The 144,179-nt window shown below is 41.6% G+C and overlaps 1 long non-coding RNA gene across 1 annotated transcript; it reads right to left on the reverse strand.

Moving 5' to 3' along the window:
- Positions 1 to 15,426: 15,426 nt before the first annotated feature.
- On the reverse strand, positions 15,427 to 95,173 carry LOC128904060 (uncharacterized). The gene is made up of 4 exons (XR_008464387.1): positions 95,137 to 95,173; positions 93,429 to 93,534; positions 57,449 to 57,509; positions 15,427 to 15,478 (listed from the first exon to the last, which is right to left on the reverse strand). It is a non-coding gene; the product is annotated as an uncharacterized LOC128904060 (long non-coding RNA).
- Positions 95,174 to 144,179: the final 49,006 nt, after the last annotated feature.

Below are 144,179 nucleotides of genomic sequence, written 5' to 3' on the forward strand. Positions count from 1 at the left end.
GTTTAAATTGTAAGTCATAGACCAGAGCTCACTAACATGGTTATTTGGCATTTCAAGGTTCCTTCTCAATTTTGTTTCACCACTCTGAATGGTGATGGATTATGATTTTGCTGCATATTATTTTAAAAAAAACATGAAGATCTTTTCTCTGATACAATGCATTTCCTATTGACCCTAAATTGGTAGTGCAATGGAACCGATAAATACATTTCACAATTAGTTTAACATGCCTTTAAACAATCAGGTTAAAGGCCTGAGAGTAGGTAAGAAGAACATCTAAAATACCTGCTGATAGTTTTCCTTTATTTTCTATTAGACTTGACTTTTTAATAATCAACCCATTTCTCCCGTGCATGCTCATGTACTTGAGTAAGTTGGACACAATCCAGGCATTGATTGACTGTGCCTTGCAGGTTTTGCTAAGTTTCTTTTTCTTCTAGAGCAAAAAGAAACTCAAGAAAGAGAAACTTAGTGCAATAGTGCCTGAAAAAAAGTATTACATCACAGGGCCTGAAAATAACTAATATGTGCCTGTTTGTCATGGGTATATTTCCCCTTTCTGTATGACAGCCATTAGATGAGATGTGTCAGTGCAGCCAGTACAGTAGCTTCTTCTCTAAGGATATATATTCAGGTTTATATACATATATTTAACTTATTTAACTCCTGTTCAGGGCTTAGTCTCCGTTGGTACCTAACTTTTGGTTGCAACTCAATCCTGTTATTTGGGAATCGGATGCCACTGGACTGATTTATTAGTGAACCTCTCACACTAGTCGCACAGCACAGTGTTTCAAGAGTAAGAAATCAGAGCAGTTGTTTGCCAGTTCCCAAATTTAAAATCTCATTTTCTGAGCTTTTCTATACTACTTTCTTTACTGCCTATGACAGTCAAAAACTCTGTCCTGGGTCAGATGCTCCTGAATTGGATGACCATGCTGGAAGATCCCGGACACTCAAGGAACAGAGAGGACAGAGCCTTCTCTTTGGAGCTGTTGGCTCCCTTCATGAGGCCTGCTCTGACATCTCATGCAATGTTTTGCTTCTCTGTTGTAATGGTCTGAGAACAATGTATCTCCTTCAACCTTTTCATTCTTTTGGTTTGCGTGTTTGCAGTGTCATCGAGAAGGATTGAGGCCGATATGTTAATTTTCATGCCAGTAGGATATAGTTTTCAAGAGAGAAATCTGTCATATGGTGAGAGAAGGGAGGACGCATCCTGGCTTATTCAAGATGAAAAACTTGTGCTTACATGACTAAGACTTAGTCACGTACCTGGGACAGGGTTCTGTGTTGGCCTTAAAATTGATATAAAGGGAACATCCTTAGTTTTGGCAGGAGTGTGATTTCAGTGCATTTTTCAGGGATGAAACTCAGAAGAACAGAGAAGGTCAGTTTAACCTTGTGGTTGTGGTTACGAATGAGCAAGGAAGTTTAAATTACACTGGAGGACAGCTCCTTTAGTCACAGGAGCCCGTAGTGCACTCTACAGCCTTTATAAATAAATACGAGCACTTTGTGTTTTTACAGCAATAAGCAAACTGCTAAGACACAATGACTAGGTTGTTCTTATTTAGCTTTGCTGATGGTAAAGTTCCTTATTGGTTGCTCAAGATTACAGCTACGGAGCAGCCTATAAACAGAACAACCATGCATTTTTCACAAGTGTAAAATACAGTAGTTGTTCAGCAGAGCTCTCTCCTGCTTCCCCATCATTTTAAATGATAAGCATCAAGCAAAAGAAAAAGAGCTAATTACATTTGTGTTTAATCAATCCAACAGCTCATTCCAAATCTGATGGATCATTTCACACGTCTGGCTGAATTCACAAAAAAAACCTGGTTTCTTTCATAAGCAACTCATACATCATGCACAGGATTGCTCGGACATTGATCTCTGCAGTTCTTCCTGAGAACTTCTCTATTTCAGACACGTGAACGCTGATGGCCAAGATTCCTTGCTGCACTGCTCCTGGTTCACCTTGGGATCAGCTGCACTTTTGATTATTCCTGGTCTTTTCAAAACCTCTCTTGTACCTCAGTCGACACTGCAGTTCTGTCTCACGACGTGCCTGCTCGCAGAAACCTCCAAATGTGGTTTAGAGCTCCTCCTTGCCACTCATGTGCCCTGGTGTTTTGGTGGCCGTTGCTGGTTGACTGTACGTGCTTGCTCAGCGGCACTGGGCCCATCCCAACCTCCCCGGGTTCCTCAATCAACTTTTTCTAAATTGTTCCAGGAGTGGCGGCCTTTCACTGACTCACCGAAGCCCTGTTAACTGAATAAGATGAGATGTCCCACTGCTTTACCTGGCATCTGCTTTCATCAAGTAATATTAAAGTTTTCATTAACAATATAAGTAAATAAAAGCCTGAAGTCAGTAACGCTCCTACTGATTTATGTCACCAGTTGTAAGAAAGATACGAATCAGACTTTTAATTTTTATTAGCCAGGTGATTAAGTACCAGATGACTCTGGGAGTGAGAGCAGATGCCCAAGATACATTTTCCAAAACTTATGTAGAACATGCACTCCTGTTTCAAATGGCACCTCATATTAGGTGGCATTTACAAAAACAGGTAACTGTACAATGTTGAAATGATGGGGCAGCAAAAAAGGCTTTTTGTGAAGAGAAGCTGCACTTCAGGCGTATTCTCATTATTACTTAAACCTGGAGTCAACCAAAAGGGAAAACTCTCGTTGCCAACTGTGACAGACTGCAGCACTGCACTAACAGGAAAGCTATTTTAGTTCTGAATTGGGAACTGGATTACTTATTCAAACAGTAGTTTTCAAAACTGCAAAACCATGTTCTTGTTCCCTTTGCAGCATGTTCCCAACTGGATCCTTTTCACTGCACAGTTTCAAAGGATTGTGCCTTTGCTATACGCACACACACAGCACCTTGGTTTCTGAAACTGGGTTCCCCCAGTTTCTGGCTGGTTTGAACAACCATGACTTGTTTCCCATACACCTATTTCAGTAACATCCCAGCAGCTGACAGCAGGCAGCTCGGGCTGGGCTTCACATCAGCCTTCAGAACAGCTGCTGGGAAAACGACAGTATTTCTGAGCTAAAGATGGGTACGCGTGCCATGGATATTACAGTTTAGGTTCATGCTACTGCCCTACGGATACCTGCAGTGATTTGCATGCGCTTTGGGTTTCGTTCCTGGGTGTGCTAAAGTCATAGGGAGTTGTGCTACCAACTTCCTAACGAGTGCTGTGTCTTTAATTGCCAGTAAAGATATCCCTCCTTTTGTGGAGAATGCAAGTATTCTGCTGCTGAAGAAAATCCTTTTACTAAAGGAAATAAACACAAAAAAATGCAATAGCACATAAGATAATCAATAGAAAAATACCTCCTGAGGTATCTCAGTGTGAGGGTAGGGAGACTGAGTCTTCTTTAAACCTCTCAGATGGGAAGGCCAGCCAGCCAGTTCTTCCCAACTGCCAGAGAGCTGTAGGTGCTTTCCCTCCGTAGGGACGATATATTCTCTCACATCAAGAGAAATGTGATCGTGCCCTTGAAGAGCAATAGAAGAAATTCCACCCATGCTTCACAACAGACTCCAGTAAAGGCTGCTGTCATGTGAATTTCAGTATCTCTAGGACAATCGATGCTGAACCCGGCCAGCCTCAGTATCATGAAGTTTGCCTGCTTGAGGGGTCCACAGAAGCCGATCCAAAGCTCTCATCAGCCTCCCGCTGCCCTGCCTTGTGAGCGCGATCCTTGGGGGAAAGTTCTGCCGCACTTAAGTGAAACTCAACTTGCACATTACTTGTTCAGACAAGCTATGAGTACATATGACTCATCATTTCCCTACTTTGTTTTGCCTGTTAAGCAGCCATCAGCATTTACATCACAATTGATCATAAAAGAGCAAAAACGATGTAGCAGTTCCAGCCTCACCCCCTTGTGAGTTACTACAGGAAATTTGCAGTCCTCCCCCGAACTCTCCACCTTAATGCCCTCACTTTGAATATTCAATGGAGAAAATATTCTCAGAGCTCTACATTTCTTCATATTTCTTGCCTGTGACTTTTTCTCCGTTCAGTGATATCCTTTGGCTTCCCAGTACTTACTCTCACAGTTTTGGGGGACAGCAAACATGATGATCTCTTGTGATGGCCAGACTAGCACAAACCAGAAAAAAAGAGTTTATCAAACTTCAACCAACCTAGATGGACACCTCAATGCACAAGCACAAAAGCTGTTTCTTGCTCCTTCAGGCTGACCCAAAAGCTCCAACTACAGCATCACGCTGTAGCCAGGCAGCACCATGATACAAAGATGGCACACTGAAGTGCTGCATCAAATCAGCTTTAACTGCAGCAGTTTACCTAGGTCAGCTACATAACCCTGGGTGCATTTCACCTTGGCTTTGTCCTGTCTGCTAGAACCATCCTGCCTGGCAAACTGCAGCCACAGCACCGCAAGGCCATGATAAGGCTGAGCTATATGGCGTGCTGCTAGAGCTGCCCCTGCAGAATGCTCTGCCCTCCCCGGGGAGTGCAGACTGCCATTGCTCTACTCTTTTTTGGAGAAGAAAGTTTCGCTGTCGAACACAACCTAAGCAATTTGGATGCAAACACAATCTGAAATGGCAGAAGGCAGGGTATGAGGGACTGATTTGCAACCGCAGCCCCAAGAGCTCTGTGCGCACTTCATGCTGTGCAGTCCAAAGGGTCCGACTGCAGCCTTTCAACATTGCAGCGATCTTTGCAAAAGTCTTGTCTCATGTCTTTGCCTCCCTACGCTTCTCAATACATTTTAAATAATAAGTTGTTATAATTTGAAGGCTTTTTGTTTGTTTGTTTCATGTCTCAGAAAGAAAAAAGGCTTGTTTGTAGTATACAAACCCAAGAGCTCAAAGCATGTTTTTTAAAAGTTTCACTTGAGAGAAAATCTTATGCTAAAGGGACTACAGATGCTGGGATTTTAAGGCACATACTTTACAGGACTTGAGTGCTAGCTATCCTGGGCAGATGTTCTTCAGCTTCATCCTGTCACATAGTACACATGCATTAGTGATAGCTGGATGGATAGCTATGTGCACACCCACATCCACACAAGTGGAGCACTGCACTTGATTTTTCTGAAAGCGCCCAATTTGTCAAGGAACCCGGAGAAGCAGACAGCAAGTGCCAGCATCTTGGTACAAACAGCAAGCAGCTGGGGAGGGAAAGAGAAATTCCAGTCATGAATGAGAAATCCCAGCAGCAGCTTCACTTTCTGTCTGATGACAATAAGTACCTTAAGAGTATCCCTGCATCAGGAAGGCACAAGAGACAGATTAGAAGGGGCAGAAAGCGTCAAACCTGAAAGTGGAGAAATAGATGTCATGGAAACGGGAGGTGTCTGGAAAGCATGTGATTTATAAATGATGTTCATTAAAGCCAGGTCTGAAGCAGGGTTTCAGTGGACTACAAGTCCCTGTGATGGTATGGATTGTATTGTAGTGCACGCCAACGTTAAAACTGTGACTCAGTAAACCTTGCTTGGTGGTTACCTGTTTTTGGAGGCTTCTACGGTTCTAGGACTGTCCATGCTCACCTCCTCCCTGCCTTCCACCCCAGCCACGAGCCAGCGCCCTTCTCCCAGAGTGGCAGGTTGGGGGGTTATCTCCCGAGCGTCCTCACAAGCCGCTCGCTCTGGTGCAGTACCAAAACTTCAGGGAGCTACTGAACAACGCAGAGGTGTAAATGAAATATGAAGAGCATGTCCTGGACTTTAGTGACTAGGAGCAATAGAATATTATAATGCTACTGGTAACAATGCATTTCTGCTGATGTGCTACTGTAATTTTTCCTAATTAAACAACACCATTTAATTAAATATGCAGAAAAGGCAATTCTCTCATCTTCCATCACAAATGATCACTGGCTGTACTGAATATCTTTTGGATAAAAGCCACCAAAAAAATAGAGAAAAAAATGTTTGTGTGTGGGCAAAGCTTTAATATTCCACCCCTGGTTTTGCTTCCTTTTTTTTTTTTCCTCTGAACAGCAAAAATTTAGCATTTTCTTTTTCTTTAAATAATCCTTCTTGCTGTTGGGACAACTCCCTTTTAAGGCCAGTTTTTTGCTCAGAGGGAATGTTGACTGCACTTATAAACACCCACTTCCTAGGGTTTATAATAGTAACAGCAACAAAACCTGAACTATAGTTTCAGCAACATGCGGCAAACACATTCAGGCTAAGGCTGGCCTACCAGCTTTTTCAGAAATGCTTCAGAAGTGTTGGCAAAGCCATCACCGTTTTATTTGCTATCCTCACAAAGTCACATCTTTAAAAGCCTCCTGTCTTTCTCCTTTCTTCTTTGAAAGTAGAACACTCTGCTTCTTCCAGCTCCAAAATGCAGTGAGAGTATTTGGATGGGGAAGTAAACACTGAAGCAAGAAAACGCTGCCCACTTTATAACTTAGGAATTTTAGGTGGGTGCAAACTGTGATCATGGAGAGAATTTCCAAGAACTACAGTGAAGACCAGATTTCACCATATGTGTTATTCTGCTCAAAATACCCACTTTAACTCCAGGGAAGGTTGCACAAAAGCCTAATGACTTTTCAGCTGTGCGACTGCCATCCCTAGTGTAACTTACTGTAATCTGATTAGTTAGCTTGGTATGTTAGAAGAAGATCTGGTGTAATAGGGCAAAAATAATTTCCACTTTGAAAGTATGCACTGTGGTTAAAAAAAAGTCTGAAAAGATTAGACATATGAACTACAACCTCCAGAAGTACCACCGACTTCCAAATACGCCCTGCACTAACATGCCATCAGCACTGAGCCAGGGAACGATACTGGTGTCTGATCTTTACTGGCATCACTGGTGACCACAGGTACCTCAGCATTTCCAGCCATGCGGGTTTGGAGTTGCTACCTTGTATTTAAGCTATTATTGCCTATGTGTTTGGTTTGTGTCACCTCTCCATATTTCACACCGTGACCCCCCCTTTGCCTGGAGCAGGATGTGTAACTTGTGCTCAGTACCAGCTGAGCAGGTCCTAAGGGCCTGATGCTGAACTTGTTCACGTGGCCATAAATTAGGAGCAACTCCACTGCTGGTGTGGTGACACCGAAACACGCAAGCCTGGACTTGGGTTCTTCATACCTATCGCATGGTTTCCACGCGGATGGCTGGGAGGCTAAACGTAAAATGATCCACCCCCACCCTCCTGGGGAAAAAAAAAAAGCAGCATCAAAAACCAAAACAAAACCCCAACACATGGAAACACATCAAAAAATGTGTAGGGATGGGGAGGGAGGGGGAATCCTTGCTGAAAACAAAACAATCTTGTGCCAAATGGGTTGTCATGGCTTTACTATAACATTCCCACAAAGAGGAACAGAATTTTCTTTATTGTGAAATCTTCGTTGTGAGCCTTGCTGCTCCTGGGAAAAGTCATATGTCAGAATAGAACAGTGTTTCCAAATATGACTAGTCTGAGCAGATAAACAATGAATGTCAACAGAGCATTCAAGGAAGTCTCTATCTGTGGTAAAATCCCTTTCTGAGGGAGTTTATATTCTTGTTCTGGTAGTACGACGCTTCATGAATACCTATAGAGGTGCTCACTTTTGTACAACAGACCCTATTAAACTCCAACTAGAGTTCCTGGGGTCACAGTTATGGGCAGCCAAAGCATCAGCTGTGGCTGAGAACATCCTGCAGCATTAACTGCTGAGTTCAAAACTTTATATTACATTTTCTCGAGACTCTGGTGCATAAGAAACTGACAACATTAATATGCTTCCTCACTTAGTTTTTTTAACTGACTAAAAACCTAATGAATTTTCAAATTCAGTCTCTTGTACCTCCCAGTTCTGGGGGGGGGTGTGTGTGTGTGTGTGTGTGTCATACTCCCACTTTGGTTGTTCTGGGACACAGGGTAGCAAAGTTCAGAGGACCATGAGGAAGCAGAAGGAAAGAAAGATTCCAGTCCCGTGCCTTCTCTCATTACAAACACTGTGACCAAGCTCATCTTGTCCGTCAGCAGAGGTGAAAACAAAATGTGCTGTTACAAGGAGGTCCTTGAGGAGCAAAACCATCGCAACAATCCTGCTCCCAGGGCTGCTGCATCCAATATGTCTTTATTGCAATGTGCCTAGCAGTCTTGCGGAGCAGGTTTTCTACACCAAGCCACCCTCTATTTCAGTCATGTATGCTTTGACCACCAAATCACAGTTGTGTTTCTACTCTTTGGATGTATGAACTTCCATTTCTTTGCAGCAGAGCAATGTTACTTTAATAAATGAATGCATCCCTCTGCTGACAAGCAGTCTAGAACTTTCTGGTCAGAGCAATCTGCAGGTAATAAATTTGGGTCTCCCACTTCCTTGGGTTATATTCTAATTTATATAGGCTGCGGCAGTAAAGGCAAGAACTCTCTCTTCTCATCAACATCCAAAGACTTCCAAAACTCAGATCCTCTCCTCTGTCTTCCCATTTCTCTTAAACACAGATAAAAATCTCACTTTCAGTCCTCTGCAGGTTTTGTAGAAGTGTCTTCCTTCCCTCAGGGCTGAGAAGCCACTCAAGAGACGCAGCAATTCAGAGAATTCCATTCAAACCTGATTTTCACTTGGGGAGGGAGGAGCGGGGAAAGGCTGGCCCTTAATTTCACTATGCCTCAACTCCCCATCCACAAAAGGGGGACATTACAGGGCAGATGAAGATCCTCCACGCTTAGAACATGTATTCTGGACAGCAACTTTCTTTTGTGGTCCCACAACACAGCAGAAGTTTGGATCCAAGAAAGCACATTAAATCACACTGTCCTTGTTGTTAGGGAAGAATTGAAGGGAGTTTGGCCACTGGAAGGGTTTTGTTTTTCGTAACACTATTAAACACAAAGAAACCCAGAAGCTTGGCAGCTTATTCCACCATGTAAATCCATGTCTTTCTAAATTACCAGAAAGTTCACTTGAGGTGAAAATCCTCTATGAAAATTTGGCTTCTGAAATGCCTTCTAACCAGTACCTCAAATTACTTTTTCACTGTTATCCACCATAGGTGAAGAAAAAAAATGGGGTACTTTGGGAATGGCACAAAAGTTTCAGGGGACTGATAACAAGAACAATGGGATATACACTGCATGATTAACGTCCTTTGTTGCCCTGGAAGTTCCTGTGGCTTCCATGTTGCTGCCAAACACAGCGACCATCCCAGGACTTCAATTGTATCTCTCTTACTGCGTCAGGTAAGCCACAGGCTGTTGACCAAGTGCGATTAAGTACCTACGCTAGTTTAGTTTAACAGCTTAATGTGCTTTAGCCTAAAAGCTGATAGCTCCATTTAGCAAGTGAGCAAACTCTGCACAAAAGAGCACCCAAAACATGTGACACAGCACGCCGGCATGAGCTGTGCCGATAGCCCAGAGCAGCTAAACATCTACAGACAGCAAAGTCACGCCCCTCGGGAAGCTGTCAGACCCAGGACTAGCCACGTGGCTGAAAGGATCGAGAACCTTCTGCAAAGCATGCAGACAGGCCACACAACTACAGGTACAACTTACTTTCACATCTTTATCTAGCTAATCTATCTATCTCTACGTAGATAGAGGGAGATATTAGGAAGGGTTATCGCAGTTCTTAGTCCTACAGCTCACGAATCAGTTCTGTGGTAACCATGACAAACACCACACCGTGCTTTGCAGCAGTTGTCTGGGCTTACAAAAGCAGACAAAAGGTAGTGGCAGGTTTGTTTACTTTTACATTCATTCATTTTTTCTTATTGGAAAGGCTGCAGCTACAAAGTTATCCAGAGTTATCTCAGTGCTCCACGTAAGTCTGCAAGACACTCTTCCGCGTGTGTAGCGCTCAAGTGAACTTCATGAAACAGAAGGTACATTCAAGGAAAGTAACGGCAGCTCCTGGACTTGGCATACATGATGCCCTGTTCAGGTGCCAATACTCCTCTCAAAATGGGCAGAGCTCACCTACCTGGACTATACAACCAACCAGGGAACAAGCACAGGAAAACAGAGGAAGAAAAATACCCCAAGTGTCTGGTTGAGCACATATGCCTAGTGGAACAGTATCTTGACTTTCTAGAGATGGAGGAAGGGAAGGTATAGATCCTTCCTCCTATGAGGTAAAACAAACTAAAAGGGAAATTTTCCTACACTCTTCATCAACCCTTCGCTGTACATCTTTCCAATGCTCATCCCCCCCTAAAATCCTCAGCACCTAGCCGTTCAGGTATTGGCTGGGCAGCCTTGGGGCACAGGAAAACTACCTAGCTAATGATTCAGCCCAGGTCCCTTCAGAACTCTGCACATTAAATAAAACTAAACTTTAAAGAGATACATTAGCACCATAATGAACAAATTGATACAATAAGTGTGCCTCCTGCAATTTACTTCTCTTTCCAGAATTATCATGCAAGTTTTTCAGAAGATACTGTTTTCCTGTAGCTAAAAGGGCTCAGAGATTCACCATATTAGTGATTCTGCAAGTGTCTTCAGCTGGGAGAATTAACACCTACAGCAGACAACATGATTGACTTGAATCACAGCACCACTACCTTTCAGGAGCTTGACAGACACTAATTTTGGAAAGGTGTTTTGCATGGAAGACTGGCATTCAGAGCACATGGAAGATGGAGTATGTGCAGGTGTTACTTAGCAACCTACAGAACCAAATTTAAGAGTAGCTAGAAAAATTACCAACTTAAAAGGATAAAGTTTGTTAACGTGTAGGAGCAGCAACTGTTCTTGAAAACCTCCAAACTAAAACTCTCTGCCGTATACATAGACAGCCACTATCATACTAGCCAAGTAATGGTGTGCCACTTCCCTAAAATTAAGAGCAGTCCTCTTGTCTCCTAAGAGGTTCAGTTCAGCATCTTCTTTGAGCTACCACTACAAGCTCTAAGCCACACAGCAAGAGAAAAATGTCAATATTAAACTGGATCTCAAGGCTTTTCAGTTTTGGTCAAGTGCTTTTATGAGTAGCTGGCTAGCCACAGACAGGATAAATTCACAAGTTGTGGGGCTCTCCAGTGCCAAGGACCACTTGAGCTCAACACCTCTTTAGTGGAGCTTTTGCATATACCCACAATCAAGGTCTAGTTTTCCAGTTTATTGCAAAACCCAACATGTCCCAGTGCAAACAAGCCCATGGCAGACAGGATCTACGAATGCTGTAGCACTGCGTGTAAGCGCTTCTATGCTACAGGACTTGTGTTATGGCCCAATGGGAAAGGCCCAGAGAGACATAATACAGAGGTTCCAGGGCTGTCCGTCTTGCCTGAAACATCAGTTCAGAAAAGCAATTTTCACTATTAACTCAGAGGGGTATTTACAGAGTAAAAATGCACAAGCACATCAACATCATTTAAGTCAGACACCAAAGTAAATTGTTAAGAGGGTACTTCTGGTGAGGAGTCCCAGGTGTGTTTATGCCTTTGGAAAACTGCTTGTGCATGCTGAGGGAAAGAAAAGGTGCCTGCTGGAAGGTTTTCTAGACACCGCTCCAAAACCCTCAACACCTTCCTTCTGCTCCGACCTTCCATAGGTACCTCCTCAGGGAATTCTTTTGTGGTGAGCAGAGCTGGGAAGAGAGCCACAGCCCAGTCAGGCCCCATCAACCAAACCGTCCCAGAAAGCAGTTGTGCATAAGACACAGAATCTGCTGTTATTCACAACAGCAACAGAGGCCCAAATTATAGAAAGTTTCTGTAGTTTAATTACAAGCCACCAACCCAATGGATAGAGCTCTCCCATTAGGAATGACTGTTCACACTTTCAGGCAACTAAAGCAACCCATTCACTACTCTGTTCTATTTAAAGTATGGTTAGGTTTTTTGGTCGCCTCCCCACCGCCATTAAAACATTAGCAAACATTGAATTTGTTGTTGCCGTTTCAGCTACTTAGTGACTCCAGGGGTGTTTTTTGAAGAAACTCATAGAATGTATTGGCCACTACCATGTACTAATACGGCAGCACGTGCTTTAAGTCCATCAAGGTTGGAGTAGATGCATCCTCTCAGTTCTCTGAATCTTGATTGGCATACAAAGAAAAAACACAGCCAAGAAAATACAGCTTGGAGTTCACAGAGTTATTCATCACAGAGTAGAGAAATAGTAGGCAATGAAGCTTTCCTTGTAGTCCTCTGGAGCCAGAAAGTAAAAATATTGTTCTTTCTGGTATTAAGATTTCAACAGAAATTCAAGTCAATTCTAAGACAGTCAGAGGACCGGAAGAAATGTCAGTGTGGGAAGGTATTACCTAAACTGAGACACAACAGAAAATACAAAATTATGGAAGAGCTATGATCTTCTCCGACCTACTAGTTCAAACAGATCCAGCTGCCACTCTTGCCTTAGTTCCCATTATTTGCTTCGCGAACTGTGCGGGAAAGAAAAAAAACCCATCAAGTCTGAATACCAAACTCCAAGCTCCACCTTTTGGAGAAGGGATATAGCCGAGTTGTGTTCTCACCATTTACTGCCTTGACCTGGCTTCAGAGATGCTGCGATGAGAGGGACAGTTCTGGCCAGGCAAGAGCCTTGGTCTCACTTTCCCTGCTGAGAAACAGCATGCACCCTAGTCAGTCCTCACACTCGTGAGCATCACAGCGCAGTAGGACCATAACAGTATGGCCAAGGTTACTGTTGGGAGCAAAAGCTCAAAGAAAATGGAAACTCTGAGAACGCCACTAAGGTTGAACATGTGGAAAACGTTATGTCCCAGGATCCAGCCTCTTTCATTGAAGCTGAAGGAGGACTTCAGGCCGCTGTTAGCAGCAGCCTCATCAGGAGTAGTAATGGTACCTCGGCAGGGGAGAGGAAGGGATAGGCATTTATATATGCCAATTTCACTGAAATCCATACAGAAGAGAAGGAAAAACAAACCAAAAAAATAAATATCACAGTAGGAAGAGTAAACACTTTTACATGCTTGCATTAGCTATGCTAGGCACTGAAAATAAAGCAAGAACCTCAGAATAAGGTAACAGACAGGAGGGCTTTTTTTTTTTTTAAAAAAAGGTGTCTCTATAGAAAAGCAAGTAGCATGACAGAAAAATAAGAGGAACCAGAAGTACCTGCCCACAAAGGGGATTTCAACATCGTAAGTTTAACTGAAACACAGTGGGGAAGTGAAACTGAATAGGAGAGGGGCTTGGTGTTAAACATTAGGCTGATCTGCTTTTGGATTGCTTTATGGTGCTTGCTACATAAACAATTGGGGCAGCCATACCTTATTCTGATATGAATTCTTAAAAGCTGAGTTGAACAACTATAAACACAGGAACAAAGCAATGCTATAAAAACTGCTGACATCTTAATACTGTTGAGGCTAAATGAGCCACAGAAACATCGCAGAGTAATATGTTGCCATTTTTATGACTATTGTGCATATGCTGGTCAAGACTCAGGAGGCTATATGGAATGAAATATCAGTAACAGCATTGATAAAGCGAAGTGCCAGTTAATTTAAGAAAAAGACTCAGCTATATCTATGTCTTCACCAATTTTGCAAAGTCAGAGACTTAGATGCCAACATACTGGCATTGGGGAAAACAACATATAAAGCAAAGGACAAACAATTGTTCAACCTTAACAAGCAGCTTTCAAAGCTATATAGACAATCCACAGTTATTTCAAAGAGTGATTATTTGTGCCAACTATTGTCTGCAGGCAACTGTCTGTACATTTTTACTTAACTGTAGAAATGTGTAAGTGAATGCATATTTCTTGAGCAGTCAGGCTGATGCAAGTATTGAGATGCTGTCTAAACTAGACATTGTAATGAACAGCTTTATAGTCCCCAGGTCCTAGAGGATTTGGTGCAAACCCAGTTTGATACACTAAACAGGAAAAAGACACACAGCTTTTTGCATGAAAAGTTTTATTTAACAAAAGCACAGTTTTTAATAGCAGCACTCACTTAGGAACCCTTCTGCCTACTGACGCGTTGCCCTTCAAGACTAAGGGTTCTGGATGCCTGCTGATCTAAACCCACCCATGTATATATATAGTCCAACAGACAAAACAGGCAAGCTTAGCCAAATCATATGTTCCTTCATTCCCAATTTCCATGATGAAAGTGCAAATGGCATGGAGCTTGCCAACAAAGGGTTAATAGTACAGACATCCACTGCACAAGCTTCCCCATTTACTACTGTGACTGTAGTCCAGGCCTGAGGACAACAGTCCCCTCCTATACCAGGACTAATGTTCTCAAATTGAAACTGCCCGTTTTGTCACCTCGTGGCTGGATACAGTGCACAAATGAAGCACACCAGGTTTGGTGCCGCTCAAGAAACAAGAGATCCAGCTGGCGTCAGCACACAAGACATTATCTTATTCCTCCCCAATTACTTCTAGGCACTTTTTGTGTATAAGCCGTGCTATGTGCAGCACACGCTTAAAAAAAAAAAAAAAAGAGAAAAAAGTCAGATCTATAAATAGCTCCTCACTACTCCCTTCTCCAAAAAGAATTCCCTAACTGTACAGCACACACATATATAGCTCTCCATCTGAAGTAAAAAAAAAAAAAAAAAAAAGAGCAAAGCACCATTACCAAGGCAAACTAATGGTTACACAGGCAGCAGGCATTAGCTTCTGCCTGACAGCTACTCATGCTCAGGTGTCTGAACACTTCAATCCCTTGACCATTTTTTTTTTTTTTTCCTTAACTAGTTTCAGATCTACCTTGGCTCCAAGCTCTCTAGTTGACACCAGCTGGATCCCTTGTGTGATAACAGAGGGGGAGGCAGCAACTGGGCATCAATGGCATTGTCTTCCTCAGAGATATAAGGAAAGTAACTTGACCAAAACAAAACAAAAAAGGTGTAGACAACCCTCCACTTCGCATTTCCAGGCAGCTGGAAACCCAGCAGACAATGTAGCTGTTGCTTAACAAACACAGAAATCTACATTGTATGCCAGGTTCATGCCCCAAACCTGGACAGTCTTCCCAAACAACCGACAAAAACCAGCTGTGCACTTCACAGTACGTTTCCTCCCCTAACGTGTGGTAGTCATCCGATCAGCCAAGGTGCCTGTTTCAATACCTATCCCTTTGCAGGGGAGGTTAAAGATTCTTCATTGAAAAGAGTGAAGTCCAACTATCTTCCTTGACCAAATTTGCAAACATTCTCATCAGTTTTGACTACTGCAAGCCCCAAGACTGGGCTACAGAAAAGACTGTTGCTTTCCAATACACAACATCCAGGTATTTAATCTGATTGATTCCTACAGTGAAGTAGATCCAACAGATATCCAATCCTTTATTTGGGGCCACACCTCAGACGTTAACTTGTTAGCACTGTGAACTTGCTCTGCACCCAGGAGAGAAGATAAAAATCCAACAAAAAGTCTAGATCGAAGATATGAGATGTCATCAGAGACCCAGTAGCCAGATGTAGCTGCTGATTGTAAAGACAGAATCTACACTGACTACTGAGCGACTGATGGGCAACTACAGGTTCTGGGTCGACTGATCCACAGCATTAATCCGACATGACCTGCAGAAACAATTAAAAAAACAGAAATCAGTATATGAAACAGTTCTGTAGATAAGCCTTCTTAAAGAAAGAATTTTCTACAGTTGGTATTACACAGATCTCTTGTAAACGGTAAACAGAAAAGTGTGGTGCCAGAAGAGAGTCACCTCAGGCATGCAGTCATTAGCTTTTGTAATTAACAAGTTCTCACAGTGTTCCTGTATCTCTATTCTGAAATAACCTGTTTCACCCCCATGTATTACTAAAGACCTGCTCCCAAAAGCAGATAATAAATGCTCACAAATGTGAAGTAGAATAATAACAGAGCCAAAGTCACCTTAAGTTTCTCCTTAATCCTCAAACAATATTGTACAAGCAGCTGTGAATTATTCAGAAACAGGCTGTTCTTACCCTGTCAGGAAGGGCATTCAGTAAATAAATGTAAACTTAAAGGCACAGAGGTAATCCTGAAGTAGGGAAACGTATCCCACGTTGCGATGAGAAAAAGTACAATTCCTACATAATTTAGCAGAGAGGAGGAGGGGGGCTGCTTAGAGTTAACTTCTATTAGAAATCAGTGCAGCATTTCGAGTCTTTGCATAAAAACTCCCATTCAGGGCAATATGAAATCCTTTCATCTCTGGTGTCAATAAAGGAATCCCAGCTCCTCTACCAGCTCAAGAACTGCTATAGCATAGTGCAGCACATCTCAGAAAAACCCCAGTGGATAAATGCCTAGCTTGGTCTTTGATGGCGACTGAAATATACTCTAGGAAGCTCCTTGAAGTCTTTGAGTAAGAGTTAAGGTTTTATATTGCAAGAAATGTCAGTATCAATAAAGACAAACAAAAAAATGGCCATCAAGTTAGAACTGCTCATCAAGTATTTATTTGGGAACTTAAGCTTTAGTGACAGAGTATTTTAACACTGGCACTGGCCTGACAAGTGTTTTTTTTTTTTTTTTTTAAACACAGAACCATAACTGACTGTAAGAGAATTTTTATGTATTTTTAATAATTTATTTTTTAGAGCAGTTTTACCGCTAATGTTTGACTAGGTTATAGCAATAATATCAGTGATTAAAGACTGGTCTATTGGAACAGCAATAACTGGAACAGCTTGCTATCAAATACTTCTGGAAAAGAGTGGTTGCTGTTACGCCCCCATTGTAAGAGAAGCACAAGAGGTGCATGCATGCCCTGCTGAACTTTTCCACAATACACCTTCACAAACAGCATTAATTAAGCATGAATCAACATTATTTAATCCCTATACAGTACCTATGCTAACCTCTGGAGCTTGCATAACTGACAAAAGTTTGCCAGGAATAAGTACATAACGCTGAAGCACAAGAGCGGCAGCACTGAAGCTGGGAAACAAATACTCTGCGTTTCTTTGCTGGAGAACTCAAGTCAATGATTCGCGCAATTCATTTACTGCAACTTGTCCATTTCTCCCTCCTTTTGTAGGCAACACTTTTACACTTCCCCGGCTTCAATCCTTCTCAAGACAAGCCAACGTAACCCTCTCCCGTATTGCCACCATCCCCAACCTCAGAGCAAGCAGCACGCCCAGCTAGAGCCTAGCAGCATGCAGAGGCAAGGGTCATCCCACCCTGTCCCATATGGGGACAGAGCTCTTCCACCACAGGCACTTCTGGCTTGTGGCCACTCGGCAAAGTCAGAGGGAATATCTCCCCTCCGATCCTCAGTCAAGCAGGCTCTGGAATAAGCTAGAGAAAGCATGGTCACCGCGTCTTCGAGGAGAGGCCAAGAGGCTCAGACAGCAGATACAAGACTCTTGGTGTTACAAATGTATTTTTTTTAATTAGAATTTTAATGAAAACACTTTTGATTTATTACATTATTAACTATTCAGGCATTTGTGAGTTTTAGCTGGCCCCTTGCAACTCTAAGAGGAGCAAGTGAAGTGAGGGGAGAAGCAGAGCTTGGAGTCCAGCTACGCTGAGGGGCAGCCCCCGAGCCCCATTTCCTAACCACCCCCAGACCACTGGAGTAGTGGGTGTGTTTGTGCACCTACTGTAGGGAAAGGTTAGAAGGCCGAGGGTTTGTCACTTCAAGTTCAGAGCTGGTTTGTGGACACCTCAGAGATGCAGGAGCTCTTTGCATGTACGTAACATGAAGCCTCAAGATGGACCAATAAGCCTGGGGCCATGGATCCTCAGAGCCCGTTGAGCCTGGGTGTCATATTTATGCAAATAGGAGCCTTACTGCTCCATAAAAGCAAGAAATACCAAGTTACTCAGAAAAATCTACCCACCATCTGTCATCTATAAAACTAACAGGTGAAGCTTTTGACGCTGGTGAACTGTACTAATATGAAGGTTTATTGCCAAAAGTGCAAGAGGCAACTGAGCCCATCACCAGGTCAAGTAAAAATTAGAGAAAACCTACTGGATGTCTGGTGTGCATCAAATACAAAGGCAGGTGACTGGAACCCTTATGAATCACCTCCTAACAGACTCCTACCTTTACCTGCTGAATCAAGATACATTTAATATGATTAAATGATCTTTAAGGAGATCAATCAAGGCAAGAAAGGTAACTGATATATATACCACCATACTTTTCCCAGTTTGAATAAAGCCAATAACTCATTTTTTTAATCAAAGGCTTAGCTGTTGAATTGACAGGAAAGAGAACAAACAGGTCCTCATCAAGCAGCTTCTCTGTGGGAGAGAGTCACGTCATGGGCTAATATGTTATAAGAACAGGGATGGCACTGACAAGCATTAAACTCCGTAATGAAAAGGGAGAAAAGCTATTCAGTACAAGGTGGGGCAGGAATATGGGAAACACTAATTACTCGGGTTTGAATAGCAGCTCTTCCCATGAAGTTATTGAATTTGGCAAATTTTTTTTCTGGTCAGCACTGCCACAGGTGTCAAATGAACTGAACACACACGCACAAAAAAAGGTGCCATTTTACTAGTTTGCTTAGAATCTGTAATTGTGATATTTATAAGCAGGGCAGGGGGGTGCTTTCAATAAAGAAGTCATTACCTGGATGTTGGCTTCAGTAACTTCCCAAACAGAAAGCAAGCCAGCATCTCAGCATTCAGAGCTGACAGTTTCACTGAGATTTAATAGAGCCATCACCAGGGACAGCCAAAACGCTTGTATTTCAGTGCACTGGCACTGCAATTGAAGAAATATTTCTCCATGCTTAATGCACAATACAATGGAATTTCAGAATTTACCAAGCATGCCAAGAACTTCTAATTACCTAATATGAACTTAGGCAAAGAGCCATTATGTCTTAAGTTCTGAATTCAGTAAAACAGATCAGTGCATTGTTTCAACTGAGTAGGCATACACTTTATAAAGGAAATGCATAATTGTGGAGTTCAGCTATGCGTTGCAATACGTGCTACTTAATGAAATGGGAAAGTTAACCAAGGCACTAACTTTTTTTTTTTTAAAGCCCACAGTAATGATACAGAATGCGAAACCAACATTAAATACAGGTGTCTAATTAAAACACATTCTTACGCACATGAATTCCCCTGCAGTTACATAATTACGCCAGAGCCAGGATATCTCTGCAGCAAAGCGTGTTTTCAGTGATCCCAGCTCCCGCATACCTCAGACCCTGTGACTGTAGTGGTCAAACCCATTCAGACCAGCTGATGGTCACTTGACTCTCCGCACTATTTATACATTGCTCCATTAAGTGAAGCTTCTGATTGGGCTGAATAGATTTAAGAAAATCCTGCCCAAGACTTTTTTTAAATTGCTTTGCCAGAGAACACTAGTATGAGCAAGCCTAGGGAGGTATAGAGTTGGCACAGCCTTCTAAAACACCTTCCTAAAGGCAAAACCACTTGCATTCTCAGGGGCCAACTAACTGGCTTGTTTTTAAAACTTAATTGCTGATAAACGCAAACACAGTTACTTTTAACCAGAATCTATTTTTGAGTTGACTTCACAGACACGGTCTCTGAAGGATTTGATACAAATAGATAAGAAACTGCCTTAGTGGTAAAAACCCATAAAGGGTGCTGTAAATAATTATTTATTCTAGCATGCAAAAAAACCCCTACAGATCAACTAAAAATCGGTTACATAGGCATAAATAAAATAGGTTGGATATGGACTTAAGCAAACCGCTCACTAAAAGTGATGGAATAACGAATAACTGAGCCTACAACTTTGAAGAGTGGCACAAAGCTTCCATGGAAGGGCGTAAGCATGAGTTACGGTTCCTAAGCTAGAGGCTGCTGTATGCTGAGAAGTACTGAACCTGCTTTCTGTAACACCTGAATCAGGACCACACCATTCTGAAAGGGTGTAGCATTCAGTTGCCAGCTATTATTAGTAAGTGCTCACACCCCAGCGCGTTGTAACTGTCCACTGGATGGTAATATAAGGTGAGAAACTGAATTAACTTATTCACAATTTTATGAGCAGTAATTTTATATGAAGATGGCAAACAGCGCCAGTTACGTTTCTGTTTAGGCCCGCGGTGTTGAACAAACACCTTGCCAGAGGATTCCAGCTCAGTTCTTTACAAGACGTATGGAAGGTAGCTTTCTGCACACTAATGGTATTACAGAAACACCTACAGCTAAGATCTGCTCGCGTGGACACAAACCCAGTGTTTTTAAGCATAAGGCAGGGTTACAGTGCAGGAGATTGCCAAAGCAGAAAAAGAGGTGGGAAAAGAAAGTGGAAAAAAAACACACTCCCTCCTCCTCCCCCCCAACCTGTGTGCCCCTGGGTCCCTCTCTTGAAGCCGGGCAGGAGTCACAGACTGTTGGCAGCCCCCGTGCCCATGCGAGGGTTTGCCAGACCTACTGCGCAGGGGTATTACTGGCATACGTCAGGGTACAGTGCTTATATGGAAGAGTCCCACCCAGCCATTTAAGAGGTTGGTGCTCACAGCATATCGACTTTGTCGTAATAAGGATGCTAAGCAAGACTCAACAAGCGTCAAAAAATTATTTTATCAGATCTTTAGCTAGCTTAATTTTCTTTTTCTAAACAGGATGCACCTTGCAACAGCACACCCCCAGTATGCCAAATATTAACAGTTTGACTAGCAATCCAACTGAAACATGAGCAGAAAATAAATGGGTTAAGCATGAAATATTGCATTTTTAGTGCAGATATGATTCAGATGAGATTAAAACTAAATTCTGATGCTGGCTGAAGTTACTCAAACAAGCTTCTCTCAACACCCCTACAGCACATAGCCTTTGATGGTCAGGCTCTGAAAGACCTACTACGTCCTTGCTATGCAATTCGATTCAAGTTACCATGCAGCTCAAGCTTGCATAGTACCCACTCTGTATGGAAAATAGGGACCCTCATCTTTAGTAACACTGTCATTTATTCATGCTGGATACTTGTGAGCAGAGAATACCAGGGAAAGAAAACATCAATGTGAAATGGCAACCTCGTAAAGAAGTGAAAGCATGCCAGTGACAAGTTTGATCCAGAAGTCAGATAACAAGCAAGTGGCAACAATTCTTAAGACTCTTTCCCAGCACTGATGGTGCAATCCTTCTGTATACTCCTCAAGGACCTGCTTTAAAGATAATTACTCTTCCAAGTGCAGTTAATACTTACTTCAGAGGAGAACAGCATTTGTATGTTACTTGAACTTTGCAATATAAGGCACTTGATTATTCAATTATGGAGATGATGCTACAAAGCCACCTGGTCCTGTATCACACCCTAATATGCAGTAGGAGGGTGGTGAATATATATTCGTTTACTGTCGTGTTCCCCACTCTCTCCTCCTAATTGCCTTTCTGTGAAGTGAACTCAATTGGGGGAGGTAAACACCTTCCCACACCCCGCTTACAACCAAGTGCAATCTGGAGTTTACTACATTTATGCTGTGAGCTTAAACTGTTTCTGATCACATTATTCTTCTATAGGGAAAATAACTCTGCCCTCCAAGCAGCCCTGGGTAACCCAGGGAAAGAAGATACAATGACTGCCTAGATATGAGTTTTAAATCAATTAGTGGTACGCCTGTAGGATGGGGAACCTGGGCTACAGGCATGGTTTGGGAGTTGTTTTGCCTTATGACTCGGAGGGATTCGCTTTCTCCCTACAAGATGTGCAGCAAGATGATAGCCCCCTTCCATCCCTGGTAAGTGCTAGAACCATCCCCAACAAAAAGGAGAACAAGTCCACCCAAGGTATCACACCTGTTATCTTATACAGCAGCAAGCTTTTCTCTGGAATCACAAGGGGCAAGTTACATGTGTTAGGAAGGGATGGGTGTTACATTATCCACGTATAAATTAAGGAAATGCAAAGTCTACAACTTCAAACAAAAACATACATCTTAAGTAGCATTAAGGTGGACATCTAAAAAAAAGTCATTAGGGAACATTAAAGCCTTCAGAAGCCTGGAGATCTGAACATAACTCCCAGATTACTGTACAGACACAGCTAATGTCTTCAGAAAATTTGAAATTAAACCAGAATTAGTATTCTAGGTAAGCGTTCCTCAAATTATTTAGAAGATTAAGTGCCTCACAACAACAAAAAAATAAGGATCACAATCACTTAAGTCTTAAGAAATCTCTACAAGAGAAATGCGAAAGCCATGGACACATTTTATCTCGCCTGAAGATTATCACATGACAACAGCATGCTACTATGCCACAGACACCTAAACGCGTATGTTTATCCCACAGCTCACATGACTTTGCTTCCTTTAGACCATAAACGGTGAAGAAAAATATGCTCAGCAGAAGAGCAACAGGTACAAGGTACTAAGAAGCTTCCCAAAATAGACATCTGTTCAACAGAACCAGGGCTAATACGTACTGATATTAAATCTGCATGAAGTAATACACACCAGCAAGTCACACGCAGGTTACAAACATCAACTCACACAGCTCCAGATAGGCAATATTCTATATTTAACTTAAGAGAAAGCAGAAATAGTGATGTGTACAGGGCACAGTGGCATCAAAGCTGATAAATGCAAATGCTTTTAAAGACACTAAATTTCTAACTCCAAACTGGTGCTCCCAGGCACATTGCAAAAGAAGTCACACAGCTCTAGCTTCACCATTAACCAGCAGAGCTTTAAAATACACAAGAGGACAGAGGGTCCATAGAGTAATAAGAAGATTGTGTCTTCTGAAACAACCACGAAAATGAAGGTCCCCTGCCCCCTCCCCATATATAAATATACAGACACATACACACTTGCACTGGAGTGATGAGACTAGGTGAGCATGGGCAAACAAGTGCATTGTCAGGGAAGAGAGATGGCTGTCAGTACTATTTTACCACCTTTAAGCACGTAAGGAGAAAAACCTATTTGGATCTGAGATTGTACTACATGGGCCATCAGCTGGGTTGTTTAATAAGGCTATTAATATTTTAGTGGCACATGCAAGTCAAAGCCAGACCACCCTCTTATACTTGACATCATACAGATAGAATCATAGGATCATTTTGGTTGGAAGAGACCTCTAAGATCATCAAGTCTAACCATTAACCTATCACTGCCAAGTTACCACTAAACCATGTCCCTCAGCACCACATTTACACGTCTTTTAAACACCTCCAGGGATGGCGACTCAACACTTCCCTGGGCAGCCTGTTCCAATGCTTGATAATCCTTTCAGTGAAGAAATTTTTCTGTGTATCCTGTGTAAATCTCCCCTAATTAAGAAGGAGGCAAAACAAGTGCCTGCATCCACCAGTGCAAAAGCACTCTGTAAGTACTGACTGCCAATCAGTAAGATTTTAGGCAATGTCACAATAACTAAGGTAAAAAGGCACAAAGTCTGGGATAAATCTCAAGGTTGCAAAAGATACTGACAATACTACTAATACTGATAAATTAAAGGCTACTTGTAACGTACAAAGATGACTTTGGCGTAGTTTAGCAACCTAATACTAGAAGGGGGAGATAAATGGGATACTAAAGAAAAACCATAAAGCCACAAACTTAATAGGTCAAAAAGTATGTGTGACCACATTGTAGTATGAGCATTTAACTTTTACTTTAACCCTTTCTCCAAAAGGGAAATACGGAACCTGGAAGAGAAGGTTGAACTTGTGGAAATATTTTGTGTGAGTGATAAAACTACCATGAAATAGAATAGAGAAGGCACCAGCTGGAAAAGCATCTTTTCCCACAGTAGATAAAGTCTCCAGGCTGTTTTACCCACTCAGAATCCCGCCAAGATTATCTTCTAGTTTTTCCATAACATGAACTGTTTTTAAACTATCTCCAAGAAAAAGACAAAAATTAGCCAAGGACCGTTGTTGTATAAAATGTAACTGGAAAGAACCAAAAGGTAGCTCACTTGAGTATCTAATTAATTGGGATGAGATATCTCAAGAATCCCAGGAATATTCAGAGATTCAAAAACATATCCACGACAGCCAAATGGGAAGCAATATTGCCCTTCACTAAGGTGATCTTAGAATGAAGGCAGCAAATTTATTCAGGGCAGGCAGAGACTATGGTGACAGAAATTCACAATACTGAGAAAAGATAAAGGACTAACATACCAGTGGGTTTGAAAAAGGACCCTTGAAGGAAAATCCTGAATAGTACAAGATATCAGTAATATTTAATCTTGTATGGATTGCTATAGATTCAGGTTATGACAGAACAGTAGACTACATGAATCACAAGGTGGTCTCAGTTTTGAACTGTATATTAAGCAATATCTGCTAGCAAAACTTTGAGATTAACACTCCACTACTATGGTGTCTAGCGGTGGACAGTGATTAAACTCATTCTGCAATTTCAGAAGCTCTTCTTAGAGAGTTATGAACACTGCATTACAACAGCAGATCTTAACTGGAGCTTCTCATGGGGACTCCTGACCTGGTCCCAATAAGCACTCCTTCAAGGGTGTGTGAAGCGCCCACAATATACACAGAAAGGATTTCAGTCTCCAAGTGGAGAACTCTGCTGAGAAGCCATTATTCTTGGTTCCTAACACACACTTAAAAAACCCCAGACTGTGACTACAGACTATGTTATAGAAACATAGGCTATACCTGACCTATTTCATCCAGTTTAATTTTCTGCAATGCCCATTCGTTAGTCATTGTTAAATTCAGCTGCTTAATAGGACATCTTATCTTAAATGCAAGTATTATCTATTTCTACTTCTAAGAATACCACTGCAGAACATAAGCAAGTCCTAGGTATTCCCCTGGGAAATTTTATGAGTTCTGTGGGACTGTTTGGTCTTTTATTCCAAGTATTTTTAAGGTTTTCATGTACTGCATTATCCACAGTATGCTAGAGTAAACAAGAAAGCCTTTTTAAATCAGACCTACTCCAACTCAGTAACTTTCTACCCAAAAGGGTTTTTTCAACACCAAAGATACAGCATGAAGAAGTGATGGCAGAGTATACTCTAAAGGTAGAGTTTTAAAGACCAAGCATCCAAGCAAGACAGTGAGGGTGACTAACCAACCCAAAAACTTATTGTACATCTGAATACTATAAACATTTCAAAAAGCACAAAACTCAAAACCAGCTTAAAAGTAAGTATGAATTAGCAAGCAGAGGATACAGACCAAACATTTCACATGAGCATCTGCATCAGTATTGTGAATGAAGACTGCGCTTCAGAACAGAGATGGTTTAATGAGTGAGGTGGTCTCCATCTCTCTGCAGCTACACGACATACTGACTTAAGCATATCAATACACATCTTGTTTGGTTTAAAAAAAAAAACAAACCCAAAACAACACAACCCAAACATTAGCAATCTCTGTAATAAGCACAGAAGACAAGTGACAGAGAGTTCTATATTCATTCACAGTAGTTTCTGTAAAAGCAAGGTTACCTGAAGAAGGAAAATTACATTCACTGCAAAATAAACTGCACAACAGTCAGGAATGTGTCAGATCCATTACTGCAATTAAATTTAATCTTTGAAGCAAACCCGTTAGAACTAGATTCCTATTACAGGTCAAGATGACATTAAGAAAACTAAAGTGTGGCCACATTAAATTCAGATCTCACACTATATAGTTTCATTCTAAATATCAGATGAAGAGAAGAAAAAGGAAAGATGTCTTTGTAGTATAATAGCAGCTTAAAATTCTAACTGTTATTAAAGCATATTTTAAAAACACGAGGTAGGTTTTTCCCGATAAACCATTTGGTGAAGTCTGGATACACCTGATTATTTTGCAGCACGCAGCAGTAATACAGGAACCCCTATCAAATAGCCAGTCTCATTAACCCTCACTCTTTTCTAAAGATGAGGAGGAAAGCGCAAAACAGAAACATGCACATGAACACTTCCAATAGGCAGCAAGGACAACAGGCACTCTTGACTTTCCAATTCCATGTCTGCTAATGGCACGATCAGCTTCAGACTTTTTATCTCTCTGGCCATAAGAGATTCACAACAGCTGCTGTGAACATGTGAAGTACGGCATGAAACAATTCCTTTTTCCCTGTCAAAAACTGTAAGGAAGGATAAACACATCACTAAGAGTCATTCACTTACAACCTTTAGAGTTAGGGATAACACAGCTTTTCCACTCTAATTGTTTTCTACTTGCACAGCACAGTTAGCACTGTATATAATGCCCAGGTTTCCAGATAAGAGACCTGGGAGTTATATTTTCCAACACGCATTCAAAACTTTTTTCCTCCCTCATCTTCATAGTAGCGTTTTGTTCTAAATGAAGAGTATGTTGCCATTTTGAGACTTGCTTTACCATCCCACCATAGTAGCCTTCTAAAGCCTCTCAGGGGAAACATCTCCCTTTTGTTGGCAGAATGCCTCATGCAGCATCACTGGGTAACCGATGGGGAAATCCAGTGCACTATACGAATACAAACATCAGCACAAGATAACAATTAGATGGCAGAGTTGCACATATCAATAAACCAGAGGAAGTGTATTAAAACAGTCATTTTAGAGATAATGCCATTCAGAGCCTAGATCCTGGTATACTCACAGCTTGCATAATGTGTACATAACCACAAGCAGTGTAAGTACAAAAAAAAAAATCCACTGCATGTGTCAGGAAGACTATTATAAAGTTGTTTAAAAATAAGCCATTCTAAACAGGCAAAGATTCAGAGTACAAGACAAGCATTTTCAGTGAAAGTAATTAATCTGACATCTCAAAAAGAAAAGACCCCCTTTTAATAATTGATGCCTTCAAGAGAACTTACTCAGCTAAAGCTATATATTAAATCCTAGGAGGTGCAGTACAAGTAGAGTGTTTTGTACCACATCTTGCCATAGTAACTGGGAAATAACATTACAGGTTCTAGTGGGTTTAACGGCTTACAGTATTACTTAAGTGTGCTGAACAATTAGATGTGCCTAAAATTTGTCGAAGCTGTTTCTAACTACACATCTAGCTGATGTACCACCAGTGGAGTAGTGAATTAGTCCTACACAGACGCATCGTTGGAAATTCTCCTGATAAGTAATTGGGCACTTAATCTCAAGGGCAAGAAGGGTAAACTGTGAGGGAAGATGCAGACCGAAGCAAACCAGCATTCCCATCCAGCACTGCTCGAGTTCTGTTAGTGGCAGGACAGAGGAGTTCAAAGTTCACTTTCACAGTTGATGTGGGTTTCCTTTAAGATGCCTGGAAAATGACTATGTTGACCACATCCACATTCTGAAATACTTTTTTGAGAACTCCTAACGAAGCTTCAGCCAAAGGAACAGGAACTGACTCATTTGTACAGTACCCATCCACTGCACAGTCACTCTCAGATGTGTGCCCGAGACGCACGTGGGCAGGGATAAAGCACGCAAAATTCACGTTGTGTTTGAGAGACTTCAGCTAAAGATTTTGTATTGATATGCCAGCGCTCTGCATGAGGCTGTGCTCACAACACATCTTTATCGCTAAAGGCTGCCATTCACTGTCAGCTCTGCTATTTCTATTTCTGAACACAAATTTATGCACAGAACTGAAGACTGTGAGCTTAGCTCAAGACCATGAGCTCTCCGCACTGTGTTTTACTAGTTGCAACTCAAAGTGGCCATGAACAAGGGGATAAAGATAAATGAGCTAGCATGCTACTACAACCTGCACGTAGAGTGCAAAAAAAAACCAAAAACCAACAAACCCACGTGTACCATTTCAAATGAACTTGAATGTACATACTGTGCGTGAATCAACTCATTCCTAGGTCTGTTTTACTGCAAGATAAAACAGTTCTGAAAATGAAACTTGAAGGATCCAACAAATCATTCCAATGTTTCCAATTCACTTGGCAACCTTCAGCGCATGAGAAAATAGTATGCAATGACAGAGGCTCTGTACAGGACATGTATACAACCAAGTATCACCTTGCGGCTGTTAGCTATGTATAGACTTGCAGAAAACAGGCATCCCCTTTAAAAGTCAGCTTTCTACAAAATAGGTGTGCCACTAAGCCATTGTTTAAACCCACCGAAACTGCACTGAATCATTTCCCTGAATAGCATCACAATGAAGTGGGTGTGTTGTTTTTAAATCAAGGTGTCTGCTAAGCAAGTTCTTTTAACAATTTTGATTATCAACACATCCCAGAAGTGTAAGACGTATCCCTTAAATTCCGTAAAAATTGCACTTACAAGCACAAGATGCCAAAGAAGCAGCTCTGCACCAAACCAATTAGGGGAAGTAGATGCTGGATTCCGAGACGAAAACACCTTTGGCCTGACTACACAACTACACTGCTCACAACACCCATTAGAGTCTTCGCTGCTTTTACCTAGCTGGGCTTCTGAATGCAACCCTTTAAAAAAAGGTTAACCTGACATCCCAGGAATAGTTTTCCCAATGGTTTTGGCTCTTCAGGCTGTCACAAAGCAGCAGCTTTACCTACAACATCCAAGGGTTTTGTTTTGTTTTTCCCCTAAAGGAATATTTGACTAAGCTTCCCTGCCCATATCTAGGCACTTTTTAATTGATGTGTACTTATGTGGTATTGAATTGCATACTGTTCCTCCACCACAGGATTACATGCTCTTAACCTCAGCCAAGAAGTTAGAAAGTTCCAGTAGGCCAATTTATCAGGCAGCAGAAGTATATTGAAAGTACCCAAACCAGTCATAATCTCTGAAGTTACACATTATCGAGGGGCATTCTGGCTACAACATGCAGCTCTGTGGGCAGAAACTCCTGGGGAAAACACAGGACTCAGCTTGTCAATACAGCCTTTTTTTTCCTCCCTACCAGATCAGAGAATCTAGCAGATGTGTTCTATGCCTAACAGGAGAGCAAGACACGCCGTGGTACTTCACAGTTAAGAGGCAGCAATTAGAGATTTCTTATTCAAATATAATGCCACCTTCTGTACTCATTTTCTACTATATGATCCACATATCTTTTTCAGAGGAATTTTTGCTATATAACAGTGTTACTAAAATACATCATTTACAAGAAAGAGACGTCGAGGTAGGATAACAGTCACAAGAGGTTTCTTTTGTGGCATAAGAAACAAGTGGTACATTTCAGTTTTTCTTACACAGAGGTATTTCCTACAGTAGCCTTGCTGCTATTAGTAATGTAACTACTAGGAGACAAGACATCGCCTTTCACATTCAGAAGAGAACCATTCCTCCCCATCGTTCTGCCTACCAAAAATGGCTGAACAAAACCAGCAAGGCCGCTGCAACTTCGAGCATCATCCCGACATCAGTGGACTTTCACTAAGATGGCATACAGCTCTCGGAGTCCCAGAGGCTCATTCTTCCCACAGCCATAAACCAGTTGTGAAAAAGCACTTTGGTTTTCTGAATGCAAAGTGAGATTTTGCCAGCTCCAGCTGCTGCTTTACAGGTCTTAATGAGACCTGTTTGATATCCCTCAACTAAGTTTCTAAGTAGTTCCAGAGAGACAGATGATTGCCCAACTAAAGCAGTGCTACTATTAAGAGGTCTTACTCATATTGCACCTCTTTGACCAAAGGTAGCATTCTTGTGTTCTGTATGTTAAGATAGAGAGCTTGGCTATCATCAGTCATTTCAACCTCTCAGACATCCAAGTATTACAAGCCAGAGCTAGACTCCTGGAACTGACGATGGTGGAGAAGACAGGACAACTGCTAGCATTCAAGTGAGCAACTCCCTTAAAAGAAAAAAGACAAATAAATCACAGACAACATCCACCAAAAGGTTGCCTACGCTAGGCAGCAGAGTGGAAACAAACCAGTCGCTTGACTTCCAGTCCCTCACCCCAGCCACAGGGCACATCCTCTTGTCTACTTGCACTAACAGTTACTCCCGAGCGTTAACGACACTGCACTGCAGCGGTTTAGCCAGCACCTACTAACCAAAGGTCAAAACCCTTTTAAGGATGCTCAGAAACCAGAAGAAAAGTTCCCTTAAGCAAGGATCCAGGGCAGTTCCCTGATAAAGCAGTTTAATGCTTTCATAGCCCGTACTGCAGTTTTTTTTCCTCTCCGGGAGCATCGGAGTTTCTAACACCTCACTCTCCTTGCGCCCTACTCGGGCTCTCCCTATCGCAACTGCACACACTATTATGCAACTCACACGAGCGCTACATTTCCTATAGTTTCCGGAAGAAAGAATAAACATTGGATTTCATCCTCATTCCACAGCTGCTTGCGGGGAGGAGAGGCCTCCCATCCACTCCTTCCTTCCCTGAGGAATTTCGGCAGAGGAGCAGAGCTCTCCCAGCCAGGGCTCCAGCAGCCCGTGCCTACTGCTGCCTGCCCAGCCCCACCAGGGACTTCGTCCGCCTGTGCCTTCATACAACAAAACACCTGCCCCATGTACGTAGCTGGCATTCCAAAGGCTGGTTTTGCTATTGTTAGAGGCAAGTTGGAAATGCCAATTCTTACTGATAAAATTTCTTTCATTCACTAGGGACTACGTCAAGCGCAGGCTTCATTTTCGAGGCTCACTAGTAACCCCAGGGCAAATTGATTATTACTAGCACACGTACCCAAAGCACAAGCAGTAACCGGCAGAACATTATTACTCTCATTTACTTATTCAGAAGTCAGTGCTTTATCAAGCACCTAAAGAAATACCCTCAAGTTTTTGAAGAGACATATTCAACCGATTTAGAAAGAATTATGCACCGATAAGTGATTAGGACTACTACAAACGTAGCCATTAATGATGAGTATTTACATATTACACCTCTCATGAACTCATTCAGAAGCTTAACTAAGGCTACAGATTTGATGAGTTATGTATTTGTTGACGCTACATGAGGATCTCCTCCATGCAAAGGTTGTCATCTTACTAACTAGTGAATTTGGTTAGAACTTTTCCAACTTGCAAGATTTGCCTGAAAGTTTAATCTTCCCGTGTGTTAACTAATTTAAGAAAATAGCTCAAAAAAGGACCAAATTCTCAGTTCTTTTAGTTTCTTTAGATACCTCCTGAAACAATGAGGATGGTCAAGTATCCCATCTCATCATATTCCTGAATTTTTCTCCCCTGTTTTTTTTTTTGGCCAATTGGCTAGCGCACAAGCTTCCCCATTGTGCTTGCAGATGAATGCTGGAGAACATCTCCTGGTTTTACCAGGAATACTATCATATGTTCACACTCACACGATCATCTCCCATTCAAAGCATCCGAATCCTATTCTGTAAAGCATACCTCCAAATGCCAAACCTTCCTTATCACAATATCATACCTTTTAACTAACCCTGAAATTTAAAGTGACATTGTGTACAAACATTATAAAAGTATAAGTCTGTTATTTTAAATATTGTCAATGGTATTATTCAGGGTTTTGTTTAATGTCTGCCCCCCCCCCAACTCCAATACGAATCAAAAAGACAAAACAAAACAGGCCCCTCAGAACCACAACTACTCCAAATATTTTCAGTGAAGATACAGACAACATTTGCTAATAGAAACCATTTCATGTTTATTGCCCAACCACACACTTGTTAGGCAAGGGCAGCAAAAGATTAGTAAAATACAAATATTTAATTATTCACAAGTCATCCAGACCTGTGACATTTTCCTTAAGGTGTGAACAGCTGGCTGCAAAAATTTAGACCAGATGTTGCTCTTAAAGTGAGCACTGATTTATAAACACAGTTTCACCATGACCAAGACAGCTACAAAACTGCACAGCACTACGCACCTATTAATAGTAGATATTTCTGATGGTGAAGAAAAGTGAAACATCTGGTTCAAGATGATTATGAAACAGATAAATCTCATCATGTAATAACTACAGAGCATAACTTTTCAATAGCATAAGCCAACGGGCAAGAATGAAGCCACGTTCTGGAGAAAGATACTCACAGATGCATTATTGTAGCTATTGTAAAGATGTAGTTTAGAATGACCATTAGAAGGCCGACATAATTCTTTTCAAGTTGTTGACTTTAACTTCACATTGTAGAGAATAACTCCAATCTGCAGACACACTAGGAGAGTTGCATCACTGTCTGGTACTAAAAGCAAGCATGTGTTGTTGTAACAAATAAGCATTCACACATTCAGAACTAAGGGGGTTTTTTTCCTCTCTCATCTACAAAGATCTTTGGAGACACCAAGAAACTATCAACATGGATGTATGCACTAATAAGAGTTTGGCATGCTGGATGTCACGCAAAAATATTTTAAGTTATGCGCATATGACACTAAGGTAAAAACATGGCTTTTGAATGTAATCAATGAGAAAGAGCAAAAACCTGTAACAGAACTACTCTGGCCTAGAAAACTTATTTTATTTCTTGAGTGAACATTTGAACAGATCAGCCATTACGTGCTCCATCAGAGAAACAGAACGTATTTTAGGAGGAGGTAAGAATCTGAACAAGGGTATACAAAAAGTATTTCCATTTCAGAAAAATCCTGCCTGCTCAGTGTTTCTAGGCAATAATTCTGTCAGATCATCAGTTTCCCTTGTTCAATACCCCATCTTATAACACGCAGTACGAGCTGCGCCAAAACAGTATACTTTTCTAAAAGAACAGCTACAACTTCTTCCCTGAACTTAGTTGAGTATTATCCAGCTATTGTATACTACAGTCAAAGATGAAAACTTCCACCTTTAAAAAGAAATCAGACTCTCTAGAAACAGAATAATTTCTAGGAGATGCCAGACAGCGCTCTCCTGTGAACTGGACCGAGTCCCACCTTTCCCAAGCTCTATTTAGGCAATGTGATGATCTGATTTTTTGAGACAGTGGGGGGGATATGACAGTGCACAAGCACATCAGCAAGAAAAGGAGGTATAAACTGTTCTTCTTGGGCAAATAGTTGCAGTTCAAACCTACCAACTAGGAGTGGTCAGGTTAGGCGGTATCTTTATTATTAGGCAAGCCTACAGAAGGCAAGCTTCCCTGCAGAGAATTGCACAATATGCCCGTGCCAGATATCTTTAAGAACAGGTCAGAAATACAGCCACCAGGATTTGCTTAAAAAAACCAGTTAGCCTAACCCTTCAGGCAGGATGATAGTCCTGAGAACCTCTTATGTGCCATATAGTTCTTTCATTTTCGTACCTTCTATTTGTAGGTCATCACTCCATCATCAGCTTCAAAGCCATGCAGCAACTCTAAGGTTTCTTGAGTCAATTCATTCTTAAACTTTGCTTCATCCATCTGAGTCATAAAAGCAGATTTTCTGTCCTGTGACTGTTCAACTTCTAAGATACTGCAATTTGTACCAGTAAATCACTTATTTAAATCTCTACTGCTCATCAGCTTTTATGAGCAATACAAGATATTCACAGAAATGAGTTGATGATGATGTTTTGGCATTATAAACTGAAGCCACTATAGTTACATTTATCATGTGTGTAGGAGACTGAAAGATTTAGATACATACGCCACCTCAGTCTGTCCATCCAGTAGCTTAGGTTTAACTTTTTTTTTTTTGGTGCTGAGAATTTTCAATAAGATACTTAAAGCAATACTAACAGCCTATCACAAGCCTATACAGGTACCATGCCTCTTACACATGTATTTTGAGAGGTGTTTCCTTTCTCACAAATCCCAAGGAAACAAGTGACACCAGTCCAACTTTTCAGCTCCTGCTGTGATAAGTAATCTGTAAGAACAAATCAAGTCAGACATCATAGCCTGATCACCCCCTCAGGAAAACTGCTTCGGTCATATTACACTGCATTTCTAACAGGTATAGGTGCAGAAGAGCTATCTGCAGTACTAAAGTTACAGACAAGTGAACAAAACGTTTCTGCATTGATACAGACTGGCTTCCACATAAAGAATCCAGTTTTCAAACCTTAGCACGTGAAGAATATAAAACAGAAAAAATACCTTAGTGCTCAAAGACCTGCAGTCAAGGTAAGTGAACTAAGGGGCAACTCCTTCTTCCCTTTACTATGTAATAAATGTAACATATCCTCAGAAATTTGAAACAAGTATCCTCGCCTATTAAAAGCTTTCCCTAACTTAAGGCGATCTAGAAGTGTAACAGATAATTCAAAAAACAAGCCCTGGGTGGGGGAAGAGTAATGTTCCAAGATGCTGTGAACCATAGTACTACCAAAAGTAACCCCCCACTGCCACTTTTTTTTTTGGGGGGGTGGGGAATCGATTCAGACATTGAAATGACCTATGTAACCTAACCAGTTCAAGATGCTATGGGGTGGGGGGGGCACGCAGCACGCACTGGAAGTTTCTATAGATTGCTGTAGCTATTAGAACGATTTCTGATCTCATTCACTCCAAAACCCATTTAGTTGGAAAAAGCTGCCTATCGGTGTGTGTGTGCGTACGTGTGAAACAGGAGAGAAATGCAACATGCACCAGCACATTGCTTAAGAATATAAAAATTAGTAAGGAGTCTAGGATTTGCTGTTATCTGACCATTCTGGGTAACGCTGTTCAGCACCGTTTTATCACACAGGCGAGCATCTCGACGCATACATCTTGTCATCCACACAATCAAAATATTTTACAGAATCCATCCACCACTGAAGTGCTACAAAACAGCTGAATAAACCAGGGGCAGAAGCCAGCCAGCCACGTAACCCTCTCAGCATCTAAGATGCCAGATGATGCAGACTACAACTGTCACCATAAAAAAATAAATAATAATAATAATAAAAAAGCCAGCTTTATGCATTTCTCACATCTGCCCTTCTCTACATCAGTCATCAAGCACCACCACTTGCAATAATTAATAAAAACAGCCATTATGATACACAGCAAAATTTACTTGCGGCAATTCTAATTTCAGATTTTTCCCCCCCCCAGCATTTTGTAATTCCAAGCGTTTTCTTTTTTGAACAAATATTTTCATTACATATGCTTACAGAAATCAGACAGCAAAAACATACTAACTGAATAAGCATGAAATACGGTTTTGCGTGAGATCATATACTACAAAATGTAAGTTTTTTTTTTTTTTTAAATGAATGAACTGGAACAGTCAACAGTATGACACAAACCAAAATACAAGTAACAGACATGATCTAAACAGAATTAGACTGGAACATGTTTATTTAATTCCCGAAATTTTGGTTTATGCTTAAATCAGTCAGCCTTCACCTCATACAAGTATTTCAAAACAGGTGAGTGAAACCCAGTGGGAGGTGGCTGATCATTTCATTGATCATTTGACAACAAATCGACTACAACCACATTTTTTCAAGCTTTGACTATTTAAGCAGAGTAGTATGTGCTTTTTATTTTCAGGAGAGTGGGGGGAAGGGAGCATGGGGGACCTCTGGCAAGAATGCTAACCTTATGAATTCTTCCTCTGGAATTTTAATTGGTAAATCTATAAGTAAAAACGTACCCAGCTGCAGGGAGCTGCTCCCCAGCCCCACCACAATTGCAGAACCTCGGAGCTGTTTGCTCAAGCCCAAAACCACAGCACTTTCCTCAGGTGGTGCCCAGCCACACCTGAGCTCAGAAGGCGACTCCAGTCACAGAAGTTGGGTTATGACCGTCGATTTGCAAAGGCACAGTGCCTCCAGAAGACACGCTTATCTTGAAATCTATTCTTTTTATTGCTTCTCTTATTAGACATTTCCTACTCGCTTTTTGCAATAAATTTAGCTACACAACAACCTTGAGCTCTATTTTTATACACAGCATTGTTCAAAGAGCTTCCGAAAATTGTATTAGGAAAGAGAGAAAGGCCTTTGAACAATTAAGACAAGCTTCATAACAGAAATGTAATCTCAACACTAACTAGTTTATTTCCTTTTTGGAAAAACCTTCATATGGGGGAATTGCGACAGATGAAAGCAAGAGATTTAAAAATAAGCAAACCAGTGGTTTATGCATCAGAACCAACTGAGAAGAGCATACCCTGGATGACACCTTTTAACCTGTAACCAAAGTGCTTTCTAAATGCATCTTGAAGAAGTTACAGCTCAAAGAGAAAGTAAAAATAAAGCTCACAAAGTTAACAGCAGATTTGAAACGTAACTTATAGTTGTCACCATAATATATCCACTCTGTACCTTATAGACCAATATGTAAGGTCTACAATATATTAACAGGCACTACTGTTTCCCATCTGACATGCAGGCAGTTTTCACTGCAACAAGTAATGTACTGTATTCAAATATAATTCAAAGAAACATTTTTATATGCACTCACACGGTAAGTCGGTTTCTTTAGCTTCTAGGATCACACTATATTCGGGAGTCTAATAAAAACCAACATTCTGGATATCAGTATATTCCCACCTTGAAGAGAGTAACGTCTATGAAGTATATTACGTTTGGTTTTTTTTTTCCTAAATACTTAAGAGGAAATTAAGTAACAGGCACGTGGGAAGCCATATCGAGTTTTAACACGCAGAGAAGCCAGCGATTTTGCCACCGATGAGCCCCGCCAGCGATTTAAAAGCCACTTTTCAGCTTCCCCCGCACGGAAAAAACAAACAAACAAAAACAAACAAAAAAAACCAACAAAAAAATCAAAACAAAACAAAAAAAACAATAGCGGGGCAAACTTCGCACAGCCCCGCCGCTCCAGCCTTCCCCTCTCGGACCCCCCATTACAATTTACACCTGAACTCCAAGGTGGGGGGGGGGGGAAGGGGAGGAGGGGAGCCGAGAGGCACACACCCCCCCCTCCGGAATTCCCCCCTCCTCCTCCTCCTCCTCCTTCTTCTTCTTTTCCAGGTGAGGTCGCTTCCCAGCCGATGCCACCCCCCCGGCCTTAAGCGGGCGAAGCCGCCGGTCCCCACTCACCCGTGGCCGAGCGGTGCTTCCCGATGACAGGCGGCTGCCGGGCGGCCCGAGACCCCGCCGAGGGGCGGGCAGAGCCCCGCTCCGCTCCCGGCTACGGCCCACGGACCCGCTCCGGCGGGTCCGTGGGCCGTAGCCGGGAGCGGAGCGGGGCTCTGCCCGCCGCCCGCCGCTCTTATAGCGACCCGCCAATTAAGGGCGACCAATCGGCGGGCGGCAGCCACGTGACGGGGCAGTTCCAATTACCGCGGAGAATTTTTCTGAATTAGCGGGGTTACACAAAGGACACTCATTGAAAAAAAAAAAAAAAAAAAAAAAAAAAAAAAAAGCCGGGGGGGGGGGGGGGGGGGGGGAAGAGTGTTGGGGGGGGGGGGAGGCGGGGCGGGGGGGCGGTGGAAGAGGGAACGCCCAGCCGGAGCCTGGTGGTGATTTAAAGCAGGAAACTCCCTCGCCTCACACAGACACGGCCGCATTCAGCACCGGCCAAGCATCTCCGCGGGAAAGGAATGTCTGGCGCACATTAAGGCTTAATCCTCGCCCCCGAGGTTGGGTTTACACGGCCATCGCCTTCCCCAACCCCACCCCCCTCTTCCTCACCGCCCCCCCCCCCTCCCCTCAACTCGGGGCGGCGAGGGGGGGGAAAGCGGAAAACCAGCACCTCACCGCGGGAAGACGCCTTGTTTCTTAAACGCGTGTATAAATTTTCACCCCCTAAACCGGGAATGGCTTGCAAAGCAAAGGTTGGGTGGGTGAGCCGTGTGCCGGCACCGCTCGGGAAAAACTTTTGCGTGCAGCAGATCACGCAAATAGATTAAAAAAAAATAATTAAAAAAAAAGGGGGGGGGGTGGAATTATTGAAAGGCGTTGAACAATTAGCAATTACCGGCTCTCCCTGCCAGAAAAGACTGCCGCAAGAAAAATTCGCCCCTGCTAACCGGCGCTTGACGTTTTTATTTTGAGGAATCGCTGCGAGGAGAGATGAATGGCACGTAAGAAACAGACTGTCGCTTACAAGCGATATTGAAAGCCTCACCTGCCCACGAACCCCCAAGGAACACAAGGCCAACACCTTCGAGCCGCGCTTCCTCCCCGTTTTCCTACCCGAAAGACACGCGTGCGGCCACCAACCTCTCACCGGCGCGTCCGAGGCACAACCGGAACAACGGGGAGGCTGCCTGCCACTGCCAAGCTTTGCCAATCCCAATTTCTGGGCAGGAAACGTATGCCAGGACAAACCAGTGGAGATGACTCAAATCGCCTCTCCCCCACCCTCCTGTTCCCCAGAACAACAGCCCTCTTTAGCGACGGGGAGTAGGACCTCTTGGAGACATGACTCAAAGCTGCTCTCGGGGGCAGGAGAAGAAAAAAAAAAAAAAACCAACAGAACAGAAGACACCCCCACCCCACCCCCCCTTTCACGTTATATTAATTAAACACACAACAACTGTCTCGAGGTAATAAATGCAATAAAGGCAAAGAAATCCAGTTTTACCGCAAGATAAGTTTACTGAGGTCAAACCCAAGGGAAAACTAATCTAACCACACTTTCAAATTGTTTGGAATATTCCACAGCCCAATGAAACCATAAAATGACAAAAACATCCTATCCTAGAATAGCATGAGGATAACAAAAAAATGTTATGTTTAATTAAAGGCAGATGACCTAATAAAAATTTCACACTCACACTGTGTACATATAAAACTCAGTATCGGTTTTTCGTCTATTGCGATTTTTTTTTTAATAAAAAGACCATATGTTTTAACGTTTAGGTGGTATTTTTTATCTTTGATTAAAGATATCAGAATAATTCAAAATTTTACTCTTTATCCTGTCATGAGCGTTAAACCAGTAAGTGATTTTAAGTAAGAGATAATCAGATTATCTTATGGAGACTTACATGTTCCATCTTCTTGAGGGACAGTGAATGAACCTCTCTCAAAATGGCGATGGGTTTTCTATTAACATAAAAAATGGGAGATGAACTGCCCACTCTTACTGGAAGTTTAATGATAGATGACAGAATTGAAGAAGAGACCAAGGACAACAGGTGGAGCTGAAGAAATTAGGGACTGGAAAGCAAATCAGCCAACGCCTCTCTGATGATTTTTTAAATGTGACCGTATCTCCATCTTGAAAAAAGCTGGAGCTTTTTCCTCAGCTCCTGATTGGAAGGTTGTTCCAGAAGTCATGTCTGATGGTTTGGACCTTTTTTTTTAAAATTTCCATCTTAAACTTACTTGGGGCCAACTGTTGGCACAACATCAAGTGATCAGCATTGTCCTCTCTCTACTAAAACAGTTCTTTTCCTTTTCCTGTGCTATACCACAAATGCCCCCATCCTGCCAGTCTGCAGCTCGCTGGTAGGCAGCAGTCATATCTGCCTTCGACCCTGATGAGATATTTAAGCCTAATGAGTTTATCATGCTTCGCCTCCGAGTTCTTCCCAAAGCATTTATTGTGAGGTTCTTCATGAAAATATTTTAGATTAAAACAATCAAATTATTTTACTGTTCTTTTTGAATGGAAACGGTGACTCAGATGAGCCAAACAAAAAATATTCCACCAAAGTATTCTATGTATAGCATTTGTGTGAATTCGTGTGGCTGAAGCCAGCCAAATAACATAAGTACTCCATAATGGAAAAGCTGATTAACCATTATAAATACCTCAGAAGTACATTTTAAGGTAAATCCTCATAATGTCCCTGTGAAATGGTGGACTTCAGTCTCCTTTAGAAAATGAGAAAACAGAGGCCAGGAATACTTAAAATGACCTGACCAACATCACAGAAGTTTCCATCAGGAACTGAGTGGCATGTAAGGAGCTCTTGGCTCCCTCTCCCACGCCACATCTCCTGGAGCACGCTGCGCATCTCATTCCAACCTAGTGCTGAGCTGGATGATCTGCAGCCACCTTCTACATGGCTAAAACGTAACATTCAAAAATGATGATAGCAGCTGGCATCTAATGGGATAAGACGTGCTTGCATTGTAGACCTCACTGTTGAGAAAGACCTTTTTTTTAAGGTCAGTATATTTTATGGTGACAACACTTTAGCCTTCATTAGAGGGATGAGGGTCAGAGGCTGAGACTTTTGTCCTGCCGCAGAAAAGGAACACCAAAATGTGCATCACGGACTTGCTGGCAGCGATGGTCTAATTTCAGCAACGTGGCTACTGAAGTTCATCTGGATTCTGTCTATTGTACTTTCTGGGAGAGGGGTACTTCATTTTAACACAGAAACCCAATTAGAGCAGGAACAGAGAGAAGGAGGAACGTGAGAGGGAAGGCACTGTTCTCTTCATCCCACTCCTTGCACCCTCACAGATAAAAGCATCCACCTATTCTCCTACGTTTTTCCTCTGTTGATTATTTCCTCAGGAGACCTGGGTTTCTTTATTGTTCCAGCAGAGCCTGTTTCCTCCCATACTAAGCAATTCTCCTCTCCCAATAGGGAAGTTTCCCTATTTTTTCCCTTTGGACTTGCTCACCTTTGTGGGGGTGAATTGCCTGGTTCCTTTTAAGATGCCCGTCACTGGTATGGGATGCAGGGGCCACCCAGTTGACGACACAAGCAAGAGAGCCTGGTTTAGCTGAGGTTCCAGAGCCCCAGGAAGGGAGTGAGCTCCACAGTAAACTGACACCACCCTTAATGCTAATTGCACCAAAGGCTCTCCTCTGCCGGAGGGGAAGAGCCCAGCCCACAGGGAAGCACCCAGCATCACTGGGATGTGTGAATTACCTACATAGTCACAGACCATGGACATGTGTGTGTCTCTCCACAGTTACCTATACAGGAGTAGGGAGAAGAGGAAGAAATGAATTTTCTCTTTTCTCCCCTCTAGATGCCCTTTCCTTTCCTTGGGATATGTCACGCCTTTATTGAAAAAGTAAAGTTTGTAAGCACAGACATAATGAAACATGCATCATTTAACTAGAACGTTAGTAAGTTAATCTTTTCTGGCTAAACGAGTGATCTAGGCTCTGAGAATCCTTTTTTTGGGAGGGTTTTGTTGTTGTTTTGTTTTGTTTTTTATATAAATTATCTTTGATTTCTACCCTTAAGGTATCACCTATTTGTCTTGTTTAGTAAGAGCGGAAGGGGTGCGTTAGTGCACTTGGTTAAAAATACACTTTCCCACCAATTTATGCAAGTTGTGGTACCTACTGTGACTGATTCATACCATCAGTGTGCATGAAGTCCTCTGTGCTCAGTGTTATATACATAAACACACGTGTCAGCTTTCAGAGGCACCGAGCTGCTTCTGATTTCCACTGGGATTGTTGGACTGCATCACCTCTACATACCAGATCTCTGTAAACATCTTTTTCACGTATAAAACATCTCCTTTGAATGCTTCTAGTGTCTGATCACAGAACTTGAGCTGTGTCCAGCCTTCGGCTCTTAGGAACCACGGCTCGTCAGATACAATGGCGAGCAGAACGGTAACATTCATAGTTCCAGTGGTAGGTGAAGACAGAAGGTTGCCATCACCCACACACAGAGGTATCTGACACAAGCTGTCGGAAACAGGGCACATTGCTATACGTCTGTGTAATGAAAGCAGCGCAGCTTTTATATCTCCTCTTGGAGAAAAGCCTGTTAAGGTCTAAAAGTGAGATCATTAAGACTGATTAAGAAAAAGACAAAAATAATATTAAGGTAAGCTCTTCTGGTACTCCATTTCAACAAGAATCCCTATATACGCTTTCCTCAAAAATCGTTTCCTTTTTTGTTTTTTTTTGGAAAGAGATTCACAAATGCAAGAACTTGAGCAATTTTAGCATCGCTTGCTGTAGCTTTGCTAAACTGCTAAAAGCAAGCACGTCTCAAGACCAATGCAGTACTGTTGTCCGTTAAAGTAACATGGAAAACAGAGTACTGCTGCTGCCTCCATACCACTTGTGAAGAGGAAGTCTTATTAGACTCGTATCAACATAAGTAATACGGCAGCTCGAAGAAGGATTTCATTCGCTCTGTTTTTAAAGAGCTACTCAACTTTTTCAGACTACGGTGACATAAATATACAGTGGGTGAGGGTGGGGGTGGTTTGGGTGGGAGAAGGGGAGGATGGAGGAGGACAGGGTTTTATGCCAAGAGCTGAATCATAACCATGTGAGTAATTTTGCCTTTTTTTTTTTTTTTCTTAAGGGTATGAATCAAATTAAATTTGTTTTGCTGTGGGTGAAGGAAGAGAGAATATAATAGCATGAATCAGAGCTATCATCAAATATGTGGCACAGACTAAAAATTAATTACAATTACTGCCTTCTTCTAAAAAGTTTCTGCCGTAAAATGCAGCAATTTTATTAATCAATATAATCCATTTAAAAATTTCTCAGGAGTTAAATAAAACCTTTCAATTACTTTCCTCCTCTTTTTAATTTTTTTCCTATTGTAACAGGAAAAGATTAGCATCTTTAAGCAAAATCTTGCTTAATCTGTTAGATGCCCTTTTGCTCCAGTGGCAAAAGAACTGCTGCTAATAATGAAAAGTGAAGAGTACATATTAGACCGTGTGTAATCTCATCAGTCAGGGCTAGCTTGAGGATGAAAGTCCATGGAGTACATGCTTTACGACTTCAGCACAGATGCTTTACTAGGCATTGTAATAAAGACAACTTATTTAATGAAAAATGCAAACAGAAAAACACTCAATATCCCTTTGTCTTTTCCTGTAAGAGTGAGATAAAGTCGTGGAAAAGCGTGTGTTAACCACTGGGTTTTTTGCACTTTGGAATAGCCATTAAAGTGGCAATACTGGGAAAACTGTAAGGGGTTCAGGACACAAAACCTCTTTCTAAAGAGGCCAAGATAGATACTTGGAAACGAAACCATGCATTATTAATTACTAGCTAGATAGATAACCAAGGACATATGGTTTTTTGTACTGGGTAAGAAACCACTGATTTTGATAACTAAAAAGGTAGAGAGTCTTTGCGTCCAAGTTCCTAGTATGGAGAAAACGGTATTTAATTCATTGTCTGAAAAACACAATAAAGCTACAGCAAGACATCATTTGGAATCAATTCCTCCCCCTAAACAACTCCAGATCTTTCCCATAGTAATTCTCTTGCACGTGCCCAGCAAAAATCTCTGTAGAAAGGACGGGTATACAGCGTGTTCGGGAAGTCAGCTGAACCACAAGTCTTAAAGACACGATTCCCAGACAGACAGAAAACTTCTGCGGAGACCTCCACGGCTGCTGTGACTCCAGCGGCGTATGTGGGGGAAGGAAGAAAATGGAAGATCTCTTGAGTAACCTGAGCCAAGCCCCAAGAGGAATAACGTGTGCGTGCGTGTGTTTTACAATCCCCATTCAAACTGGCCTGTGAACAGGAAGCCAACACCCGCTCTGGAGAGAGGTCTTACCCCCACCCTGCTCCTGCACTGCCTGAAGGTCACAAGCTCCGGCAGAAGCAGTGGCTGGGGGTTCCTGCCTGCTGCCAGCTGACGCCACCCCATTGATGTTCATGCCAACGTGCATGAACAGCGTCATTCCTGTTGATGTCTCCTAGTGGTCTTCAAGAACACTCAAGCTACCACTTAAAAACCAAAACTAAATGGGTGCGCTTTGGAGTCCTGGCAGACAGATGGTCTTGCCCACAGGTGGTCAAAAAGTTTCACAGCCAACAGCACATGAGAATTCCCTTGACTCTCCTGCTGGAAGGCCCGCTTTGACCATGGCAAACATGAAATTTGCTGGCCAGACAACCTCCTTGCTACCTGTGGACGTCATCCCTCCCTTTTTTCAGTATCACTCAGTACCCGGTTTCATCCAAGCCTCGGTATGTTCATGGGTAGTAGGAAAGCCCAGCCAACTTATCACCGTGCTTTGTGAGAGGCGTATTTGAACATATCTCGCGTGGATTACCACAGCCTTAAGAGCATCTCAGAGTCTTACCTCACATGCTGGACACATGCGAGGAGGAACAAAATAACTGAGAAGACCGCTTTGCAATAAAACACCCAGGACTCAAGACTTGCTAGACAACAGCCTCCCCTGGAATCACCCTGTAAAACAGCAATGGAAAGTCTCCAACAAACATTCGAAGCCCCTCAAAACATAGCAATAGAAACTCTCCTGAAAAGAAATTGGTTCCACTCTGTAGCCACCAGTATTTTGAGACGGCTTACAGGTGTGGTAGTATAATAATAAGCACGTAAGAAATTTTTTCTTTATATTCACAGTTTCAAGGAATGTCAATTCTCACCCACCTTCCCCGAGAAAAAAAATCACTGGTATTCCCCAATTACAGCTTTTACTTGCAATGAAGAGTAAGTTCCAAGTAGCAATAAAATGCAAGTTGTCAGAAGTTAGCCAGAGAAGATGCTGACTATCTCTTATTAAAGGATAAACCAGCAACAACTTTACCGTTATCCATACTTCATCAGTGGTCGTCATTATTTATAACACAACAGTATGCATTACCACAGGTGGATTTCTTTTACATTTCAGGTTAAATTATTTCTCAGCTACTCAAAGTCCTCAAATGCTCCTGATCCTTATTTTGGTGTACAACGGCAGGGCTGAACAGGACTGCTGACTTTCCTCCAGAAGATATACGCCCCTCGGTAAAGTTAATTCCCAGTTTTCCATAGCAAATAGCTGCCATTTCTTGCAGTAGTTAGGCAGATAGCTTCAGAAAGGAAAAGAACACTTTTCTTTGGCAAAAAATCACTCTATATCAGTATAGCTCAGAGCAGTAACATTCCCAGCCACTAAGCAGAAAGCTCTCACACCCTGGTCCCAGATACTAATCATGTTTTCATTATTATTATATATCATATAATTTTGTATATTTTAGTTATGAGGCTTTAAACCAGTTGCTAGAAAGTATCCTTGCTACCTGCCCTTCTCAGCTGTCTCAGTGTCAAATTCAAAAGAGAGTCTGCTATCTAGCCACTTTGGCCACAAAAACAGATTAAGGGCAGAGTGCAATTTTTAACCAAATACAGAGAAAAATATATTATGCACTTGGCAAAATCATTAGGGATTTATCTAAACACCACACATTTTGGCAGAAAACCTCCTGTAAACTCAGTGGCTTTAAATTAGTACAGACATTACGAAGACTTATTTACTTCAATGGCTTAAGAGATGTTTCTGAAAGTAGTTATTGAAAACTGAAATTTTGTTTTGCTTTCAAAAAAGTCACACATCCTGTACATTTCTAGAATTGCTGAAACAGTTCAAGAAAACCTGATGGGAAATTCCATTTGAAAATGCCAACACTTGCAAATACAATTTAAAGCATGGGACGGGAACATGATCAAAAACGAAGCGCAAATTGTTCTCCATGATTCTATATTTTGTTTCTCCAATCCTATGAAGGAAAACTATAGGAAGGTTAGGGTGGGGTGTGTGAACGACTGAGTTGTAGTCAAGAACATAATACACTGCTAAACTCATAATAAAATATAGAGGTTTTTTCCTTCCAAATTCATAGGCATGGTACAGCTTTGTGTACACACTATTGCTTTCCCTCCACTGCAATTTTTTTTTCTGCCCTGTAAATTCAAAAAGGCAGTCCAGGAGTATGATTTTTTGGTGATTCAGGAATGAATGCACATGCGAGTATCTAAATCAGCCTGTGATTCCTGAAACCTGTCATTTGAAAATTGTTTTAAGGCACGTTCCAGGAGAGGTCTTAAAATGGCAGAGGCGCCATTCTGGTCTTGCACCTTACACACAGCTAACAGGAGGCGTTTGATTTGCATGGATTAGCGAAACCACTGCAGGCTAGTTCTAATTCCTATGCCTACGATGCCTTCTATACCCCAGAATTACATCCAGAGGAGGGTCGCAATACTAATAAACACAAAATTAATTTCACAGCTCCTAAATTACAAGGCCAGCCTTATCAGCGTTAGACTGTAAGCTTCTTAGGGCTGAGACAGTCTTGTCTGTCTCTCTTGTAGAGCATTAATCATGTTGTGGGTGCTTACGGCTAACGAGGTGCATGTAAATCTATTCTGATGTGGTTTTTTGCCACTTCGGAGTAGACAAGAGTCACACACATGGGCGCACTCTTACCTCTCTGCCTAATGATACACTAATATGCCTAATTGAAAAAACAAGTCCTGATAGGAACAGAAAGACTTTGTTGTTGTTTATGCCACCCAGACAGAGTCTGTGGCTATACATTGCAAATAGTTGGCAAAACCTAAACCGCAAGTATGCAGCAGCACTGTGAGTAATAAAGATAATGTTTGTATTTTGTTTATGAAGAGCCCTAACCAACACACTAAAGCAAGCATACTGAAACCAAACAATACTCAGATCTTTAGCAAAACTTCAGAGGATCCAAATCATGTAATTTAATCACTTTGTTCTTTAACAATCTAAACATCACTTAAAATTTACAAGCAGTAATTCCATATAAGTTCTCTAAACTGAAAAATGGGATGTAGCTAGTTGCCCTTGTCTATCCCCACTATTACAATTCAAACAAATCGAGCTCTATTACTGGGGGGAAAATTTAAAAAAACCTTACAAAATTCCCTTGCCCCAAAGGTTGAAAAATGTTATATTGCTTGGCTAACATGGAATTCCTCCATATCTGGAGTCCCGTGAAACATATAGGTATCTCATAGTTACTTCATTGTGGCTTTGACAACACACCAGTACTTTTGAATGGAATGCATGGATAAAAAAAATATGTATTTTATACTTCTCGTAAAAACTAGAATTCAAAAGATTTTCACCCTGGGGAAAAAAAAAAAAAGTAATAAGAAAGGGAGGGCTGCTGATGAAAGACTTCTTCCTAAAAGATAAATTTCCAGTTTGGCTCAATATCAGATGCTAGGTCAAAACATTATTATTGACAAGCATGTTGTATTTATTTAGGACAATTTAAATAATTTTTATTTCCAGATTTACACTGTGTTCTCACTTGCCAAAAGCTGGTGAGAAAGAGCTTCATGTCACATCAAAAATAATAGTAGGTTTCCTGTCTTTCTCTTCATCCATCCTTCTACTTACAGCAGCAGATAATTCTGGAGCCCCTTGGAGAATGGGGGCATATCCAAGTCTCGGAGACCAGCGCCCTCACCGCCTGTATGGGGCTCAGCTGAGAGGGACTTCAGAAGGGAATCTCCTTCCTGCATGCCGAATTTGCAGGATTATAGCTCCCCCAAAGTAATACACCAGTTCACTCATCCAACAGCACATTTCTATGAGCAGATTGCATTAGAGAGTAACTTCAAGGTGGCAGGGCGTTGTTCGCTATGACCAGTTACCTAACAACAGTCACTTTCTGCTAAGCAGGGCTGCATTTTCACTACCCTGTTAACATGCTCCCAGCGACTCTGTCAAGGCCAAATTCCTTGACCATACACCATCAGAGTCATTTTGAGAGTGCCCCCAACTGGAAGACAGACGGAAAGTCAAGGATCCAAGTGGTTGCTCCCCACAGGGTGCACCAGAGGCAGCCTGGACAGCCGCGCATCACGGACTGTCCCTCAAAAATGTTGACCAAAAGTGTCAACATATACCTTTACAAGGTAGTGAAGCAGAACCTGGTCTTTAATACAGCTCTCTGCAACCCCTAGGTGTCACAAGAGTCTTCAAAAGAGACAGCATAATCATCCCTGCGAGATGTTGCCCAATAAAATGTGGGGAGCCTGGCTTGGACAACTCCCAAACAGACTTCACCCAGAAGAGAAAGACGTACAGCCTTAATCCAAGCCATGGGCAGCCTCCTCCAACGCAGAGCTGACATGCTTAGTTTCCCAATCCATGGTCTTTAGCTTCTACAAGCAGCCCAGAGCCCTCTGCAGATGCTGCCAACCAAGAATCAAAACCAGGGTTGCCAGCTGACCCAGACCTATTCAGCAAGCAGGCGCTTAACCAGGGACAACACTGACCTACTGTTATCTGCCTGAACAGCCAGCTCTGGGTACATCTCTGCGTTTTATACCTTGACTGCTATAACACATGACTGTGGCTAAAAATCTGCTCTGGTAGAAGCTCCTCCCTAGCAAAAAATCACCACAAATGGCATCTTGAAGAGCTACTCCACACACATGCGGGAAAGCCCAACAGAAACCTTCCAAACAAAATGCACTGCAGCAATACTACACCTTCTGCTCTAAGCCAGCTATCTTGTCCTAAGGAAAATCTTCTGGCGATACAGCTAGGAAGGGCTTGGAGAAAGAGCAGTTTGCCATCTGCTCTGCAAACACCACTGTATGGGAGGCTGGGTTGTCTGGGTCCTTGCTTACTGGTTTTCTCAGGGAGACCCTTGGCAAATATGGCACTAGGAGATAATATCCCTTGTCCAGTTATCATCCCCACACACAGGAACAATTTGAAACAGTCCTATGGAAATCCTACCAACCTGTAGCTGGAGAGGAAGGACCAGCACGGGATGTGTGTGCATGGAGAAACTGTGAACGGTGCAGAAGCAACGGAAGACAAAAAAGAAAGATCCAGAAGCAAATAACAGGTTTGCAAGGATGACTTCCCTGCTTCCATACCCCTAACTTTTCCTTTCTCTGATGCATCCACCCCCTTTTTAAAGGGAGCCATGGCACAACCATTATTGCAATTAAATTGGCAAACCCGAATAATTCCTTAAGCCACTGGGAACTCTGCACAATCTTTGAAGTGTTTGTCTGCCCGGTACTCCCATAAGCAACACCTTGGTAACTTCTCATCAAAGCTCTTTAAGCTCCCTGTTTGCTCAACTGCCTAAAGATCTCATTCACAGACCTCCACTGGGAAAAGGCGTGCAAACCGTTACTAAACCCTTCAAAAGCAGACTAAAAGCAACCAGCGTATCTTCTTTCCTTCATGTTAAGGACATGATCGGTTCTGTTACTGAATGCTCCCCTTTGCCCCCAGCGCCCAAATCACTCTCTTTCACAAGGGAAATCCTTCAGTTAAATCCCTCCCAAAGCCAACTCTGGGCATCACTGCACAACACTTGGTCCTCGCTTGTGCCGGTGGCCATGAAGGGGGCATGCTGGCTGCAGATTCAAAACCTACACATAAAGGAAGGTTGCACATTTAGGTAGACCAAAAGCTCTGCTTCCACCGCCCTGCCCCAGAGACAGTCCTCCCATGACACAGAAGCAGCGAAGTTTGACAGGAGCATGTATACCCCACACCCAGGAATCTTTTGATTTCCCACGAGCTGTGACTGTCCTGCATTTAAGTCCAGGACAGCTAACCACTTACACACCTCCACAAATAAACGTTCTTGGAAGCAGGTTAAGATTAAAAATATACAACAAACTTATTTTAAAATATGTCGGCTCAGTCAGGTCTGAAAGACAAGTGGTGCTGGTACGTTGAAGTATCCATGTTCACACAGTAGCTTAAAAATACCTGATGTGTTGCTGTTTTGCAATATTGTGTCTAGAGCCAATGCTGATCACTCTTACCTCAGACACTGAATGGACTACACAATACTGTTCTCAGAGAAATAATACTTCATTTTTAGGGTTTTTTTTTAGTCTTATTCAAAGTATGAACGATTAGGTTATTTTCTCATCTTAACAAATGATGTAAAACCTCCGGACATATGGTAGCATTTGTATACTTCCAGGCAAGCGGTGATAACTTTCAAATGTTACTTCCCCTCCTCCTCCACTACATGAAACAAATATACTGGAGCCCATTTAAATCTTAGTGACAAACACATTTGAGAGAGACTAATTTCAGCTAAAGTTTCCAAATGTCACATGTACGTATTAAATAATTATATTAAAAAATAAAGAGCAAATTAATTCTCATTCTCACCATTGGTTGATAAAGTGCCTGTATTTTTCCAATAAGGATTAAACAATTTTACAAGACAATGCTTGTGCTTAAATTAGCAGATGTCAGCTCATACTTATAGGGACGTATGACAAGTATCATTCATACTAACTCAACAGCTACAAGATTAGAGGATTGTTGCCACCTCATTCAGTAGCATGGAATCTATAGAATCATGGAATGGTTAGAGTTCGAAGGGACCTTAAAGATCACCTAGTTCCAACCCCCCTGCCATGGGCAGGGACACCTCCCACTAGACCCGGTTATTCAAAGCTCCATCCATATCAATCCACAACTGCTTCACTTTTCTTTTTCTAGTTTAAGATTCACAGCAGGGCTCAATTTTTTAATATGGTAATGGTTACAAAATGGCTGAAGACTAAGGGTAAGATTTTTCAGAAGCAGAAAGCCAACAAATCTCAAAGTGAAGGTATAGTATCACACATATTGAGATACTTAATTAGGAGGAGAAGCCATTTCTTAAGATTTTGCCTGGATTTTTTTTCCTTGGAAAAACAAAGCAGCTTTTTGCTTTTACCAGATTCTTTCCTATTGTAGAGAAATGTGTATGTCCTCCCCAAAAGTACATAGCAGAGTCGTACTGGAATGGTTCAGACATCCTCTCTGATTGAATGTTATACTGTCATCCATTATTACTCAAGGCTGGTCATAATGCGCATTAACATTTATAAAGTTGGAATCTATTCAACCTGTCCACCCAGTAGCTGACTAACTGGACATTATTACTTGAATAATAAGCCTAATAAAAAGGGAAAACAAAATAACCTGAGTACTGTAACCCACTCTACGCCTCCATTTTCTCAAACCCTAGCAGTACTAATACTGAATAAATTGACAAGTATTTAATCTATAACAGCTTCTAAGCTTTTTGCAGAACAAAAAGAGTGAAGAGTAGGCAATTAATATTATTTTGCACTTTCAAAACTGAAAGAACTTTAAATAGGCAAATGTTTTCTACTAGTTAGAGGGAAATTCTTGTTATTCCTTTAAATTGAAAAAATGCTATGTGCTTCAGGGGGAAACAGGCACCAGTAACAACAAGCTGTTCACCACTTTTGAGCCAAATACTTGCAAAAATACTGAACACAGAATACATTCAGAGCTGCAGCAAGACAGAAGAGCTAAGAAAATCAAAAGGGAAAGAAATGCATCTTTCTCCACCTTGGCTGGGACTAAAGAGAGCAATTCTTACCCCAAGATGTTACTTACAAGGCTCTGCTTCCAGAAAGCACTTTGACATAAATTTGTATGAAGTTAATGGGAAATCACAACGCTCCGCTCCTGCATAGGAGCGGGTTGGGGGGGGGGGGCGGGGAGGGGGGTGGAAGCGCGGCGGGTTAATGCGGGGAACCTTTACATTTCTGCCCAGAATTACTCCTATTTTTACAGCGAGGCGAGCTCTAAATTTCGAGCAGCGCTTGGCAGGAGCCCCCGAAGCGGCGCCGTGGGCTGTATCTTTAAAAGGTGCCGGAGGAGAAGCAGATGAGCCGCCGCGCTCCCCACCCACCGCCGTGTCACCGCCGCCGCTGCCCACGCACCCCCGCACACCCGCCCTCCGCAAGCACGCCCGGCCCCGCCGATGGAAACCGGGGACTGCCCTCCGGGCCCCAGCCCACCCCCGCCATCCTGGGAGGGACCGCACGGCGCGGCCCGGCCCGGCCCGGCTCCGGTCCCCGGTGCCACCCGCCCGACCCCCGCCCCGCTGGCGGGGGCAGCGTGGAAGGTCTCCTCCCGCGGCCTGCCTGGAAGCCTCCCGCAGGACGGACCGAAGCCGAATAAGCCCCAAAACACCCCCAACAGCCACCATCCCCAACAGCCCCCACCCCCGACCAGCGGATTCCCACGTTAACCTGCTGGGCTGAACTCTTTTTCCAGCCGGATAGTTTTTTGGGGGGGATTCCACGCCTATTTCTCAGGAAACATTTACATCAGTATCTACAAAGCATTTTTCGTAGACAAATGAGAAGTTCTGAAAAGAGCTTTGTCTTCAATTAAGGAGAATACTCAGCTTTAGCACGTAACGTACATCCCGTATGAGACAAAGATTTGCACGACAACTAACCACAGTGCAAAATGCTCAGTGAAAACTCAGCTTTAAACTCTACGCCTCGTTTTTCTTCAAAGGAAGAGGAATTCAGTGAGAAGGTGAACAGAGTGGGCTATGGGGAAGTCCGTTTCATTACATCTTCAGAGGTCTCACAACAGTGCTCAGTAAAGAAGTCATCTTATAGGAGACCTTTTAAGTTTAGTGAACCACTGAAATGAATTTCTCCAATATTATTTGGAATTTCTTCAATATTCTTTGGAAAAAACCCCACAGTCCTATAATGGAGTGGTCAATAAGAGATCCCATGTAGCCGTTGCTCCAAACCAACTGCACAGTTTGAACATGCATGGATTAAAATACAACTAAACCCATAACTGCCTGTTTGCAAGATTTATTACAAGGCTTCAGATCTGGCCTCTCCTCATGAGCGAAGTTCCTGTAGATTTAGAGAGAACAAAACTGTGTACCCCGCTCCGAAGAGTGGCAATTCCTACCCAGTAGCTGCTAAGCAGTGGGCAGTCTTATTTGGAAGAGAGCAATGAATTTGTACCACAGATGAAACGTAGAGTTTAGAGGATTAAAACTTTTCTATCACGCAGTGCACGCTCAGATATTTAATAGTTACATAAATGAGGAGAAAGCATTTGGAAAAGTCGCTCGAGTTTCGATTACTTTGACAGAAGAGGAGAGGTACAAAAAAACAGGCCTCTATTTTTAAGGAAAAAAAAATCCTTAGGAAAACAACATCTTGAGCAGTGGCACTGCACAGTACAAACTTTATTAACTTGTCATAATATGCTGCTTCTGTTAGTATGAATTTTGATTGAATAACAGACCAAGTAGGAGCTTCAGAATATACAGTAATACTAAAGAGCTTGGAATACAGCCCTTGGGAAAGCACCCCTAACGTGGATTTTCTGATTGCTCTTGTTAAGACATAAATGATTGCCAGCCTCAGTTGGAGGTCACCATTTTGAGGCTTAGCCATATCCTCCTCTTATAAATGACAAATCATAACACTATTTTTAAAAAAGCGCACAAATAAATAAATTCCTCAGGAAAGGTGATTCACTGTAAAGCTAGCTATGATCTGAATGAACTGGGGGGAAAAAAAACCCAACAAACCTATCAAGATCCAGTTACCTTCATTCAAATTGCAGCATTTTTTTTCTTCATTTCAGCCTTATTTTGCTTTCCGTGAGCAAGTACTGAGCCCTGATTTTGCTGAAGAATTTTGCACATCATTAGCATCACTTGCTAACTCTTTTCCTACTTCCTCGTCTTTAGTAATTTTATAATATGGGACATTTATGATGCTTGTTATGGCACCTTCTGTGTTCAGGCTCAGAAAAATCCTTCTCATCAGCTTCCACAGAGCGCAATCTGCTGTTGCTGGTCAAAGCGGTACATGTGGTGGCAGGGGGGGAAAGTGGCAGGCTGCCAGCGACAAGTCCCATGCAAGCAGTTCCATACATCTCACTCTTGCATTTTATAGAGTATCCACTTTATTCTTAGGATGCTTCAAAAGTACAGGGGCATTTTAACAGCCAGTACGGTTTCTTGCTTATTCCTTTCCCGTGGTGAACTGACTGGATATTCAGTCCGTGCAACTGAGGTTTAGAGCGTGTGCTGCAATGACAGCTTTCAATTGAAATATAAGCGTGTTGTGGCAGGACTTTCACTTCTGAATAATCGTTTGTCAGAAACAGTGATTAAGTGTCAGATCTCATGACTATTTTAGAAGCCTATTACTTCTATCAATGCATATAGTCGTAAGAGAATTTATTTATTTTTTTCTTCTCAACTGCTAAGAAGAAAAGCAAAATTGATTTGGGAAATAGCTCACGTATATTGATGTAAATACTAACACAAAACACTTGATTTAGGAAGCTTCTAACATTTCCATTCTGTTTCTAACATTTTGTTACAGTCCAACAGATTCTGCGAAGTTTACAAAGAGCATTTCCCAGTTATCCAGCCATTTGAAAAATGATTCTGCTGGTATGCTTTTGCATCAAGACTGGATTTGGTTTGTATTGTTTGATGGTAACAGTAATGTCACAGTTCAGTAAATATAGAGACTTCTTATGAGTCCCTTTTCATCGTTTCAGAATAATATCAGTTTTCATTGAGGTGGATTTTTTTTTTTTAGTATGTCTTTGCACACAATTAATCACCACTTGCAGTATATTATATCACGTAATCTGCTCCAATACAGAAAACATGCATAAAATATCGGGGGAAAAGGGAGAAACGAGAGGAATGTTGAACTTGCTAGACCTGCCCCTAACAGCCTTTTTTCTTTTTTTTTTTTTTGAGGGGGGGGGGCACTAGCACATGCCTCTCCAGTTGTAAAGCCACCACCTGAGGGAAGCTGCCGTCTGTGGGTCCGCAGCCGAGCCCCGGGGGGTACGGAGGGATGCGGTGGGGTGCGGAGGGGGGAAGGATGCGGGGGGGTTGCAGATGGGGGAGGATGCGGGGGGGATTGCAGTACCGCCCTCCCTCCGCCGGGTGGCGACCCCCCGGCTCCGCTGCAAGCCCCGGGGTAGGGCGAGCGCTGCGGGAGGCTCAAGGGCCATTAGGGAAAGCCAGTAATTGCTCTACTCAGCTTGCTATAATAACGCCGACTTAAAGCAATAAGCCGTCGCACTATTTTAAAATTAAAACAGCGCAATAAACTATCAAATAATACCTCTAAGAGGATCTAAAAGACACAAGAAGGATTTTGCCTGGCGATCGCAAAATTTCACGAGGTTATATGAGTTTTAGTATGCAACTGAAATCTTAAGAGATTCATGTGAATAATACCAAAAAGATCTAAGCTTCTTAGTTCCTCAGAAGTGGAAAATTCTATTCCAGATTTCTGGTGGCTGCGCTCGCAAGTCTGCTCATAACTAGGAAAGAGGGGAAAGAAGGGTTTTGGTTTTAAACAACTGTCTGACTGAAATAGAATTGGGGTATAACACTTAAGTAATGACTGTTTGGGTGTCAAATTAAGCCCTGAAATACGTGTACAGAGATCTTACTGAAATGACTAACAGCAAGCAGGGTCTGCCCTTTTTCTAGTAATAAAAAAAAAATAAAAAATATTTCTGTGGTCTTCACTCTCCAAAGTTAATAAAAACAAACTATGAGAAAAGGTATAGTAGAACACTTCATTATAATAAACACTTCATTAAATTAATGTGATTCAGCTATTCTTTCTTGAGATTTTTCTTGAGATTCTTAAACTGATTTTATTTATGAAGGTAACCGTCTCTGTATTTAAAGGTGTTAAGAGCTCATGTTCTTGCAAGTTTACTCAGTACAGCTGTTGAACTCTTAATTCTTCTTCCACTACTCTTAAGTAAAATTAAATAGTGCAGATGTTATCCTTTATAATGCCATATACACAGAATCAGTTCCTCATTTGCAGGCACGTTATTTTTTTTTTCCTACTTATCTTCAAGGCAATCATAATCATTAGGCAATGCCAGGTTTAAATAAACGTGACCTAAAGTGATCACAAGTCCGAAGTTATTTGAAAGAGGTATTCTCACATCAGTAAGTGGAAATCTAGGAAATCTAGGAAATATTTCAAACCTCTCTCTTCAGATGCAAACATACTAAAAACACAAATGAAAAGGCAGAAATATACCTGAAATTAAAATATTTCCTATCTTTGAGACATATTTGAACTAGACAGGCTACCTTGCCAGGAGTTCAGAGATGCTGGTTCTCATAGATGATCAATAAATTAAAGAAACTCCATAGACTAAAAACAAACAACCAACCACAACAAAAAAAACCAAAAACACAACACTAGACAAAAAAAATGAGGAAAATAAATCAGTACTCTCTGAAACAGTTTTATATTTACCCATTCTAGTTTTACATGTCCGATCCCCTCCCACACCACAGGAACAGCCATGTGTAAGACCAAGAACTGTCTTGTTTATGCGCACGCACCGACAGCATTTCTGCGGCACACAGCCCGGACAAGCCCACCTGCCAGGAATCCCCCTAAGGACAACTGCACGCAACGCAAGAAGATTTGCATTCATTCATAAAAGATTCCTTTGCTTAAGATGAAGTCGATGTGGAACAGCTTACAGGAACCTGGGGTACTTTCAGACTTAATACCTAATTTCTCCAGAGCCCCAACGAAGCCTACGCGACTCCCAATTCTCAGGCAGAAGAGTGCACTGAAGGGCAAGTGCCTCATCATTGGCCCTCAAGGCAAGCAGACCAGTCTCTTCAGAGCAATCTCTGCCAACCAGTCATTATTGCCTGACACTGTTTCACTTCACTAATCTTTCCTCACCTCATGAAACCTCTCCTCCTCCCATCCCATAAAAAGGGAAAAATACGTCCCAAAATCCTTTCGTAGAGAACTATTGCCAAAGACTATTTGTAGCCTAAGAACGCACTCTGCGCCATCATCTAGTACAGAAGCCAACTTTACAGCTCCTATCCCTCTCTGTAAATACACTGTTACCACTATCAACCTCTTTGATGCTTCCTGTGCTTCTTGCAATTATCCTCCCAACCTGCCACTCAAACCTGGGTGTCTCCTCAGGCTTCCATGTGATAAAGGTCCACTGAGGTCAACAGAAACAGTCCTCCACCCATGCCACTACCCCATTCCAGGATCTCCTTCCCCCAGACAAAACCGCAGTTCATCTGAGCATCTAAGCATTGGCTGTTGTTATAAGACAATACCAACGTCCCACAGCCAGCTTGTCACAAGTAGAGACGTTTTTAACAATGAGAAAAGAGAAACATCATGAAATGAAAAGGAATTGGAAAGTCATGCGTGTTCATGCCCCCTGTGTACAGCACCAGCATCTTATGAAGCACTGCATATACTGATAGGAAAAAGTATGTCTCAAATAGTTTTTCTTTAAATACTGCAAAATAGTAGACGCGAATAAGATTACCAGTAAAATACGGAGATTTGCATGGCAGCTTTTCAAAATAAAGTCGTCTTCAACCCGCGACCACAAGGAGTTTTTCAGAGCTACAGGTGGGAGCTGGGAACACTTGTCTGTCCTTTTTCATCTTAAAAACTCTTGAATGCATCTTTCAGTCTGAGTCATTCAAAATTTCAGAGAGTATCTGAGATCTTTTAGTAAAAAGTAGCAATGGGAAGGAAGAACACATTCCATAGTCATGTTTAAAGAGAAGGGAGTGTGGCACAATAGCCAGGCAGCGCACAACCAGCTGAAAACCACTGTTATCTGCCACGCTCGCTAGCTATTTTTATTTTTAATTTTTCATTTACAGTAAGTGCACTTATTACTGGTTTTCTGTTTTGTTTTCTTTCTGAGACATTACGTAAAAGGAATTAGGGAGTCAGAGCCCTTTGAAGCACCCTCAGCATGTGAGAAGACTCTTTCACCAGGTTCTTAGATACAAACAATGAAAGAAAAGATGCATGAAACTGAGAGCGCTCGAACAATCCTCCTCCCCAGTCATCTGTTTAGCTTCTGCTACCTATGTTTTGGGTTCTGGTCAGCAGAGTTGTAGCTGCTTCAGCTTTTGCACATCTCTAGGTTGTTTTTTTAAGACGTATTTAACTACCAACACATACAAAAGCAGCTACCCAAGGCTGAATGGAGTTTTTATCGTGAACTGTTGTACTGGTCCTTTAACTTTTTATGACTCATAGTTTAAGTATTTGGGAATTCCCCTCTAAATATGAGTTTGACACACTTGCATTATGGAAAGTTATTTTATTCAAAAAGTAACAGAATGCAACATTCATGCAATACCCAGGACTATATTTAGCAACACACAATTGGTCTTTTTTTTCCAATAAAGCTTCTAATTAAAGACAGATTAAAAAAAAAACCAAAACCAAAACAGAACAAAAAAACAAAAATGCAAGAACAAGACTGAATAGCGAAAGTAGCAGCACTGAAAGAGACAAACACAGTGTTACGCACCCAAGCAAGTCAGGAGTATTTTTTTTTTTTAAACTATTCAAACAATGTTAGGGCTGTTTACTTCCCCACCCCGGATCCCCCAGTTGCATGTAAGTGTATACAGCTTCGCTCTTACCTGTGTGCTGAAGTCCCTTCTTGGTGGGCTGACGAGTCATCAGCGATCACCTGACTAAAGCCTGGAAAAAAAAATAAAATAAAATCAGCTGACCACCCCTGCTCGTTGGCTTCCAGCTTTAATACTCCTCTCCCCAGCACTTTGTCATGTGAGGCGGGACAGAACCAGCTGTCATTGCTTCAGAAAAAGGGAAACGGGCCCCTCCGTTTCCACCTCCTTCCTTCCTCCTCTCTCACTCTTTCCTATCTGTCCCTGCCTCCAACCTCCTCCCTTTCTCATTCTTCCACTTTGCTCATTCACTGCCCGCCTGCCCGGCCGGGGTCTCCCAGGGGAAGTCGCATTCCACAACGCACAAGCATTTCCCCTGCATCTTGAGGTTTCTCAACAAGCTGCCTACACACTTCTACTGGAGAGAAAAAAAAAAAAAAAGGGGGGGGGGCTTTTAATAAAAAAAAATAAATCAGAGAGAAACAGAGAAAAGGCACCACATTCCACAACCCTCAGTCAGCCCTGGCAGACTACGAGGCATTTTCAGTCACACAGCACAAAATGCATTAGTCAGAGCTGAAAGACCACACACTTTGTACCACTACCATGCTAACAGAGAATGGTCTGAGCAGAGCTACAGGAAAAAGGAAAGGAGGGATTCCTATCGGTGCTTCCATTTTACGTGGGGTAGCTACATGGGGTACATGAAAAATTTGCAGGAAAAGGCCCAAAGTTGACATTCCCGGCAGAAACAATGTGAATGTGGGCAGCGGGGAAAGCTCTCCGCTCACAGAGCGCGACCTTTGCCAAAAGGACTCCCCCTCCAGCAGAATGTGTTATTCCAAAGACTGCAAGACATTATCTAAATCAGAACTTCTATCTCCCTGATGGTTTGTTCGTAGGAAATACAAGCCTAGAAAAAGTGAAAGTAATACTGCATGATTCAGATTCCCCGAAACCACATATACTTTCAATTCAAACTTTTCTCTTCTTCAGCGCTCCTTATAGTTCTGCAACTATATCCATCTATGGAGTTTTCTTTACTTACGCAGTTTCAACCCTCCGTGTACGCGGATAATCTGATCAGCAAGGAATGAGAAGCGAGTTCGGTGTAAAAAGCCCTCCGTCCTAATCCAAATGACCTAATCGCTCATCTATCTGCTCACTGCTTCCGTCCCCCGCCACGCGCACTTATCTGTTGCTTGAAGGCGTTTTTAGGAGTACATATATGGCTGAGGAGAAAACACCCCTTTTTAAATCACATCAGAGAAAGAGAGAGAGAGCGAGAGAGAGAGCATGTGCACTGTACTGGAAGCACATGCTTCTGTCCAGTGAAACCAGTAGCACGGAGTCTCCAGCCCCGAATTCCCCGCTCTGTGCGGGGACCGTCCCTAATGCACCCTGCCAGGCTCAGGGGCTTAAGTCAGCGTCAGAACAGGGTATAGGAAGGCGGAGGGAGGGGGAAGAGGGGGGAGAACCCTTAACCATCTGCACTGGAATTTCTCTTTAGGAAAGTCCATGCTTTAATGAAAGGCTGATACTAGACACCACAAAGAAACTTTTATTTCTGTACGCACATGACTCAGATACATTTTCTGTGTGGGTTATGTGGTTATGTTATGTTTCATCTTAAAAAACTGTTTCAAAGAGACCTTTAAACATTAGTTTTAAGAAAGACTTGATGTGTTTATGTACAGTGAGTGTTTTTAAACTGCCTTTTATTGCACGATGCTATACAGAGCAGAGACACTAGTGCCTGTTTTCATTATAGATATAATTTGCATCTAATACTAAACACAATAATCTGTAAAAATATTTATTTTAAGTGATTTCCCTAAATAGTTCCCAGAAAAGTAAACAGAGCCCTTCAGCAAAACAGACCCTCTTAGTTATAATATTGTTATTCTTCCCCCTTTCTCCTTTTCTTGATCGCGAAAATACATTTACTTGCTATGTTATTGACTTAGATGCATTAGTTTATAAAACAAATGGTAGCTGCTGCTGTGTGGTATTTCAGCAGAGGAAGGCTATCCAGAACTGCCTCAGAGGCTGAACACTGTCGCCATTATAACAAAAGCATTAAAATGAATAATTCATGAGCAGAGGGAGTACCCTACTATTAAAAGACACCAACTATTTAATGAATTGTCCAAAAGCTACCCCTTTTACTGCCCAGTTCCTCTAACTACTTAATTATTCTTCATTTTTCTAAAATAGCATACAGTAGTAATTAGCAGAAACACATGGACCAGTTTTAGGAGATTTTCCTGAGGAGTAAGAAATGAAAGCTGAAAAGTGAGCCAGAGAGGGGGGAAAAAAAAAAAGCACATTTATGTTTGATGACGGATATATTAAGGAAACAGGACTTCAAACTTCAAGAGGCTTTTCCAAATTGTGCTTTTGAATCTTGAAAAGGAAGAACACGGCAATCTGTCCTTTCCCTTTATCTGGTACATTACTTTTCAGGATCCCAAAGCATCACGAACACGGTCAGGAATTACAAGGCCTCATTAGCGAGTACTTGCAGAACTTGTCTCCTGTTTATAGGTGCGGAACAGAAGGCCTCAAGAAGACTAAATGATTTTCTCCGGATCATACAGGAAGGCTTGGAGACTGAGGCAGGAACAGAGCTTCATCCCCTGGTTACCAGTCAAAACTCAGCAAGACGACTAACTTCCTTGCTTTATACTAACAAGCACCGCAAGGTTCAATAGTCCTGCAAGTTTTAACCCAATAAAGGTGCACAGGTATTTTCTGCAGGGACAGGGAAGCAGTGTGATCCACTAGCCCAACTTTACACCAGAATAATTTACAAACTTAAGTTTTGAGTAACATTTTTAAAGGAATTGAGGTTAGAATAGCAAAGTACATCTGTTCATGTTTCACTGCTGCAGGAAAAGCACATACTGTGCCTGGAAAGAGGTTTATTTATAACATACATTTTCAAACTTTTCAAGACATGAAAATTTGGTACAGTAACATCAATAAACTTCTCAGATTTCATTTGAGGCAACATCTAGTTCTTAAAACAGAGACATTAAAGAAATTGTATCTCTAAGTCAGTTTGCCAAAGGGACAGCATTCCATAATGCTGAGCAAAAGTCACCCTAAATACTTTTACATACGTGGGTCCCTTTTAGGTGTCCTACTGTCTTGCACTGTTGGGATGAACTCAATTGCAATTCTTATTCCAAGGCTCTTGCTGCAACAAGTTCACCGATTATGTGGTGGCAAGCCGATTAATACCGAGATACAAAAACATGTCCCCAAGGCAGAAAATTCTGTCCCCAAGGCAGTGGAATCATAACATTAGGTGTAAGACCATATATTGTCACTGGCCATGTTACTGCTGCTGCTGGGCTTTTTATTTTTAAGCCAGTCATCTTGTTGGCAGAGCCTTGGTAGCCACTTTTCTGACTGCGACTTCCTAATTTCTAATTCTCAAAAGGACATTTTTTTGGTTCCAATAGCATCTATCTGAGAAAGATGGTCTCCTGATCTGGTATTAGATGGACGACTTTTGTTGGGCCAAAAATTTGCCCTTCAGTCAACTTAGAGCTGCTCCCACAGCAAGTCTTTACAGGAATAAGGAAATGCTCTTTAGCAACTAGAACAATCTGTACAGTAAAATATATTTTTGGTTTGCAGTCCCCAAGGAACTGTGAGGAGTACTGAACTATAAAACAAATATAAGAAACCCCCCACTTGGCTGTTAGGTATAATTAATATAGCACAGCTCACAGCAAGCAGGTTTACTGTAACTAATAGACTGTTTCAGCACAAATGACCACTAATGGTTTGAGAACTTGCAGCAGGAAGAAAGAGGAGGAAAAAACACAAAATACTTATGAAAACTCTTCCAAAGATGGCATGACAGTTCATCTTCTTTTAAAAAATTGCACCCAAAAAAGCAGTTAAAGAAAGAAGGAAAGTTATGAATATTTCAAAGTTTATCTTATTCAAAATAGTTGTCCTGAATCAACATGCAGGAAAAATTCTATTGATGTAAACTAGCATGACTACGTCCACCAAACTAGCAACCTCCACCAGGGCATCCAGACTACTGAGGCACTACCTAAACACGGGTGTTCTGGAGAACAAATAATAGCAAACAAATTATTTCAGAGAAAACAGTGTCAGAAGAGAAAGATTACCACTACTTCTGCCTGGATGTAGGCAGAAACATAAAGGGAGCACAAAGGCTTAATGTGCATGAGCAGCACGAAATTTCCAAGTGCAGGGAACTTAATCAGCATTTTACTACTTAGACACGGAAGGAAAGCTGGGTGGGGAGAGAGAGGAGTAGCATTGTACCAAAGGAGACTGGTACGGTAATAACAATCAGACTGGTACATTGTTCAGTATGCATGACTGTCTCGAAACTACATTATGGCCCTAAGCAAGAATGAATGGAATTATATATAAATACACATCAAAGTAATGGTAAGGTAACAATCGAGTGCAAAAGAAAAATGTAAAGAATTCAGAGGGAAAAGAACGGTCCAACTATCCAAAAATAATAATGCACCTGATCACAGTATGTCAAAAGTCTGGTCAGACAATGTATACAAATTTATATCTAGGAGCTCAGATATATTTTGAGAGTTTTGATATTTGTTTTGCCTCCACTCATAGTTGTTTTCTGAGAGTCTATAAATTGAGTAGACTTACGTTCTACAGAGCAGTGGTGTTCTGCCATACTAGCTGTTGTTTACTCGTATCAGCAAGCACCACAGTCACGTAGACTGTGCAACGCAGCACAAATATGGTAACTATTCACAGACCTTTCAGTACTACAGAGAAACAGTAGAACAATTAACTATGGCTTTTAAAAGAAATATTAACTTTTAGACATTAATATAAATTAATGTTATAAATTAAAAGTAACTTTTAGAAGACATTTTGCGGGCTAAATAAACATAGGCAGACACAACAGCAGCGAAGGGCAGCAGAATGGTAATTTCCACCTTTTTAATTGTTAAAGAAATACAGAAGAGGAGGCGTCTCACCACAACTACAAGATCATAGAATGGGTGAGACCGGATGGGACCTCTGGAGGTCATCTGGTCCAACCCCTCTGCTGCTCAAACAGGACCACCTAGAGAGCATTGCTGAGGATTGGGTGCAGGCAGCTTTTGAATACCCCCAAGCATGGAGACTCCAGAAGCTCTCTAGGCAGCTTATGCCAGTGGTCAGTCACCCTCACAGTGGAAAAAGTGATTTCTGATGTTCAGATGGAGCCTCCTGTGTTTCAGGTTGTGCCCATTGCCTCTTGTCCTGTCACTGAGCACCACGGAAAAGAGCCTGGCTTTGCCTTCTTTGCACCCTCCCTTCCAATATTGAACACAATGATGAGATCCCCCCTGAGCCCTGTCTTCTCTAGGCTGAACAGTCCCAGCTGTCTCAGTCTGTTCACAGGAGAGATGCTCCAGTCCCTTCATCATCTTAGTGGCCCTTCACTCGACTCTCTCCAGTAGCTCCACATCTCTCTCTTGTACTGGTGAGTCCAAAACTGGACCCAGCACGCCAGGTGTGGCCTCACCAGCACTGAGTAGAGGAAGGATCGCCTTCTTCAACCCACTGGCAGCACTCTTAATGCAGCCCAGGATACTGTTACCCTTTTTCAAGGCAAGGGCACATTAAGGTTCATGTTCAGCTTGGTGTCCACCAGGACTCCTGGGCCTTTTCTGCCAAGCTGCTTTCCAGCCAGGCGGCCCCCATCATATACTGGTGCGTGGGCTTGCTCCTCCCCAGGTGCAGGACTTGGCACTTGCCCACGCAGGTCTTTGAGATGTACAGATCTTTCAAGGGGTCATGAAAAGTTGCATACTTTGACTAAGGTGCGCACTGCTTTCATTAACACCGTTATTTCTTACATTCAACTACAGGCTGGACTTTATGAAAGAGGTTTTACTTTCCTTCCCTCCTTGACAAGGAATCCCTCAGGCTTATTACGCTCCCCTTCTCTCTCTCAAATCCCAGAGTTATTCCCTGGAGTAGGAGAGGTAAGATTTTAGTGACAGTCCATTTTTGATACCTTGACATTTTCTGCCTCTTACTTCCACAGTTTTTCAGCATTTTGGGAGAGTGAGCTTAGAATAGAGAACTTAGAGAGAAAAAAAGTAAAACATTTACATAATTAGAAGTAGTAAAGTTGTTCAGATATATGTTTCTAGGATGTTCCTGTGGTGCTTTTAAACATAATGGAACAAACAAGACCACTTTCTTTGAGTTTGACTGATGAAGTAGTAGCATCCCATTGCAGTCTCTGAAGTGTCAAACTGTCATAAGAAACTAAGGAGAACAGAAAATGTTTTCTTTTGGGTCTCGTTATCAGACAATCTACTGCCAAATGGGCTAGCTAGTTACAGAACAAACAACTTCCCTCATATAAGAACAGTAACAACAAATTCTCTTCAGATTTTATGGGTGTGATTCAGTTCCTCCAGTCCAGGTCTCTGGTGCCATGTGTCCCCCGGCCTCCTGCAACCACTGCTCCAAACTCCAAAGGGCTCGAGATCTGAACCAGAGCTGCACGCCCATGCAAAGGCCTGGGACATGCTGCAGCACCTCGAGGAGCATGAGACGGTGACGTATGGGCAACCAAAACCCACCCTAAGTGCCCCAATGAGAAGGTGACTCTTGTTCACGCACGTAGTTAAATAAGTTGCGTGAGACGTGTGTGTAAAGTGACACTCAGTCCTCTGTGCTGTTAATCAACAACAAAACAGTCCAGAGAAGACAGAAATCAAGAGCAATAGGGAATAAGAATTATGTGACTCAAGCTTTGTTCTCCAATTCGCAACAAACTTCTTACTGCAGTAATCCTTCCCCTTCATAAAAGACAATAAAATCTCTTCATTCACACAGGTGCATACATTGTCTGTCCAAAAGCAAGAGCAATTATGTTCAGCAATAAACTAGAAACTACTTATAATTCAACAAAATTGGGGCAAATCTAGGCCATCTTGCTATTACATAAAAAGGGACACAAACCAGGAGACCTAGTGTCTTTTCTTAGAGCACAAAGTTCAAAACGAGCCCTTCAGACACTGGCAGCACAAGCAAACCAGCCAAAACCTAACGGGGTCCCGCACCTGTGCCTCATATCACCAATGAAATTTCATAGAATCTGTCACGCAAAAATAATTACGTGGCCAGTGCTTGGATTTTCCTCACATCTTTTCCAGTGTCCTCCATATTTTCACTCATATTTCATACTCTGAAATATTTATAGACCCATGACATTTTCAATTTAAAAAAAAAAAAAAAAGAGGGAAAGGTGTCCTCAAATATTTTTCTTTACCACCAATACACTAAAATCAAAAAATACAATACAAAATCAATGAAGAGCAGCTCCAGACCAACACATCCAGACCAACAAAAGACGAACTTGATCACTTGGCTCAGAGTGGCGCAGGGATATTGGAGCTTTGAACTGGTTCCTCAGGGACTAGCCGCAGTGCAAGTATATTGGCATGTGTTCTGCTTCCTCAGAAAGGCCAGTCAATGGACACAGTACCAATTATTACTCTCATTTCTTCTGCGGTGTTATCACGGCTTGCTGTAGTTTCAGGCTTTTGGTGTTGTGATCTTCTGTTTGATATACAATACTAATTTTGTGATTGCGGCATGAATGGATATCCTTAAAGCCTCCTTTTGGGGCTTAATGGCTATTATGTGACATACCTGTGAATCATCTCATTCCGCTGTATGTAAGCACACAAACAGGACAACAAAAATATCTTTTTCATACCTGGACTGTTCCTATGCAAGTGAATATTTGTTCCATGTACACAAAACCAGGAAGAATATTTGTCTTATATTTGTCTGTAGGAACATCTGCTCAGTATTTTTCAGCATACTAGTATCTTGTTATGAAATCTCAAGCAATGATTATGCTCAAAATTAAAAGTCCTGCAGTGATTCCCAGTAGAAGAGAAGGTGGAGGATTTCAAGGGCTCCCTATCTGTTGTTCTTGTTAAGTGTTATCTCACCAGGATTATTCAGGACATCAAAACTTAACAGCATAAACACATACTGATGACCAGCAATCAAGCACCCTAGTCTCTGGACTTGCTAGACCAAGCCGTCTTGTAGCTATTCAATGCTATAAGAAGCAGTGATGTTCTGCACAAGAACTACGCTTGCTTTTACTGGTGCTGTATCAAAAAATGAAATAGTGTTACATAATATCAAAAAAGTTGTCTTTTTTTTTAAAAAAAAAAGAAAAAGAGAATTGAAGTTCTCTGGTGTTTGAGAAACTGCCATTAATTTTTTCCCTCTAAAATGTTTCAACGGCTTATTTCAAAAACTTACCCCTCTACAGATGTGAGGCATTAATTAAAATTCAAATAGCCTGTTCGCAGTTTTCATGGCTAGAAGCCTAACTTTTTCAATAGCATGTCACTAGTTAAATCAAGTCCTGTTTAATTTGAGAATCACAAGAAAACAAAAGAAAGGGGCGGACCTTGGCAAACAGAATGAAAGCTAGCTTTCTAGCAAGGGTGTAGAGGAATAACAGGACAGAGAGAAGGAAGACGAGTTTTCAGTCCTACCAAACGTATGTTTATGCTAGGCTTCCATTGCACCTAACAGTAGGATGGAAACCCATGATTTTTACAGAGATTATCTCAATTACTTTCTAAATCTGTCTTTGAGGTTGTTAGCCAGATGGAGGTACACGTGGACAGGCATGGTGAGCAGCTTTTAAGAACTCTTTTTAACATATCAGGTAACCTTTATCACTGAATTTGTATTCCTAGTTACTTAATGTTTTTATGGAATCATTAACAAGGTAAAAAGGCATACAGGTCTGCAAAGTACTAGTACTTCTAAATATGTATGGTGCACAAAAAGCTATCTTAAACAGTGTGAAGCTGAGCACTCAGAAGGCAGATGGGGCCAGACTGAGGACACTTGTGCAACCTTAAGTCCATCTTCCTTTATGTGTGCACACACCATGACAACAATCCTCAGTTACTGCTCAAAACCTAGGGTTATTTTTCTTGTACAGGTCCATGCCATTCAGCGCACAAAATCATGAGCTGTTTGCTCAATAAGAAAAATGATATTTTCAATTTACTGTGCCATTCACCACATGGCCATAGACTCTCCTGCTGTATCCTATTCAACTCCAGCTTTGAGAGAGAGAGGGCGCAAATTTCTTCATGTGTTTATGTATACTACTGTATGTATGCTGTGAAAATGACTTCTCTAATATTTATAAGCATCATCTCCCTATGAAAAAAGGAACAAGAGTTATCTTCATTTCACACCTGGGGAACTGAGGTGCAAAGAGAGTAAGGCTTAAAGTACCCCTGGCTGCAGTCATTCCCTTTAAGCTGTAGCAAAGAAAATAAGAAATGGTGCCAGGTGACCAAACAGGCTGAGCTGTAAAGTGCAATGGTTCAGCAGCTCCTTCAAAACCACCTCAGCCATCCCCACAGCAAGACAACACTCCGATGGTTCTTGGATAGGGGGCAGTCACCTCTGAGTAAGTTGTCTCCAGCCAGGAGTCAGAGACCTTCACAGTGCACCAGCACTGACCTCACTGAAGGAAAAGGCTGCTCAGCACTGCCAACAATCAAGCAGTCAGACACTCTGAAAATAGCATAAATGAGTAGGGGAACCAGCTTTTCAACAACAGCGAGGGACTCGAAGGAGTTCTCTCAGACCTCTGTGAAAGAGGCAGGAAGAGAGTCCCAGGCACCACTCGGTTGCCCATCCCTTAAGTCATTTTTTCTTTGCAAACTTCTCTCATTCATGACATCTTTCAGGGTCTGTAGCTATCAAATTTGATGCATCCCCATGCAAATCCACCTGAAGAAGTGAGTGGAGGAAGAAGTCCCTTGGAATAAGCATTATATGAATGTATAAATAGATCTTCCGTCATGACTATACAGTCAGAATTACAGTGAGCTAAGATAGCATTGCCAAAGCAAATTCCAACCTTGGTTAATTTTTAGCACCTGATTTTACTGTCTTATTATTCAGTGTATTTTTATTCAGTATATTCTTAAAACCCTGGGGAAAAAATATGTAGAACAAATACTTTCATAGGCAAGTGGCTTGACCACAGAGTGGAATGGTTGGATCCACACTACAGACATCTATTATTTGTACTAGTGGAGGGAGCAGCCACAGCATTAAGATGCTCTCTTCCATATGAGCCATTATTTTGGGAGTGGGTAAGCTATAAATGACATTTGACAAATAAGAAGAAATGGTAGGCCATGCTCAGAAATCTTTGGCTCTACACAGCAGAGAGCAGTGTACTGAAGTTGCACACAACTTTTGACCCATTTCTTCAGCCATGACGACTTCTGCTTTTACACCCTCTTTTTTTTTTTTTCGTTACAAAAGTTGTTCTTCATTCACTCTTAAGCTTCCAAGCACTGGCCCTCAGCACTATTATGCTCTTCCACTGTCTCCAGTTCCTCATTTCATTCCAGTCTCAAGTCCACCAGGCTTCCAAATCCCAGTTCTGATATACCTCTTGGGACTTTTTGCTTAAATTCCCTATTTTCCTGCTCAATTGGCCATCCCCCATCTCCCCAGTTGATCTCAGTTCCCTTGCTTCTTCCCCATCTCAGGTCTTTGTCCTAGTCTGCTCTCCTCAGGGCCCTTGCCTCAGCGTTCTTACACAGACGAACTCCAGCCCCAGTGGGCTCCATCCCCAATTCTTACTTTACAGTCCATCTCATGTGTCCGCTGTCAGAGGTTTCTCTGGCAAAGCTATAAAATTATTTTAAAGAGGCTCTTTGACCTCAGTTGAAATAGTCAGAGTCTGCACTACTAGGTACAGCAGGTTATATCCATGTTTGGGTATACTTGTTAAGAGCAGAGTAAAAGGGCAGAGCCTCACCTCCAAGTTTCGAATGCCTATCTCATCGTACAGGCAAAACAGCAATAAAAACAGGAAAACAGTCACAAATAGCTGAACATATTTCACCTGACAATTTAAATCCTCCCCCTTCTTACCTTCAAGAAAACGTGCCCAAGGCAGAGATGTGACATGGACAATTCATGTGGTGTGGCGGAGTCAGGTTCTAAAAAAGAACAGGCTCCTGTGAGCCTCTTTCCGTCCTTTACCCTCCAGCATGATCAATTCTGCTCCATGCCCTCCAGCACTGACCAGGAATGAAGCTGGCTCATTAGCCAGGGTCAGCTGTAGACCTTCAGTACAGTTATGCAGCTCAGGAGTTTTGTCTTGTACATCTGGTTCCATCAACCAGATTCAAGTGAACTGCAGTGATGGGCCTCAAAGTGCAGTTGAACAACGCATCTTTTGGAGGCATGGGTATTAGAGAGCGATGGATAAATGCAATACAGTAGCCATGAAAAAGAAAAAGCCACTTCTTAAGGTTTCCCTTTCCTTTGTCCTAGAGCACAGGTCTGTCCCATCCGTCCCATGGGACTGCTCGGTCCCCAGCCCCACCTTTCCCAGCAGAGTGGTTCTGAATGACTGGTGGGGCAGGGTGAGCTGGGCATGGTCCAGTGTACGCCATCTAGATGCTTCAAACCGTACCTCTTGATAAACATGGCAGAGGAGAAGAGAGGACCTTCCCAAATACCAAAAATGGAAACTCTGAGCTGTACAGTGGTCTTCTACTTCCTGATTTTCAGGATAAAACCATCAGAAGTGATTACAACTAAATCCTAGAGGATGTCTATAAGCGAAAAAGGATTTTCCTAGATGAAATTTACAGTTCAGATTTACAGCACCACTTAAAGCAGGCTTTTATTATTTATTACGATTTTTATTGTATTTTGTAATTATTTTGTATTACGTGTATTTTTGCAAAATGCTGTTATTTTACAGTTTTTAGTGTACTGAAAAACTGACTGAAAAGTTCACATGAATTAAATTATTTGGGTATAATTACACTTTTATTCTTTTTAAAAGAACTCTTAATCCACTTGACAAAAAAAAAAAAAGATCTTTTTGTTTTAAAAAACAAAGAGATGGAGCCAAAATATGCAAGATATTGTGCTGGCATTCCACTTTTACAAAATAAAAGCTAAGTATAGTTTTCTAACAAAGCTGTCACAAATTATTCCTACTTTAATTAAATCCCTCTTTGCTGGAAACTAACAAAATGCCATTAAGAGCACAAGACAGTTATTATCTTTCAGTCTTTTTGCTTCTTGTATAATACAGTATTACCTAAGTTTCAGCGATTCTTGCTGTGTTATCCACCTCTCCTTTAAAGAAAATACTCTGTAACCATAGCAATACTTTCCCACCCTGGTATTATTTCCCACTGGCTTGTTCTAGGCTTTTGCACATAGCAACCACAGCAATCCTTGGTCCAAACTGTCAACTTCTTCTTGGCAACTCTTAGCAAAATTAGCATATCTGTAAACTACCAAGGATGTGGATTTACATTTTCAAAATAAGATTAATACATATGTTCTGAATCAACAGTATTTAAGATCATAACACCACTGTGTATGATTTTCTAATATCAGTACCGAATACTAGATGTTGATATTCCAGATACTATCTTCTAGTTTTATCATTTTCTACAGAGCAATGCATCAATCTCTCCTTAGATAAAAAGCAATAAGCAGCTCTGTAACTTCTCACTATTATTCACTGAACTCACAACAAAACATTAGGTTCATGCTTCAACCCTATTCTATTTTTAACTGCAGTCATGTAGAGGAGCACCAGCTATACCATCTACGCTTGACCAGTTGGACTTTAGGTTCATAAACACCGCACGGATTCTACAAGGCTTGAGAGGGTTATGGTTGCTTTAATTCTGACACCTAAGCACTCACATAGCCCACAAAAGTCACAGTACGCACCAAAGGGTTTCACAACTGTACTACAGAGGGCTGATCTTGGCCATGTGCGCAGCTTTTTAACGCTATACATGAAAGTGGACGTATTAGCATGACCTACATGTGTAGTTATTTGCAGAAGGACACGCATCAGAAGCACAGCAAGTTCAAGTCAAACAATTCCTTACATTATTTCATTATTCTTCATTATGTAATGCCATTAAGTTTCTCAAGTCTGAGTTGACTATCAATGCTCTTGATCACTACTTAACTGTAGAATCTGTAACTGAAGAGAAGTATTTGTTTCCCCGAAAAAGTAAAAGCACATGACAGAACAAGGTCCTAAAAAACCCACCTAAAACTGAGGTTAATTTTGTTGAAAATCTTTTTAATAGTATTTTAACTTGTTGTTAATCACAACAAAAGCACTAGTATATGTTCGAGATTTATCTGAATTTTGCTACTAATTGAGTTAGTTTTCATATGCTAAAGAGAAAGGTACAGTCAGTGAATCGTGGTGAAGCAGCACAAAGTACGTTTGGGGGCAACAGTGATTTAATATGCTAGTGAATTACTGTGCATCCTCTCCCCAAACATTCTCATCCCACTGGAGTCAACAGGGCTTTTGCCATCGAATCCTGTGTCAAAATGTTATGCCTGCTCTTTATTGGTTCATATGAATCACCCAGCGGTATTCCCTTAGTATGTTCTCTGGAGGGGAAGTTCCTGAAGGGGAGTTAGATACACAGGACAACTACATTGACAAATCACCTACTGAGAAAGGCACCACCATTGAAGAAAAAACATTTTGTCTCAGTCACAATGATAGAAACAACCAGAGGAAGTTGGATAGGTATCATATATACATATGTATATATGTATACACACCCACCCACCATATTTTTTTTATTTATATATATATACACACATGTATAAAACACATGGGATATATATCAAACAACTATTCAAATGGCCTAATACATTTGTGAGAGCTGGCAAAAAATAAAAATGAAAGGTTACTCTCTAAGCCAATATCAGCTACCTAGCTTTTTTTCAGTCCGAAATGCTACAACAGAAAACAATGGTGAAAAATCATTTTTATAGAACGATTATTCCAGGAAGAAGAAGGAAGACTACAGATCACCCTTCCATGCCTACTGTTTTCAATGTTGTTGAATTAAAGCAAATTCTAATTTATGGATGCGTCACTTATCCATACACATGCAATTCCTCTACAACTATGAGCCAGTGGGGGCAACCCTAGCCAGATGGGCCAATATAGGAATATAGGATCATGTTCCTGATGAAAAAACATCATTGTTACCTCTTTGCTTTTTAAAAAAAAAAGAGTTAGGCCTTTATGCATACAGAAAATAAAACAAGAGTCTAGATTTGGAAAAGGAAAGAAAAAAGTCATATAATTGCTTTTATGATAACAGCTACAAAAAAAAAGACACAAGGGAGTTAAACTTTGTTATTTTGGTATTTTGCCTAGCAGAGACACATATTTATGAGTAATACTCATAAATTTTACTCAGGCTTTCTTCTTAAAGAAAAAGGTGAAAATTTGAAATTAGTTTTTACTATGATTTAGCTATGATCTCTAAAAGATTAGCAGAAATACAGAAAAGAAATGGTAATTTTGTCCCCAGAGAGCCTCAAAATTAAGATTGTTGTAACTAGAAGAGTAGAAAAGTGCCCTATCACTGTACAGTAAAATACTACTTTGTACTTTATCAGCTGTTATGCTCAATTTGTGTGAGGATTTCCAGACAGAATCCTTCAGCTGAGGATCACAAATTATAAGCGAAAAAGGAGACTTCATTTTCTTTGTCCATAAATGAAGAAGGTAATAGATTTATTAAATTCTAATTCAAATCACGTTTTTTTTTAACGTGATGATCAAATGCACCACAAAAAACAAACATTAGTTGCTTTGTTTTGGTTTTTTTGAGGACACGGTGGGAAACACCATTCTCTCCCATCAAGGATTTTCTGAATTTATCAACTTAGATATCAGTCTATTAACAAGAAGTGGAAAGGAAAAAAACATCCTTTAAGTAGACTAGCATTAAAACAACGCTCACGCTTAGTTTGTGGGGAAGCATTTAAATTGTATCTGAAAGGTCAACTGTAATGAGGCCTTTACAATTAAAAGTAAGACACTGTTTGCTAGTTTTAAAAAATGCAAAAAGATTAAAGAAGACTTTCATGACTTCCAAAAGGTAGACCTCTGGGCAGTTATCCTCTTGAAAGGAGAGATAAATATTTGTCCTCGTTTTTTCCTTGCTAGTTTTTTGAAGTCTCAGAACACTCTTTCAGAAAATCTGCTGTAACTGGATTTTGTGTAGGGACAGCAATGATTATTAACCACTGGAAAGAATAAAGAAGTGCTCAAGGAATCAAAACAAGATTGAGCTCTGTGACAGATAGCAGGTATTTGGAAAAATCAGAGAATATTATTTTCTTATAAATCCATTAATTCCAAAAAAATTCCTTTGTATCCCATTCTTGCTGGAAACATGTGAACCAAACCCACAAATTAATCAGCTTTGAAACTTGTGATGCCGAATCTCAGCAGAAGGAAGATAGAGCCCTGTTTGGGACATCCTCATTAACCATTGTGGATGCAGTGTTCCTATTACAATGTATTATCACACTGTATCCAAGTTTATCAATTCTGGCCTCAATTCAAATATGCAGTTAGATGCCTTACTAAGTGCTTTGCTAAACTGAGCCTTTAATGCTATTTAAAACTAACTTAATATAGAAATGAGCTATAGATTAACTGACAGATCTATTGCCTTCTATTTAAGCACATCGCTCACTGGGGGATATAAAAACTAGGGGGTGGGAGGTGAACCCCAGTAAGTTGTTTTTGACCTGAAATTGCAAATTCAAACACTAGACCATTTCAGACCCCAGGCTGTCCAATTCTTCCAGTCTCACGTAATCTATTCAATAGTTAAGTCTCACTCCCTATTACTCCTTAGTAGGGGTTGTGCCTTTTATTGAATTCCTCACGGCAAATCATCTAAAACTGGCTTTGAATGACCATGTGGCTCCTGGAGTTGATTTGGAAATCCAGAAACCAAGACACGCACCAGTGTTCGAGCAGTTGGCCACAAAACGACAGTTTCATGCAGGAACTCTGTGGTACAGGCAGCAGTGCCAGAATTCAGCGCACTCTCGTACCATCTGATGTCTTAGCCGTGAGACCCTCCTCTGTCCTTGCCCAATGCCCTGCGTCATTCACACTTTCCCACTCTTGTGACAAGAAGAAATTTAGAGATGAGATGTTCCCGAAGTACAGCACACGCACCATTAGTGGGATGCTGGCTACTTCAAAATGATAAATGAAGGCTGCCTGCACAGCCCAGCACCTCCTTTGAAGCAGCACATGGGAAGCTTGTATGAAGCCGGGAACTGCTGCCACACTGCTGGCTCACTGCAAGGGTACAAAATAATGGGAAACCCCTACCTCTAGGGATTTTCTAAGGGAAGGCACTAAGCATATGTAAGCCCCAGAGGTGGTTGTTGCCATGAGAGCTGTTGCCCAGAAGAGGGGAGTTACAGATTGAGACACCTGGTAGGAACCCCTGGGAAGAGGGTGTTGCCTAGGGCAGCTGAATGTCTGCTACAGTTCTGTACAAGCAAACCATCTCAGGAACATCTGTGATCACCTCATCCACTACATATGCCCTATTCATCCCATAAACACCATCGTTTTGCCACAGGCATGTTTCTTCTGGAAAAAAAAACCCAATACTTACCATTTACTAGAAGATTTTGCACCAACACATACATTCAAGGAAGCAGAATCAGAGTAACACGTGCAACCTCAATTTCAGCACTTCCCAGTTCTGGCAGCCTGGCCTTGCCCCCTTAACATGTCTTTTAAAGTTCATTGTGAACGTGCAAAATTTCTTCAACTTTAGGGGGTAAAAAATAATCAGACCAGACAGTCGAGTTCCTTTTTTGTGGCAACCTTGTGACAATTGCACACCTGAGAGACAGAGTAAGAGCATTAATACTCAGCTCTATTGCTTTTGAGTCAATCAAGAAACCAAAACCAGTGTGTGGGTGTTCATCTTTACAGTGCCCCAGGGTAAAGCAAAAAGAGGAACCCAGGTACCTTGCGTTCCAGGCAGTGTACTGGAAAGCAGCAGCATCCAACAGCTAATGACCTCCCCCTGACTGTCCCTCACCTACTGCCATCTTGCCTTCACTACCAATCTGTGTTTACAGCAAGCTTGGCTCTATTTCTTGGCTGTTTTGCTTCTTCTACTTGGCATGTGAATCAGAACTGCAGCCAACCTTCACTCACCCATCTTCTGCTGTGTGGTGCTTAGGAGCCTGCCGGGGGCATGCAGAGCCATGGGAGGGTCCGCCTTATCCGGGTGCATGCCTTGCTCCAAATGGGACAGACTGTTGCACTTAAGATTAGACATGCTAATACACAGTAGTATGCAAAACATACTCACATACCCAGTCTTTCCTCAACCTCCATTTTTCTACATTTCAAGATGCTTAACTTCCTTTTTTTTTACCCTATTTACTGCCCCTCTCTGCCAATCAGAAGACACTTTCACAATCGACTCCATATTCCCCAACATACAGAGTGGGGTTTTTTGAGGCAGAAAAAAAGAAATAACTTCTTCCAAGTGGTGCACAGTGCATTGCTGGAGTCAGGGCAACTAGGTCTACAGCTGACAAAAGAAAATGACTTCACATCCCAACTGAAGAGAGCACATGGAACAAAATATAATGCAAGAATGACACAGCTGAAAGCAAAACAAAGACATGCCATTTTTCATAACAATGCAGATATTAAGATATTGAAAATATTTTTAGCATGTACTAGGGAACACAGAACAGAAAAAAAATCTATTCTATTGGGAATAGAAGTCCAGATCTACATTGTTCCCCTATTTTTCATGACGTGTACAATAGTGTGATTCTCCCTTTTCTATGAAATTAAACACTTAGCTCTGAAACAAACCCTTCATTTTCCAGAGAAATGTCAACATGCTCACTATTTTTAAATATATACGAACTGTCTACAGAAGTTTACCTGAAGTGCCCCATTCAACTCTCTTTAGATGGTTTTCTGCTTTCAGAGGCCCAAATAGTCTGCAGGATGGATCTCACCTCAGCCAAAACAATGTCTGAGCTTTCACACCCCCACTCCATTTTTAGTTTTGAATTCTAGTATGCTACGCACTTAACACTCAAAAAGTAACATAATTATATTCCAGCACACCTTTTATTTTGAAGTCAATTTAACACTGGAGGAGTTGATCACATATGCTCCATAGCTCATTATCATCCTTTCTCACTGCCCTCTCCTCTAGAAATTGAGTTTATCTATAGCTGGGCAATCTACACATCCTTCAGTTGTGGAAAAAGGTAACTGCTTCTTTTCATTTGCATGTGACTCTGCCTTCTGCACACACCTCCATAAATTATACAGTAAAAGAGGAAGACCCACCACACCATGACTGTACTGTTGCAGTCCCAGGCCATACCAGATTGTAAGACCTTGTGCCTTGTTTAGTGTCACTCTGGGCCGTCTCACCTGAACACGCCCCGCATGATGGACCCCTGCTGTGCATTCCCCAAAGGGCAAAAACAAAGCACAAATACAGCGTGTGGGGGGTTTCTGAATTCCCCCACCCAACCAAAAAAAAGGTTTTCTAGGGTAAGAAACTTGATATCCCAGGAGGACATATAAGGGAGTCCCAGTATTCCCACTATGACTTGATTCTCCAGTCTACAACACTCCCTCAAAAGCTGGTGTTCACAGCCACCTAAAAAATTGGACTAGCTGAGGAGCACAGACAACGCCCCCAGCCTCTCAAAACTCCACTCCGCACTCAAAGAGATGTGATGGCACGGCACTGCCAAACATCATGACGCTGTGCCTCCTGCCCCAGCCCTCTGTACGTCTTGTGAGACCCCAACAGCACCACCCTTCATTTGCACACGGGGGCTCTGCACATCCTAGCAGCACAAATTCACATGAGCACAACACAGTCTGTGCAAATCCTGGATGCTCCCTCAAAGCATCAGACTTCCTGAATACGTGTTACAGAACACAGCCTATATCCTCATCTACCCCCTGGGATGGGAAGACAACTGCCAGGAACGGGCAATTACTGCTTAGATAATTCACACGGCTTATAAGAAGCCTCAGTTATCCCCAGCAACAAGTCACGCACAGATAAGGAAGGGACCCACACAAACTGAATTATGCTGGTGGTGACAACCCATATGCAGACATAGTGTTTCCTGAGGAGCAATATGTAGGGTGACAACAGAGGGGCTGCAGGGAAAACAGCGGCAATAACAGGCTGCTATCTCCAAATCCATGGTCTGCATTGAAGAAGCCATTGGAAAAGAAGATTACATGAACATTCCTGTCAAGCCACGTATAGATTTCAGCAGCTGAGCAGCCCTAGTCTAGTTTATACTGGATAGGAATACAGAATATGTTTTTGTATGAAAAAACGTCTGTAGGCTGATGCTCTACAGTCCTGTTTCTGGGAGGATAACTTGTTACAGGGAACCACCACACGCCAGAAATACTTGGTGTCTGCCAAACCCAATCATTATTGCAACACGTAAGAGGCCGGAAAAAAAGGGTTTTAAGTGCATGGAAGGCGCACGTGTGAGGGAAGCTGAACAGCTCTGTGATGATCCTGACTTGTCGGTTGTCCAAAACAGATCAATAGTTCCAACTTTATTCATGCAAAAGCCAACACTTCATGTCACATCGTAAGGGAAGAAATGCTGTTTGCACCCCGCCCCGAGATTTGTCAGGCAGCTCTGCTAGGACTTACAGCACATTGCACAGTTAAGAGTCTCCGGTACCTATTTACCTACCATTGCCATCATCCATGACACAGAGACAGGGGGACATAATAGACTACTTATACGAGAGAAGGAGCTTTGGAAGGCCTGGTTTAGTCTGCTTGTGTTTAGTTACAAACTACCAGACGCGGGCTTCAGAAAGATCTGCCAAGATCAACCAGAAAGTGAAGGACCGATGGAAGAGATGAATGCCTGCTTTAATTTAAGGTGACATTACATTTCCAAAGTCATCTCAATAAACCAGAACATTAGAAGAGAGTTATTTGACTTGTAAGCAGCTCTGAGCAGGTTTTAAAAGGCTCCAGAAAGTGGTTCTATAAATACAGAGCACAACCTCGGTTTAGTACAAGGTGCCACACACCACAGAGTTACTTCTTAGGACAGCATCCCAAAACATCGCTTATGTATCAGATATGAATAGAAGGCATGAAATGTCAAAGAGGCATTCTAACTCTCCCCCTTCCACAGCTGGGAGTGACGACTGCAAACCATCAGGCAAAATGGGGCCTGAATGCCAAGCAGTGCAGCTCTTATCCCTGTATGAGGTTCTCCATAGAGACCAGCTCTGCAGCTAACCAGCCAGGCTAGGACCTGTACCTTCTAACGAAGGCACCCCAGATATGTGACTGCAGGTTGTCAAGATCACAGAAGGAAGAAAGCGACAGTAGCACGTATGGGTGTCCTCTAGCTTAGGAAAAAAAAAAAATAAAAAAAACCATCAAACAAACCCCTAATTTAAGAGAAAGATGAAAACAGACTGCAAAGGGGCCAACTGAGAGCAGAGGAGTTCTCAAGAGCTCCTAGAGTTTGTAGGGAAAAGTAAAATTTTTCTAATTTTTCCCTACATAAGAGGAAAGTACAGTTTGACTTAATTGCAAAGTGTCATGTTAAATGTGAGTAAGCATAGATGTAGATGATTCATTTTTAAATAATTAGAAAATGCAAGGAGTTAGAGAAGACACAGTTTAGGACTGTTTTCTTACTCTTAAGGCTCATCCAGCAGAATCAGGTCTAAAGGAGTGTTATAAAACTCAGATACCCTACATAAGCAGACTTATCTCCCATCAGGCCCAGTATTTCCCCAAATTCCCAGCTGCATACACAAGTAACACACAGCAAAGGCAAACTGTAATGCAAATGCAAGGTCATACTCCTCCAAGAACACAGAAAGTTGGTGCATGTCTGAAACCTGGGACTGTAACTTGGACAGCAGCTACTTTTATGAAGGAGTTAGATCACTGAAGAAACCACTTAACATGTGCCTTGCAGACAGTGTTAAGGCAAAATAAGGCTTAGGTCAGTCCCTAGACACCTAACAGAAATAAGCTTGCCAATCTTGCTTTTTCTATGTATGGTGAGATCAATACTAGAATACATAGACATTGGAACTGCATGCAGAAGGTTCAAAAAAAGTGGAGAAGAAATAGAAAAAGCCCCGAGTGATTCAAGGGATAAAACTGAAGTGTCTTCAAGTGGGACTTAAGGATTTAAGTCTGTATAAATTATCGGTGAGGATAATTTGTTTGAACAGAGTACCCACCCAAGTGATGGATTCTCTGTCATGCCCTTAAGTTTTTGTAAGATATTGAGCACCACGGAGTCATTGCTGAGCACATTGCTGTGCCCTTTGGCATGCAGGAGGTTTTAAAAGATAGCGTAAGGAACTTTCTGGCCTTGAAAACAAGATTCTGAGGGCTGTGCTAAACCTGAAGACTGAAATCTAAGAAAATATTTAACATTTTAAACAAATAACAATATTTCCTATTTAAAGAAAACCACTTTTAAAGACTAAGCATCAATAATGGGAAAGCACAAGCATTTCCAAGTGCCAGGTAAGCATGACAGAAGTTTTAAGAAATAATTTAATTTCTATGAAATATTTTGTGCTTATTCTGTAATTGGGGAAAATTCATGTGAATGTCAGTCTCACCTCCTACCAATTATGACCAAAATATTGCCTTTTACTTCCCATCAGTGACACACGAGTACTGGCATTTTTACTTCAAAATTTGTATGTGAGGACAAAGTGAACATATTAGTAAAAGGTTGTGGTTAGTTAGGTAAACTCCCCATGGTAAATTTAGTTATTTCCCGAGCTCACCATTTAGTAAGACAGGAAAGTCTTCTGCCAGTCTCTACCTTCTCAACATATGGCAACTCATTTCAAACCAAGAGGAGATACAAAAAGCTCCCCTTTTGCAATAAAGTAATTAATCACTGTCTGTTAACATTATTTCCTACTTTTGTGTAACTTTTTGAAGGAATTCCCCACGTTCTTCTTCCAAACTTAGATATTAGGTATAGCATTAAGCCAATTATTAACATCAAATAAACAATTTAATTCTGTGCCTCACAAGGCCGTGGTTCTCTGCACATCTCTGCATACTTCCACCACCATCAATCTCCTCCCAGTATATGTAGAAAAAATAACATAGAAAATGAAAACATAAAAAAGAAAATGAAAACAAATGTAGAAATGTGGAAAAAAAAATCTGTAAAATAGTAAGGTCAAGAAGTGCAAATATTAAACCCCCTCACATTAAAAACTGAGAAATGCAATTTAATCAACCTATCATTCAGGTATCTTTCAACAACAGGTTTCTACAGGAATTCCATGAGATACAAATAACTAAGTATTACAAATATGAGTTTGGAATTTAGCTTTAAAATACACAATTATATACATTTGAGGTAAACTTTCTGAATGAGACTAGATAGACTAATTACTGGTATGATGGGCAAGAGTAAATAATGAATTAAGAGAAAGGAAAAGAGCACACAGCAAAGGTTTCATCTGTTGTCTAATGTCTTTCTCATTCTACAAAAAGCTATTTTAGAAGGAAACAGTGTCTCTGCTCTAAAAGTTCCAAAATCTATGGATTGTGAAGCACCATGTATATCCTTAGTAGCAAAAAATAATTTTTGATGTAATAATAGCCTGGAAGCAGACCTTATGGAACCACACATAAAGGGGTAAGAAGGAAGACCTCTGACGTCTCAGTGGTAGCCTTGTCTCCATATAGGTCTCAACTTTTTCCAGAACAAAGATGGGGACATACTACAAGAACTAAATTCCTTGAGTTAAAATGAATTAATTAGTGACAAGTTTGTAATAGCACCAGATAATATTTTAGCCACGTACCACCTTGAAAAGTCTGTTCAATTCAGGTAGGATAGAAATACAGTTTTCTACATGGCAAAACAGGACAGATTTTTTAGAACTATGATAAAAAGTAACTACTACATTATGAAGCAAATGACACCAGCCACCAAGTGTTTGCAGCCCAATTATATGTGAGGCACTGAGAAAATCCCAGCTAAACTGTTTGGATTCTTTAATTTCCAACAGTCACTAAAAACTGAAATACAACTCAAGCACTGAAATGCTTGTAGGGTACAGTTTGTATCAAGCATACACAGTTTAAAGCAACAAAAACCTAGGCCCTGTAACCTAACAAAAAGGCATAATTCTCAACCATTCATCTTATTTCTCTTCTTCCAATACATCCAGCTGCCATGGGCAGGGAGATCTAGCTCTTCACCATCAAGTGGCCACCAAATCCAGTCTTGCTGCAGATACAGGAGTCAGAAAGGAACCTCTGTCCTTCACTTACAGGGCTGCAGAAACAGCAGAAGGGATAATTCAGCTGGCACCATCTGCAAAAGTTGTGTCTTCCTCTGGAGGGCAATTTTTTTAAAAAAAGCCTAACTCAGAAACTCAGAATTGCCCTAGAAACCCCAATCATTTTCCATTAGCCAGGGAAGAAACAGTCAGTATTCCCACTAGACTAAAGATAGCCTTTGTGAATGCCCCACCAAAGTCATCAAAGCTAACGCCCTTCAACTAATACTCCAGCGGAAAATGATGCTGCCTAAAAGAGGGGAAAATAACGCTAGCCTGGCAAAGCGGGAGCATAAAATGAGTTTATCAGAGGTGGAGGAAAAGCATGATAATAACGAATATTTCAGTAAAACCATCTTGAGAGAGATTAACATTCAGTGTCAAAAAAAAAAAAGAGATTACAGTAAAGTGACTGCCTTAGAAGAGAAGGAAAACGCTAGATTTTCAAGGCATCGTACAGGTCAAATGTCTTTATCAGTAAACATGGCAGAAACTTATGAGGCACTATAATTGTGTAACCAGCTTCTTAAAGTAAGAAAAGAGAAGCTTCCTCATAAGGGTCTTGGAGTAATACACGCTGGTGATGGAAAAGGTAAAGGAACATTTGAGACAACTAGAGCAGGCAACAAAAACATCTGTGAACTTTAATAATAAGACAGCGCCATTTATTTCATCACATAACCAAGAAAACACACAACCACCACTCAAGAAAAGTCCTGTGCTGTTTAAGAAGCATTTGGACAAAGAGACAAAACTTTTTATCAGTTCTGATACACTTCTATACAAAATGACAAATCTGAGGACTGAAGATCCATAGCATTTTCAGAATAAAATATTCCCCACTTTGAATGTGGAGAATTAGATGGACATATTTTCACAGAGCATGACCACTGAAGAATAATAGGAAAAAAAATGGTGCAAGTAGGCAGCAACCAAAATTCAAATAAAAAAAAAAAAGAATCATGTGTAACAAGACTCATTTGATAAAATGACTGTTCAATGGACCTTTTTAATATTATCTGTTTAAGTATTCAGTCATCATGTCTTTTGCCTGGGCTACCTTTTCCCTTTGTTTTTTTATCTCCTAGGCCTTTTTATAAATATTTGCCACAACCTCTGATTTCATTAAATGTAAAGAACCTGATGGACATGAAATCTAGGCACATGTTCCTCTTTCTCACTACACTACTTAACCTCTACTGCTAGCTTCAAAATTCTTGCCCAAGTTCTTGCCCTTCAAAATTCTGCACCGCCCAGGAGTTACTTAACCAAGTTACTTAATACTTGTGCTTTTGATAAAGGCTGCATGTTTTTCTTTCTAAAACTTCATTTTTTTACACCATACAGCTCCCCAAAAGCCTCACAGCTAAGTTTCATTTAATTCTAACTCCCTAAGAATTTCCCAGCTTTATATCATCCATAGGTTTGATCAGCTTTTTACTATGTTCCAAGACATTACTTAATTAATGAGAAGTAAAACAAAATGAAATTTCTGAGAAAAAAACTTTCTTCTAACTTAAATCACTAAAATGAAATCGAACTCGAAGTAATTATTAAACCAGTAAGTTTATGAACAGCTCAGCAAAGCGCTTAAGCAAGCAAGTTGTCCATCGGGCTTCAAATTCTTATGAGCTTTCTAAGTTTGCTGAATCAAAGGATGTACAAGCAGACTTTTTGGAATGACTGCTGCCTTCTGAAGGTTTCAAAAGTCATTATGAGTACTACTACCACTCTCCGCAATGCCCCAGCCCCACAAATGCAAATCAATCCTTTTTTAAGTTGAAATTTTCCAGGTCTGTCTATGAAAAAGAAAAAAAAAAAAAAGAGGAGGAGGAGATGGTTCAAATCTTTTTTTTTTTTTTAAAAAGTGTTTCTTTTCACTGAAAGACTTTGTGAAAGAAAAGATCCAAAAGATCTTTTTGCAAGAAATTCTTGCAATTATTTTTTGTCTTTGTAGGACAATGCTGGAGCAATAGTTACTATTTTAAACAGAAGATTCTCTCAATAATAGAGCTGTGTATTTCATCCAAAAGAAACTAGTCCTGATGTAACAATTTTAAGAGCACTGAGGGGAGAAAATGATACACAGAGCAAACGCTACAGAACTCTTTACAGAAATCACCAAGACTTCAAGCCCTGAAGACTCTTATTTACATAATTTTCTCCATCCACCTTAATCATAATGTCTCACTTCATGTGAACGCTCGATGGCTCTATGTTGGAATGGACCAACTTCTGCATGTTGGACTCTAAATGTAGAGCTAAAAAGTGACATTTGGCAGTGTTGTGAAACGCATATCTGACTTTATCAGATCTTCTCCCCTCAACTGTCCAGTATTTAAAAAAATAATAATAATACTTTTTAATCCACAAAATTACACCTAACCAGTCATTTTTCCTCTTGTAACGTTCACATGTAGACCAGGTTCAAATAGTAAAGGAAGTCAGTTCTGCTCTGAGTCTTTCCACTCCCAGTCACCATCTGCAAGTTGCAATCTGTACTGATGAAGTTTAAAAAAAAAAAAAAAGAAAGAAAAAAAGACTGCTGCAGTGGAGGCAGCAACAGAGAAGGATTTACACAAGATCATTTGGGCAATGTTCAGCAGATCTCAAGTTTTAGCTGGACATAGCACAGACAGCGTGGATTACTGGAAGCCTTTGGGACTAAAAAGTTAAGAAACATAAGGCTGATGAAAAGGACAAGGAAATGTATTGCCCCAGAACAGTTACTGTCTCTGGATGCTGCAGCTCCTTGAAATCCCACCTCGCAGACACTGATCCAAACACTAGATGAAATAAAAGGCTGCAATAAAAGCCATGCGCCAGTGCTCTGAGCTGACAACAGACTGGTGCCCAAAGCAGAAGCCAGAGCTCTGCAGCGGATAGACAGGCTCCTTATCTAAGCAGTGGTAAGAGCCAAGCGTCAGAGGGACAATCTGGATAGCTTGGCCAAAGCTGGAAACAACCCCGGCCTAACCAAGCGCAGACACTGATCTTAAACCCTACCTTAGCCTGGATCGTGTGCTGCAGGTGAGAGCCTTACTCCCACCTGCCACCCAGAACCCAGAATCATCTCCCAGGGCCAAGTGCCTGTGCTCATTCTTTGAGCAGATGAGCTCTTTCCAAATGGTCTGATGGTAAGTAGCTCAGCTACTTCCCTGAGAGGACAGCCTTGTGACTACAGCACAATCACAGTCCAGGCCCACATCTCTAAAGTCACTAACCTAACCCTCAGGCTAGCAGCTCTGTGGGGTGAGCAGCCTGGCCTTTCACTCACTCCAGAAAACTGCCACAAAGATCTGTACCTCAGAAAGTGAGAGTGAGTGCAGTCAAGACTGGACTAACGTGGAGAAATTAAAAGATTCTTCAGTTCTTTGGTCTTTGGCTTTTTCCAACAACCCTGTTCCCAGGAACATTTTAGATTAACCCAAGTATAACAGAGTTTGAGCTACTTTGCTACAGTCTTAGAGACCAGAAACCATTCAACAGACCCTCCCCTGTTCAAAAGCATCTTCACCATACTCAACAGGAGCTTACACCTTTTCAGGTTCCTAACTCAACATGCAGATGCCCATGCTGGCAAGCTTTTGAGATAACATGGTTAAGAAGTTGCCAGTACTTGCTTGGCCTCTGTAATTGATGATATACATGTTTTTCTGGTGAGGTAAAACGTGTTAAACTGAATAACCCTCACAAGCACACTACCACTTAGGATAGTCCAGCTTGTTCTGACTGAACAAGCAAAATAAAAGCTGCTTTAAACTGCATAAAATGACCAGATTTGAGTCAAGAGAAGTACCACCGTTTTATCTATATCTTTAATAAGATATTAAATATTCATTCCAATTAGAAATTATTTGTGCATGGAGTAAAAGAAAGAGGGGGATGATGTTTACAAGTTTCAGGAAACACCGAGGTAGGTCAAAATTAAAAAAAAAACCAAAAACCAACACAACTATAACATTCATGCAATTGGTTGATGATTAAAGGTAAAACTGCAGAGAAGCAAAGAAACAAAAACAAACAAGAAGGCATATCTGAAAGGAAAAAAAGCAGTCTCTTAAATTAGAGAACTTGCAATTTCTTTGCATTCTCAGGAACCAGCAGGATGCAAGGTTGTAGGAGGTGATGTCAGAAGTACGTCTGCTCTCGCCGATGGCCTCAGCAGAGACTTGATAAGCAGGTGGGGTTTTTTGTTTTGGGCTCTGGCATCCATTTTATCAAAGGTTTCATAAGACTTTACAACTTTATTTGTGAGCAACACAGACTTCATATAACTGAAATTGAGTCAAGGGCAGCATGTGACTTTCATTTGGACTTCAGAATTATTATTATTTCTACTATAGAGGACACAACTACCTCAATTATCAGGAACACTAAGAACCATCCAGATAAAACCTAACAAGTACAATCAACTATTTGTAAGGGATTAGAGAATAACTACAGAGCCAGCCACTCTCCCCAAAACAAAAAGAGAAATACACCAGTCTAGTTGGTATTAAAATGGAAAAAAAAAAAATAAAAATGGTCTGTCTCTGCAGAAGTTTCATAACACTGAAAATACACAACCTGTCTTCTCAGAGGATTTCGTGTCAGAAAAGCATAACTGAAATAGTTTCCAAGGAACTGATTTCATACAATAAAGAAAAATAAAAATTCTACAGCAGTGTCCACTTCCTGAGATAAGACTGGAATAAATATTAGTTGAGAAGTGTGCTCGGCTGGTGCATTTTCTTATCTATTTAAGACCATACATTATGGTTTTAAACAGATGTGGAAGTCTAACCCCCTGAGTACATTACTAGTGAAATTCTGTTTCATGGTGTCTGATACCAAATTACTTCTGGAAAAAAAAAATTAAAACTTACTGTCATCTGTGCTGACCAAAATCTCCTTTAATGTCACACTGCCAGCATAGTGTGTAAAGTAACAAGTGAAGAAGAAAACAAGATTTTTCCTACACTCTTTTTTTTCTTTGGTATCATACTCCATTATAGGAAATTAAAATGAAAAAAATTAGAGTTGTTTCTCTTCTGTTGAGCAAATAGGAAAACTCTGAAGAGCACTCAAAATGATCACCAAAAATAACTGAGCTAATGAGAAGACTGATTCTTCTTCCATTCTTCAGAAAGAAGTTTGTCGGGGGTGTTTAGTGGTGTACATAATTAACCTCTTCTTTCAAACAGGTTCCATTTTCTAACTTTCACAATTGAAAAAACTCCAGATGTTCTCTTTTTTTATGATTTATCTTCTATTTCAGAAAAATCTTTGATTTTACTTTTTTGTTTTCTTAAACAGAAATGTATTTTAGTCTCATCTTTAATATAACTTTGTCAGGCAAGTACAGAAAACTTTGTGGGACAAGCTGAACTTTAAGAAGTATAAAACAGGCAATTCATGAAACCTTTAAAAACGGGTTTAGCTAGTATTGTCTTGCTATGTATTTTTATCCTAGTACCACTGGAAAAAAAAGTGACCTACTAAAACATCCAGAAAAATCAGGTCTGACGCTAACATACAGAATAGGTATATTCAAAGGCTAACTTTGACTTAGGGAGGGCCAGTTGTCTTTGTCTCCCTTGTCAGTCTGCAGCCAGTGCGGACAGAGAAAGCATTCTCTAGAGGGTAATTCAGAGCAGAAACGAGCTTGGGGTGCTCTGTATCACCCACTGGAGAAACTGATTTGTTGTTATCAACCACAGGAACCCAAGACGACTAATTTTCCTGGGTTAGAGTTAACCTTTGTATAACATCCAGTCCTGTAACTCCTTACAGGGTGTAGTGTTGTGTCTGGTGCTGATCCTGTACCTCACGGCTGGTTGTATTCACACAAGCTCATAAGCCTTACCACCAGGAGACTCTTCTTTCATTTTATTTGTTACCTGGTTTGGACACCTACATAATTCTTGTTCCATAACTTCTACATCATTTTAATATTTAAATGCCATTTTCACATCTAACAGTCAAGTCATCCTTTATTTTTAATAACCTATTTTTTCCAAGTTTAACGTAGCTTTAGTCTTCGTATGTTTGGATAAGGAAAGAACCTAGGTATAATCTCACCGTATTTGTAGGAAAAGAGATTTCATCTTCCATGTCCATGACTCAAAAACTCCATTTTTCATTTTATTATATAGGTAAGCATTTCGTTATATAGGTAAGCCTGCCCCCAACTTTTCCAGTTCATTTTTGCATTTAGGTTTTTAGTTCAGTCCATCTGAAGATAAACTGCAAAGAATAATAAGTGTCCAATTTCTTTTGGGCAAGCACAAAATTAAAGCAGAATACTGACCCCTCAGAACAAAGAATCTCAACTCCCTGTGTAGGCACTAACTAAACTCCACGTATCAATGTGGAATAATGACTGGTACAGTCAAAGAAAACTGATTTTATTTTATTTTTTGCGCTTCAGGAAGTTATTCTGTTCAAGAAAAAAAATTTGTCCTTCTCCACTCGTTTTCTTCACCAACAGTTCTGTCATGCATCTGGAGTGGCATATGGGCAGCATTTTCTTTAGTGGACTGCAATTTGTCTTCATTTTACATACTAATAGCCATATTCGGTCAGATCAAAGATACATCTATCCCCCATATTGTGTCTTCAGCAAAGGCTGAGAGCAGAGGTCTGGGGAACAGCACTAGGACAGGGAAAGCTTGCAGGGATGCACCTCAGGATCTCCCCCCAGCCTTCAGGGACTGGGCTTTGTGTTCTACCAAGCAAGAGCTGATGCTTTTGCACCAAAAGCCCAAACCCAGACAAATTTTTAGTATGTGCACTGACTCACAGTTAAACTATGCACTATGAAAAAACCCCCACAACCTCTTACTTGTTCCGAATCTGTCACTTGATAATTTTATTTGATCCCATGTGGGTCTTGTACTACAAGAGGCAGTTAATGAGCATTCCCTGTTCATTTTTTCCATTATACTCCTATATAGTTTTTTTATCATTTTCATCTTTAGCTTTTTCTTCACCAGGCTGAAGATTCTTAATCTATTTAATTGCTCTTTGTCATCACTGCCACCCATTTCTAGTTCTATTCTCTCTCCTTCCCCCCCCCCCCAGCCTTCCTTTAAATATAGGGATCAGAACTGCACCCAGAGATCAAGACAAAAGCACAGGCAGTTTATAAACCAGCACAGCAGATTTCCGTTCTGTTGGCCATTCCTCCCTAACATTTTTTTTTTTTTTTGAACAGTCCTGAATATTTAATCAATGCTTGGATTTACCATGGTAAACTCTCTACAACATCACTTCCTTTGGTGCTAATAGTTCACAGTCTCAGCGATAGCAGGATTGTTCTCCCCTGCATGCATTACTTCATAGTATCAGCAGTAAGCTTCATCCCCAGTTACTAAGCATCACAAGATGCCTTTTTGGCTCTTCATAATTAGCTTTCATTTTTGCTACCCTCCTTAACTAAGAATCACTCTGCACTCATTCTTCCAGATCACCAATGCATCGCTGACTAGTGTTAAACTTAGCACAGATCCATGCACAACCCTACCGGTGACCTCCGTCCCCTCTGTGAAAACAGGTCATTCATTCCTACCCCATCTTTTAACAAACCATCAGTCTAGGAGAGATCTTTCCTCCTGTCAGAGCAGTTTCATTTTGCTCAGCACCTTCGGTGAGTAGTTCTCAAAAGACTTTCTGAAACCCAAGCGTACTGCATCAGCTAGATCACACCTAGTCCCACCCTCAACAGTGTCTTCAAAGAACTCTACCAGACCTGTGAGGCTGTCCTGACTCTTTCCTGGTATATCAAATTTGTCCATGAATCCATTAGTTTTCTTCTTCGCTATAGTTACCAGCAAATTGGCTGGCATGAATTCCAGTCGTACTTGTCCTGTTCTTTCCTATAGGCTTCCTGGAAAGCTTTTTAAAAACTGGCATCACCTTTGGCACCCTCAACTTCACTGCTACCACAGCAGCGTTGTGCTGTTAAACACCAACACTAACAGCTCAGCGATTTTATACGGAAAGATCTTCTAGAGATCTTGGGTGCATCCAGAGTTGGCAATTTGCTGTAACTCTTTTTTATCATTTTGTTCTAAATTAAAAAAAAAATTGCCCCAGCAGCATTTTGATTTGGAACAGGTCTCTCAGTAGGGCCTTGTGCTTGTCTCCTCAGAGAAGAGACCTTGTTTAGAAATCTGAGCTCCTGCACAGCAAACATGAGTATCTCATACTCTTTCAGCTACAGTGCAATCTTCTTTGAGCCCTTTTAGATCTTAAGTTATATATTGGCCTCCCTGTTTCTAATGTTTTTCAAACAGTACTTACAGCAAGCTTCTCTGCCTTTTAGAAATCACATATCGGGCACTAACTTGTTTTACTGTATATTTTATGTTTAATTTGCCTGATTTTCACCCCTTTTTTTTTTTTTTGGACATAAGTTTTCAAAGGATATCTTTCTGTTCCTTACAGCCTGCTCAACTATGCTAATTGTTTTTAAAATCTTTGTAAAGGGCCAGAGAACCACTTGTTAGGGAATATCCATTTGTTTTGAGTCTCTCCACACTGTCTGCAAGCATTTTACTCTTTTGACTGCTCCTATTACAAGGCTTTCCACAGAAAGCCTAACAAGTGTCCTGCTAGCTACCTTCCCTATGGTAGACCTATACCATCAATAACTTACTTTTGAACTAGGCAGTCAGAGCCTCCATCTTGTCTCCTAGCATTCGCATAGGAACAATTCTATTTTCATCTGACTGCCTATTCTTCTGTGCTCCTGTCTAAATGGAACCTAATTTATTCAGGCAATTCTTCACTGTTTTCTACATGACTTTTGTCAGCTTCTGTCCCATGTACAGCAATATTAAGGACTTTAACCCCAGAGGCTATTTCATCTTGCCTTGTGTGTCCTTTCTGCTTGTCCTCACATAGGGTATTTGGATTACAGCGCAGACTGGTGCTGCAGAGGTCTTTTTTCTTAACCTTCTATCTAGCAACTCAGATGCTGCTTCCAGCACTATTTTGGTAGCCTTTCTATGTCACCAGCACTTCTCCACCAGCTTCTGCAGCACTAGAAGATAGTCAAGACTCCTTTTGTTGTAAACCACCTTGGCATGTACTTGGAAGGTTATTATACGCTCCCTTCCAGCATCATAAATCCAGTTAGTTGCACTCCACTTAGTTAAGTGGAGTGTGACTCCACTATGGCAGGAGATGTCCTATCATCTTAGAAGCAACACCATGCAATAGCATTCTTAGAGCAAACTTACTTGGTCACCACCTGCGAGCAAGGTCTCATCTACAGGACGTAATTTCAGGATCATTTCTCCTTTACAGGTTTGATGTCCTCCTACATTAGGACTTACTTCTCATAGAAGCCCAATGGCAGCCTGCCCAAAGATAGCAGTGGGACTACATGCCTGGAGGTTCACTTTACTCATTTGCTAATTAAGGATACTCTCCTTACGCATACGCTTAGCATGTTGCTACTTTCACGAGAGTCCACTTCAGTTATAATAATCTACAAGGGGCATCTTGCAACATCCTAACTCTCCCTTTGGTTTAACAACTGTATTAATACTCTTGAGATTAAGAAAATTCTACTCTCTTCTGGTATTGAGCTCTAGCCTGAGAAGCCACTGTCTAAGCTAAATGGCCTCAGACACACTCCTTGTATTTTAGGCTTACTCTCAGGCTATTTCACCTCAAATTTTCACTTTGTGCCTCCCTCTCCAAAGGCTTTGATTCAGAACATCCTCATCCTCCTGACAGAGAATCTACCAGTTTTCTAAAAATGTGCCTTTGATACTGGACTGGTTGGTAACTGTTATTTCACAAAATAAATAGATAGAACAAAATAATTACTCAGTCTTCCATTCAGCATCATTAATCCATGGGCCTAGTACATTCTCCAGGTTCCCATGAACCGTTCTCAAGACAATCCTATTCAAGTACTGAGGAGTGAGAAAGTTTGGTTTTTCCTCGAGTAAAACCTTGGTACCATTAACAGACATTTCTGATAACCGCCAGGCAATTGGGCTTTATAATCTAACAGATGACAGCCATCTTCATGATGGTGTGAAATGACTGATTGTGCAAGCCCTTCAACACAGTTTTCTTAAGACAACAGAACACATAACCAGCCACAACTTTCAGTTCAAAGCAGAAGCGCAAGGCAGTTTTCTAAGATGCAGCATGTGTTGCGCCGTTAACGGGAGCTGTACTTACAAATACATCCTGCACCAAATCAAGCAGCATTCTATATAACCAAGATTCGCTGATTCAAAATGGGACCTTACACATTTAGATTCCAAATTTAGGTTTCTTACTATGAATCCTACTTTCAGTTGCAGCAAGTCTGCTACATTTTATTAGTTTTAATGTACGCAGCTTTCAACACAAAAGAAGTGTTGAGGGTTTCCCCCCACACACACAGTGTGTGTCACTGCTGTATTTATAGGCAAGACAATTAAACATTTTTATTATATTGTAAAGGATAATCTGTACTGTACAGTAAAGTATACTGACTAACTGATTCATGAAACAGGCCTGATTTTTCAGTTGATAGAAAGTGGTTCTCCTTCCCTTTCCACCATCAAATCCAATTTGAAATAACCCAGTGCAGTGCAAATACGTTAGATACTTAGTAATCTCCAGTAATGGCAGGGAAACTCGTCACAAATTGCTGAATGTTATGAATCATCTTGCGAACACATAACTGCTATACACTGCAAAAGGTGCTTTAACAAGTAGTTTCATTCATTTATGTCAATACTTCATAATTAGCACAGAGAAGTGTCTGTAAATTGAACTCTTGAGCATCACACTGCTTAGTTACCAGTTTTATTTAATATTTTGAACACTTGGTGTAATGAAAGACCCCATTAAAATTTTGTACCAATGACAAGTGACATTTCCATTTTCTGTTCTAAATGCGTTAGCACAAAATAATGCACTCAACAATGTTCAACAAATCTATAAGCATATGGCTGACCTGTACTACATAAACAGTTCAATTGACTTTTTCAGGGCTATTAATATAAGTTTTTAAAGTATACTTAACTGTTTTGCTCAATAAGAGATTATAATAAAAAAAAAAACCCTCCAGGGCTATGTAGAAATTAGTGATGATGCTTTTTCTCTCCCCAGCTACACCTGAGTAGGTCCCCACTCAGAAGTAGCAGGTGACAAGCAATAACATGATGGCCAGACAAAGATAGCTAGAAGCGCTCTCCCCTGCAGAACAGCCCTGAAGATCTAGATTTATTCACTTTTTTCTTTTTAAATTGAACTTTTAAAATCAAGAACTGTGATATCTATTCAGGGTACTCAATCCAAGGCACACTGTATTTTGGAAGCATTACGATGGTACCCACAAACCCCACTCAGAGGTCAGGGTCTTACTGTTCACCAACAGAGACACAGCCTCTCTACAGAAAGCTTACAGCTTCAGGGCTTGGGAGCCCAAAGCTATACCTGAAGTTTTTTTTTTAAACAGTGGGTAGAAAAAAAAAAAAATTTCATTTGGATTCCAGAATCTCAAGATGCCAAGCTACTATAATCTAACAGTTTATAGGTGACAGCTGGTTGGTTACACCTAATGGGATGTATGCTCTTAGCCCTTTCTAACAGTGAAATAAAGCATTCTGTCTGCAACTTCCTTTGCAACAACTTTGGGGATAACTAAAATTGTACCCAAGGCCAGTTAGTGCAGGATAGCCAACACAAAGCAACTGGGTCATCTGTGAGCATTGGTGGTATAACTACATTATCTCAGAAGCAATTTAAAGGTTTAAACAAAATGCCTTCTTAGACTTGAATAAGAACAGGCAAATGCAAAAGTATGAATATATAAACACACACAGTGATAGCTGCACTTTAACACTTCTTACCAGGATAACTTCCCACTCATCAGTTTTAAAAAAATCCTCCAGCTTTGAGTTTGTCCCATCCTCCATGGCTTCCCAAGAATCCTGGAATGCAGGCCTACGGACTAATTTCTACAGGCCGTGCACACTGATGTAAACATACAAGAAAAGCTTTGCCTCCCTCTAACATTGCTAATTAATGAGAAAAATTAATTACTAGGGTAATCTAGTATTTCCCTTTGCTTTGAAAAATGAGAGCTAATCATGAATTCTTATAATGTACTGCTTATTTTTACTTTTTAATTTTTAATAGAAAACAGTGTTGTAAAGCTTTTTTTTTTAAAAAAAAAGTCTTACAAGATTATTTAACCCTTAACAATACATGTGCATCACCACTGGACAGTTATTTGAAATTACATCTTCTTAATTACATCTCTGTAATTCTCCTCATGCTTTCAATTCTTCAATGCTCATAAAAATAGTACTGATAAGACATGCAAATCTTTCTATTATATCTAAAGTTTTTCCATTTCAAATACATTCAGGCCTATAACTGCTGCTAGGTTTATCCATATGAAATCTATTTATTTAAAGGGGAAAAAAAAAGTGTTTTCATGCAACTTAGTGCGCTGATTCTTTGTAGTTAAAATAAGCCATTAAAAAAAGCAGGAAGAATCCCACCTCTTCTTGTATACTGCCTTCGAAGTATTTTTGCTCCATTTAGTAATCAAATATAGATTTTTCCATGACATTTTGACTAGGCTCTTACTGTGAATACATTAAGTGATAATTGGTCCAGAAATACCTATTGAGCCAGGAACATCAGAATACAGTAAATACTGGGAGCACCATAGGCAGTTGTATGAATCACTTCACATACCTGTGGTTTTCCAGGTTCCTGTGCTTAGTCATGAGTACACTCTTCATTTTCTCATACACAGAATATAATTTCTGCCAATTTTCATTCTTGGCTTCTACACTGCCACCTGTAGTCATACAAGAGAAATTAGCCATACTTTATGCTGCAAATCCTATTACCACAATATTTCAGCTCACTTGTTTTTCTATACAGCCATTCTAAAGCATTCCCCTTTGTAAAGGTGTGTTAAGATACTCAAATGGAGTTATTTGTAATTTTCTGTTTAATAGATTTCAGGAAGGAAAAAAACCACCCCAATCCTAAATCAATTTAACCCAAGAGAACATTTAAAACTCTCAAAGACAGATACAAGCTTTACAGATTTTTCTGTTATCCTTGTCGCTTAGTGGACACGTCATAACCTTGACAGAACAAGGTTACTTCTGAAGTAGCAATACAAAAACCATCTGCACTTATTTACTTGGTAAATACAAAAACTAATTTGATTTGTTCTTCCATCTGAGAAATGAACATAGTTTTACAGAAATATAACCTCCATGCTCAGCTTAGTTACCTTATATGGGTTGTAAAGAAATGCATACCGAAAAAAAAATGTTAAAAGAACATCTCATAGAACTAAAAAATGATCTTGAACTTTTTTATACCATGAAAACCACTCCATTTATTCCAGGCTTACTGCACTTTGAGCAATATGCCACAGATTCTGCTGAATTAACCGTTTACTTCAAAATAAGACCTAAACGCAGAGTACCCAGAGCCCTCAAATTATCTTTTCCCGAAAATATGACAAAATAGAAAAATTCAAGCCTTCCTGGAAAAAGCAAAGCTTTCTGGTGTTCAGAACAGGGCTTTCACCGAGTAACGAAGTTTCGGAGTACAAGCTCTCGGGGAACACCGGCTTCTGCGTGCGCCTGCAACTCCTCCCTTCTTCCAGTTAAGAATTGCTCCCACCATCCCTGGAAGCAGCCGCCCGAACGCTCCCCACTACGGCTCCGTCTGCAAAAACGCTCTCAAGTGACGAAGGGACAGAAACTAACTCGTTCCACCGCGCCACAGCGAGCGCACGGGTGGCTACGGCTGCCCGGGTACCCGCACCCCTGCGCTACCCTGTGTCAGCAGTCATCGCAGCCCCCACCAGAAATCTCACACTGGAATTAAAAAAAAAAAAAAAAAACACGAAATTAAACCTGACCTTTTCCCCCGCAAGAAAGAGTTGCTTTAGAAGAAAAAAAAAAAAAAAAAGGAAATAATCAATAATACATAAATAAAATCCCAAGCGCGGGTGACGCTGCCTGCGCTCCGAAGCACACCAAGTCCAGGTAACCCTCTCGCCCTGCCACCGCCGCCCACACCCGGACGGGAAGGCACCCCCCGGCGGCGGGGACCCCCGGGGGACCCTACCATCCTCCCGGCCTGGCTGCGGCCGCCCAGGTGCTCACCCGCCGCCGCGGCCCCCCCCCCCTCCCCGCAGCGATGCCCGGCCTCACCCACCGAGCCCCTCGCAGCCCCACACTCCGGTCGCCCCGCAGCCCCACCGAGCCTCTCACCGCGACGCCCCCCACCCCAACCACACACGGGGCGCCGCCAGGCGAGGTGCCTCCCGACGGGATGGCACCGGAGGCGGGGTGGTGTGGTGGGGGGGGGGTCACGGCTAAAGCCGGAGGGGCCGAGGGTCCGCCGCTGCGGGGAGCGGGCGCTGCCCACCCACCTGCGCTCGCCGGGCTCCTCACGCCGCCGGCCGGTGCCGCAGGATGAGGCGGCGGCGGCGGCTCCTCCTCACCAGCGCGGCTCCCGCCCTCCATCCATCCCTCCCCTCCCCTCCCCTCCCCTCCCTCCCGCCGCGCAGCCAGGGGGAGCCGCGCGTCCCGGGTGTCGCCGCGCCGCCCGCCCCGGGATTCCTGCGGGAGAGAAGGCGGCAGGCGGCTCGTCGCTCGGCACAGCCTCCCGCTTCTTCTCCCGCTCCCTCCCAGGCACGTTTGTGCCGGTGCCGCCGCACGGCCGACCCGCAGCGCGCACCTCCTTCCTTCCCTCCCACCCTCCCTTCTTCCCTTTTTATGGCGGGGCCGGGGCTCCCGCCGCCGCCGCTACCGTGCGGGGGGCAGCGCCGCTCTGGCAGCCGCGCCGCTGCCTACCCACAGCCGGCCCGCCCACGCCGCCGCCGCCGCCGTGCTCGCACCGCCCGCCCGCCCCCCGCCAGCCCACCTGTCCGCGCCCCGCCGCCGCGGCCCACGCACCCGCCCGCCCACGCACCCGCCGCCGTCCCGTCCCCCCCCGCCCCGCCCCACCGCGCCTCACCGCAGTGGCCCCCGGGTTGTGGGGGTGGGGAGACAGCGGGCTCGGCAAGCCCCCGGCGGGGGTCCGCGGTGAGGCGAGAGCGGTGGCGCCCCCGCGGTGGCCGGCGTGGGTTGCGCTGCGAGAGCGGGGACCTCTCCCACGAGTGTTTCTAAGCCCCCGAGGTGTCCATCTCCCCCCGCCCCGGGAAGGCGCTTCGAGAGCTCCGCGTGTCGCCTTGCTCCGACACCAAAGTAAACGCCTCGTCTTATCCCCCTTACAAATAATTTACATGCTCAGGAATATGCTGGAAGCCTCGTTCTTGGTGGCTCTCTGACAGCTGGTGGTGAGAGGTGACCTAGCTGGAGATGGTCAGCTCCTAAAAAATCGGTTTTGCAACGCTTAAAGACTTTCCAAAAGCAGCAGGTAAATGCAAAAAAGTAAGTGTTGTGTAAAAGTAAGTAATGTCCATATTGTCACTAAAACTGCAGCGAAACTTTGGGTCGTGCGTGCTGTCCTGGCTCCCGCGCTAGTGGAAGACCAGCCCATCCCTTACTAATTCTCACATCCTCTGACTTTTGCCTGATGTATTTGCATTTCAGAAACAAACGATGTATTTAAATTACTGTATCTTTTTTGTTCAAATGGGTTTCACTGTGATATTGACATTAAAAGAATGTGCTAGCACGATCCAATAGTTCAACCAAGTCAAAAGAGTGTTGGGAGGAGCTGAGTGCATTGTTGCAGTCATGCTGACTGATAACTGTTTTCAAATTGATATAATAAAATCTGTTGCATTCATTCTTTTCACAGCAATAGATTCCAGTTTGGCTAAGGCAATCTTTCCCTTTCCCAAACATTTTATTCTAATTCTGTATTTTGGGACCCAACCTTTTCAAGGTAAGCCAGAAATCCATGCGGTCGTGTTACAAAGTATGATATCACTCTGTAGTCTGATGATATTAAGAAGTAAGCTAAAAAAAATAAAATCGCTTGCCTTTGTCTAGTCTTCTGCAGAATTAAGGCTATTTTCAGTTCCTCTTCTTACGTCTCATAAGCGAGACACCAGACTATCTGAATATTTAATGAGTAGTAAACCAGGAGCTTGTATGTAGTAAAAGTAGCAAGTATAACACACACTTTTTAGTAGCAACATAGATGCTTATCTCAAAGAAGTTTAAACAATTTGATTTCACAAAATTAATAAACATTAATTATATATAAGCACATCTGCAAGCTCTTCATAACGTAAAAAGATCAAAATCAAACAAAGTTTCCACCAAAAAAAGTACAAAAAAAACCCCTGTAGAGATGAGGATAAAAATTGATACAGGCATTTAGAAAAAGCATTTTGACTCTACTCCAACCAAGAAAACGGTTCTGGTCTTTCCCTCCAAAACCTAACAACCTAGTGGCAAACTAGTGCAATAATTCAGAAGACAATGTGAGCACGGAAAATTCAGGTGCCATAACTCTGCTTACAAAGGCAATTCTTAAACATATAGTGCAAGCTTTTACATCTAATAAGTAATAAGGAACACTTTATCTCTAGATTGAATGTTTATCCTCTTTCTCCCTGAGCTTATAATATATGGGACATTAAAAAATAGGATACGTTTTCCAGTTTTACCTCCTCAACTAAATTTTTATTAAGTGTAACCAGCAGATATGAAGAGTTACTGAGCAGTAAATATCACTCTGAAATTCCATAGTTACCTACAGTAAGGTCTGGCAGTGACTTCAAGGACTGGCTTGTCCAACTGTGTCTCTTCAAACAGTACATCAGCGATAGAGACCACACCGACATGCCTCCAGTCCAGAAGAATTCAGTCATTTTCCACTAAATCCTCCATAAGCATACTGTTTTGTCTGCAGGTGTCTTTCCTATAACTGTTGCAAATGTATTAAATTCTAGCAGAAAGTTCTTGTCTTTTTCACTGAAGCATGTCCACTGCAGAGGCTGTTCCCTTTACAAAAAAATAGTCATTGCTCCTTTGCTCTTATGCAAAGTTCCTCTTAAATCTAGCCCATCACAGGAGAAACGCTCTCTTTATTCTGATTTTCAAGCTAAGAAATGAAGCATTTGGTCACTTCGCAATGAATATTAATCAAATGCCATCATATTTGCCTTGAGTTTGTGAGATGCAGCAAATGAGATCAGTCATGCACAGACTCTCTTTCTTTCCCCCCCGCTCCTCTTTCCCACCCACCTTCCAAACAGCTCTGCCTTTTATTCTTCAGCAGTTCAGGTTTGGAAGAATAAATTCCATTGTTACAATGATTCAGAGACAAACTGAAAGCCAAGTGAAATATTGTTCTCCCAAATCTGACAGGAAAACTTATAGGATGGAAACACCCAGAAGATAAAACCCACTTCTTTTATAATATGCTCCAAAAAGCATTACTTGTCACTTTCTCTTTGCTCCCAGAATATATACAGCAACTGCTGGGTTGCTGTAGTACCAAAAATTTCCAGTTTTCCAGATGATGAGCTGTGACTCAGTACTCCTACTGATATACCTCAATGCACCATCCATTTACTTTGTGTGGTGGTAAATCATCTCTCACTTTCCTTCCACCAGAATTTATTAAACACCATCTTGTGTCCGCACGTCTAATCTACCACACCATGTTCTACCTTGTCCATTTGAGACCAGATCAGGTAAAGGCTTTTCTACTCTAGCATTTTGCTAGACCACCTCCTTCTTTCAGGTCCTCCCCAAGTGTGTGCTCACACCTCTGAGAACATGGGCTGTGCAGGTCATCACCTTAAATGCTGCTTTCTCCACTGTCCATACCTGGACCATACACCTATTTATTGGCTAAACAAGTTGGAGCTGTTGGCACAGAGCTCTTTCGCTTCGTGTCAAGGTAGTTTCTAGAAACTACTTCTGGGAAAAGGATGTTTTTTTCTCGACATGCAAAATCCCTTCGAAGAGTCTGTGAGGTGATGCAGCAAGTTTTGATCCATTTATAAGCAAAAGAATGACTTCAGTCTATGCTACGGAAACCAGAATTTGGCATAATAAAGCTAACAGCTGGTTGAGGAAGAATAACAGTGTGGGCTTTTTGATGTTTGCAGATGAACACGCACAATCAAAGACAAAGTTAGGTTAGCACGTGATGGTTTTGAATAGTAGTAAGGAGTTAAAGCACTTTAATTTACATTTACCAAGAAATTATTAATTATTAAATTACATTTACCAACAACAAAAAATTCTTATAGGGAAGACATTTTATTTTTTGCCCATGGTAGCTGCAAAAAATGTCATATAAAACACTTAACATGCAAGAATACTATGATAATGAGAAATCTGTGTTAAATAGCCCTTATGAACTATGCATTGCAAAAAGTATCGCAGGCAGCTGGAAAGTTATCCTGACTTCAGGCACTCCCCTCGCTTCAATTTGCTGTGAACAGTGAAAATCAACACAGCGCAATGAGGGTGCTTTAATAACTCGAACCTCTGTGAAAGCTCTGCAACATTCCCAAAAAGACATCACGGACAAGAAAAATGGGCAGAACTGTGGCAGTCAAGAGTAAAAATGCTGCACGAGCTGAAACTATTAATTTAGTATTAACATCTGCTTAGAGACATTAATTGGTCAGTAAGCACTGAAATTCTCTCCCAGGGCACTGCAGAAGTGGAGAAGAGATTAAGTTTCCTGACACGGGATTCAGAAGAGCGAAGGACATGAGCTAGCAGTGGGGAGGAATGCTTCATGGTGGTAGGGGGAGGAGTGTGGCCGGACCTCTGCAAAGGTAAGAAGATGTAAGTCTAAGTAAATGGCACTACAAAGGCCGTGTTTCCAGCCAGGGCTGGAAAGCCCAGAAGGCAGCAGCTGATCAGCTCCCCTAGAACAACTTCTCCCTCGAAGAATCTGCTTCATCTGAAATCACTGGGAATGAATAACAGTTGCCTATAACAACAACCAATATCCTCGCGTTACATCTTTCCTCCCAGGTTAAATTATCATCCTTCTATTAATAGGACCCTCAAAAGCCTTTTCCTCCTTCTTTGGAAAAGAATATCGGAGAGTTATTATGTTCAGTCATAAAATGTTAAAAAAACCTGGACAACATTTTAAGAGGCCAGGCTTCAGTGAAATTGGCTGTTTCAATTTGATGTTGTTACAATCTTTCCAAACTCATTGCTTCAGAGATACAAACTCGCCAATTATCCCTTCAAGAATGAGAGAGAGATTTTCCTTCATATCAGTTTCTTCATTACTGACTCATTCCGGTCTCTTCACAATGCATATGACCATGCTAGCAACCATCCGTCTCGAGTAAAGTAAGGGTAGAATGTCAATTCCATGGAAACACAATGATTTTGTAAAACACTTCTATTTTCTCCACTGTCCTTTGAAGTGTTTCCTTTGCGGTCTGCATAACAGGTTCATGATCAGTGCAGCTTGTGGATTAAACACATGTAGTAGAATCGATATTCTTGCCTAGGATGGTCTTCACCGTAGGTCTGCTCAAGCCCTTACCATGCTCTTTTCCCAGTGGATTTCAGTAGACCTCAAGTCACTTTTTTTTTCACAGAAAAATACATGGGGTTTGCTGGAATCACCTCTGAGAGGAAGCCAAAAAGCAATACAGTTTCCATGTAGATTCCAACACAGGTTTTCAAAAAACTGCATTTAAAGCTCCTCTTTAAAAGAGGAGCTCAGTTCTGGCAAACTGGGAAGTCATTAGATTTATATTTTTTTTAATCTACTTTGCAACTGATTGTAGCTAACTATGGATTTACAAATTACATGGCCATGAACACATAACTCCCTTGGAAATATATCCATTTTTGTTCACATCAACAGCTGAAGTCATATTTATCTCTGTGTTTATTAATCTGTTTTCTAATGCAACCATTTCCCTGGACCAGACCTAGTTAGAGACACCACTGCTTATTAAAAGCGATGGCAATAAAACTGACACGTATTTCTAAAAACTGCTGTGTAAATCAATATAATTTCTTAATTGGTTAACCAAATAGCTGCCACGCTAATGACTCACTGCAGCTCTCTGTAAACATCTCTTTCTGCCTTGTTACACTTCTTTAGCAGCTCCATAGCCAGATGGAAGAGAAGTTACGGGGCCCCTCTTTCTGCTCTCTACAGTCAGTACAGCTCATAACACTGCAATTTGTGGACTGCTTGTCTTCCACCTGTTTGAATCTCTTTTCAAGGCTTTAGGGTATTTCATTAAAATTTATTTCAAATGACTCTGCCTCTATCTCTCCATGCAATATATACATGTCTAAAGTGAGTATTTTATCATAGCAATGAACAGGGTAATCACATGATTAACTGCCTAAGGAAGAATTGTAGAACATCTTGGAGGGAAAGCACAAGAGAAATCCCAAATTTTATATAAGCAAGTGCCAAACTTAATTATTGGTCAGTTTGATATAAATAAACTCCCAGCTCTTTCTGTGATAATGCTCTGAACTCACAGTTGTGAAACAGTTAATGCCAGTGCAGTGATATCACCTGTGTGTGTACCAGACACTTATCACCATTCAATAGGCATCTTCCAAGACATGAGTATCTGATGCTCCTAAATAATAAGAATAAATATCAAACACTGAGCCAAGACAATCTAATAGAACCCTTACAGCTGGGGTGGCATGTCAAATGATAAAATACAGCCTCCTCACTGGCAATTGTTTCGGTTAGTGGAAACAATTTTGTCAAATATATGGTGTTTTGCCAAAGGAAAAGGCACTGATACAGCTTTTTATAGTTTCATACTGGATAATTTGCCACTGTTTGATGTGACACAGTATATATCTGAATTGTATTTTCCTCTCTGTCAATTCAACCTCATTTACTGGGTTTTAGATTTTAATTTAGCCCATGCAAGGGGGAAGCATCAGCCACAAAGTTCAGATTGTGACTTGGGTCACAACTTCCCCGGAGTCTGCTGAATGTCTGTATTGGTGCTTTTGGTTTAGGATCCTCTTTAGACTTCCTCTTTCCTATTTGCAGTCAGAATGGGGCAAAGAGAAAGGTGGTATCTCCTATTTTGCTTCTGGTCAGGTCAAGCTAGGGTTGCATTCCACTTCCTTTCTTGCTTGTGAGGGCCACATCCATGATGAAAGTGAGCATAGCTATGGAAAAACACTTACTAATGCTACCTAATCAGAAGCTGGGCTTCAGATTTAAGAGAGTAGCCCTTTCCTAATAATGGATTTTTTTTCTCTTTACTTCTCCATGCTGAAGGGTGTCTTAAATATGTTAACATAGAGGGTATTCCTCATGTGAAGTGAGTGATTTCATCTCTAGGTCTAATACAGGGTTGAAATTATTTTGCCACCTACATTTAATGATGGACTCATATGCCCCAATTACTTCACAGGTGCACAAAAATATCAAGATGAATAAAATTCTCTACACATGGTCCAACATCCTTTTCTAACACTTCCACATGCTGAGTTTTCATTTGTTGTTAGCAACGACTGATTTTTAAACAAGCTACAGTAGGAGACGGAACGTTTTATTGTCAATTATAAGATGAATGAATGACTCCTGAAAACAGGTTAGCCAAGTTACAAAGCACTAGCTGGTAACCACTTTATCAAATAAGAAAATCAATCCACACAAAAAAACGCACCCAAACCCAGGAAGAGCAACAACTTGGAATTGCTCTTGGAAATTGCTAGTCTTAAAAGTAAAATCTTCAGGCTCTGTTCCTCTCCTGAGATTAATTTTCATAAAGGTTAAATCAATACCATCAAAGGCAAAAAATGAAAGCCGGACAAAGAATGCCATCACCATTTCTGTTCCTTGGAGTTGCTGTGGATCGTCTATTTATTGTTTCAACCAGTGTATGAAAAGTAAGATTGTGAATGCTGTAGGAATGTCTAGCAGTCTGTTCTCTTCCCTCAACATGATAGGAAGCCATTCCCCAATGGTCCTGAGGTATTACTGCAATGAACTTTATTAATAACAACTAATAATGCACAAAGATGACCTCTCAAGCTATATATACAGAAGCATAATATCGTATGTCAGAATACAGGATCACAACTGTTCCTTTTTTGGTTTTAAACGCAATGGGATAACTTTTGATCTGATTCCATGAGTCTGTCACCCTGCAGGTCCTTTGTCTGACTAGAATATGTTGGAAATTGGGCATTTACTCATAAGGATTTCCTGAGGAGCCCAGAGAAATAAAATTTTTTGTGGTCGAACCTCACGATTTTCCCAGAGTCACAGAACGGTTAAGAAGGGACACAGAGGGACCTCTGGAGATCATCTTGTCCAACACCCTGCTCAAGCAGGACCACCTACAGCCCGTTGCCCAGAACCATCTCCAGACAGCTTTTGAATATCTCCAAGGATGGAGATGCTACAACCTCTCTGGGCAACCTGTGCCAGTGGTCGGTTTTCCACCCTCACAGTGGAAAAATGTTTCCCAGTGTTCAGGTGGAGCCTGTTGCGTTTCAGTTTGTGCCCATTGCCTCTGGTCCTGTCACTGGGCACCACCAAAAAGAGCCTGGCCCTGTCCTCTTCCCTTCAGCTATTTAAATACATTTATCAGATCCCCTTGAGCCTTCTCTTCTCCAGACTGAGCAGGCCTAGCTCTCTCAATCTTTGCTCGTAGGAGAGATGCTCCAGTCTCTTAAACATATTTGTGGCCCTTCAATAGGCTCTTTCCAGTAGCTCCATGTCTCTCTTGTGCTGGGGAGCCCAGAACTGGACCAGCACCCGAGGTGTGGCCTCACCAGCGCTGAGTAGACAGGAAAGATCACCACCCTCCACCTGCTGACTTTTGGCAAGTCATGATTTTGCATCAACATTTTGTGTTCCAAGTATTAACATTAATTTGGAGGGGTCTTGGTATCTTCTGCTCCTAGGGAAATGTGCAAAAGTGAGATATCAGCAAAGTGAGATATCAGCAATGAACATCAGCAAAGTGAGATATCAGCAACGAAGTTAGCAGTGTCAGGGAAGGAGACATCAGAGACCTAATTTTGTGGAACCTCTGGAAGAAACAAGGAGGTACATTGCTGCCGGCAGCTCCATCAAAGCCATCTGGGCACCATTGACTGCAGAAGCTGATGGTCTGCCTCACTCTCTGTGCTAGATTGTACTAGAGTTCTCCAACAATACCTACAGTGTTCATTTAGGGAATTTATATTTTGCTTCGAAAATGGTTTGGGTTTGTTTCTTTTTTAATTTTGCCTTTTTTTTTTTTTTTTTTTAAATTTATCAGGAAAGCCAACGGCAACAGCATTACTGCTTAAATATCTCCTTCCTACGGTATCTTTTTAAAAATTGCTTGGACAGGAGGGAAAATGTTTATATCTATATACTTAATATATAAGAAGATTATAAAAAGCACTAACAACTTCAGCACAGGGAATTTTCAGGGAAATTAATGACTAGCCGAGGTTAATGGCCCTCAGTTTCACATTGCCCCATCAACTCTCCCAGTCAGCCATTAATTCCCAGGAAATGCCTCGTGCCTTGATTGTTATTGCTTTAATACATTAAATTCAAGTTAAAGTCTTGACTTAATGTTTAGCCACTATAAAGTAAAACACAAGGAAGTGTTCCCACTGGACATATTTGCTGTCAACTATATTTTTATTTACCTTATTTTCTACAGGTATTTAAATAGAAGAATTGAATACTCATTTACCAATTTGCTTTGTTTTTACCGCTCATAATAGTGCACAAAAAAATCTCCATACATCTTTGTAATTTAATATTTCACTAAAAATATTATCTGAATTCAAATATGACTGAATGTGCAAAATACAGACATGACTACATTTAATGGTAAGATGAAGAAATTAAAAATTGATCAGAACTAGTTTTGTTGTATCTAATTAGTATCATACCAGTTTTATTATAGCAGAAAAAAAGACACTATGATTATTTACAAGCTCCAGCCGAAAGTGAAAAATCAATGACTGTTTTGGCCCCAAACCAATTGAAAGGTGGAAATCTGATGATGCCAGTTTTCTTCTGAAATTTCTGCCATTGTGACCTCCCTCACAGAGAAAAATGCTGTGGACAGGTTTTGGGGGGTTTTTTTTCTGACATGTTCTGATAAACCTGAGTTGGATTTAAAAAAAAAAAAAAAATAGAAAAATGCCTCCAACAAAAACACCAAAGAAAACCTACTTGGATTTAGAGTGAAGTCTGGTCTAAAAGCATGGTTTCCAGCACTGCTGCAAATGTCCTAGTTTGGGGGGGATTTTTTTGAGTCATTTTATGTGTTACTTAATTACTCTTCAGAAGCGCTTGGCCACATTTTTGAAAACAGCCAGTTCACTTTCCTTCAACACACGACGAGAACAGATGAAGAAAACCATTACTTTGTTCAATAAAATACTCAAACTGTTGGGGTTTCTATTTCATTCAAAAAATAATGTACTCTTTCCACTGTGGAAAAACATGGGCTGAAAAAAAAATGTGTTTCTGAAACTTACTTTAACATTTCATAGATAAACCTAGTTTCTGTTGCCGCTTCATTAAAGCCATCAGAATTATGATTGGGATAAATCTGACTTACTGTAACATAACTGTATACTAAAGTGAGGTTTGATTTGACGTGTACATAAAAGCACATCAGAATCACTACTAGATTTCTGCATTAAGTTTTCTTGGGTCTGGGAAATGTCACGCAGCATGCATTGTTCAAGGCAGCATACGCTCAAAAGTCCTTGGGATGTGAGATGATGCTAGGTCAGGCCAAAATATGAGACAAAAGCTGCTTATAAAGGGATTCAGACAGCTTAGTCTATATCTTGACTCATATTCTCCCATATAAGTCACCTGAACTATCTCTGCATCAGTTTTGCCAGACTGTAAAATGAGAAAAATGCTCACAAGGTAAAGAGAGAGAGAAAAAAGAAAGGTTATTGTCACTTTCAATTTGACACTCCACACTGGCAGTCCTGCCAATGCAACGCTTGTAGTGTAACTCTGTGCTACAATCAATTCCCCGCTCTCTGGGATCAGGGGCTGGGACAAGTTGCACACCGGGGTCATGCAAGTGTTGGAAGCACAGTGCAGAGGTACACAAGCCCTTCATCCATAGTTGGCTTTGAGTTGGAGCCAAGGAGGCTAGTTAGAACCCGAGTGGTTCGTGCAGAGCTGCTGGCCACCTCTTCACCCAGCTATAGATGATCTGGATTATTCACCTCACATAATACAGATAGCTGACTGCAATGGTAATGTGGTAAAATCCCCCAAATGGCCCAGTCTGGCACTGTAAAAACCGTGCACAAAAAGTAGTCAGCCTATGCTCATCCCACCCCTGCAGGAGGGGAATGAGGAAAAAAGCCACAGAGATACAAGAAGAAGAGGAAAAATGGTAGGCATCCTGAATGAAGATGGATGCTTCGCAGCCACACTGAGCCCCCCTGCACAGGTCTGCCTGCAGGCTCGAGCAGATTTCAGTGCATTGGTCCACCATCTGCCTCCCTTGTGGACGGCACCTTCATAGCTGGGAGGAGCACTTGGACTGCATGTGAGCCAAGCGGTAGCTTCAGATACGCTGCATAAAGGTGAGGTGCCTTATAAAAATACACAATTTTGCATCTGCTTTCCTGACTGAATAATCTCACCACACAGGACAAAACTGCTCTAAAGTCTTCGTTCTTGAAACCAGTGTTTCTTGTCTTTTCCTCATGAAAGCTTTGAGGTGTATTGGGTAATCCATCTGAACATTCACATTACTGGTGTCAGCTGTGCCTCTTTGTAAAGCTGCTGACTCTGCTTTGGATGTGCCACCTTCCCCTTTCTCAGCTGGCTGTTCTTCCCCCACCTTCAGTAGCCTCCTTAACACTGTGCCTTTGCTCAGGCAGGGGACATGATCATGGACATGCATCACAACATGGCACAGAGGGAGGTGGTCAGGGGGCAGGCGGTGGCTTTGGGACACATTGTGAGCCACAGGCTGTCCTGCAGGACCTGGGTAAGCACCCCATAGGAGGCAGGCGTTCCTGGCTGCGAGTCTGCTGCATCAGCAGGTGCACCAGGTCCTGTATCAGAGCCAGCAGCTGGTCCTCGTGCGGGGCTCCAAAGCAGGACAGAGCCCTGGTGTTGCAGATGTGCAACAAGACGTGGAAGTAAAGAAGGTTTGGGAATAGAGGGTATAGGACAGGTAAAGTTTGTAGTGAGAGAGGGGAAGACGTCAACAACAGGGGGACATCAGTCTCGTTTGAAGAAATGCAGTGAATGCAACTAGTCATCTCAGCTCTCAGCACCTGAAATTTTGGGAATTGGTTTGCAGTGGGAAAAAGTGGGACTGTACTGGGAACTAGACCATCACTTCCATCCTATTTCAGACTCTGCCTTTCGTGGTGATGGAAGCAACCTTCCAGGCATTAGCTAAACAGGAGCCCAGCACAGGGAATTATGCCCAACTCTTCAGACAGCCTGAAGCGAGGGCTCTCTGCGTGGTTGTAAGCTGATCTTATTCGTTTCAGTAGGGTGTTCAGGTTGAAGGCTAATGATGATAATTGAAATGTCAACATTAGCTATTTAATTGCACAGCAAACAATTATCATTCATCTCTATAGCTTTTTTACATTTATAAAAAGAAAGTGTTTCTTCTACTGTGGTAGGTAGATGTCATATCAACCAATTGCTGGAACTGCTACAGATCTTCACCTCAAAAATGTGTCTGAATCAAGGTATTGCTTAGTTTGTATAAAAAAACCCCTCAATTTTCCTACCAATACCATGAATGTAAACATTTCATAGCTGCTAAAATTGCTTGCTGTCCCCTTAGCCAGCTACAAAAGTATTCACATTTAATATATTTCAACAATTGGTTATTATTTATTAAAATATTATATAAGAAAATTTAATAATTTATCCTATAATAATTCACTTTATAGTAATTTGTACAATATATCGAACTTTTCCTCAGTACAAATAATGGTGTCAAACCAGAAATTGAAAAACAAGGGGCACTCTAAGGTAGGTTGCACTGAATCTAATAAAAGCTAATAACAATAATAAACAAACAGCACAGCTACTCTCTGAAGGCACCGGGTTGCATAGGGAGCAATGAAAAAAAGCCTGTCTCGTAATTCTCTAGTTTCTCTTAACATCAGCCATGGCCAGTGCGTTGCAGAGTTTTTCAAACAATACGACTGTGTCTAATTAAGGTATAGTCCTGGCTGATCCAAAATGGGGAGTTTATTTCTCGGGAGCCACAGGGCACCATGGCCACCTGAGCTTCCCGCTTTGGGAGAGCAAGCCCTGGTCCAGAGGGGTGAAACAATGGCCGGGCTAGCAGTGCGCTGAAGGGCCACACACCGGCAGCACACCCCTGCCGTTGCCTGGGGGTCTGTTTCAGCTCGGGGAGGTCCATGCGCTTTAGGAGACACCTGTTGCGAGCCCAGCTCTGGTACAGTGAGATGCTGTATCTTATCACCTGTGTTGAAGCCAGGCTACTGTGGTGCCTCCAAGAGTCTCACCTTCAGCATCTGAGCTAGGGCTGCAACCCCAACAGCCGTGATGGGAGTTGATGGGCTGCAGGTGGGACCAGGTCTCCTTCTGCCTTTTAGCTCAGGAAGGCGATTGCTGCCACGTGAGTCATGTTTGCAACCATTTTATTAATGTGATTTAAAAACAACAACTCCCACAACCCACTCACCCCTCCATTCAGTAACACGCCATCAGACACCTTTTGCACCCTCCCTTACATTTCATCCATTCTAAGGTTTTCCAAGAGATCTAAAGCCGGTAACACTGCTCACCCAGTCATAGTTTCCTCTTGTCAGCTAGTATTTCGTAGACATATGGGATAATATCTCCTCTTCATTTTTTGCTTCAAATGAAACTTTGCTAAATACAGCCTGAAATTGCAAAAAAACTTGCTGTGAAACTACAGTAAGCAGTTCAAAAGAGCATTCTGGCAGTAAAATTATTTTTAGCCAATTACGTTCTCTATCTCTGTCTCTCTTATCATTGCCACCGCTCTTTAAGCAAGCTGCTTGTTAACATTTTAGAAGTAGCTCACAGAGGCCTTGATGTGGTTTAATGTGCTCTTTGCCTTCTAAGGACTCTGACTGCAGGTTTTGCTTGCATACATCTCTCGTTAGGTTAGGTCATGCAACACCAGGGTACTGTACAAGTCACCCGGTAGCTTAATCCACATTGTCATATAGTTTTGAATTACTGTTTTGAGCTTGCGTCCTGCAGTCCACTACCGTGTGCCCACCTTTTTTAATAGTAACAATGAACTGACATCTAGGCAAGGACTTTCTGAGGATGCCAGCACAGCATGGTTGAAATCTACTTTGACAGATTTTCTTGAACAGAGAGTTTGTCTTCTAGGATCCATTTAATGAAAAAAAACAAATAAAAATAACGTGTGCTCTTTCTAGGTGTCTAGTACTGTCTGAGTTTATTTGGCCTCCGGAGTTGCTTCTCTGCACCACAGCTCTGCCTGAAACTTCCTCATGCTGTGCTGCACTTTGGCAAAACCCAAGTCCGCCAGGGAAGCTTAGCCCACAGTGCTTGTGCGTGGGGACGCTGCTTCCCTGGGTGAAATTCAGTTCCATCCACAGTCTCTTTTCATGCATTCGTATTCACACAAAGGCATCCTCAGCTCTTCATTTGATCTTCCATGTTGTCCCTCCGCACAGCTTAGCTCCTTTTTATTCAAATCCTGCCCAGATTCACTTCCATTGTGCATTGTAGATGCAGTCCCTTGACATAATGAACTCTCTCACAGCTGTAGAAGTTACTGTTGAATTGTCGGTTCTGTTTAAAATGTCAGGATTCTCTGTTACCCAGCTGGTCATCTGAGCAGGACGAAGTACCTAATGGGCTCATTTGCTGCTGCCTGGTTCATGGGAGACATGCGAGATTTCTGCAGGGCAGCCAGGCAGCACCATGGCTTTGTAAGTTGAAAATGAAAAAATCTGGTCGCTTCCTTTCCTGATTAAATGCCCCCGCTGCCCTACAAATATATAAATGAGAAAATACAAATTTGAGGTTAATTATAATTTTCCATTAATAAGTCAAGCCCACATTTTGTACAGAAAAAAAAAAAAAAGAAAGAAAAGTTAGTGCTTTAGTGCTAGAAATAATTTGTTAACCAAAAGAAGTGGGTGAGACTTTCCAACTTGAGGATCTGTGCCTTTTCAAAACAAATATTCCAGTTTCACAATACTTGCAACACAGCCTAATCAATGCTAGCACGCGGCTTCAGGGATGGATCGCCGGGGCTGAAACTGCTCCCGCTGGAATGTTTAATCCAGTTCTACCCAAAGTCCATAAAATGCATAGAGAAAATGCAAAGAAAGAATTTTGTAACCAAATATATTTGAAACTCGGGAAACACAGATTTTTTTGGTTTGGATCCATACTCAGTCTAGAAAGGTCATATTAGCCTGAAATGGATTGACTAATGCTGTTAAAGGTATTATGGACTTTCAGTATAAATAAGTTGTGCAAATCTTATAAAGTTTCATCTGCTCCCAGTCTTACTGTAGCATTTCCCCTCCTAGAAAAGAGATCATGGTTTTGAGACGTTTGTCTCAATTAGTTTGCTTGCCAGTTTAAAAACTTTTACCAGATAATTATTTGAAAATAAATTTACAAAAAAAGGTCCTATAAAATTGTTTGTAATTAATTTAAATAATTAGCCATAGCTATTATAACATGTAGACCAATAGCATCTGCAGATGGTATCAATTTATCATTTGTTGATCATGGTTCAAAACACAGGTAAAATCCCAAGAAATTACAATCCAGCATTGAGAATATAAAATAGTATTATTACAACTGAACTGGAGGGGAGTGCTGGGACTTGACTGCCTGAATTTATTCCTGGGAAAAATCAACTAGAAAACATAGTTGGGAGACCCAGAAGATGTGGCTGCTATCAGTTATTTTAGGTAATACAAGGACATAGCCCAGAGATTAGCCTGATAGAAATGTGGGAGAGTATTAAGGTTGAGAAGTCTCCTGTCCTTTCCAGAGAAAACATTATTTTTGATCCACCGGGAAGAGCTAAACTATGTTACACTGAGCAAACCGTCAAGTAAGGAATGATGGGCTTGGACACCTTTGTAATTTGCTAGAGCCAGTCTTTATACTTTGTAGGGACAGAACAGCTTTTGCTGATACATTTTGCTGTGTCTATCCAGGAATATAAATATTAGATTAAAAAAATAAACTAAAGGCTGAAATGCAAGTTTGTATAGTCCAATACTATTACTAAAATGGAAATATAATTTCTCTCTCTGTGCATCCCTAAATAGGTTTCTGTTCTGCGTAGTTGGCCTGAGAAGTGAAACAGCGTTGCTTGCTGAAATATCTATTTTCATACATGCATTAATCTAATGGGAATTCCATTTAGTCTTTCCCTATTTGTAAGACTTCACAGACTGGATGCACATTGCAACTTTTAAGTAAATGCTCCTTTTAATGCCATACCAGTGTCATGTATTGCCAACTATGAACTAAGATGCTTCCCAATGATGCTGAAGGTGCAGGAATTTCCATCATTGTACGCGGTATTGGAAGAGCACAGGGTGTCCTGCATTTTAGGATACCAAAGTCTTTGTCATCCAAAAGATCTTTTCCAAATGTTTGTTCCTTTTAAAGCTTTTTGCTTTCAAAATGTACCTTTCCAAGTTTGTTCTTGGCTGTCTATTGTTTTGCTTTGCTTTGCTTTGCTTTGTTTTGTTTTAATGAAAGCAAAATTTGTCAAATACATTCTCTCAATCTCAGGTGTGGGAAAGCTCTGGTAAATCTTGCCAGCAAAGTACATATAAATCCCCACTGATCCTAATTTCCTACCTCTCTGGAACATCAGGAAATCAGTGAAATAGCTGCTCATCTTTGTTCCATCATTTCCTTTCCTGGTTCATCCTGTGATCTTTCGGGCCAAAAGCAGGTCCCTGATACTAAAAAATATGAAAGTCCTGCAGTTCTGTACCCAGGTATTAATTCTGGTTCCTAGCTTCTCTTCTGGAGAAAGAGGATTACGTTCTGGCTCCATTGTAGCCAGTCGCAAAACACCTGCCAACCTCAATAGGGCCAGAATTTCACCCAGAAGGTTCACTCCATGCTACCTGTGAAGCTTCTGCACTGGGGTGAGTAGCACGTCCCCAGCTGGACCTCCAACTGCTGTGCAGGACTCCGATGGGTGGACTCCCAGAGTAAGAAGGGCAGGGCATGTCCTTAAGTAATTTTAGTTTTCTAACCAGTAAATGGATGTAACTCACGGAGGTTGCTACAGCAATACCTCTTGCAACTTCTCCCTTCTTGCCTTTTCTTTAACAAGCTAGACCCCAGTACGGATTTTTGTCTTTTTTTTTTAATATTATTATTAAAAATGTACCTTCTATCTACTTTTCCAAGTACAAAAATAAGGTACAAATACTTGCATATTCCCCAAAATTTAATCTGCTATGTCATATACTTAGGTCTCTTACTGCCTTTAAGAAAAAAAAAAAAGGAGATGGACTTGTTTGTGTTATTTTTATTTTTTTTTACTATAAGAAAATGAAATTAAAATATGTCTGTATTGAATAATACAGTACTGTTGTGTATATATATCTGCTCATGTATATCATATATATATGTATATATACGTACGAATACACACGCATGTGATTTAAGGTTTGCATGGCCAAGCATTAAAATGCCGGCTATCTCTCTTGAGATAAAGCTATTTTTTTGACCTTTTTTAGCTCAGGATGATACAGCCTTCACACGGCTGTTGAACTGAAGGAATGTAGCAGCAGTGTCAAGTCCGTGTCATGCATACATCATGGGACTTAGAGTGTTGTTCAGTCCACGAGAATAGCTCACTATATGCTGTACATCATTGAAAAAAAAAAAAATCTAAATGTGACTGTACTGAAGCAGTGATTTTAAAAATCTTTATGTGTCCAAAATTAATTTCTTTTGATGTCAGTCCAGCCAAGTATAGTCTCATGGTCATATGCCTCTCACAGTTAACTTCCTCTTTGATAGGGTGAAGAAACCCAGCTGAAAATGAGATATTCTGCGGTTTAAGAACTCGTTCAAAATTTAGGCTGTGCATTGTCAGAGCCGTCTTTTCAATAAAGGATTTTTGAGTTCTGAGAAAGTGTCAGCTCCTGCGTGCCTCCACTCATACTTTCTCTAGGGACAGCAAAGTCCTTTTCAGGAGCATGGCTGAAGTCCAGAGAGAGCTGGGTGGTGGCGTGGGGGCAGCACCCCATCGTAGGTGCTCTGAGCCAGACCAGCCGTGCCCTGTGCTGTGATCCTCTTTTCACTCTCCCTCTGTCTCCGCCAAGACTGCAAGCGGAACGTATTTACAAATAACCGAATTAGCTGTACCATGCGATCAGTTAAACTCTTTTTTAAAAACATGTGGGCTGGCCCCCTCTCCGCCACAAGCGTTATAAATAACTTGCTTCCTGGCTGTCGTGTTGACAAACTGAACTCCTTCCACCACCTCCGCCACCCCCACCTTCTCCCTTCGCAAGCACATGCTACTTCTCCCAGCACATCAAAGTTTATTTCTCAAACACTTTTGGGGGGCAGGAGGGAGGAAGGAGGAATAAGTGCATTCACATAGGTCAAAAATGTCAATTAAAACCAAATCCTGTCTTGTTGTATGCTGGGACACGCAGGAACTAAGCCCCAACTTGTTTTTTTGAAAGCAACACAAAATATTAGCACAGAGATGCTCTGCAAAGATTAGAAACCTTGAACTTCAGAAATCCTGCAGTGCGTCTTAAGTGACACTGAAGTGGACTGAAACCCACCCAGGTGTTGCACAGAGGTAGACGCTTCCAGCCTGCGTCTTACTTCGCTGTCTCGGTGATGCTCATTTAAACTCCTTTGCCAAGGCTTTATGCTTTTACTTAAAGGCCAGCTAATGACTGACCTTATGAAAAATCTCTTCAGTGACAACGATTCGATCAGCAGCATGTTGGAAAGTAAAGTATTCCTCAACTTAAATGCAAAAGTCTTACTTTATACTGCATATACAAACATTAAATACCTTCTAGCAAGTGCTTCATGTCCAGTGCTTTACGCACAGGGCTGAAAAGTTCTTTTTCTGCGTCGGAGTCATTAAGATCCAGAAATGAGCAACGAGAGGTTTCAAGTGACCCACCGCAAGCATGTAGCAAGTTCAGTGAACAAACGTCGTGGCAAGGAGGTATCTCGGTATCTCTGTCTCTAGTTCGGGAGTCTCCCAAATGCTGACTTGTTTTTTACCTATGCGAAGCATCTGATGTCACTTTTCTGTGTGGGTGGAAAATGCTGTACAAAGGTTAAACGAGTTCTTTCATCCTTGCTCATGAAAGTAAGCTCGTATTGCATTTCCAGTAACTAAGTGCATTACTATAACAGGTTGGGGATTTACTTTATGCATGCGTGTGTATCTCTGGTGACTAACTGGCCATGTGTTCTCTCTCTTCCTCTTAATCTTGCTCAAATTATTGCTTAATCTGAACGCTCTTTTGTCCTAGGTTTATAAAGACGGTTAGTTTATAAAGCAGCCAGCGTTTCCAGCTATCAGTAAGTAGGCTTCGTAGCGCAGGACTACAGAACCTGTACCTGCTCTGCTTGCTACAGAAAGGAATTTTTTAGACACTAAAGTGTAAAGACTTACATCCCATAAAATAGCCTATTTCTTCAGCCAAGTGCGTAAACAGAGAGCCGTCCCTGAGTAAAGCATAGGAGCAGGCATTTGCATTTGGGCATTGAAAAAATCCCACCAGCAGTAGCTTAATACTAAGCAACTGATTATGAGCTTTGTTAGGTGGAGGCCTATAAAAAGCTGGAATCAGTGGAGTTACCTCAGTGGATATAATGCACTAGAACTACCCAAAAGCCTTTAATAAAGTTGTTTGGTTTTTTTTACCAGAAAGGCTGTTTAACACACGTGGCAAACCGGGATGCCAGAGAAACCCTCCTCGTGGCTGAAATACGAAGGCCCTGAACAAGTTGCCCTCAGAAGCACGGCTGAAGGTTGAGGAGCTTACGTAAGTCATTTTTTGCTAGCGTAGTTCCCGTACCGCAGGAGGGTAGGTGTATCAGCCCAGAAATCACCACAGCTACCTAATGGAGGCTGTGCAAACCAGGAGGGCTCGCAGCCTCCTACACTACCTCCTGCTGCCAGCTTCACCTGAGCTAACAAGTTCAAAGGCAGCTCAGATGTGCCTGCATGAGCCCCGGTAAGAGCTCGGCACTAACAGCTGGAGCACAGTACAGAGGCGTGAAATGAAAAGTAAGAACAACCAACCCAGATGGCCTGGCAGAGAGTGAGGTGGGGTGTCTCGTGTCTTCTAGCAGGGCTGGTGATGGGAATGAACCCACGAAAGGGCTATGTGCTTATGTGGGAGCATCTACAGAACACACATACACACAGTATTGGCCCAAATTGAGGAAAAACACAGTGAGGACCCTAAAAAGGCCATATGAATGGCAGCCCAGTACATACTGATAAATAAAAAACAACAACCATTAGTAGAAGCGATTGGAAAGTCACGCACACTTTACTGGCTTATAACCTGTGACACTCCGGAAAAAGGTAGGATCACTCCTGACGACAGCTCTGCAGGAAAGCTTTTCTAGAGTATGTCATCTCTGAAGCAAAAAAAAAAAAAAAAAAAGGCAAATGATGTATTATGAGACGTAAGACACGGGGTGGAAAATACATGATAAACAGCATAATGTGGTAGGTAAATGAATAATACACCGCCAACTGGGATGCTGTGTTCAGTTTTGGTCACTGCTTTTGTAGGAGATAATACAGTAACAGAGGGGATTCAGATAAAAAATAATTAAAATAAGTAGAGGAACGAAGAATTTTCTATATGAAAAGATAAAAAGGATTAGGTCCATTTAATTTAAAGACAAAATAAGATGGAATATATTAGAGGTTGCAATATGATGGCTCTAATTCAAATGAAATATCCTGTGCTCCTATTCAACATTTCTCTCATTCAAAAAGTGGAAACATTACATGATAAAATTCCATAAGTAGTGAAAAAAGACTGCATTTTTTTCACGCAACACAAAAACAAAATTATTCTCTGGAACTCTTTGTTCTAGCAGGATTAAAATGGACTGAACGCTTATAAAGAAAATTAGAATATGCAAATTCATTACATCCAAGAAATATTTGTCAAGAAGTTATATACACCATCTTTAGATTAAAGAGATCATGGCCTGATATCATATGCCAATTCCAGCATACATTCAGGAGAGGAAAAAGGAAGTACGGGAGGGAGAGTGCCATGAAAATAGCTTTTCTGTAACTAATGGCATTACTACTTCAGATGTGATATCTCATGCCCTGTTGATTTTAGATGCAAGAGTCACAAGTTGCTCATGAAGGTAAGATTCACCCTTTTCCAGTGGCAAAGCTGCTGGCCCTGTCCTTGCATTGCCGTCAGCCAGTGAACTTTAAACTCTGCATATTTGCATGCGGAGAACCCACTGCTGATGCAGACCCACATCATGCCTGCCCTGCGCCTCAGGCCAGAATAACACAGAGGAAAAAATCCACTTCTGCTGTGAAGAGGAAAAAACATTTTCCTGAAATGATTTAAAAGAAAATAATAATACCGAGAGCTATTTGTAACTGGAAAAAACTGAAAAAGTCCCAGTAGAGACAGACTGGCAGGCAGAGGGTGGAGGAAACGCTGCAGAGCTGATTAATTTATTACATAAATCCATGGCTTATCAAGTGATTATCACTCCATATAAATGCCATGAGCAAAAATGGAACATCAGAGCTTTCAGGAGCATCGACCAGCGTTGTTTTGGGAGGGTAGGACCGGTGTAGTCTCGAACCTCCAGGAACAAGTGACTCATGACATGCTGCATGTATTGGCCAGATTTTTCCAAAAACAGAAGCTCTTCCTTCCCCCTACATTAAAAAGAGAACAAAACAAAACAACACACCTCCTCCCCCCCACGCCCGCCCCCAAAATCCCCAAGCCCATAAACAGTGCAATGAGAGAGAAAGAAAGGAAAAAAAAATTAAACTCCTGGTCTTCGTAACCCAGTTCCTCCTACATGCATTTCCCACAAACTGTCAACATCCCACAGGAATCTACCCACGTTACACATCACAGCACAATGCTCCCGACAAAGGCATCTCAACCCATGATGTTTCAGGCAGCCTTTCAAACCGCCTTCAGTATATCTAGGTTCACCAGCTCTGTAATTAGGTGTTAAGTTTAAGCAATCCAGGAATTTGTGCAGGGAGATACTTCTTTGGCTGTTCAGCATGATTTATGCCTGCATGGTCTAGCTGGAACGAACAAAGGTTCGTCCCATGAAGAAAACGAGACTTTCCATATCTCTAGCGGGCTCCAGTTCAGTGAAGCACTTAAACGTATGTTCAGGTTCATCCCCATTTAGAATAGCATTTAAACAAGCATGGGCAGCTCAGCAGCCCTTTCGGTTCCACGGGACTAAAGAACGCATGTAACTGCTCTCCTAAACAGGCTTTAATTTATAAACAACATCAATAATAACGCTAATAATCACCATCACAACAACATCTGCTCTCTTTGGCTTCACATGACAACACCAGACTTCGGAAGTGAACTATGATAAATTATAAGCATAGGTTCTTGCCATGAGCAAAGCAGGAAAGATAACATTGTGAATAACATCGATCCTTGCCAATACAGTTTTCTTTGGCACAGGCCAGAGCATTGCAGGGTTAAAATGACCATTATAAATGCCTCTCTGATGTGCGATTGACTCTCCCCAAGTGAATATTCCTCATGACCCAGAGAACTGAAGGCTCCATCATATATTTCATTTTAGTCTCTAACATCAAGACTTAGGACAAAAAAAAGTGGAAAAATATCATTCTAGGACACCAGGAGACAAAAGACCAAATATGAAAAAATGTAAGACAATATTGTCGCATCACGTGAGCAGCCGGTTCTACAGAGGGCTGCATAGCATGTTTTCAGACGTTTTGCTACTCGTTACACTGGTACTTGCTGAGAGAAGGGATGTTAATGACTCTTCTCGTATTCCCAAACATTTGCCCAGAATGGGAATAACAACAAATTTGGCAATCAATTCTTGAAGTTTCAGCACCTATCATACCTAGCGTAACTCACTAATCTAAACATGCATCTGCCTCTGTTTTCACCACACATACCTTAATTGCCACAAAAGCTGATTTACATTGTTATCTCTGAGGTGTATTAGATGACTTCCTGCGGCCCCTTCCAACTTTCAGATGAACTTCAGATACACCATGTGCCAGACAACACATTGTAGTTTTACGGCTTCCAATGCGCTATTAGGACTGATACTCTGATATTCCCTTTATTTTAATTTACCTCCCTATATACTTCAGTTACCAGTTTTGAGAAAAGTATAAGCCATAAGCATGCAGCCCTCAGTAGTGTTCAAGGATACCTGCCACACCGCCATAGCTGTAGGTGACTACCCAACTGCACTGTGATAAAGAACAATAGTTAGTGCATGTTTTTCCAGGTGAATTTTTGTTTTTCTGAATCTAATCTTTATTCACGCTTTCCTGTCTTTCAAGGAAAAATGCTGACATTTTATTACTAGTTAATTTTCTGAAGTAACTTCACTTTCACAGTTGCATCTGAAAAACCCAAAAATCTTTGTACTTACTATATATATGCGTATGTATGTAAATACAGATATATGCATAATAAAATATGTAGAGGTGTCTTAATTATGTTCATTTCCCAGGAAATATTCAAAATGACAAAAGAGCAAAATTAGTGGTCAAAAGACTTGCGTATCTCAACTGGTACATAGTACAATTTTTCCATTTGATCTTCACTGTGACCTTATGCAAACCACAACATTTCAGGAAATGTTCTGATCTTTCTAGTCAGTGATTGTGAAGCAACGTTTTGAAAGAGGGTTTTTGGGCATATTACCAGTTTCTTATTCCATGGAAATGCAGGGGAGGAGAAAAAGCACTCTGATCTTACTTAGTCATTCAACATTGGTATTAATGATAAATTCATGCATCCGATAACTTTCTGGGTTTTATTTGTATGTCAATATTAATGTAAACCAAATTTTAAGAAAAATCAAAAAAGTGAGAATTTTTTTCTGTCTGAGTCATCACTGAAAGGACAGAATGAGAACAGTGGATGTTCTACCAGATGGTCCCAAACCTCTAAGCCTTAAGTTCTGCCTGACTGTAGCCACCAGACCTCAAGGTTCATGATACGTGATTGAAATGCAAAACGTCTGGTTTGTTACACAATTATCTCTAAAAATCAAGGTTGCAAACACACAAAATATAAACACCTGTTTTTGGAAAAACTGTCACAATTTTTTAATTGCTTAAAGCACTTTTGCAGTATCTTGAAATCGGGGAGGTTGCAATGGACCCTTGCCCACCAGACATGCTTCAGAGGACGACTTGGGGACAGATATTTCTGTGTTGGCTTCCTGTAGCTCCGCAACACGCTTGGCACTGTGGGTTCCCAGCTACTGGGTTCTCTGACTTTGCCAGTTCAGTTATTCCACCCTTGCGAGCTGCCAAGCAGGAACACAGGCCTCCTCGCCCCCTTGAACCAGGGGTCTGCAGGCAGCCAGGCTGGCCGTGCCTGGCGGGAGGCAGCAATAGGCAGAGCCACTTTTGCAGGACAGGAGAAGGCAAAATCATAGAATCATAGAATAATTTTTTTTGGAGGAGACCTTTAAGATCATCAAGTCCAATGGTTAACATAGCACTGCCAAGTTACCACTAAACCATGTCCCTCAGCACCACATTTACACATCTTTTAAACACCTCCAGAACTCACTTTCCTTTCTCTTCTGTGGAACTCAGCCCAGCTTGTTTGCAGTTTACAGCCTTGCTTTAAAATGGCTATTTTAAAAGCTGCATTCATTTGCTTTTCAGGTTTCTCTCCTTCTATGAGGCAATGAGGAATAAAAGTGAAGAGCTCAGGTCCACTTGAAGGAGAGGCACCGCTTCATTTCCGTGTACATGCAGCTTTCTTCTTGCATCAGGACACTGCTTCAGGATGTGGCACAGAGGGAGGACAGCATAAGGTGGATGAGCTCCAGTGTGGTTCATGCCCAGGTTACGCTCTGGAGAGATGCAGCAACACCTGATAACCTGACAGACAAATATGCTCAGCCCACAGCTTTCCCACAGTGTGGCCACAGCTCACAGAAACCAGGAAGAAGGGGACAGATTGGCAAAAAAGAAGTAGGGGGTTTTCGACATGTTTTTGTTTGTTTGCTTTTTGTAAAACTCATGTTGACATAAAAAGCCAACATAAATCACAATTACTTATCATATCTGCAATTATTAGGAAGAGCTGTTCCTATTTTCAGTCCTAATTATGGTGCTAGTAATTTCAGATTCTTTTTTAACACAGTATGAGGGACTACACAAAATCTGCCCATGAAAACAAGTAATGACCATAAAGGTGTGAAATGAGATAATTACAGCCTGAAACAAAAGAAAAAATGTTAGTACGCAATTCCCTCAATGATAATTAAAACTTACATCTGATGGCCATAACTGTATCTACTTAGGAACAGAAGCCATTTTGTTTCTCATTAGTCCTAATTTACTTTCCTACAACAGCACTGGAATAAAAAGGCAGACCAGTGACCAAACGGAAAAGCCTGCACAGTCTTGAAGCAAAACATGCCTAGGATTTAAATTCCCTTTGCTGCAATACCGGTTTCATTAGGACCAATCGGCTCTTTGCTTTCTTTCAAAACAGGTGCGGAGGCAACCAAGTTCAGGTTCAAGAGTCTCTTGAAAGGCTCTCCAAGCCCATGTGCATTTCTCCCTTTCTGTGGTGTGAGAGCAGTGGACTCTTCAAGCTCTCCCGTGCTGCTGCAGCACACCCGCTGCTGGAAAACTACAGTGGGAAAGACGAATAGCAAAGCTGCTTCCATTTTTCAGGTGGAGAAACAAAGTCCTCCACAGAAAGCAAAGGAAGGATGATCGTTGCCAGAGCAGCGCTGCCGGGTGACGAAGCCCTCGCCCGCAGCAGGTACGGCGTCTCTCTATGGTTAACACTGACAACAAAACCCCAAGCCTTCATTTTTTTTTTTTGCTTTCTCCTAAGAAGGCGTGTTTGGAAGCTTCTCCAGGAAGGCTGGAGCCCTTCGAGGGCAGCAGGGTGGGACCAGCCCCTCCCGACCGTGGGTGAGCCACCAGCCAGCCCCCGGGTTTCCGCACCGTCTCCCAGCCCGCCCCACTGTCGCAAAAGGAAGACAGTCGGGGCTGAGCAATGGGAGAGAATAAGGCAAAAGGAGGGGGAAGAGCAACTATGAGAAGCAATCTCCAAATGATCACATCTTGATGTATTTATTTACACTTCTTTTCATAAATTTCACCGTCCACGTTCCTAATCCCCAAGATTCTGAAATATGCAGCAGAACAGTTATTTTCCCTGGACTGGGATACGTTCACCAGCCACAAGTCATTACTTGGAAACCCCTTCACAATTAAGCCTTTATTAAAGCTTTTCAGCATAAATAGTAGATAAATTTAGACCACGTTCCCTCCAGTTCTTACCAGTAGAAACGCAAGTGCTGTGTGCCCTGAGGGACAAGTGATTTGTTGCCAATAATTTAACAGAGGGCTCCTCACTAAAATATTCTCCCTTAATCAGTAATAAACTCCGTGTCCCAGGCATCTGTGTTTGCGCACACTTCCCAAAGTGGACAGGTGAGAGAATGGGCAATCTGTTTGTTTTGGGTTTTTTTCCCCTTTTAAACAAAAACACTTTTTAAATGAATTCATCCTAAAAAGAAGGCAATGCCTTCTGCTTTAATACCATTAACTCTGCAGGAAAACAAATAGCCCCACAGAACATTGACAGCAATCAAAGGGCAAACAATCTATAGTCGATCAAAATAAAGGTAACAGATGACACAAATCTGCTTTCACTTACAGTAAATGAGTGTACATAGATATCTACATGTGTAAACAGACTTCTCAGAAGTTTCTTCTGAAGAAAACCCATAAAACTTGGAAATGCCAAATAGATATCTTTATGTCCCACTGCTCAGTCGCTCATAAACTTCGTGTACATTTACTGTGAAAGTAACATTGCCACTGATTATTCCTGACTGAAAGCAAGCCAAATATTTCCTTGAAACAATCACATACGGAATGCATTTGCAATGTTTTAAATAGCTAAAAGTAACCAATCATCGATGTAATTAAATGAAGCCATTTGTTACTGCATTCTTCAAACGTCCTGCTGCCACGGCAAGGTGTACTTTTCTCACAATACGCTAATCCCAGCCACGCTGGCCCCCTTTTTGCAAGTTCTTTTCCTGCATTGTTCTAGCCTAGCAATCACTCTGCATATTGACGTTTCTGTTCAAATAAACAGGCGTAGAAATGTGGTTCCTTGGCATTTCCAGAGCTTCAGAGTGTTTTCAAGTGCACTTCCTAGTGCCTTTTGCACTTGATAAAGCCTCGCGTGTAATTTTAGAGAAGAAATAGGAATTCTCACGACATGAAACATATGCTTTGTGAAGAATATAAATTTTGCAACGTGTGGCATAATATCCACTCAGCATGTGCTACTGTTACAGAGGGTCACAGGCTTGTTTCTCTTGATTATAATACTATTCTGTGAATAAGTCACTGTGAATCAAAGGATCTCCTAAACCAATAAAGTACTGTACAACAAGCTTAACAATAACAGAACAGGGTTTAAAGAGCTGCAAGCATTAAATAACAAGGTAAGATGGAGACAGTCAAATATGCACGGTGTAGATTTTACTCTAGAGTATTTAAGAAACTTTCAGGCTGGTTTAGTTACTTATCAAAGACATTTTAATGCTGCTTTGCAAGGGGTCTTTATCTTACTGAAAATTATCTTTTCAGTAAATTTCTGTTGCCCCTCAGGTCGGATCATTGCAGTAGAACTGCGTTGATCAAGGAATATAATGATTGTCTTTCCCTGCACCTGACATTTCTACCATTTCATTTTTTGTAGGTTTTTCTTTGATTTGCTCAATTATTAGCTGTTTTTATGCCTGTGAGAGTGTATGACAGAACTGAAGGGATGCATACTTAGTGATATTCAGCACAGCTCTATCATCCTGTTTTTACACCAGCATAACATTGGTATAATACAGTGATAAATCAAGCCTGTAACAGCTAATCCTTCACATCTCAAGAAGGCATAGTTACCCTCTGTTTTTTTAGGCACTCTTTAGTTACTGTCGTAGTTGCTTTCATAGTTGCCTTTTGGTTTTTAATTAAACTTACTGTTCTGTTTCGCCAGTCCCTTACGTCTTATGAAAGCTTGTGTGATATCCAGTGTACAGAAGCCTGAATGCGCTTAGTTTTGAGAATATTCATCAGACTGGGGGATTTGGTTTTGCAGATCCCCTGTCAGAGGTACCTCGCAGCTGTGGCTTACTAAACCCAAATGCTCACATTTGTTCATCACACAGAAGAAAACAAAGCTGAATTGATATGTGCAGCATAAGAAGTAAGCTTTTATAAGCCAGATGCAGAAAGACAGTTCTGGCTTCTGGGATGGCTGTGTGTAGGTACAGGAAGGATACCTCCCATCATGTCAGGTTTTGACGACTGCCGCCGCAGTGCATCTGACTTTATCAGCACTGTTTCGACATCTAGGCTGCCATCACTGTTAAAGCTGCAGTTTTGTGATAGCTGTCACATATATTTTGTTTTCAGCTGGCTTCATGTGTTTTAAAATCAATCCGCAGCTCTTGCCATAAGGAGACATTTGTTTCTTAAGAGGGGAATGATGTGGAAGAGAGACACCGTGAACACGTCCAGGGGGGCTCTCAAGGATGCGATCTCACAGCTCAGGCTCATCATTTGCTCTAGATACCTCAGAGACACTTCCAAAGTAGCTCAAGCCCATCTGCACCCTATCTGCTGTGGTCCCGTGCTCCTGCCCTGCCTGCTCCTTTCCACCACGGTGGGTGGGCTCTTGCCTGCATGAGCAGCAAGTAGAGAAATGCATTTCTGCCAATGCAGCTGAAAACAAGGGCTGCAAGGAAGCATTGACCTTTCTGCAAAGTCAACTCCTGCAGCCAGCCCAGGCAGCTGAGCCCCGGAGCCGGTGCAAGGACAGGAGAGCAGGACAGGAGCAAGGAACGGGGCAGGACAGCAGCAGCACCAGCTCATGTTGGCTTCACCTGGCACCAAGCTTCATCTTCCGGTTATGATCTCACATCTTGCTCAGTCTTGCCAAGGAAGAGGGAGGAGGTCCTGCTCCTCATGCTCTCTCCTCCCCCAGCCACATGCTCCCAGCCCATTCCCCTTGGTGTGGCTGCAGCAATCAGATAGCCCTGGGGCAAATCAATTCAGAGAATTGACCCAGTGGAAATCTAACAATGCATGTAAATAAATATGCAAATAACAGAACTTTTGCTGCCAGATGTGTCAACCTGTCAACTGAGCCGACTCACCCTGAGGCCATGCAGTTGCCAAAGCCAATATAAGGAGGGTACCTGTAACGGAGGAAAGGGGGAAGGGGAGAGGGAGCAGGACCTTCTTTTTCAGTGGAAGGCGGGCACTGGTTTGGCAGAGCTGCTTTTACTGTGAAGGCACCCCCTCCAGTTCTGTGACACCTCTGGTTTGGATGGAGGGGAGCATAACTGGGGGCAAAATTCATAGAGGCAAATTTTAGCTCTTGGAGGTTCATCCACTAGGGTTGATCTTCTTATCAGTGGAGGGAGATGGACTTCTCTGGGCAAGTGACTGAGGATGCCCTTATCTCATCTGTGATCATGGCAGGAGCCCAGAGACACTACTGCTAGGGACAAGGTGGCCTTTGTGAAAATCTGTAATAGCAGTGATTTTCAGCTTGTCTCATCACAGGTCCCTACAGTTTTCTGTCAGAGGGCTGAAGGCTGGTAGGATGAGCTTTACCCCACTGAGCAGGGCCTTGCCTGGCTAGCTGGCCTCCTGGCAGCCCCTGCAGAAGTCATCTGTGAGCACAGGAGTCTGTGAACCACAGGCAGAAACCCACAACCCCACAAAACTACACACTCAACTCCCTCTGCATAGGCAGGGCAGCAGAAATTAAGAGGGAAAAATAGTGCTTCTGCACTATTGCTGTCACTGAATTAAAGATAAATAGTTAACAAAATGATTGGTTTTTTTTCCTCAATATGTGTATTTAAAAATAGAGAATATCTGTATTTAAATAAAATGATCCATGTTTTTTACCACACACTCGTGATGCTTGCCTTGCACTTTCCCCATGACAACTTGTATGATTTATTATGCCAAACCACTAGCCCCAGTAACAACAGACACAGACCTTTGGCAGGAAAATATGCTACATATTTTAAAGCTGTTTTATAATAAACATGCATATTTTCAGTCCAAGGTAGAGAGAAAGCCTCTAATGTTTTCCTAAATGGATAGGGTCTTGATAAGGTAAGAAAACCAAAAATCAAATTTCTGAGCCTCTCATACTAAACAGAAAATTGAAAAAACATTTTTTTTAAAAAAAACCTTCTCAAATATTCTCCAAAGAAATTGTTAAATTTTGCTGTCATGGAATTTCACCAGGATTCACTGAGTTCAACTCTAGTTTTTCGCACAACCAGTCTTTTGTACTCTAATTTGCACTGGGCTGAATTTGCAGGATCTGCTACCGCCTTTTTCTGTTTCTGAATTCAGAAAGATTCCCCTAAGCAATCTTGCCTGTTATACACATACTCTGAAATCATTTAACTTCCTATTAATTATACTAAAGATTTCAGGATTGCTTTGCATGTGCAGTATGTGAACATGTTAAATCCTCTGTACTTAATAAAATGATGAACGTTTTGTGTGTGTGTGTGCATAGGAGGAAATGAGCGGTGGCTCCTAAATTAGTAACATTTGGAGAGTAAGAAATGTGGTATGTTTGTTTCTGCTTTATGAAATCCTTAGGTTTCAACAGTCCTATCTCAGATGCATACGGTCTGTCAGTATAGTTTACCTCAGTTGACTCACCACTTTAATCAGTGAAAAGATCATCACCTGTGCCACGTGCTAAAATGTTGATAAACAATATATGTGGAAATTAGTTACTATTAATGTATAAGACATTGCTAGATTAATAAGTTCCCATTATATGGAAGAAATCTGTATAATTAAGATCACTTATCTGTAAAAAGAATGAGTGTTTGAAGTAGTCCATGATCTATATCACCCAATATCATAAGAAATGATAAACTAAACCCACACTGAAAAAAAAAACCCAAACCAAAAAAAAAGGAAAGGATACATTTCCCTACACAGGCAAGATGATGGAACTTTGGAGCTTTTGAAAATTCTTAAATGCTACACACTCAAACAAAACGTTTTACATATTCAAGTTCAATTATCCAACATTAGTATGAAGACAGACCAAGAATATTATGTGAGCAACTCAGTGAAACTTGCAGGACACAGTATCATCTTATTTACTTTGTTCTAAATGTCTGCTCCATGCCACAAACACCCAAGACCTGTGCTTTATTTCAAGTTTTGCTGGACAATTCAGGGCAAGTCATTTCATGTTTTCATGTCTCCATTTCCTCCTGGCGATAATACACTGATCTCTGTGTTAAAGGATACTGGGATGTAGTATTGAAACTATTAGGTGTTTGATTATCTCTTCCTGAGCATCATTGCTCTAGTCTCAGGACAGCACAGAAGAGAAATAACAAATGCACACTGTTGTCCAGCTTTCTGTGCCCCTGCTTAGGAAAAAAAAAGTTTTGTCAATTAAAAGGTGTTGCTCTCTGACACACCAAACACTAGGGGTGAAATTCTAGTTTTATTGAAGACGATGTGTTTTTTTCCATCATTCTTGATGGAGTTGGGTTCCATTTGTCTTTGACAGGATTCTGCATACCGCCTCAGTCCAAACTACACTTATGTATTTCAATGAAATATCAACTTGTAAGGAAAAAAAATCTCCTCTGGATGAATGTTACCCATGAGGAAGGCTACAAGCAGGAGCCCTTTCATCAAGAAAGCTGAAGGATGGCAGTCAGTCTGGCTTAAAATTTACAATGGAAGTAAAACAACCACCTAAACTGTGGGCTTCATTATGACTCTAAAATATACATCTTTGCTTTATGCCTGCGTTTCCACTGAGGTATCAGATTTTTAAAATGTTGCTCAAGAAGAACAGGCAGTTTATTGCTATTCCCTGCTTCTGTTTTTTCCCAAGCCGCAGCAATCAAACGAACAAGAAAAGTCATTTGTACAAGGTGGGGTAGATATCTGTTACCATGCATGCTGATTTTATGGTGGAGTAGAAGGAACATAGCTTTAACCGCTCACTGAAGAACACTCTTAAACTTGCATTTATTTACATAGCATCTATGGCATTTAGCTGACTGAAGAGAATTGATTAGCAAGAAGGCTGTTAAACAGCAGTCCTATAGCAGGCACAGTACTGAGGATTAGAGGTTTATTTCACTAATTGGTGCCCTCCTGTAGTCTTTATGAGTCAATTCTAAAAAATAAAGGAGTGCTCAGAACTGTGTTTAGAATAAAAGCAGAGTGATGGTTCTTGCTGCATAGAAATCCCATAGCTGAGCTCTTTCAGAAATAAGTTTAGGATTTTCCAGCCCAGTTATTCTCTGGTGAATTCCTGCTTGCAGCCCTTACCGCCCTGCTTCGGCAAACCCCAGATAGCATGGCATGCTGAAAGCCAGACCTGTAGCTGCTATGGTAGGCGTAACGTTGCCGTAATTGTCCACGATGGCTGCCTGGGATGTAGCCGCCATGCACTCCTGTGAGAGCAGAGCCCTCGCACGGCCCTGGTTCATGAGCCGGCCATCAGCAGCACCGCACACAAGGCAGGCAGTCACAGCTTCCACCCCATGGATACAGCAGCCCAGAAGCTCGTTATAACGTCATCTCTGCAGAATTACAAAGTGTGCACCTACGGGTCTGAACAACGCCATGGGAGTGTGGTTCTGAACAACGCCATGGGAGTGTGGTGGTGGCTGCGAGGTGGGAGCTGGGGAGCTGCGGGACACCCACTGAGGAGCAGGCATCTCTTGCAGAAGAACTGAAGTTGTACAGGGAGGATTAAAGAGGGGGAGAGGTTTCAGCCAGTTCCTCCTTACCTTCCAAAGGAGGTTTTATCATGGATAGGCAGAAATAAGGTTCTTATCTCTGTGTTTTTAATAGTAATCTGAAACAAGGAGATGCGCCCGCTGAACCCTGAAGAGTAGTGTTGGTACTAACATGGTGGGCAAAAGGGCTACGTGGCTCCTGGAAGGTTCCAGGGCATGGAGAGCACCACTAGAGGGCTCACAGAGTACTTAAAGGATTATTACATGTGGTATGTGAAAAATATTCTCATTTTACTTTCTGTTCCTCCATTTCTATACGCAACACATTTCAGAACTGAACCTGCTAAAGCGTGCCTTTACTTGAAAGCCAGCTTCATGGACTCTCACGGGCTCATCTCCAGGCTCATCTCTGTATGGGGACACCATCACCCTCTGGCCCCTCCTGTGTAAACAGGCCTTCCATGTAAAACACCTTTGGTCTGATCATGCTGATCGTTACCCAGTGCTCACTAACCAGAGGGAGCCGTTCAGCAAAACGATGACTGCCATCTTCCAGAGAACTGAACAAGTGCAGTGTATCAGGTATAGCGATATTGGTGTATCGCATATACCAGTGCTTCAGAAAGGAAAGAAGAAAACTACAACCTCCTTTCCCTTCCTCTTTCCCCATAGAAACCAATCAAAAAAAGCTTTAGTAAAGCTAACTGGAAAGAAGGCAGATATGACCCTAATACTTGAACCTTCCCCAATTAGGAGATTCATATAAATTCTGGGACAACAGGTTGTCAGGCATATGAAGATTTTGGTATATTGCTCATGGGGCCAGAGGTTGACCATCCCTACAATAAGATATGAAAGCTATTTCTGGCAACTGATAAATAGTGCTAACTACCCCTAAAACATGCTTCCTCTTAAGGATCAAGATTTACCTTTGTTAATGGGGGAGAATACAAAACTAGTATGACGGGTTTTCTTTTCCCCCTCTTACCACTCATTAGCCCTGAGGACCTTGTTACAACATTGGGTGTTGAGAGTAGAAATGTTCTAATATATAGCCCCAAACTAAAAAATGTGAAGGCAATAATCACAGGAGTATTTCAACGCTAACTAAAATGAATTTCCTTCTTTTTTCTACTCTTTCTTTTCCCTTTCCTCTTCGAAAGAGGCTGCCAAGGGAATTATTATGATTACTTTGCATGTTTTGCAGATGGTTGGCTGCTGCATGGGATTCTCGAGAGAGGTCAAGATCCTATAGCATCCAGCTTGGATGCTGCCCTCCACATCAGCTGGGCTATGGAAGTCCTTACTCAGCAAAGCTTTTGCTGACATGCCTAATTGAAGTGTCTGGGACAAGTGACCTCCTCAAAGCTCGGATTAAAGCACTTTCCTGAACAGGGACTTGATTCTACTCTCCTATTAAACCTGATGGAAACATTCCACTTTCCAGGAATGGAAGTTGAAGGAGACTTTTAATTTTTTCTTTATATATTTATATATATATATGTACATATGTACACAGACACATGTATACACATAAAAGCAGTAACTTTGATGTGTTCAGAAGCCATGTTCAAGGATGCTTTCAGGAGTTTCAGCAAAACCTCAAAAGTTTTCTTCTCAGGGATACTAGGGGCATGGACACTGGTTCTATCATGACAACAGTGTGAGGACAGGAAGTTTTCCTGCCTTTTGCCTTTGTTATGTGGCATGCAGACAAGCAGTTCAGAGAGCCCATAGTCACAGGCTGGTGGGAGCAAGGAGGCTGTGTGTTTATTTAATCTGAAGCCTTTTGGTAAAAAATTAATAAATCCACCTTCCTGGTGCCACTCCACAGTGAAGTGGAAGAGAAAAAGGGGCAATACTGACATAATGCTGTAACACCCACTTGTAGGGTCCCCCACTTTCCATCTATATGCCAGCAACGTGGACAGACTGTATTTAGCCCCTCTCCAGGACTGGACTGATTAACGATCAAGACAGGAATAGCAACTGCCCCAAAGGCTCTGTTTTTGGTTAGGATACTCACCTCCGCTCTTCCTTTTAAAGAATGAAGATGACACAACAAATCCAGACTTTTGGCCCCAAGGAAGGGTAGAGGATCAGTTACTGCAGGTTGTCTTGGGGCCAACTACACACGTAGCTGATAGGAAAACTGTGGACGTGGGTCAGGAGAAAGCATTGCTACTTGTACTAAGTCTTTGCTGCAGCCCGGGCAGATATGCTGGGATGGCATCAACTCCAGCTGCCCAGAGCTTGAGAAAGGGCTCCAGGGCTTTTGCCCTGAGGGGAGACAGAGACAAACAGTGCTCTGACATTTGAGGTCCACAGAAGACCAGAGCATTACTCCATTCTCCTCCACATGCATCCTGAAAGAAAACTCCTGAAAATCTGTCTTCATTACAGCAGTATCACCCTTCAGGACAGGAACATGTTTCCCTGACACATCTGTTTCACAGGGACAAATGCATGGAGGTGAACTCGTTGAATAAACAGGCTGAGATTTGCAAAGCCACCTTGAGTAAAAACTCGATTTTCACATCCTTTAGGTACTTAGAGTGTGTGCCCTCCTTATCTGAACTGTTCCCACACAGGAAGTCCCTGCAAATGTAGCATTTTACAAGTTTGGGTTTCAGATTTATTGTTTAAAACTATTTTGAAACCAATGACTTATACCACAGATACATCTGCTTGTCTGCGTCAACAAGTCATAGTTCTTATAATCTGGGGTTGTTATGAATCTCAGATTTCTAAAATGCAAATTACATATTTATGCTAGCAATTGAGGGATCCACTATAGTTTATTTCGAGGTGGGCTTTTTCATTTTAAACATTTTTCACAAAGATGCATACCACTATTTAAATATGATGAGGTTAGCATAAACCAACAAAAGCAAAAAATTGTAAGCTAAGATTGATGATACATTCCTAACTCATGCTGTTGTGCCTAATTATTGCAGGACTGCCAACCAACTCATAATAATTACATACTGCAAACAGAGCTGTGGGGGGAAAAAAAATAATTGTTTTGGGTTCATATTACTTTCACTGAACTTTACTGGCATGTTTGATTCATATCTTCTTTCTAGGTTTTGAGCTCATAGAGCCTGCAAACTCAAACACAAACCTCCTGATGGATCAGGAAGAACAAGGCTGGTTTTCCCTCCAGACTCTTGTCTAAAGCACGACTATCTTGTTCCATTTATTACCACGAAAACATGCCGTTCTTGCTTCTCGTCGTATACCACTCTTGGCCAGCCTCGTTATTTCCAGAAGAGCCACCAGCCAGTCTTGTTTCTGCCTGTAGACAGCAGATGAGAAAAGGAGGGGTCTTTGAAGAGCACGGGGAGAGAGCTGTGTTACGCACAGTGACCGCAGGTTTCTGTCGGTCTCTTTTTTGCTGTTTCCTAGAGTTCAAAAGCAGACGCTTCTTTCTATTCTCTTACTGGATATGAGTATAGTTTCAATCCCAGAGCGGCGGTATCTAGAGAGGAGTTTAATCATTTTTACTCTCTCATTTTACACTCATATGTCCTTAACCCAATTTAGATGGTCAAAGCACTCCGGGACAACTCGTTCACTCAATATGTACACGGTCCCTAGCACTACAGGGTCCTACCTCAATGGAAAACATTAAGTGCTTCTCTGATATAAATGCTAAATAATTGATCACAAATCCCTAAATCATGCAGTGCAATGTAATTTCTTCTCCTTGATTTTATTACGCTATTATTTATATCAGCATAGGGTATTGATATAAGAAACTTGTAATGAAGTCCCAGAGACACTTTGATTTAATGTGGTTACAGGGACTATCATTGCAAGTGGCAACGAATAGCTCTAATGGATTTTCTAGTACCTTGTTTTCATCATCCATAATAGACACTCATCTGCACTGGTCGGAACTGTAGGACGCCCGTGTCTTCTGCACCCAGACTTTAACAGATCTATATTTTATGGCCCTACAGTAAAAGTAATTGCAGGTTTTATAATGTCTGTGTACTGCTCCGACTGAAAGCAATCCATTTAGAGACTTCCGGAAAGTTGAGGTGTTTCAGTTACAAATGCATGAGCCGAGACAGGCTCCGGTTGTGCAAGCTGGCCGGTTACCAGACTGCTTTTAATGAGGACGCACCCCAGACATCTAACTTTCTTTTCCTTTCCCTATACCAAAATCAAAGAAATTTTGGAACACGAGGGGTTTAAGCTGCAAGGATCCTGCCCCTGAGTTTTATCAGTTCAGAGGAAGTGCAGAAACATGGAGGCCAGTCCAGAAGATGCCGACAGCTGGAACTGCCAGCGAGGGCAGAACGCCAGTACGGCCACTCACCCTCTTCCCAAATCAGACCCTCCAGCTGCAGCTCACAGTTGACAAAAATCAAGAACTGATTTTGACTCACTGTCTGACCTCAAATTAGCTTTCAAAAGCCATGCAAAAGTTCTTGACAGTCTCACCGTAGGAAAGCAGGAACTAAGGCAATCAGAGAAAACCAAAATCACTTCTTTTTTTCTTTTTTCTTTTTTTTTTTTGGTGCTGAGTGACAGAATAATTATACCGTCTACCTAAATTTCGAGGGCTCTGCCAAACATTCATACCTACACAACCCTCCATAGGGCTGCCTCCTGTCCCTGTGGTAACAGCCAGCCCTGCAGCAAGAATTTGGCCCAAGGAGCAGGAGTAGGTGATGGGGGCATAGGGCTTTTTAAAGGAACAAATGCCCTCTAAATGCCAGGTCTGCCATTTGCACCTCTCAAGACCAAGAAAAACTCAGTCCGAATGTTAACAGTGTCTTTTTACTGTATGTGATGAATGGATTAATCCTGATATTATCAGAATAATTAATCTTGCTTGACACTCCAAGCAACAAATCCAATATGCTGGATCCCACAGACATGGCAGTGCTTCATAAGATTTTGTTATCTTTTCAATGTATAATTAATAAGGAGAGTGGGGAATCCAGGAGAATCATCCAGCAGTAAAATCAACAGAAAACAGAAAGTCAAGGTATCTGGAGTTGAGTCTCAGCTATTTCAACGACAGTATCAATTGAAAGGAAAGTCCCCAACTGGGAGATGAACAAGATCCAGTTGCAGCTGGCAACAATACAGATGCCACATGCTAAATTATCTGAAACCATTTTTGTCATAACATGAATTATATGCTCTTAGTGATGAGTCTAATTTTAAACTGTTGTTGTTTTCACAGTATAGTCCTTGACTGGACTGCTCCAGATGTGTGAACTGGAGAGAAAAGGATAGTCAGCCTAGATCCTTGGCATTGTCAGGCTCCCGAAAACAGCCGTTCAGCATAAAAACCTGTGCATGGCTAAGTAGGAAAAAAAGTATGCTCAAGTCTCATGGGCAGGCAGTTAGAGAATCCCTGTACTAATCATGTCATTTCTTATTTTCAGAATAGCACCCCAAAATTACAGACTTTCCTTGACCCAAACAATGAATATTCTTCCTCTAACTCTAGAAAACCATGTGAACCAAACAGTTATTTCCAAACACTGTATTTCTTGGCATAAAAATAATTACCTCCCCTCCCAACACACAGACATTATCTTCTTACGTCCTTTTTCCCCAGGTTAAATGCTCACTCTGAGGCTGCACAGCTGACCATACAAAATTTGTTGCATGCTTGGTTCAGCTCGCTACTTGGAAAATAAGCAGTAATGTTCTACGTGGAGCTCCTACGTGGACCAGTGGGGGCTGCCTTTCTGCTGCAACCTTCACTTGTCCTGGAAACCACCGACCTGCTGTGGCTCAGAAGCTGTCCTCAGCAGGGCAGGCACCAGCTCAAACGTTGTTGAGTGAGAGCAAAACTTTTATTCCTGTTTTCAAGAAAGAACTGTGGCACTTCAGGAAGAGCTGCTAAATTACATTGTCATTTTGCAACATCCACAGCTGAATGTACCATAGAGCGGTTCTGTGTCGCTTCAAATTGCTCATGAGGAGCTGGTGTACTGGTACATAGACCTGATATGGGACTTCGGGGGATTAACGCCTACATATCACTGAATCAATTCCCAAACAAATGTGAACTCATCCTGATGAGGAGGAATATTCTGTTTCTACAGCTTTTGCAGCTGGAACACAGAGGAAACAAACAAAAATACAACTCCAGAAAGTAAGCAGACAATATGTGTGCTTGTGAGCACCAGGTTAAACCCAGTCTTCTAGCCTTGCTTCCAGGCTGTGCAGATCCCAACAGTAGAGGAGCAAGAAAGGTGTTTCGCATTTTATACGGGAGTGGGAAAGGTGCAAAAAAGAGCTTCATGCTTTTCTAAAGGACTTGCAAGGTTGGTTTGTCACCTTCTAACTCTCTATTTTATACAAAGCAGCACGATTTGTTTCCAGTGGAGCCTAACACTGTGGTAGCCATCTACCAGACACTGGAGTAGGCCAGTCCTGGCCAACTTTCCACTTGACTGGCTTGCACACACAGGCGGGTCTCTTAGCTTCCCAGGAACTACATAAGGGACTACGGCAAGAAGAATTTGGCCAGGTTGTTAATCAGAGAAAAAACAAAGGCTTTTGAGCCTTGTGTGCCCCTTGAGAAAGGTATCTCAGCTCAGCAACCTGTCAGGAAAGTGAACCAGTGGAAGCAAGCAGGTGAAGAAGAGGCTGCTGGTTATGGTGTACGCTGGTTCCCAGAGAGGGACCCAGGTGCCTGGGGTGGCTGTGGGCTTTGACCCACCACGCTGCTGCCATGTCCTGACCTTTCATCCCTCAGCTGTCAACCCCCGCCTTGCCTATGCCCCCTGAGACTAACTTAAACTGGAAAAGGACTAGTAAAAAGAGTTGACTTAGGGTTTCACACCTCCTCATGGACCCTGCTATGCTCCTCCCCATGTCTCAACTCCACCTGTATAAGCAACCCCTTTCTTGTTAATTTCTTATTGTGAACTTGTTTTATCTAAATGTCACTTCAATGCCTACTTTGCCTAGTCACACCTTTCCTGTTCACACCCAACCTTTTCAACAAGGATTTGGGGAAAGGGGAAATTCAGAAGAGGAGCAGAGTTGCTACTTTGCTTTTTCCACTATCTCCATTCCTTTTCTTTTCCTTGGCTCTAAGAAAGGACACAAAATTTCTCAGTCCCAGTGAAATATCGTCTTCTACCTCTATATTTTCTGTACTATGTGATATTTATTTGCAAAGTATGTTTCTTATATATCTCAATCTGAAGATTCAAAAATCATTATGCTTTCCTTTCTAGATCCTACATCTCCTCAATTTCCAGTGATCTCACAATGTAAATACTAATAGCTACAAAAAATAAAACTAGAGAAAGTCAGTTCCCTTAGGTCAGGTATAGCTTTCTGCAGCAGGGCAGAAATGGATCTTTTTTTAATGATTTTTTTTTTCCCTCAGTGCTGACTTGGGCATTAAAACCTTTTACCTTGCTGGTGTTTGGCAAAGGAAACCAGTGACAATAAGGACAATACAACCACGCCTGGACATATACCACATTCTTGCAGAGAGATAACCAAAGATTTCGAATATGAGTGGACTCAAAGACCATGGTAGTAAGTGGAAACCTATCAGCTGCCATTAATACTCAAACCCTTAATTATTTCCTTCCAAGCCAAGACAAAAAGAACAAATTCCACAATCTGTATAGCCGGTCATAGATCATTAGGTAAATGGCAGGATCTTGAAAAGGGTTCTCACAATCTCTGTGGCACCCAGCTGCTGATGCTCATATCAACCCATCTTCTTGACCCAACAATGTAATTTTCCCTCAGCCACCATGTCTCTGAAGATGGACCTTAAGTCTTAATTGAGATCTCATGAAAATATACAAAGCAGAATCACTGCTGCCCTTTCAAAGCTTCCCAAAAATAAAATGCATTTTGCAGCCACAAGGTCTATCAGACACCTGGCAGGGGTTAGACCCTTACATGTTATCATTAGAGATCATCATAGTTTTCCTAGAGGAAAACTTCATCAACAGCAAGACATGAAGCGAACCGCAAGATAGCGTGTACTCAGTGAACATTGGGAGACTGAAGATACTGTTCACAGGACTCTGCCTGGACCCTTGGCACATCTCCAGGGACTCCTGCACTCAGGATCCAAGGAACATTTCTAGTGCTTTCAAGATGTGCTGTTTGGAGATAGTCTTCCATGGAACTGAACCAAAGGTACTGAAGATCTTAATCTAACTGAGCTCAAGCTCTGCAGCAGAGAGCTTGGAACTTTCTGAAACCCCAGTTTTAATGGTGTCTTTTTGGGTGGCCATGTGCTTTGCCATGGGAGCAGGGCTGGATTCTGGGAGTCCTCTCTGGAGCAGTGGACATGTTGGCGGAGCCAGCTGGTCTGAGGCTCAGCACACTCTCAGTCCCACCATGAAGCCTTCTGCAGAAGTGTGCTATAAGAGAAGGACAGGATTGAGAACACAACCACCAGCCACAGAAACAGACCTGTTCTTCAGCAGCAAGGATCATGAGATGCAAGTCCAGGTTTGCTAGTACCCAATTTTAATCATTCTGCAATCACTTTTTCAATGGGTACACAACTTCAAAACTTTTGTTCCTGTCTGACTTATAAAAACGGCGCAAATTTTATGTTGTTGGTTTTGTTTGTTTTTTTTTTTTTTAAGGAGCTTTTTGTAAACTAGAAATCATGTGTTTTCAGCTGTGGCAGTTGCAGACTAATCCAACCGCCGATGGCTACAATATTACCTTCTTTTTCTGCACTCATTTTGTTGTCTCTAGCTGGTACTTCTCGTTGTATTGTTCAATTTGTAACAGGACTACCCTTCAACTTATTTGCATACAGGGCTAGTCACAATAGGGCCCTGTTTCATAATTGTGTTGAGGTAATGCCCAAGGCTCTCAGCAAGAAATAATAATAAATGACATGACACAACTGTGCTGAGTCACACCTTTTTAAAGCCCAGCTCTTTTTGAGGGACACAAGAGCATAGACAAAAACAGCCACAGGCGGCAAAGAGCCCCTTCTGAAAACGGCTCCTGGTAACTCATTCAAGTCAGTGGTCATAAAGAACAATAGCACAGCTGTTAGATAAATGGGATGCTTACAACTGCACACAGAAAACCTAAAAATTTCAGCAACAAACCCATTAGCCTTTACTACAGGAGTGGTATGGGACCTGCTGTTTCAGTAATGCTCTGCTGGGTCACATAAAACCTGTAGAGAAAGTGCAGAGAGGTCTGGCATCCATCCATTCCTCCATCTGTCTGAGGGCAGCTGGGAAACTGCCCCAATCAGTCCTCAGACTCAGGGATGCTCTAATGCTGCAGCCAGTGCCAGTATATGAGAAATGTTACATGACCAACATGTTCACAAGCCTCAGTTTGCAACAAATGCCTTATATCATCTCTCATTAACAATTAAAATAAGAGCTCTATTTTTTACAGCTGTTTCAATCAGCCCTGCTCCTAGGATATATGTTCCCAAAATAGCAAAATCACAGATCATCAGCACCACTTCTGGATCACCTCATCAGCCTATGACCTTACCCAGCACAATCCTTTTTACCAGGAATTTGAAAACTGTTTTCTACCACATTCCAGTGCCATCAATAACCCATGGCTCTATGCAAGACAGTGGAGAGCATATTCTGAATAATACACGCTGTATATTAAAAACACAGCAGTAAGGACACATCAGAACATAAAGCAAAGACATCATGAGCCTGGAACTGCTGTTTTTTCCTAGGGTTTTGTTTTGGGTAAGGTTTGTTTGTTTGTTTTTTCTTACACTAGATAGTCCTCCTAATTTGTTATGACTTAAAAAAAACCCAAACAACCTAGGAATGAAGGAATTAGATTAATTCCTTCCACTGAGTTAATTTCCATGATCTAATATTCCCCTCATGTTCCAACACAGCTCTGTTCTCTGCTGACGTCAGGGCTGAGGAAGACTCTTAGAAGGCAGTTTCGATTCAAGGGCAAGGCAGACCAGAGACTGCTTAGTTCCCCAGATGAAGTATATTCAGTTTAGTGTGCTTGTAGGCGAGCCAGAAACTGTAATGAGAACATTTAGGAAACCAAGTCCCCTTGGATATAGATGATCAATAATGTTCTCAACAAAGCTGAAAACAGTTCAGAACATGGTGTCTCACCAACTTGTACTGTAATGTTTTAGTGTAGTTACTGTGGATCTCATTTCTGGCAATATCTTGAAACAGCAATCAATACTTGCCCTTCGTACGCTTTCCCTGCCATTTATTCTGTTATCCAGCCAGTGGCAACAGCAATCATTTAAGATCAACTAAGCACTGATAAGTTGCTAATGATGAGTATCTACTGTATGGGAAACCAGGATCAAGACCCTTCCATGCCGGATACTACAGAAGAAAAGACACCCAGATACCCATCGCTATAGCATCTGAGGAAATTTTGCATAAAATGAGTAGCAACAGGAAAATCACCGGTGGACTTCCTCCCCTCTCATCCTGCAAATAAAAACTTTACCACAAGGATTGTAGACACTAAAAAGAAATGGACTATCTATCAAACGGGCTGAGCTCGTACGGAGGAAAGCAGAGAGGCAAATATTTTAACAATATGGGGATTAGGGTTTTGTGTCGGCAAGGTAAAAAAAGGTTGATTTTGTGGGACTGACTCCTGGTATGTGCTCCTGTTGTTTTTGTCTTGGTCTGTGTTTGATGTTTGCCAAAAATGTCAGTGTGTGAGATGTAAGATTTTGTTTTATGTCCATATATTACAAAGGAAGTAAAGCAAACCAATCCATCAATCCAGCGGCTGATGTTTAACCTCCTTTCTCCCTTAGACTTGCGTATGTCTGCTTCTCCTGCGCTTCCGAGAAATCGTGAACTGTCTCATCCCCAGGAAATACAACAAACCTTAAATTGCAGAAGCAAAAAGCCTTATGGAGCATTTGGGAAATGCTCTGAACAACACTGCCCATCTCCTGCGGCAAAAGATTGCAGCAGAGACAGACGCAGTACTGGTGGAAACAACTGGCAGAGGGATCTTGCGAAATACACGCGACTGTAGAACCCAATATGACTGTTTCTCTGACTGGGGGAGCTGAACACAGGAACGCACAGAAAAAAGCACTGCAATGTGCTGGATGTGCCGGCATTACTGAACACTGAGTAGTTGCAGGAACGGGGCATATGCAGCAAGAGGAAAACAAACATATCATCTGAAATAATGAAGCTAAGTTAGATACATGTTCACTGCTTTCAAGTAACTGCTAGGCATTCGTAAAAAGCAATGCCATCCTTGTGCCTAAACCCAGTCCAAGTTTGTGTTTTTCAGATCCTTCTTCACTGAGACCTCAAAAGAACTTCAAAATGAAAACATCTGCATGGTGGAAGGTGGAAGATGTTGGACTGAGCAGAGCAGCTTTGCCTAGAAGCTGAGGACAAGGAAAGGACTCAGACAGACTATCACTGCTGAAATCGGAATTAGCCAGGACACAGCAATAATGATCAGCCAGCGGCTGGATTTGTATACCTTTTTAAGAGGGTAACTTATTACACTATGATTCATCTAGGTAGCAAACTTGTAAACAAACTCTAGACCTTGCCTACACTTGATTTCTTGGCCCCAGGTTTCCCACCTCAGTGGCTTGGCTCCATCAGCGGGAGCAGCACTGGCGGAGCTAACAGGGATAAGGCCCCCAGGATGGTGACAACCTTCACCAAGCGACCGCTTCCACCCGCCAGGAACAGGACAAGGCACCCTGCGATTCCCCTCCGCACTCGCAGCCTGCGGGCCAGGTGGCGCGGCACAGGCTGCCGCAGGCGCATCCAGGAGGAGCTCTGAGAAACATCCCTGCCACCCTGCCTTCTCCCTGGCTCTAACACGAAGCAGGAAAGGGAGGATCGAGCTGCATGATGGTGGTTCAGGTCGCCTCCCATGCCACCCCCAGCCTAGGGAGCAGCAGCCTGAGGGCAGCAGGGAGCCAAAGGTGTTTCTCACTTCCCTGGGGGAGAAGGAGTGAAGGGAGAAAGGTGTTGGGCTCTCCCTTCTCTCCCCTTGCACTCCCACAGGTCCCCTGACAGAGGGCATGGTCTGCAAAGCCCACGCACAAGCTCCTTGCACCCTCTTAGTCTCCAAAGCAGAGTTGTGTCAGACTTGCCCACGAAAAAGGGTGCAAACTCTGTTTCCCAGGCTCCTCTGGGACACGTGCAGCCCCGGCCCCCAGCAGAAGATGAACCTGAACTGTGAAAACTGAAAACAGAGACATCGCTCTCTGCAGCAACACGGTCTGAGCCACGTGAATTTTGTCTGTGTGATTTCCTTCAGCTTATCGTCTGATCTCTAGCCCACAGTCAAACCGAACCTTAAGGGTTACAGGTGAGGGAACGAAAAGTGCTTTTGTTCTCCCTTTGCATCCCTCCTCCTTCCCACCTCCCAGCCTCCTCCCTCACCTGAATCAATCCAAAGTTACAGAAGTAGAATCACAAATTAAAGGGCGAAAAATAGGGAATATGGAAAAAGCCTGTCATAAAATGAGGTTACTCATACCATCATGAGGAAGCAGGGTGATTATACACACTTTACACAGAACGATAGAAACAATAGGATTACTCACACAATCTCAAGCTCTAATGAGGCGCATCAGTTACACTCCCACAGCAACCTGGAGAAAGAAGGAGAGTAAAATCTGTTGGTTTAGCCTAATAAGGACTTTATGAGAGAGCTGCAGTTAACATGTTGTACTTACGGCATGCCACAAGCCTGCTAGGGACTGCAGTCCAAGGTTTCTATGTGTGCTCACCAGCCCGATGGAGAGAGGAGAGTATAGACATGGCTATTCCTCTAGCCATCTCCAACTCCAGTGTCATCCTTCACATAATCGATTGAGGACAAGAAGGTAGGTACAAAATCAAGAGGAAGCTCACCTGCAGTTATATTGAAACTTTGAAGAATACACCTTATAATTTATTTTAAACAATTGGTGGCACACTAAAAAGCCATTCATGTAAGGAAAGAGGACCAGGACAGATCTTCTTTTCAATGAGACCTCTTGAAAGAGCAAGCGCTGGATTGACTTGACTTGTTTGTGACTATGAAGGCAGTATCTGTAAATGGTACCGATGAAAGAAAACACACCATCTGAAATGATACATCTGTAAAATTTTGTAAGACTCATTCTTGTAAATAGATTATGTACTACTCGCCAGATTTCCCTCCTGGATGGACTCTTTTGTGTGAAATTTAGAAAACTACTGGGAATCTCCCAGGCACAATTCATCTCGTTCTATCAGGTGAACCGTCCTCTCCTCGCCCAGCAGGTGTGCAGGAGCCCCAGGCAGCTGCACTGCAGGTGCCCACAGCAGCTTGACATGGATCCATCCCACTTTTCTCGGGAGCTGAGCTTCCTTCACAACTCCTTTTGCACACTTGTTTGAGCCTTCAGATAACCACAATACTTAAGTACGTGCTCAAAATCTCCCTCTCACTGACAAGGAATTACATGTGTGTCTAAAAGCTTTCCAGCACAGAGATGATTTCCCACCTGAGACGCACACACCCCATGGGAAAGTCCAAGGCTTCAAAATCTGTAATCCTTGATTTTGTGTGAGGTTGACTTAATTTAAAATCAATGGTTCACATCAGACTTAAAACAATGCTTCACTGCAGCTTCATACCATTTTGATATTTCTGTCAAAATGAAGAAGATAAATCTAAAATGTAAGCATAAAAATAAAACATAAAGTGAACACCATGCATTTTAATTGTGTTGAAATAAAACAAAATTTTTCAGGGAGATGTTGGTGAAAACATTGTGTTCTGTGAAATTTATATTTGTGTTGAATCAGCACTTTCTAAGTGCTCATCCAGCTCAAGACTTTGTATGCTTTTTACATCTATTCCTTTTCAGCATAAAAGCTTCCTCAATGCTTCTGATGGCGCCATGATAACTTCTTTGTAGCATTTCTATTTAAAATTCCCTTGACTTACATTGAAAAAATAATCACGTAGCTTGCTTTTTTTTCTCCTTGCCATTAGAGCACTATCATCTTCATAAGAAAGCTGCTTTTTATCTGCTTGGAGCTCTAATCTCAATGAAAATTAGGCAGAAGATGCCTCAGTTTGCCTTTCCCCTCCCTTGAGTGCCTGAGCTTTCCAAATGCATAACTGGAACACGGACATCAACCCAAACTTTTTGCAACAACCCGTTGGTGTTTCTGGTTATTATCATACCTGATGTTACAATACACCCTCTTTTAGGAAAAGCAGTGTTTAATTGACCAAACAAGAAAAACAAATGCCTCCCCAAGGCAAAAATTCCATGAACTGTTTGGATGTTTTCTATGAAGTTAACAAGCAATTCTGTCAGTATTTGAAAGCCTTAGACACAGTTTTTTGAATGAAGTAAAGAAGAGACAGCTTGAATAGGATTTTACAGTTTCAACATGCTTAAGGACATTCCAGGCTAAATTATTACTTGTTTTAAAACATTACTCATAAACAAATGAAGTTTTTAAGATAGTCTTTATACTCAAATTAAAATAAATCTTAAGTTATATCAGTACAACTAGAATAACAGAAGAATAATATGATTATCTTCTAGACTTACAGGGATGGGTGACAGGCCATGCTCTTGAAACCTTCTTTTTAAGGTATTTACATTTAATGTGACCCTGCAATTAGACTGCATGTGGAAACACCGAGAGCAGCTTTATGGACTTTTGGGGTCTTGTTGCAGCTGCAGAGATATAATCCACAGGTGATCCAAATACAGGAAAGGAAAAGGATTCAGTTTTTTAATACCAACATCATTTACTGACTTCATGCTGACATAATGTAGGTGAACATAAGGCTATTGAGAGGAAGACTAATTCTTACTCTTCCCGACCAAATTTAAAACATGAAACCAGCATTTTCACTGTCAGGAAATTAAAAAAACAAAACAAAACAAAAACAACAAAAAAAACCCAACTCTTCAACTTCCATGGTTTTGGGATAGCAAAACCCCTGGCAAACTGGAACTCAGATTCCAAAACCACTGAATTCTTGAGGATGTCTCAGTACTGTCCTTAGGATCAATGAATCAAAGACATGCCACTATCTCATGCAAGTTCCCTGGGTTTTTTAACTTGGTGTTCCCCCTAAGGGGGAGCATTCCAGGAAGGGTGTTGTTCTTTACCTAGAAACATGATACAGTGGGCCTGGAAGGGAGAGATACCTGACTGGGACAGGTTTTGGTTACCCAAGAGCTGATGTTTTTCCCATCACGTCTGAGATGATCTATAAGTGCTCTGATGTGCATGATTATCTGAAAACTGAATGCTTAATACACACAGTCAAAATGAGGCGTATAGGTGTGATTTTAAGTTGATCGAAAACAGAGAATAACGTTCCTAACTCAGGAGTTTGCTGTGGAAATGCAGATCATATTTAGACCATAATCAGAAAATAAATATGGAACAATAATCCATGTTGCCTAATCTGTACCGTGCCAGGCAGAGTTAATCCTAATGAATTGAGTTATTTTGAATTCTGATTTCCCTAGCACATTTTAATTATTTCACTTTATCTATTACATTTAAAGTCTAAGATTTTAAAATGGAAAATTCTACCAAGAAGGAGTTATGGCATGAGCTTTAGTGACATAAACTCCTGGATACTTTGGACGCCTGCAATGCAAGCAGCTGTGATTATAGTTTTTAATAACATGGGAATTGCCATAACCCATTGTGTGCGTAACCTGTTGTGAACAGCCCAAAGATGACTATCTCCATTTCAACCAAAGCACAAGCCTTTCAACCCTTCCCTACTGACAAGGTGTCCTGTTTGCCTGAACTGTAGGCTGAGAAAAGAACTTCTTGGTCCGTAGACAGATAACCAATAAGCCAGCTGAATCTTCATTTTGGAGAAGCTACTGAACATATTTCCTTAGAAGATGATCAGTTTAATCAACATTCCTTTAAATTGCCTGGGTTTAAACCTCCAGACCTGAAAAACACATTGTCTTCCTTGACTGCACTTGAGTAACTTAGATTTCTCAATACTGCTCATCTTTGTCAGAGAGCTAGAAAATCTAGTGCTCTCATCTGGGTTTTGGTTTTGAACAAAATCAAAATTTGAGGTCAAGTTTTGCCCTCAACCTTGTTCACATGCATACGAGTCCATGCTTCTGCATGGATTCAACTTGGAGGAGGAAATGGTCTTCATAAATTGGAACAGAATTCAGGGGGTGAAAGACTACTCACATTAAAGCCAAGAAAATATTCCTGCACAACTCTTAAGCAGTGAACTCATAATAACATCCTGAATATAGAAAAAAGCAACCTTGAATAATTTGGGTTTCCAATTATTGATCACTAACTAGAAATTAGTAACACTATCAAAATGCCATTTGGTTTTCCATGAAAGATTGGTATATTTGGGAAAAATATTTAATTTGGATTAAGGGCAATGAAGAATTGTGTTATTTACTAACCCAACTATACAAAAGTGCAAAATGTTTTTAAGCATTCACAGAACAAATTTTAGTTCAAAGTATTGTGTATCAGAAAATTCAAA

The sequence above is a fragment of the Rissa tridactyla genome, chromosome 1 (genome assembly GCF_028500815.1).
Source record: "Rissa tridactyla isolate bRisTri1 chromosome 1, bRisTri1.patW.cur.20221130, whole genome shotgun sequence".
NCBI lineage: Eukaryota > Metazoa > Chordata > Aves > Charadriiformes > Laridae > Rissa > Rissa tridactyla.